The sequence below is a fragment of the Carcharodon carcharias genome, chromosome 29 (genome assembly GCF_017639515.1).
Source record: "Carcharodon carcharias isolate sCarCar2 chromosome 29, sCarCar2.pri, whole genome shotgun sequence".
NCBI classification, from domain to species: Eukaryota; Metazoa; Chordata; class Chondrichthyes; order Lamniformes; family Lamnidae; genus Carcharodon; species Carcharodon carcharias.
Genome location: NC_054495.1, coordinates 12,177,225 through 12,321,403, shown reverse-complemented (window position 1 = coordinate 12,321,403; position 144,179 = coordinate 12,177,225).

Genomic DNA, 144,179 nt, shown 5'->3' with positions numbered 1-144,179 from the left:
GCCACAGTCAACATCTTCCTTTGTCTTAACTTCTCCCCCCCGCTTCCCCAACCCCACCGACAATCTAGTCAGGGCCCCATGATGTAATTCTTGCTCAAATGCTGCTTCAGTATCAAGGGCAGTCATTCTCACTCCATCACTTGTGTGCAGATTGTAAGGAACTGTCAGCGAGCGCCCCAGACAGTGAACAGCCTGTTCCTTTTTGTACATATTTAACCTGGACGTGAACTTTAGGTCACATATCCAGGCCAAATCTAAGAGAATGATTTCAAGCTCCATAATTCTGTCTTTGCATGTCTACTATGGAAACATTCTTCCACGTCTTTGTGACTTTAACAATTGACTATACAAGTCTTTTGATGGCCGTCCTCCAAAAAATGCACCTTCCTGAAACGCAGCTGTCTCGTGTCCAAATTGGCACTAACCCCTTCTAATCTATGACATTGATATTTGTTGCTTCAGAGTTTGCAAAGCCCGAATTTAAGGAACTGCATCCATTCTTTGGAAACGCTCCATGTGCTCGCCCCTTTGTTCCTCCTTATTCTAATACAGTCTTAAATGTTCCATACTACCAGCTTTCATCGAATTTGTGTATTTGAAGGATTCCTTAATTGTTGCTCCTTTGCTTTTCTTGTCCTCAGCTATAAAGGCCCCCAGCTGCGGAATATATTTCCCCACATCAACACTCCCCTATCCCCCTCACCCTTGGATCCCCCACCCCACCCCCCATCTCACCCCACCCCCCACCCCCATCCACCCTCCCCCAGCCAGATTACTTATTCTTCCTGTCAAAACCTTCATTGAATTATCCTCTTAGACTGAGCTTTAAGCCGACTGGTCTAAGGATTAAGGTTTCCACAGTAGATGATCAAATGCAGGAGAGATAAATGGAAATTTAAAAAAACATTCTTTGAGTTGGCTTGGTTATGGATTGTGAATTCCTTATCCTGGGTAATTACAATGAGCAAGCTTTGTCTTGCGTGGGCCGGCCTCTGACAGTTGCCAGGAAAAGTATGGAGTTGCTCCCTCTGTAACGTAGCTTAGAGTGAGGCCCAAAAGCACTGACTCCTCCTGAAAAAGGGTATGACTCAAGAATCATTCAAACAAGATAACTTGACACTGACGACCTCAATGACTATCGGGACCAACAGTGTATCTTTACGAAAATATAGCATTGTCGTATTTAAAAAGGTGCAGTTTATAAACAATGATCTATATAGGGAATGCTTATGTGTGAATTACAGCTGGAACGTGGACAGAAGACATCTGGTGCGGGATATTATGACTCTGCCAATCCTGGCTTAAGGCAGTAAATTGCCGCGAGCCATTCATACATTTATTGATATTGGTTGGGCCTTAAAATCACGCTAGAGTAAAATTCTGTCCGTGGCGGGATGACTCGGCGATTCGTGTGTCATCCAGAAGGCTGTAAAATAATAGGGTGATTCCGCATCCTTGAAGCAAACTGTAGAGAGGCATATTTCAACCAACATATTCCTTACATTCAAAATGAATGGTGTATCTGGGTAAACATTAAATTCGGTTGCCAATTTCATTACTAATTAAAGAATGAGCGTTTGAAAGGTCACATTTTCTCCAGCAACCCCCTGCTGAGTAACATTACAATCAAGTTGAATGTGTATATTTGCCTCACTTTAGAGCAAAATAGGGAGTGATGATAATGAACAGATTGTGATTATGAATTTACGACTTTCAGAAAGCCACCTTTGATAGTTCTCATTTAGCTTTCAAATCAGGGAACATTGTTTCAAATTCCAAGCTGAAGGGTGAAGCATGTGATATTTCCTGAGATTACTAATGCACGGCTGAGGGCCTGCTATACTGTATTTCAGTTGAGATGCTTTGCAATGGATGTAAAACATTCCCAGGAGCTCTTAGGTATTAAAGAAGGAAAGCACCATCCCCCACTCCGCCCATTCCATTGTCCATATAATTACGCGGTAAACAGGTCAACCACTTTGTTTTACTAGATTCTGCCTGAGCGTTATTTCAAGCAGTATTGTCTTCCTTTGCACAAAATCAATTAGATATATAAATTTTGTAAAGATTTATTTTCTTTGTTCTTTTTCCCTTTTGCCTTGCTGCCTCCCGTCCTCCCCTCTTCCTCTTCCTTTTGTTCTTTCTTTCTTTCATTAATTTTTTCTGTTACTTCTATTAGGCAAGGGAGTCAAATGTTATTGGGAACGAGACAGGAAACTGGAGCTATAGCCACAATCAATTCAAGCATAATCTATTTGAATAATGGAGCAGGTTTGATGGGTCAAATGGCCTGCTCCTTCTCCTATATCCATATGGCCCTAATTTCTCACTGTTTCTTATAATAAATCCTCCCTCTGGTTGCTCTGTTCGATATTAACTATTATGTTGTTTTTTTCCTTATTGTTTCCGCAATCCATCTTTCTCCATTGGCTCTGTCACCCTTCGGCATCTTACCTTGCTCTCCCTTTAGTAGAGAAGGATAATTGGAGGTCCAGAACTCAAGGACACAGGGTGTGAAAGAGTCCAATTCCTTTTAATCTTTTACCTGAAACAGGTAAAGGGAATTATATTTAAGCGTCATCCATCCAAGTCTGTTTGGTTAATCTTATGCATATTTGTTTCCAATTAACAGTTATAATGACTTATTGAGCAATATAATCATTGATAGCGATAGTGTTTCCCTTATGTCATCACGTCTGTAAAACTTAAGTCTGTTCATGGTGGCTTTGTGTGGATGGTTGGAAATCATTGTTTCGAGTCCCAGCACACATACTTGAGCAGTTGAATGGGACCAGCAACGTGGAAGAAAATAATTACACAAGCTTTCAAAAGTGATTCAGCACAAATTAGTAAGAATGTTGCTATAATAAAATGTTTAAAACTATCAGAGGAGATGGAATATATGTGAGGTTGTTTCTCTGTAAATAGAACAATTAGGTAGGCCTTGAAAATTCTTAAGCAACCTAACAATGCACCCTTATCAAAGCTCGCTCAAGTCCTGGGAATGCAGAACAAGGATAAAAAAAAAAACCTGATAAGTAAACCTGTAAACTCAGGAGCATATTACTTGGAAACCTGTGTGTTCAAATAATGCATTGAATGAGGAACCTTTTGGCACATGGCCAGAGTCAGCCGAAAGCTCGCATTAATTTCAGCAGAAACTGGATATTGTTGAATAAAAAGTTTTTGTCGAAGTTTATCACCTATATTTTGCAAGGCGAAAAGCTTTGACAAAAAATGTATCCTTTTATAGCAAGAATTAGGTTATGTAAAGCAAACTACAATTGTATACCAGAAACTAGGTAACTGCGAGTGGAAAAAATTGAAATCCAGAAAATATTGATATGCATTTGTGAAGTTGGAGGTAGCTGTTGTGAAGTTTGGTCACATAAATGTTCCAAATTGACCGAATTAGCCTTTTGAACATTCTGGTTTGGTGTGTGAAGATTTGTTTTAGCGGCTCAATATAATTTACTGAATAGTCCCTGCCTGTTGAAATAAGCACATCAGTTTTTTTTTTCCATTAATTTAACACATAACTGAAGACATGCAAAGGCTCTTTGAATGCTTTTGGAGAGAGAAATATTTCCTACATACTTACTATTTTTCGAAAGCATGCCCTTTATTTGACACTCTAAAAACTGTGTTCTATATATTCTGAAAATTGTGAAACAAGTATCTGTTTATGGAGATTGCATTTATTTTAAAGCAAATTCATTGTTAACCGTTAGATGCAGAGTCCCGTATTTAACTAATAAATGTAGCAAGCCTGTAAAGGAGCGGTTTCCGAAAATGACATGATAAAACCTACCAGGTTAAGAAAACTGTAGTCACGCTTTGCTAAAATTCATTGCACAATGGCAAATATAAAATCCACCATGGACGAGTAATATTTTCAATTGTAGAAAGTTACCTCACAGAAGGGTATATTTTGTCCCTTCGAGCCACCATTGGCTAATAAAATGACATATATCCTAAAAGCACTTTCAGGCTCATGGCCCATAACCTTGAAGGCTAGGACACTTGAAGGGCATATCCAGGTAAATTAAAAGATGGAAGACCTCTTCCGACCCTCAAAGTAGTGTCTACGAACCTCATGCAATTCTCGGGTTGAAAAGGAATATGCCCACCAATCCCGCTTGAACTTTGTACTTCATTACTTAAATCTAGGCAGATGGTTACGAACACCACATCAAGGGGAGTAAGGCCTTCCTATCAAATAAATCTCGACACCTTCTAATGTTTTACACTCAGTTTAACTCTCCGCTATGTGCATTCTCTATTCCAAAATAAACAAACGAGGAAACTTCAATTTCCAAACAAAATTTTCCTCACAGCTATGTTTGTTCGGGTCGGACAATAGCCTCCTATAAAATTTCTAATTCATCTCCAATGCATTGTCTTAATGTTTAGCCTACCGAAATAAGCGCTTTGAAAAATGTTGGTTTTGTTTTCAAATACCACTTTCCTTTGCGGTGGCTCGGCTGATTCTATTGCAATTAATGGAAAATTGAGTGCAAAAAAAACATTATGATTAACTCGACGCTACTCGAAAATATGTTTGTTCTCTAACAGAGGATAAGCTAAAAGCAGCAGGTAAAGCAGAAGTAGGCGAAGCAGATGCTGTTTTAAATTATATAATAATTAATGCAGTACAAAAATAGTACCTTAAAAAACTCAACAGGTCTGGCAACATTTGTGGAGAAGAACACAGTTAACGTTTTGAGTCTGCATGACTCTTCAACAGAACCTAGTAAAAATAGAAGAGAAATGAAATATAACCTGGTATAAGGGGGGTTGCGACAAGGAGAGCTGAATAGCGGGGCTGTGATAGGTGGAGATACACAAAAGGAAAAAGTGGTGTTGAAGGTACTGATATTATCTAAGCAATGTGCTAATTAAGGGTGTAAAGCAGCACAAGCAAGGCACAGATAGTCGTATTGCGGGCTGGGTGGGGTGAAGGAATGGTAAAAGGCCAAAATGTAGATGTAAAACAATGGATGGAAATACATTTAAAAACAATGGAAATAGATAGCAAAAGAAACATCCATATCAATTATTCTAAAAATTCAATATTCAATCCGGAAGGCTGTAAAGTGCCTAATCGGAAGATGAGGTGCTGTTCCTCCAGTTTGTGTTGAGCTTCACTAGAACAATGCAGCAGTCCAAGGATGGACATGTGGGCATGAGAGCAGGGTGGAGTGTTGAAATGACAAACGACAGGACGTTCTGGGTAATGCTTGTTGACAGACCGAAGGTGTTCTTCCAAGTGGTCACACAGTCTGCGTTTGGTCTGCATGTTTATTTTCCATTTACCAGATGGGGCATTTTGAAAAAGCTGTCTGAAATGTTCCAGATTTTTAAAAAATCCTGGATCCCACTTGCATTTTAATTCAACAAACAAAGCTCAATGATATACACAAGTTGCCACCGGCACCTATGGAAGTTGATTATATACTAGAAATAAGTCCACTCACCCACTGAGCCAGAAAGACCTGAACAGGATACAATGTTCTTCAAGGCAATTCTGGTATCCAGTTTGGTGACTACATGCTATGATAGGTGTAAGATTTTTTTTTTCCAAAGCAAAGTCATTTCCATTTGGTGCATATTGTTTTGATCACTTTTGCTGCTGATCATAATCCTATTGCTCCAACTCCTCCTAGTCTTCCCCTTCCTCCTCCATTCTTACATTCGCTTTCTGAATTAAATCTCTCACCCTTCACCTTTTCTTAGCTATTTTACAAACAAACATTTAACATACAAATTTAGACCTGGTGCAGGCCACCCGCCCCTTCGAACCTGCTCCACCATTCGAAAAGAACATGACTGAGGGGCCTAGAATTTCTACTCCACATTCCTGCCTACCCCTGATAACATTTCCCCAGCAACAATCACCACCTCCCCCAGCCCGCAGGCATTTGCTTAGCACTAATATATCTACATTATTAAAATATTCAAAGGTTCTGCATGCATGGCCCTTTGAAACAGAGCTTTCCAAAGACTCACTACAATCTAAGAGAAAAGCGGACTCCTCCTCATCTCTGTCTATAATGGGCGACCCTTAATTAACCAGAGGAAGCATCCTTTTTCGCATCCACACGGTTAGGCCCGCTTTGGATCTTATATGTTTCAAACAAGTCAACTTTTACTCTTCTAAACTCCAGCGATTACAATGCTGGCCCGTCAAATAGTTCCTTATAAGACAAACTGCCCATTAAAGGTGTTCAGCTACCAAATCTTGCCTGAACTGCTTCCAACACATTTTGATTATTCTTTAAATAAAGAGAACAACAGTGAACATAGTACTCCAGATGTGGCCTCAACAATGCCTCAATATTTCTTAATTAATACTACGTCCTATCGTGTGGTTACTGTTATCTGGCCTGTACCTCTATCTCACATTTCATGCCTCCCTCATTCCTTAATCCACAGAAACAGCTTTTATATCCTGGTGTTCTGAAGTTTCTACTGCATTGCTATCATCCTCAGTTAACATAAGCAACGCCTCCAGACTTCCTTAGTTTTCTATCATTCCTAAATATCACATGGCCTTCAATCATCAGGTCCCAATCTAGTTAACCCTGCAGGAATACATCTGGAATAACAATTGTGTTGTGTTTGTATTTTTTTTTTCAGTTTGGACTATCAATTGACCTGTTTTGTTTCGAAAGCTGCTTGTCCTCAGCTACAGGACCTTAAATGTTGATATGTTTGTAACCTCTAACCTTATCTGCTGATTTGTTTGAGATTTCTACTCTGTAACCCTTCCTGCCATGGTCTGTTTATCGCGCACCACGTGAATACACAATTTCTTGCCTTGTGTCTTGTCCTTGATTTACCACATCTTCCAAAATTTGATCTCCTGCCCCCATTTCTTTTTTTAAAAAAATCTCTTTCTACTTCCCTCGTTATTTGGTTCACAAAGACACTGGTCCAAACTTGCATCAGGTGGATACCGTCCGAACGGTACTGTCCCCAATTTCCCCACTATTGGAGTGAGTGCCCGATGGACATGGACAGACTTCTCCAACGCTAGCCTTTGAACAAAGTATTCATCTATGTAATCTGATTTGTGCTCTGCCCATTTGCACGTCACTGAGGTAATGAGCCAGGGATTACGATCATTAACGTGGCACCGGGTTCCTCATACTAATTATGCAAAATCTTCTTTCTTGTCCTAATTATGTCAGTCCTTCATACATCGATCATGGCCACTGTATCCGTCACCCACTGCAAAATTAGTCCTTAGATCTAAGAAAATGTTGTGAAATCTGGCAGCGGGCAGGCAACAAGTATTTCAGGAATCATGTTAATGCTTCAGAGAACAGTGTCACCTCCCCTCACTACACTGTCCCCTGCTACAAGTCATTCCTGCTTGCTCTACTGCCTTAAGTGACGTCCTGTACCAATGAGCAATAACCAGTTTGTCTGTCATCTACAAAGCATGGAAACTTCAAAACTGTTGCAATTGCAAAGTAGTAGCCTTATCCAGTACTTTCTGTGCTATCTCTTCACCTGCCTCAAACACTGTCACATCTTCTGGTCCCTCACTAATGACCGAGAAAAAGCACATCAATTCTAAGAGGTGTAACCGTCTTCTGGAAAGTCATTTCCAGGCTTTTCCCACCCTTCCTTATGATGTGCAGTGTCTGCAGTTTGGAATCCAAAACAGCAATGCTGATTTGGAATCCCTCTAGCTGCTTACACATTCTGCAGCCGTGTTTACCCTATATTGGCTTGGTGTCTTAATGCTCCCAAATCTCACAACAAATGCAAACACATGTCTTGCAATTGTTATTTATACTTTCTAGCTAGTTTTAATTCATTATTGTATTAATTAACTGAATTAACGTACTCCTCCACTTCTTCATCCTCCTTCTGTCCCCTGTTCTCTGCTTCTTCCATCACCACAACCCCCTCCTACTTCCTTTGCATTTCCCCCTCCTCATATTTCCCAACTATACCTTTGTACCCTGCTCCTCATCCTACTCTTCCCATGTTTCTCCTGATGCTTCCCAATTTGGCCATCCTTTACTCTTTCCGTGTTTCTCCAGCTCCTCAAAAAGTTTCTTCAGCTTTTCCAATTATCTTCCAGCGTCATCCATTTGTTACTCCCACACTTGCTTCTCCTTCTCATTCTGGTATTAGTTTTGCTCTTTTTCTTCCTCCACCGTCTGATCGTACTGCTCCTCAACTTCTTCCCCCTCTGCTGCCTCTACTTTTTCACACTCTGTCATGATGCCTCCCCCTCCTCCCCCTCTGCTGGTGGCTGCTTCATATCGTTTTCAGAGCACCTTAATCTGCTAAGACCCTAATACCTTCATGTGTGGAAAACCCTCACCAAGCTCATGCATCATTCTCTCTCTCTCTCTCTCCTCTCTCTCCCTATATCTATCTATCGACAATCTATCTATCTATCTATCTATCTCTCTATCTATCTATCTATCTATCTATCTATCTATCTATCTATCTATTTCAGACACGCACACAAATGCACAAACCCAAGATTATATTCAACATTGTATAAAAGATATGGATGATTTGGTGAACTTGCTAAGTAGATTCATGTGGATGAAACAAGAATTGGAATTTATTAATATAGGCTGGTAACAATTTTTAGACAATATTGAAGCCAAAAGGAATTGCAGCAAGTACTTCACCTTCCAGCGTGGTAAAAAAAAAAACAATAGAACTTATCAGCACATGGAACAGTGGAAGAAAACAGGATAAATAAATTAATGGTGAACACTGCAAAGGGGAAGGGGAAGAATGGACAGAATGATTTGCGGGGAGAGTTAGATGGAGAAAAATGCTAAGGAGCTCAATGCATGGCATACACTGGACGACTGAAATGTCTCCATTCTGATTATTAAATGCAATTTATGATTGTTATTATCGATGACCTTTCAAGATGCTGCGTGTCTTGGTAGATACATCTTGGATTTCTATGTAAATATAGGAAATGAACTGATGATGGCTGCATGCGTGTTATAAGTCACAGCATTCTGTGAGTGAGTCGGATAACAAAAACATATTTTGTTTCCCCATGAAGAATGAAGCTTTTATTAATTGAATCAACATTTTGTAAAACTTGCATAACGAATAGAAAAATGCATGCTCTTAAAGTTTCATGCTGAAAAAGTTTTATCTGCATTCCAGAATTGAATGATTGCCAGAAATCCTTAAAATAATTAGTTAAGAGTGTCCATCACAGTTAGGTTAGAGACTGCTCCAGCTAAAATAGTGAAAGTGTATCTCTAGCCATAGGAGAAAAATAAAAGTGGAGGTCGGGGGAGTGGATGTATTCATGCTGCTTGCAAAACACGGCCCAATATTCATCTACGTTAATTTCAGTAGATCTGGATTTGAAGCACAGCCTATCGCAATGTCACGCAGAATAAAATTTGGCTTCCTATCCTTTGCACTTGTATAACGTCCAACATAACACCTTCCTCTTTATAATGCATTTGTGAGTTATTTATCTTTGAGTGGATTTTAAACCAATGCCAGATTGTTTGATAGAACTAGGCCCAATCCTCTAGGAGCAATATATTGCCAGGTTGAAGAATAGGAAACCTTACAATTACGAATTATTTCAATATCTACACGTTAAATAAATGTTAAAAGTAGCAAGATATTCTAAAGATTCGACAAAAAGCAATCAAAAATCAGTACTGTATTTAATGGGGAAATAAAAATACCCTTTATTACCCATAATGTGTTGGCAATGTTCATCTCGATTCCACATTCAGTGTTTAAGTTGGCCAGTGTAAATGCATTGAAATGAAATCTAAATAGGTGCAAGCAGAGAGTGGAAAAGAGGGATATGCTTGGAGAAGATTTGGGAAACTATTCTGCAAATCTTCACATCGAACTCTATTCCCATCCACAGAAGCGACACTGAAAAACAAGGAGAAGGGTAATTGTTTCGAAAATTCCTTGAGTCGGAATTATTTCATTTTTCACGCTGGAAGGCAGACAGGAAATATCTTCGAAAGTATTGGACATAACATTGCGTGTTTTGGCGTTCAGCATGGGGATCAGCATTTTATAAAGCAACGGCAATTTACCACAACTGTAATATATTATAAAAGTTATTGAAAAAAAAAGCGAACTATCTGTAAAATGCCTCCTGAGATCATCAATGTGTGAAGACTCTGTAAATAAATGTATACTTCGCAGTTTCATTTGAGAAAAATATAACTCCCCACGCACACCAAATGTAAAAAGCGATTCAGCATGAGTTGTGTCACCCACCGAGTCCAATTTCTAAATTAAAAACAATTAATAGCCAAATGCAAATTACAACATAGGAGCCCAACTTTTAGATGCCGAATTGGCCATGTATCCGAGTCAGTCCAAGCATATCATTTAGAAGCAGGAGATTGCTACCATTTTAATGCAGTATTCGAATGGAATAGGAAGCAGTTGAGAGCAATTAAATAGCTTGGAAAAAGTTATAAACCGATTAGCCGAGTAAGCAAGAACATGATAACTTGAATAAAATGCACTTTAGTGAGAACAATTAAAAGTGCATGCTTTTCAACAGCATGAGACTAGGGTATGTATGCATTCAGGAGAGCCTTGTTGTGAATTACAGAAAATTAACACATGGACACAGGAATGGATTAGGAAGCAAAAGCATGTTATTACATTTCTACTTGAAGAGAGATCAGACTGTAGATCGAAATAGGCTAAACCAAAATTAGGTACAATATGCCTCAGGAGAAACAGAGGTACTCCGTCCTTTTTTCCTCTCCTTAATAATGGAAGTGGATAATTGCCTTTAGTTGATTGTAGTAAACCTTAAACATCCTGGTACCCGGGATGAGGCGAGTGCTGTAGCATGCGCACGAAACAAACTTGGATTTCATGAATACAACTGAAAGGATACCGATGCGATTTAATTTTAACATACAAAATGTTAAGGAGCCTGAGCTGTTAAATGCTATAGAAATTATCAGATAATTGTAAAATCGATAGTAAGATATCACAGCCTCAGATGGAATGGGCGCCCATTATTGGACAATATCTGGAGACAGATATTATGAGCGTTGTAAACCAGAAAGCTGTAAATGTTCCATCGTTGAGTACATTCAAGATAGCAGTCGGCAGATTTAAAATTTCTATGGAAATTATGGTCAAGTGAATGGAGGGAGTAAGTTGAATTGAAGTGGAAGACCAGTCAATATGTTACTGAAGGGCCGAGTCACCTGGAAAAGGGAAATGGAATATTCCGGCAGGTATTACTTTAGCACTTACTTTACTGAATCGTCTGGTTATGAACGTTGATAATCTGTATAACAACAATAACTGGAAGGATTATTTTTCTACATTTCAGAACTAACCACATGCCAGGAAAATGTAGACGATTTAGGTGAGAGTATTTTGCCCTTTGCTACAAAGACTTTTGTGGCCGTTATTCAAATTAACATACTGTCTCTTGTAAAATGTTTGATCAAACCGCTGTGTTGGAATTAATTATGATTGTTCAGGAAAATTACAGGCTTAGCATAAACCATCAGTTCTGCAGCAAAAATCCTGATGATTTCAGTGGACCCTGAATGTCAACCTGATTGTAAGTGGCATCCAAAGTCTTCCAGACACCGCCAGAGAACTTGAATTTCTATGTCTGAATGTCGCAAGCGAATGGAAATGTCGTGAAAATATTTATTCCAAGGTGCCTGCCTAAAACAGACCAATTGCGAACCTAACTGCATGCATGCAAATGACGTTTTGTGTTTTGCCGAAACGTATATTTTTAGAGAATACAGATGGTAAGTGTAGCTCTAACTGGAGCTGCAACAACACTCAAAGGCCCTGGCACCACGCAGGACAAAGCTTAACGTTTGACTGGCACCAAATATACCACCTTAAACTCTCTTAACCACGGTCTCCTGGTGGCAGCAATGTGTACCCTACAAGATGCAATGCAGCAACTCACGACTGCTCCTTCCAAACCCACGAGCTCCGCAACCTAGAGGATCAAAAAGCAGCAGATACTTGACATTACCACACTCGCACGTTCCCCTACAAGTCACATACCATTCTGACTTGGAACAAAATCGCTGCTCCTTCACTGTTGCTGAGTCAAAATCCTGAAAATTCCTCAGTAACAACACCATGGATGTACCTACAAAACATAGGCCACTGCGATTAAAGAAGGAGGATCACCACCAATGTCTCAACGGCCAATAGTGATGGGGAATAAATGTTGGCATATCCAGCGATGTCAAAATCCAGAGAACGAACGAATACATAAATGAATAAATAATTCATTCAGTTAACAGATGAATCAATCAATCAAGAAAACAGCCAATCCATTATCTAAGCAATCCTTAACTATACTGGCTCATCCGCAGCTTGCAGCTGAAAAAAAAATGCCAGTGATGAAATAAATGCACTGGTGTGTACCAGTGCTTGAATCTGTGGGAAAGAATAAGATGCTAACTGTGTAAATTGTAATAGTCACTGTTAACAGCTTAGCCTGTACAACACATTGCACCTGTGCGAAGGTTAACTTGGAATGTGCAAAAAGTAAACAGCCTATTCAACCTAAGTTGGCATGCCGGTTCTTATGTTCCAGTGAAAAATGATTTTCACACTCTTCAGTTCACGTTAACAGGCAAAGTGGTATTATTTTATTTTTTTCCCCTTCTTTCATATTTTCATTTTGCTACTCATAACTTCAGCTCATCGATTTGTCCAAACCATCATTCTGATGATGAATTCCTCATTCCAAAGAAATACCCCCTTATTCCGGATTGGACTTGTTAGTGAATACATTAAATTAATTATCCTTATTTTGTTTTCTCCCCGCGACCCCACTCCCATTTATATCTGTCCACTTTATTGCAACGAATTGATTGTTTTAAAGCAGCATTCGATCATGCTTAACCAATCAAAATTTCAGAGAAATAGATTTTCCTGCCTTCTTTCCTGGTTCTCAGAATCATTACCAGAGCCATTGCGGCCCGGTAGGAGGCCATTCAGCTAATTGAATCCATGCCAACTCTCTGTAGAGCTTAAAAAAAATCTGTCTTGTTGTCATTATTGTGTGCGCATTTTGTACGTTTTCCAGTCTTTTGTAACATCTCAAGAAGTGTGCATTTTAATCAATGTGCAGAATATTCATGGTGACTGGTGTCCAGAACTCTGTCGAGCGCTCCAGGTGCTGAGTCGGGAAAAAAAGAAGTATTTTGAACCCAGAGCCGCACACTGTGCCTGAGGGGCGCTCTAACCAACATATAGGAAACCAGAATTGTGCCCAGTAATATAATTTGCTCCAGTTAGGCTTAACGGAGAGTAAGGAGAAAAAAATGTACGTACTCCCCCACGTGAAGTTCAACCTATGCAGGAAACCAAAACAGAAGAATAATATGATGCTTTTTTCTAACACGATATCTGTGTTATCTGGACCTAAACTCAACATATAACATCAACGTGTAAAGAGGCCTGAACTAGCATCAAGCAAAACAAATTAGCTAAAGGATAAATTCTTCGATCATACCGAGGCACAACCCTTCCAAATACTGTGCAACCAAAGTGCTTGCAGACCAGGCCTGGATTCAGAAATTCAAGTTTTTTCTACCAATTTGTATGCAGACTAGAAATGTTTAAAATTCTAAAGAGTAATGTATATTCCGACCATAACGTCCATCCTTTTTATGTTGTTGCCTAACAAGTGCACACAAATAATGAAACAATATACAGCACTCCACAATTTCCTTCAGTGCACATTCTTGTGTTTTTCGTGCTGTGACTCGCAATGCTATTTGATTCTTCACAGGCTCGAAGTTGACTGGAAAGGAGAAAGGTAAGTGCATTTGTATATCGCTCATTTTATCCTGTAAACATTGCCTGAAAATCTTTCAATAATTCTTTGAAAAAAGGTTAAGGGAAGGTTTTTCATCAAGCGTGAACAATCATGAAAACTAATCGTGGTGTAGAAATGGCAGAATGTTTTGCATTAGGAGAAGGCCCGGGATCCAGGGCACACGGATTTAAGTCCATTGGTGAGAGGCAGATGCAGAAATTCTATATTTTTTCTTTAGCTGAACGTGTAGTCACGTCCTAGAGTAGTGCATCCAAACAGTTTCAAAATAAACTGCCAAGAGTGAATTAGAGAGTGCATTTAGGTAAAGCATATCAAACAGTACCAGTGGAGTTGGACAAATTGGCAGTGGATAAAAAAAGTGAAATAATCATTGTTTGTCTGCATGGTTGCAGGATTTGCAAAGTAATTTATTTTGAGAGTATTGAAAGGATGGAAATGCATGCAATTTCCCCTTGGCTTAGATTTTCTTGTTAATATTATCGTTTCCAATCTTCAATCAGGGTCAAATAAGTTAGTACTTCAACTTTTTTGATGATATAGGATCGCAAGCACTACTCAGTTTTACCATCTCCCTCCTTTTGCCATTGAGAGCAATGCAATGTAACTAGCTCATGACCTCGAAGAAGGTCACCCACAATCTTGAGCGGCCTATGTGATAAGCTGTTGTGTTCTCTTTCCACGTTGAAATTTAAATCTGTGGTAATGTTAAGGTCATGCCCTGGCACAGGGCTGCAATGCTTTCAGCAAGCATTTAAGCAGCCAATGTCAACTACTGAAAATCTGAAATAAAAGCAAAAGGTCATAATTAATTGATTAGGCACACCTGTGGAGGGAAACATTTTTTTTTCAGATCTATGACTGGTCATCATATATGGAAAACTGATCGACCTTAAAAGTTAACTGAATTCCTCTCCACAGCTTTTCCTTGTCATGCTGTTTATTTCCTGCATTTCCTGTTTTTGAGCATATCATGTTAAATGATTAACACGCAGCAGAATTGGTAGCTAAAAAAAAAAACACTTAATATCCTTAAAGTTTAGTTTGAATTATCTGATAACGATGTAAGCTTCATATGATTGGATTGAAATAGAAAACAAAAGAAAGTGAAATTCTAATGATATGAAGGTATGGATTGTTTTGCATTGTGGAAAAGTTAAGCATTCCCCAACCAAAGATTATCTCCTTGAGTGAACTAATGTCTTAAGCAGTAATTATGCACTTAGTCTGGCAGAAAAAAAAATCATTGGATTCCCTAATACATCTTTTGCACGATCAACCAAACTGGTTTTCTACTTTAAAGATATGAAAGTGGTTCTCATCTGTCAATTAGAAGAACACTGGATAACCAAAACTTTGATACTATTTTAGCCTTAAGGAGAAAATAAAAGTACTGCATGGTACACACAAAGAAACAGACAGACACAAACATGAACAAAAACACGCACAGACAGACCCACATGCAAACTCAGACAGACCCACATGCGCGCACACAAACACTGACACACAGAAATATATACAAACACATACCCAATAAACTCACATGCAAACGCACACAAGCAGACACATACACCGAAACGCATATTTGCACAAACATGCACACAAACATGCGCACACACATATACACAAACAAAAAATACCAGACTCATAACACGCACAGATAGACACAGTCGAAAACATAAATAGGCAGAGTGTGTGTACACACACATAAACAAAATTTCAAATACATACATGTGCGCGCACACAAAAAGAAACACACAGACAAACACAAAAACAGGTGACAGATGTTCGCAGATAACACGAAAATTGGAGATGTGGCAAATTGCGAGAATGGAATACCAAGATTACAGAACAATATATGGCAGATTGGCAGAACAGGGCCAATTGGAATATAATCCTGAGAAGCCTGAGGTGATGCATTTTGGGAGGACCAAAAAGGCAAGGGAGTACAGGATGAACGGTAGGGCCCTCAGAAATTCATGGATCAGGGGTAACTTGGTGTGCATACACAAGTGTACTTGAAATGAGGAAAACAGGTACATAGGTGGTTATTAATGCATATGGGATGCATGGCTTTATTAGTCGAGGCATTGAATGAAAGAACGGGGAGGTTTTGATGGAACTGTATAAATCATTAGTATGGCCACTGGAATACTGGTCTCCCGCTATAGGAATGATGTTGCACTGGAGAGGGTGCATAGGAGTTTCACCAGTATGTTGCCTGACTTGGGCCATTTCCGCTATGGAGAGAGGCTAAACAGGCTGTTTGTTTTTTTTTTTCCTTAAAGCAGAGAAGGTTGAGGGGATTCCTGATTACGGTGTACAAAATTATGAGAGGTATAGGTCTGGTAGATATTAAAAAAAAACATTTGCACTAAGTGGAGGGGTCACTAACCAATGGCCATAGATTTAAAGTAATGTTCAGGAGTTTTGAGGCGATGTGAGGATTTTTCTTTTCACCCAAAGGGTGGAGGTTATCTGGAACTCATTACCTGAAAGGGTGGTAGAGGTGGGAACTTTTAGACAGTTAAGGAGTATTTAGATGAATAATTGGAACGCCAAAGCATATAAGTCTACGGGGCATGTGTGAAAAGTGGGATTACAGTAGATAGGGTTGAAGCCCGGTGCGGACACGCTGGGCCAAGAGGCGCCCTTACATTTTGTAAAACTCCATGAGCTTATGAGTCTGTGACACACATGTTCACAAACACAGACAGACCAACACACAATCTCACATGCACAAATGCAGGCACACACATAAGAACACACACTCAAAAGCACGCACCCAAACTCACATGCACACTCACTAACATACACACACGCGGAAATATACATGCAGGCACATGCAAAGTCATTGTGCAAACACACGCACACACATGTGCATACACACAGACAGATGGGCACAGTCACAAACACACATGCAGACATACACACACGTGCATTAACACAAACAAACACTTCAACTGAAATCTAATCTTCATTTTTGTTTTTCTTTCCAGAGCTAGCGAAATGTTTGGAATCATTGAGTGCATTAGGTAAGAAAATTACTTGATTGCAACCTGGCAGTTTTCTTTTTCACAAAGTCATCCAGATAAAATCAAATGAACCTATGGGCGCGAAGAAAGCAGGGGGGGATGATTTCCTAGACGTGCAATTCGAAAACCAGCATCAATGAACGGTTAAGTGTAAAATGAAATGATGTGATTACAAGTCCTGAGAGGCACATGCTAAGACTTGAAGTGAACCGATTTGATCTGGATTTCATTAATTGCGTCATTTTGCTTAAAGGGTGAAAAGCTCGCTCCTAATCTTTTCTTATTAGCCTGTGCAGAGAGAACGATACAATTCACAAGACGTCAGCTTAGCCTGGCTACATTGCTGCATATGATGCTCAATAACATGTCCTGGCATCGGCGGTCAATAGAGTCGTTCACCCCCATTGTCTGCCTCGCTTCTGCGACCATATCAACAACCCAGAGTTCCTGGAAAAAATGACATCAAGCCTACGTGAGACAAAACATTGGTAGTGGGAAGCGGAGAGAGTACAACAAATAATTCACCGAAGAATGAATATGGTGATTTGAGAAACTCCCTTTTGCTTGAGTAGAATTAAAAAATAACTTATTGTGACACTTTTAAAAACAAGTGGCCAGTTTGTTCATTTAAATTTGCTTGATGGCAGTGCAAAGCTAAGTTGGAAATGTGTAGAATGCAAAGCGGACGCAAGCTGACCTTCATATTAGATTGTAAAACCGAAAGATCAGTATTTTGCACTCGTCACATATTTATCTAATTGCAAGACATGATATCGTATTATGTTAATTTGATTAAATTTTGCTTTGTCACTACTCCTTTTGCAGAAGAAAAGCTGAAAGCGGAAGCCAAAGGTAAGTAGTTTAACACGGACATTAACATTGCCAAAGTAGCTGATTCATTAGTGAAGATTGTTGCTTTATACCCATTAACTCCAAGAGTTTCTATTATGTTTCTTTCATTTCAAGCATTTTTAGCCTAAAATCTAGCACATACGCCAGATGTCTGAAGGCGAAGTTTTCAAATGACAGAAGGGCAATCTTGGTAATGCTGCATTAAAATGAGGTCCTTATGGCTCTCGCAGCTGAATTCTACCGTGAGTATCGATAATCAGAAAGTTAGCTCAGCACTCGTCAAATGCCTTCGTGGAAAAGTCTAGTGGAGACTTGTTTGCTTGGCTGCCTACAACACTGCCTTGACTAGACTACAGAATGCATTTTAAGGCGTTCCAGGCAATACCGAATTTTGGAAAGCCTGTAAGCATATGCAGGTTATTTTAAAGTAAACTAAAAAAAATCAGTGCATTGATCTGAGCAGAATTTCATGAGGAATGCTGAACACACTAAATGCCCAATTCCCATTTCTCTTTCTTATTACACAATGCACAGATAACCCTTTACTGCATGTGATTGTGGAACGAGGCCCGCTCTTTGGTGCGCTACATTACAGACGCACTTTTATCATGGAGAGTGGGAAGAAAAGTCAGGCGTTATGTCTTCCAGGCAAATTTCCGCTTCATTGAAGTAATATTGTCCTTCACTACAAATAAGCGCATTATTCATTGTTAATTGCCTCTAATCGTATATGAATTGCAGGCAATGAAACAGGCAACTTATTTAAATTGGTCCGTGATATTTTCCCGTAATCATCCTTGCTACACTTTTACATCTAAAACCACCAGTGTAACTTAGGTTTATTCATTTGCCGCCTGTGGACCTTAACTTAAACACACCTAGTATATTCTCTGAACTGATCGCGTAGGTAGAAAGTTCCGCTTCTGAAGCATCATCTGGAATAGATTGTTTATTCTGTACAATTTAATGGATTTAAGGTGACTCTCTCGTATTTAATAGCATAGTTTTTGCACGCTGCAAAATAATCCTAAATCCCCACCTCCATATTAATTTATTCTTATTTGATCGAAATCCACATTTCAGTTTTCCAAAATGATATGAGTGATCTGCACGTGATCATTCCATTCGGCATATGGTAGAATTTTATCTGGACCCATATTTTATAATGCGAAGAAGTGATATTAATTCATTAAGTGTTTATAATGTCTTAGAGTTTGAATGTAATAAAGTAAGAGTGGTTATGCCCACTTGTCCGATTTTCGTGTATTCAGTTTGAACTAGAGAGCAGAGGGAATGTGCAGAACTCAAAAACAGGAAATATTTCGCAATTGGGTTAGATAGGTTTAACGGGAAGCTATATAACCAGGAAAATAAAATAAAATAGCTCTAAGACTATTTGGTGAAATTGAAACAGATTTTAAGGAGGGTGTATCGAGCATGAACAGCATGATTGACCCCGTTTGCCCCAAAATGCCTGCTTCTGTGCTGCAAATTCTTTGCAATTCTAAAATCATAATGTTTACGGCAGGGGAAATCTCTGCAACTGATTCTGGTAACTGGACTGATGTCCTGGATTTATCTTCGATAATTTGACAACGCTATCCAAACGTCTGTCAGTGTTACATCTTTTATCTAATAAGATAGGAAAGGTTGCTTGTGTAGGGGAAAGATGGAGATTTAGTGAAATGTAAATACTTAACTACTAATGCTTCTAATTTCCAGATTTAACCGGATGTGAAGATAATTTAGACAAATTAGGTTGGGAAATTATTCGATCTTTACTTAAAATTCTTCCATAATTATTTGCCAACCGCAGCCTAATTTCTTTTCTAGCTACAATTTATAAGGAATTAGCTGTTCAAGCTGCATATAATCTTGCGTTGTCAAACACTCTCAGCCTGCGCAAAAGGGCAACATATAAATGTAAATATTGCTTGTTAGTTGCTTCGCCAAATATCCATCATTTTGAATTAAATAATGGGCTCATACCAACTCTGGTGCCAAACAATTAATCTAATTCCACTTTTAAGCTTTCCAAAATGATATAATGTTTCGCTTCCCAGATCATGCCCGTATTTTTCCCCACCCTTCATATATTCACAGGAATTATTTGTGCTGCTTAATATATAGTTCTTGTGCACAACGTGCTTCCAGTTATAAATTTTCACAATGCACACAGTAAAACCAAGAGACAACAATGGACAAGTGCAAACACCCGATTTGTCATGTACCGTCCGTTGAGCCGTATTGGTGTAATAATCACATCTGTTCTGATCGTGTGTTTAGTCATTTCAATCATTATATCTGTTTTCACCGTTATCACTTTACGTTCTTAACAGGGGAACAGCTGAAGTTAAATTCGAAAGGTAGTTTCAAATTGACGTATTGAAAACATAAGAAGATGAAGGTATAAATGCACAGTGGATGCCTTGTGACACATGTGAGATCATAATCTTTATAAATTAAGATGCAGTGCTTAAAACAAGGAAGTTATGAAAAGTCATTATTATTTACCGGTTAGCTCGCTGCTGGAGTTTTTGGTAGCATTCTCGTGGTGGACGTCAGCAATAACCTCAAGCTCTGAATAAGGCTGCAGAGGAGATTTAGTAAAATTCTCATAAGAATGATGGGTTTCCCGTTCAGGAGTGAGGCGGCAGCAACTGTAAATTAACTCCCCACAACAGAGGGGGTTGAAGCAAAAGATTTCATGGAGGTATTATATAGTAAGCAGTACTTTAAGAGATACAGGGGAGATATTCTTTCCAGCAGCAGAAAGATCTATGAACAAATTTTGTAAAATAACATGGCAATAGGGGAGGCCAAAGTTAGTAGGCTGGTGGTAAGAAAAGGCGTTTTGAAGTCAGGGACAGGCTCTGATGTTACAAGTGAAACTTGGTTTGCCAGGTATTAAATACAATTTGTGAGGTAAATTTTAATACTTGAGGCGAGAATTTTGATGGTTTATGGGGAAGGTGAGAGGGATTGGCAGAAATCCTGCATTGCCATCAATTGCCTTGCACAGGGACATTGCTCTGAACATTGCTACATGCCCCAATGAGTGGATATTTTATGACTAAACTTATGTTATGTGGGTTTCATTATTTGGAACACCACAGGGTAAATGGCTGAATTAATGTTAAGGGACGATATCTAGTTGTCATATTTTCTTAAGATGCTATATTAAAGACAATTAGCCGCCATGTTACAATCCGTCTATGGCCCAAACTGTTCTACCAATGGCCCGGACCTTCCTCCAAGCAGAAATCAGTGCCGGATTGCCACTCAGTGCAGAGTCAACTACGCTAAATAGCATCACTGCCAATCAAGTCCGACCTTCTGAATCAGACCGGCGAGATGCAGGTAATGCAGCTACCTTTGAGGCCCATGTTCGCAGTTCAGCAGACTCGGATTAAAGGATGACATGCTTCCTTGTTCCAGCATGAGCAGCCGCAAACCAGGTAAGTAAATCTGCCATGGAATTTGACAGACCAGAGAGCAAGCAAGTGTTTCCAATGTGCGCAGAGGGCGTTGTGGGTGGGGGGAGGGGTTGGGGGAGAGGGGGGATGATATCAGAGGACGGGATTGGGAGGGAGGGGGTCGGACCTCGCACAGGTGGGTAAGGGATGGAGGTGTTGGATTGCGGGGTGTCAGACCTTGGCTGGGAGTGGTGGTTTTGGCTTGGCAGGGGATGGTGTCGGACATCAGCTCAGAGGTGGGGAGAATTTTTTTCCTTCGGGTGTAGAACTTTGGCGTGGTTCTGGGTTGGACCTCGGCGGTGGGGCCGCGGGGCATTCACAAATTGGTTGTCAATGGGGGCTGGTTAGAGGTAGGGTACCCGAGGCTAATGTGCAGTGGTGTTTCAGAAATCCAGGTCGGGAGCTGAGGGACCCCTGAGGTGGGGATGCACACCCAGCCAGTTATGAGGGGTGTTGGGGGTGGGGGCTGGGAGAGGTCACAGTGATGGATGGTGTTTCGGGCTTCAGGAGTTCTGAATGTGTGTGTCTTCAGAGTCCGGTGGATATGTTCAGTCATCATGTGGTGTGGAGTGGTGTATATTGCTGGCCCGGCCTTGATGTGGGCTTTTACTTGGATAGGCATCCGGGTGTTGTGGTGGGGGCTATATCAGGTAGACGGAAGGGATCGGACGTCGGGAAGTAGTAAGGGATTGAATGTCGGCGTATTAGGCTCTATCATTACTGGATGGAGACCATCGTGCGGAGGCGGGTGGAGTAGCATGGCTGGTTTGGGATGTGTCGTGGTTGTGTGGGTGTCAGTTCAGCTAAGGAAAGCTGCCAGTCTGCGGGTGGTCCGTGATGGATCAGGCCATGTGGGGAGGGTGTGACATTAGTGGGGCGGGCCCATGGTTTCTGACCTGCAACATTGGGGGCGGGTCAGCTCGAATCACTATGGTTTGGTTAGCTGCTTATTGTGTCATGTCAGGCTTTTCTGGGGCCGACCTAGGGAGCCATAAGAAGGTAGGGGGGGATGCTGTCCCTTGCAGGTGGAGGCACCCATGGATGGGGAAGGGTGGGGGTGGTTGCGGGGGTTGAAGTGATAAATTATGGAGGCTGGGGTTCCCATGTGTGGCGGGCCGTATCATTCTGTATGTTTGCAATAAATACCCAGATCTATTTTGAAGATGTTTTAATTCTTCTGACTTATTTTGGCTAGCTATTGGTGTTTCACAGCCGCCGCCATCTGACGTTTATGATTTGAATCGCATTTATGGATGGTTCTCAGTGCAGGCCAATGCCCAGAGGAATTTTGTCCTTCTACTTAATTGCCATGCAAACACTTATTTTTGAGGCTCCAAGAGGGATTGCCCAGCGCACCTTTGGTTTACCCCAAAAGCCCCTAATCCGAAGCTGGGGAACTGTGAAGTACTGACTCAATATAATCTTTCCAAAGCTGTATTTTCGTCAGTGACGGAAAAAGAATCAGTTGTTTTGCAATTACTGAAAGATTAAATTTTATCCATTGTAGAACAGAAAAAAATGTCTGATGCTTTAAAAGACTTAGGTGAGAAACGTGTATTCGGCCTTTTTGAAATAAACCTCAGTTGTTGACCATAACTAACCAATTAAGTTGGGCCCGTTTGAGAATAAATGAAAAGTTTAAAGTTACAACTATTCTTCTTTAGCATTGGCATGAAAGGTGTCATAAGAAATGTGTAACCTATTATATGTTCTGCCCCCTTTACTCTTCCAATAAACCTCCTACAGCAGCAGCTTACAAACACAGGACCTCTTCCAGTTAGGAAACCGGCAGCAGATGCATTGGAACACCAGCCCCTGTGTGCGCCCCTCCACGCCACACACAATCCTGACTTGGAACGATATTGCCATCCTTTCAATATCGCTGAGTCAAAATTCTGGGGCACCCTTAATAGCAGCACTGTCACTGTTCCTATAAAACATAGTTTAGGATCATTTTCCAGCCGATCAATAAGGCAACGCACCACCAGTACCCAAACCGCACCAAAGCTCCCCGAGGAGGGCAATGAGGGGTGGACAATTTCGACTGGTCTAACCAACAATGGTAGTATGCTCCACTCCCGCTACACCCTCCCCAAAAAAAGAACTAAAGCCATTACGTATAATTAACATGGTTTACAGCGAAGATCCAGAGAGTTAAACAGTTAACCACATTAGTTTTCATCAGGTTTAATGTATAACAGCAGCCCTGTAGTTTCCCACTGAACCCACCGACCAGAACCTTCCGGGTGTAAGCTATATCTCAATCTGTAACGCCTCTCTTGCGAGTGAAAAGCTAATCGACTGACACCCGTGTTATGAAGTTGCTGGCACAAACTATGGTTATTCTGAAAGTTCTTCCTGGGTGCTTCACTGTTAGATGTGTAGTCAATCAGATCGGGCGTTAAAAGTTGTCCCCTTCTGCCCATACAGGTGGGCGTTAAAATAGGTCAAAACTGGGCTTCTGCTCAAGAATTCCCCTGTGGCATTTCATCCTAGAACAGATTATTTGGTCATGTTCACTTGTTCTTTCCTGCATATTGCTGAAGAAAGGGACCAGTTATTGAAGCTTTTGCCCTCCACTCATCAGGACAACACATCAGTTTGGCTGTTTGCAACAAGCATTACACAGACAAAGAAGTCCGTGCTTGTGGAAGTGTCAAGTTTTAGATGTTATTCTGCAACTGGACATTAAATCCAAATCAATCCTGTTTGAAATAGGAATTACACTGAAAACCAATCTGAGGTTTTGATTTGCCTCGCCGTGCGGCTCACTCACACTTTCAAGACTCATATACTTACAACCTTGCAGACAGAAAGATAACTTTCACATATTGTGCATTTTCCAACTAAACAAGCCTGCTGGACAACCATTCCCTGTTTAATTCCCCAACGGTAATGCCATGACCAATCAGAGTCCACCTGCCTGGTTCCAATTTGAACAAATGCTTGGCACTTTAAGGCTTTCTCGTGCATTCCCATCACAACGCCTCTACTAATTAGAGTCGACTTGTGAACCAATCACTATATCTTCTCATGCATTTTCAAGTGTTGCAACTTTTTTTCTCTTGGTTTATTTTGAGAGCTGCCCTGAAAGTGTATGAGTGAAAGCTTAAATCGCATATTTTTGTCTGTAACACTCTGGTTCTGTACTACAACATGACAATCTGTATTTTGTTTGAGGCAACTTGTAACAATGATTCATACATTGTAATGGTCACCGAACATTTCATTGGATGTTAATTATGAGGGGAACCCTGGCTCCATATAAATTCAGAATGAAATTGTCATTCACAGAAGAAAAGCTGAAAACAAAAGTCATAGGTAACTGACTGATAGGTTCCCTACTTTAAGGCGGACAGATATTCATTTATGTTTATCACATGTACAATTTTCTCATTTGCAAAACAGCTAACAGGCATCTTCGGGAAGGATACCTTTCCCTTGAAACGTGTTCAGCGACATTCAAGAGCATTATGCAAGCGTTAAATTGATCAAATTACGAGGTGCATTTGCTTGGACTAGGATTCAATACTCTTGATCACACAAACATTATGGGAGGATATAATTGGACGTGCTGAAGATCACGGAAATATATTATTGGGTAAATAAAAATCATTCTGTTCGGTGAACAAAGCCCACAATCAGACACAGAAAATGGATATCACACCAAAGCCTTCCAGGGAGGACGCCCTGGGTCGTTCTTCACAAAGGATAAACCTAAAATCTGGAACAATGCATTGCCCTCTCCAATGCGTTACCTGCTTCCGAGAAAATGAACAAAAAATGCATCTCGACTAGATCAAATGCGTCTCGACTGTTCAAAAGTAAGGAAAAAGAATAAATTACTTTCAACTGGACATTTAAAGAAATCCAGCATCGATAGTTTCCCACTGGCAAGAACGAATAAAGTTTACAAATGCAATGGGATTTTACGAACATGTGAAAAGAACCTAGCCATTTAAGCCCACGAACCTAGCGCCCTCTTAAAAGAGACCATACTAATCAGTGAACTAATTTGACGTACATAACATTTCCCCACAGCGTTTAATATATGTTGTTATCAAATATATCAATCTCACGTTTAAAATAAACAATTCGCCTCACACCAAATCAAGCCACACCATTGTTATGCGGAGAATCATTAGCTTATTTTTACTCTGAGATTGTTAAGCGTTGCCCCCTCTTCCTAAACTCACCAATACAGCAGTGGCAATTTATTTCCACCTGAACTATACCTTGCCGCAAACGTTTTTTTTTCAAATCGCCAATAAATCACATTTAACATTGTAAATTCGGGGGAATAAAGCTGTAGTATTAAAATAATTTCCTCAAAATGTGCCGCTGGAAAGCAGTTATATTTCCCTTCCAGAATCAGCAGGACCAGCGATTGATATCCTTCTAAACACTTAAAAAAAAACTACATTTAAGTTCTGAATTAACAATCATAATTTTCAAAAACGGAAAACCCATTTTTTTGGAACTTCATCATTAAAGCCAGCGATGCCTTTATAGTGACGAGGGCGTAATGATGGTCACATTTTGTTATGTCTAACAGCGTAGTTAGTGGCCCCACAATGCAAGGGTTCAAGAGTTTCAAGAAGCTGGATCACCGTCACCTCCTCAAGGATAATTATGGAGGGAAATAAATGCTTTTCCAGCCAGTGACGCGCGCATCCCATGAACGAATAACAAAAGCATTAAAAATGTACAGAGGAAGGAACAGAGTGGCATGAATCAACCAGTAATTTCCGGCAGAAAAGGAAAATACTGATGCCGCTTGGAATCTGAAATAAATATATAATATTTGGCAGCATCGCTGAGATTGAGACAGTCTAGTTAGCAATTTTTGGAAAATAGTTTCCTCTTAGGTATAACTTCACCCCCGAACCTTCGTGGCTGATTGCATAATGCTATTGATCCAACAGGAGGAAACAACAAAATCAATTGAAGTGCAAATATACACAATTTTTCCTTTGCTTTACAGAGCTAAACAATTGTCAGGTATCTTCAGAAGACTTAGGTGAGAAAATGGCCCATTTCCTGTTTAAAAAGCCTGCACAGTGGCGGGTGGATATAGACAATTATTTACCTTCTATCAAGATCACACTGTGATTGCAAAATTCTGCGACGTGTTGTTGGAATCTGGCCCTTGTACGGGAGATGATGCATTGGAAAGAAAATTTATTTTCTGTTCCTTGGCTACAAAAAAAAACTCGGAAAATTTATAATTCTGGACAGAAACTCTCTCCCCAATCTGCAAAATCCTTCAGTTCATACAGAGTTTTCGCCTCAAAGTTCTCAGTGGAATCACAACATGCTCGGCCATTGGCTGGACAATCTGGGGGTAGGTCCTGCTGAGGAAGGGCTGGCGTCATTCCCCACTTGCCTGTGTGCAGGGGCAGATTCAAATCACATTGTATAGTAGATCCCTATCTCAAACAGGGTGGACTGGGTGCTGAAATGCACCTTGCAATGGACTTAACATTAAGTTTACGTTAATCAGAGAGGCTGCCTCTATTTTGCAATGTCATCTATTTCGTTGGCCAGATATCGCAAGCTGCAGCTTCTTCAAAGCTGAAGGACACTGTTTTTCTAGCATCGATTGACGGTTCAGCTAAGGCTGCACCACCGTGAAAATCAGAGACCATACTATTTCCCTAGGACTTGGTACCCTGCATTTGTAAACTGACCTTCCTACGTTAGGAAGGAAATGTTCTATATCCCTCTAACACCTTCCAGCACTGATCTTATTATTTGTCTCTACCAATCCACATTCATCTAAACCATTCCTTCAATTATGCATGTCTATGGTCTTTTTCGGCCATATTTCCTTATATCCCACTTTGAGAATGTCTATCAAATTTAATTTGCGAAGTCTTACCTGAATTAAATTGTGAGCATTTTAGCATAGGAAATGAAGTACATCAGGCTTAGTTGTTAAATAATGTTAATCCTCAATCTGCATGCAAATAGGACATTCGTACACAATAACCAATTAGTCACTTTACCACCGTTTTTCTGGTATCATCTTTGACTCAGGATAATTTTTATTTTTTTTTTGCCAATTATTCTATTGCTCATAAACTTCAGAATTCTATAAATCACTCCTTTGGAATAGTTATTTTTCTATCTTGATTTTTAATGATTGCTTCCTGAACAGACGATAAACTGAAAGAAACAGGGAAAGGTACACAATTACGATATTATTTAATTTAACCTTTTAATATCTATTGTTTTTGCATCACTAGTTCCAGTCTATCATGCTACAACTTGTGTTGTCGGCAATTTTGAAAATCTGCGTCTTAATAATCAAATTCAAAACTGCAGATAATGTTGTTAGCGGAGGGCGTAGACCACAGTGGGTTAATAATAAATGCATTGTAATGTAATTAGCATATTGAAAACCTCTGAGTTGTGGACCTTCTGCTGAAAAGAGATGTCAATGTTGCTTCTCAACCATCGTAGGTGAAGGATTTGGTTATTCTCCTGCCAAGTATGTTCTTAGATCTACCTACAGCAGAAGAGTGCTCTAAGGAAACATTGTTAGTAGACCCGCAACTTGTTATTCTCGGCAAGGTCGTCGTTGCTCCACCACCTCTAACACATTTTGGAAATAGCAGCTGCATCCAATGCCATACGCTTCTTCCTTTTAGCATCAAGTGACAGACTGTGTGTGATTAAGAAACAGAGTTATGTGAAGCTGTCAACAATCTCCAGCGTCACAATGACAATTCTGATTAATGGCATAATGGAACCATCGTAGGCTATGGCGTCGGTCTTCCTGGTATTGACAGCAAAAGTAAACTCTTTGCAGGAACAGCCTGTAATGGCGACAGTGTTCCTCGGTGTTGAATGTTAATGTGTCATCATCAGTGTAAATCAGCTCTCTTGTACTTAGCGCTCTTTCATCCACAATCTCAGATAGGAAAGATGGAAAATCTTTTGGTCAGTCTTGGAGATTTCAGACAACATGCGGTTGAAGTGATGAAGTATGAAAGCAGAAAAAAGGAAAAAAAAAATGAAATGCCAAAAAAACTGTAGGCGCCGGAACAAAAATTTGTTTGACTCTATTGTGGATCTTGAATGGTTCTGGATACTTCCCTGTTACAGCCGACCTTGCATGTCAGTTTGTTCTGGAAAGAGGTCAAGCTGAGAAGCTTCAGTGTGTGTCCAAATTTATCCAGCAAGATCGATGAAAAGAATGTAGAATTCTTCGCTTCGTTCACAATAAGCCTCCTTCAGCTTCTGGTTTGAGTTAATAGTAGTATTATTTTTTTTTCACCAATTCACCAGCCACTCTGGGATTCAGGATAGTTGTGCTCAGAAAACATCTGCTTTCTGAAAAGTGTAAAACGGCCAAATAATCTCCACACCATGGAGTGAAAACGGGGTAGAACCTCGACAGTTGTTACAATAGCTGTGGTCATCCCTGTCCTTCTACAACATCATATATTTTGCAACCTTTTATCATGAGGAACAAATCCCATCCCCCAACAAATGCAGTTAACTTCGTTCAAATGCTGCAGGATTACAGTCTTGTGGCACTTGGTTTTTCAGGACGCATTGCCTCGTATTCTGTAGCATTACTAATTGCAAGATCACTTCAGAGTCTGCAGATTCCTCCCTGTCCATGTTCAACCTAGAATACAAAACTCAGTCGCTTTCTACACACCTCCTAAACTGTTTATTGCACTTCGTGATGACATGCACCTTCTACGTTTCAAAGGGTCCTTTATTTTTTTTTCACTGATGGAGCTGTTGAAGAGAACAGGAAAGCTAGAGAGAGATGCTATACTGGAATCAAAGATTGGTGAATTCACAGCATTCCCTGTATAGAAGGACATTTGCATATTCTAGCAAACTTTTAGCAAGCAGCCAAAGCGCTTAGGAATCTTTTGGACCCACTTCGTGTATATTCTGAACATCCAGGGTTATTCAATCCTTGGCTTCAATGACGAGGTCCGATACGCCTACGTTACCCATTAGCCAGTGTGTATTTTTTTTTTATCTCACTGTGGTTTCGCAAATGCTGAGAGAGCAGCTTTTTAAATGGCCGTGAATGTTCATTTCACTCTGCACTGTTTGTGAGAATGCTGGAGAAGACACTTTCAAATCAGTCAATGGTGGTGGTTATCTGGGGAGGCAGTATGGTTGACGTTGAAATGCGGGAGGCATTTTTTCTTAGAGTATGAATGCTTCGTGTGTTATCCAGTTCCATCTGAACATCTCATTGAATCTGAACCAACCATCATTTCACACAATGCGTATCAGCACCATATTAGGCAGATGCTAACAATGTGGTCCATGTTATCGGGTTAACCAACCAAAAATATATATTTGGAAAGAAATCACGGAACAGGGAAATTAACGGGTGGTCCATACGATACCAAAGTGTTAGTGTTCTCTCCTCATGTGGAATTTTGTCCCTACCAGAAAATTGCAGAACTGATGTGATTTTTGTTTCTGATGTTTTGAAAGCGAAGAACATTATGAATTTATTTAGCTTCATGAAGGGCTTCGGTAGGGTATAAATCACATTGGAGAGTACATTTGTCAGAAAGCTAAAGATACTGGAGCTATGAATATACAACCGCAAGTAATAGTCAATTATATCCATTTGCGAAGATCTATACTGAATGGAGTTCAAACCCGACAAAGTGTGTCAAAATAAATTTGTGAGAGGCTAACAGCGCAATATCATGCACAACTAATGGTGGGGCCTTGGGAATTTAGACCATAAGTTGAACTTTGGAAAACATGCCCTGGGATAAATGCCGTGGCTGGAGAGATAGGTTATGTGGTCAAGAAGCCACTTGGAATATGTGCCTTCATTCTGGGAAGGCATAGAACATTAGAAATGGAAGGCTCAGCTGGAAATATGCTAAACACGAGTGACACCGCACGTGGAATGATGCATGCAGCTCTGCTCACCATATGATCAGAAAGATGTTTTTTTTGTAATTGAAAAAGGGTCCACTTCTTTTACGGTAGAACAGATGGTGCATTGAAAAGGTCTCATAAATTATATAAAAGTATGTAGGGTCAAGATAGATTGAAATGAATAACTTATCCCACTGGCCATTGGTTTCTATAACCAGCGAAAATAATGAGCTTAGAACACATGATGCTTAGTGGACACCCGAGGTAATATGGTAATCCGGAATTTACTCCGTGAAAGGATGGGAGAGACGGAAATCCCCACCACATTGGAAAGTATTTTGGATATGCATTTGAAGTGCCACAAACTTTAAGATTGCCATCCAAGAACGTGGCTTTTGGCAGGATGGTTTTTATGGTTTGGCAATTACGGGTCTGGCCCAATGGCATTCTTCCATGATTTTGGTTGAAACTATTCAATTGATATTTTTTTAAAGGAACCAAGCATTGAATAAAGGAGGAAAGTATTTGGTCAGGATGTTAAGAATGCGGAATGCACAACCTCAATGAGCAACTGAGGCGAATAGCTTAGATGTATCTGAGGAGGAGCTCGCTAAATACGTGCATGGGTGTGAGCAAATTCCCATATCGACTATATGAACCAGCGTAGACAACTTGGAGGAATGCCCCTTTCTGTCTGCTAATTATGGGGAATTGCAACAGGCTGTAGCTCTGGTCTCTTGTGCATCCTAACTGCATTGCTCCAATGTTTGATCACTCTCTTCATGCATCTAAGTCTTCAAATCAGGGGTAGTCTTCAAAGCTATCTCTTCATCTCAAGCTCATTTAAAATGCTGCCGAGCACATATTTACTGTAATCAAAAAAAATATTGCATCCCCTCATCTTTCCCGAAGAAATTGTATTCGAAAACGGTCCTGTGAAATAGCTCAACACATTTCATAACGGTATGATCCTCATATAAATGCATGTTGCTATAAAGTTTATTTTTGTTTATCTCGAACCTATGAATACTTGCTGTCAGATTTGTGCAAGGGGTTGCTCACAAGTATGTTAATTGGAGATTGCACCAATTCTGTTAACATTCTGATGCAATGCCACTTATTAGCAAGTTGAAGGAAACGCTGGCCTTCTGATTGCGTGAAAGGAAAAGTCAAAGAATTCCAATTGAAGCCCAAAAGTAAAGATTTTTGTTCTGCATTGTAGAGGTAAAAGTCTGCCAAGATGCATTAAAAGATTTAGGTGAGTGATATAAGTTTCAATGTTTTGCACGTTTATGTTTTTTTTTCTCTCATTTAGCTTAGAATGGACCGAAGATTCAGGGAGCTGGGAAAAGACCCGTCTTGAAATGGCCACAATTGAATTCTGAATTGTGCCTAGACATTGACGATTTAAGCGAGTGGGGATAAAGAAAACGGTTTGCATGTTAATGATGTGAAAACGACCATATAATGAAACAAAGAGCATTATCGCCGAGGCAAATGCAATCCAAAATTATTCTACGCATTTTTCAAATGAAGGAAAGCTGGAAATCAATTGTCACTTGTTCCCACAAACAGCTGCATGATAATTATCGAATCTCCTGGTCTAAAATAAACAATGGGGCAAACAATATTGATTATGACAAACGTAAAACTCCAGTGGGCTGCATCATAATATCTGGGGTCTTTTAGCATTTGAATGGCATTCACAGCTAAAATGCAACACTCACTGAGCCGGATTTTGTGCAGCAGGGTCAGCAGTAGGATATTGAACTTCTAGCCTTCTTCCTCATAGGCGTGAATAACAGCAACTGAGCCACGCATGAAATTCTGGCTCAATACATTTGTACATATTTCAGTGAGTATCATGCAGATCTAAATGCCAAACTGCAAATCAAACAGCCAGATTTTCCGCCTCGAACATCCTGTCCCACCGAATATCAATCGACTTTTGAGACAGTTGCCCAATCTCCCACAAACGGTCCCGCCAAGACAGGGCCAGGAAGTTCCTTGCCGCAGTATATATTTATATTGTATTTTCGTCCCTTGTGCCCACTTAGAACTTATTTGAATTATTTGTATCTGATAGGGTGTGTAAAAGGCAGCCTATAAAGTATCTTCAGTTTTGTGCAAGTGCTGAAGGGGAATTTGTAACCAAATGCTTCTTATGAAATAGTGTGCATGCATAATTGAACTAAAACTGTGTAACGCTGTCAGTTATACATGTGGTTGATCATGTTTGAACCAATGCTAAAAAATCAACGACGTTTCAGCTGTTTGCGCCAGGTTAATGTATCTGCTTTAACACACTGGTAGAGAAAAAGCTCAAAGGCAGAAGTGAAGGTATTGTCTTAACATATTGGTGTTCTAAAAATATCGATTGTGCTCATTGTTCCTTAGCACCATTTATTGAAGAATCAGAACTGCTCCTGCGACGTTGAAAGAAATGACAATGGTTCAAATGTGTGTGCAAGAACTGATTCATGGCGTAATTGGTATCGTGTCCGGAAACATGATTGTTCAAAGAATAGGGACATGACGAAGGTAGATGACACTGGCATGAAGATAAGCCATCAGATAATTGAAAACAGCAACAACATCAAGGGGATGAATTGCATTTTTATGTTCCTATTTTCACTACATATATTTCTAAGATGCAAAGTTCAGAACTTTGCAATGTATGAAAATCGTGAAGAAATTCATGGGTTTGATTGCATGGAAGCAGTCAATGTCCAAAAGCAGCAGGGCCTGCACAATATACAGGCAATTAACATTCGTTCCACACAAGTGTAACAAATAACTCAACTCCTGACTCCCCAAAGCCTGTCCACCATCTACAAGGCATAAATCAGGAGTGTGATGGAATGCTCCCCAATATCCAGGATGACCACAGCCCCCACAGCACTCAAGAAGATCAACACCATCCAGGAAAAAGCAGCCCGATAGATTGGCAACTGATCTCCCTAAAACCATTCCCTCCAGCACCAATGCACAGTAGCAGCAAGTCTGCCATCTGCAAAATGCACTGCAGAAATTCACCAAGGCTCCTTAGACAAAACCTTGCAACCCACGACTGCACTCATCTAGAAGGCAAAAGCAGCAGAAAGTACCTCCACCTGAAATTCCCCCTCCAAGTCAATCACCATCCTGACTTGGTAAATCTATTGCCGTTCCTTCACTGCAGCTGCGTCAAAATCCTCGAAATCCCATCTCAACAGCACTGTGGGTGTATCTAAACAACAAGGACAGCAGCGGTTCATGAAGTTGGCTCACTGCTCCCTTCTCAAGATCAACTAGGGATGCACAATAAACGCTGGCCAAGCCAGTGAAGCCCGCATCCCGTCAATGAAGAAAAAAAAAATGAATGCTCTTTCCCTTCAGTGCATGTTAATTTTTTTTATTGGTAGATCTGCAGAGCTGACAAATATTTTTTCAAGCATATATGACAAAACAATTTACCCTTCTATCCTCTAGAATTGGCGAAATGTGAAGAAGCTTTGGACATTTTAGGTCAGAAAACTGTTTTCTGTCCTTTTAGAATAGCACCTATCAATGATACTTCAATTAATGTTGACCAGTCTCATATTTAAACTGAACTTCCCAATATGCATGAACCAACGTGTATCAGTTTTTTTAATGAGTAAGAGCTAAGAGCTATGTGAAACATGAGATCGTTCAACAAGAATGGAGGCGGCGCTGACTTTCATTTTAATACTGCATCTATAGGAGGTCTCCATTTGGAACATGTACTTAAAAAAAAAAATCCTAGTTGAATAGAGCCTGCAAAGCGTACGGTCCCGTTTGACTCAAGTAGAAATGTCAAGCAAACCGTGTTACAGGATGCACTTATCTCGTAGCGCCCATTTAGATCTACTCCACATGAAAAATGTCCATTGTAGTGTATGCCAAAGTGCATGTCTACACTCTCACATTTCACTTGGTATTGTTGAAAAAGTTGTTATTTCATTAGTTCATTTTTAGCAGCTGCTTTCCATGTGATGCATCTGATTTAAAAATATTTTAACAAGGATATGTTTTCAACAGTTCATCAAACTAATGCTTAACTTGTATTCCTTAAAAAGGAGATACACTGAAAGCAAAAGAAAAAGGTATATGTACTTGCAAATTATTTTTTAAAAGAAATAATCCACTTTTGTAGTATTTGAAAGCTGATTGCATCATGCTAATCATTTCAATGCTGACGTTAAGAGGTATTTTGATGGCCGGGTAGAAGGAAAACAGATTCCTAACATGCAGGTAGAAGAAACGATGAAGACAAATAGTATGATGACATGTCTTGCAACTTGTTTGGCTACAAGAGTGTTGAAGTCTTCTTGCAATTGTGCAGGGTTTTCTAAAAGCTGACGTGAATAGTGTGAAAAATGTTTTTCTCCCAGGTGAGAAAATTATTTACTTGCCTTGTGTATTTCGAGCGATGTTTCACTAGATTAGGTTAGCAGATCAAATGCTGAAGAATCTATCCTTTTGCTGATATTCCACAATATACCTCGCAGCATAAGGTATTGATAACTAAGACTGCAATTTTCAGAAATGTATTGACACAACAATTGTGAATTTGTGGATTTCCCGACCCCGGAGGCCAGTGCATGCTGGGTCATTACTTATATTCAAATCTGAGAATGATAGTCTTTTGGGGGAAGTAAGGGAAGAAAGGGATATGAAGATCAAGTGTGAAGAGCAGGCGTGGGTGAAAATCAATGATGATCTTCTAAATTGGAGGAGCATACTCGAAAGACCGTTGACTGCCTTCGGCTCACAGTTCTAAAATCACTGATTTATGAATGAGATATGCTTAACGACTGATTATTGTCAATAAATAGCTTATACTTTTCTTTCAACTTGCATTTTTTACAAACTAATGCACAAACACATTTTGTAATTCTCAATAGAAGGCGAAACGCAGCAAAGTAGCATCGATTTAGAGCAGCTATTTTTGTTCCTGGGGCATCCAGAAACGACCGGTCCGAACGCTCAGGTTCCTGACTTTTAGTCAAAAATGTAACTTGAGCACGACTTCTCCATCCACTGAGTGGAGAGTTGTCTGAATGCAGAGTTCCATAAGGAGGATTGAGCCGAAGAGATTTGACGCATTTAATAGAAATATTGATAACCGATAATAGAGAAAGCTATATAACTTTGGGATGGTTGTGCCGTGCAAACAACGGCTTAGGCCACTGATATACGAACTAGATACATGTTTAGGCCACTCGTCCCTTGAAGCCTTCTCGATCATTCAGGAAGATCACGGCTCATCTGATAGTAATCTACTGCCGACCCCTGGTAACTTTTTACCACGTTGTTAATATAGACTTATAAAAAAATCGAAGTTCCTGCTTCCATTGCCTTTATTTTTTAAGATAATTCCAAACACTCAGGACCCTCCGAGAGAGATTTAAATAAAAACATCTTTTCTGACTTAAATAAGCATCCTCTTACGTTTTGAACCGTGGCCCCATGTGCTCGATTCTCCTACAAGAAGAAAAACACCATCTCCTTATCCGCTATGTCAATGCCCCTCAGGATATTAAATGCTTCGATCCACTCACCTCTTACGCTTCTAAACTCTGGTGGGTGCAAGCCGAACCAGGCTACCCTTTCCTCATCAGACAAGCCACCCATTCCTAGTGTTAGACCAGTGAATCTTTTCTTAACAGCTTCTTAGTCATTTACATTTTTCATTAAAAAACTTACCAGCACTGTAAAAAGTAATCCGGATGTAATCTCACCAGTGCCTTGTACAAGTAAAACGTGTGTATTTAATTTCCGTCGAAAAAATGATAACATATTATTAGCTTTCTTAATTACTTGTTAAACCTGCATAATTACCTTTTGTTATCTATGTGCTAGGAGACCCAGATTCCCCTAAATCTCAGAGCTCCTGAATTTCTCAACATTTAGACAATATGCTTCTTTGTTACGAATAGAGAACTTCACATTTTTCCACATTACACACTGTTAATCAGGTCTTTGCCCACACACTTACCAATGTATAGCAGCACATTGTAGCCACCTTAGTTCCACTTCAAAACGTATCTAGCAATGTTCGTGTTGTCAGCAAGTTTGGCAGCCACACAATATGTAATTTCTTCCAAGTCATTTATATGAATTGTAAAAAGTTGAAGACACAACATTGATCCTTGTGGCACACTACGTTTTCCATCCCGCCAACCAGAAAACAAAAAATAGTCATTTATGGCTACGTCTTGTGTCTTGTTGGATTGTCAATCTTTTGCCCACGCCAATATATAATTTGCTTTGCTGCTGTGGTGTATGTTATTTTCTGTTATCGTAGGCCACTGATACAAATGTCTGGTAATGCATTTATAACCAATTTTTCCCCCTAGCAGGTATCACCATCTATTGAAAGAATGCTCAGCAACTACATACAGATCGTTTAATTGACTATCATTTACCAGTATTTGTTTCAGCATTACCCTAAGTTAGAATTTATTTATTGACTCAAAGGATTTTGCCATCGCTGATGAGAACAACATTTGTTCTCCATCTCCAATTGCTCTCGAGAAGGTATTGATGAGCTTTCTTCTTGAACTGCTGAAGGAATACTGACAGTCCTGTTAGGAGGGGAGACCAGGATTTTGACCCAGAGACTGTGAAGGAACATCAGTATAGTTCATATTTAGCGTGGTATATGACTTTGAAGGGGATTGCAGGTGGTGGTGTTCCCGTGCCTCGAATGTCACTGCCATTCTAGGTGGTGGAGTTCGCAGGTTTGGAAGGTCCTGTCAAATGGGCCCTGGTGAGTGGCGGCAGTGACATATTTTAGATGGTGCACTTTGCTGCTACTGTGCTTCGTTGATGGAGGGAGTGAGTGGCAAAATTGTTGATGGCGTGCCAATTAACAAGGCTGTTTTTGTCCTGGATCGAGTTGCGCATCCTGTGTGCTAGCTGAGCTTCCAGAATTAACTCTAGTTGAAGGAATTGTTCACCTTCTCATAAACCAGACGATAGAAGGATGCAACAAATTATTTTCAAACAAGAGCTAAGTTATTCCGAATCGATGCCATAATATTATCCCTAATTGTCGATTTGCTTTAAGGCTGAATGTTTTAGATGCATGCGTATATAAAACAAAATAAATGACACAAACAATTTACAAGAAGACCATTTGACAGAAGTGGATCATGAGCCAAAGAAGACTCATTGCTTAAACCTGCATTCACTTCTAGAACAATAAAATATAAACAGTGGGAAGATATACATAACGTATACAGAACATTGTATTTATGAATAGCTACACAGACCTGGTCTCAACTAAACCTGGTTAGATCATAGTAGAAACAGCTTGCATGTACTAATCTCATCTCAGTTGGCATTGTCTAGTCCACAGTTGGAATATGCTTTATAGTTATCCTTTCCTTATACTATTGTAAGAATGCTTATTTTTCCGTTGCACATTTCAGGCCCATCAAAACCTTAGGAAAACCACACCTGGAAATGTGTGCAGTGTTCTGCCTGTTTGGGGCATATGTGGAGGTGATTGCTCTGACCTCTACTCCCCATACTTTGGAAGGACATCATTTTGTATTGGGATGTTCATTTTTTTTATATAACTGGTTCGAACATGCATTGCACAGTACGAATTCCTGTTCTCCATATACATTCGTCAGCACTTTAAAAGACACCTTGTGCAGTTCTGGTCTCCGTACCATTAGGATGGACCACATCTTGATACCTACACACTGTTCTGGTCTCTTATTGAGCACCACGTACAGATCGTATCCCCAAATACCTTCATTGAAGCACTCTTGGGATATTGTATACAATTCTACTTTTAACACAATTTGCTCAATCAAATTATTGCATCAGGAGACTGGAACAAAAGCAAAAACATAATTTGCAATATTTAACCAGAACTGAATAGTTAATTTTGCCAACCAAGCTTCATAATCCTGGAATCCCTGTTTTAGGAATAAAACAGGACTGGGCTTTGATTGTATTGTGATAGCTATCAATAATTTCACAATTACTCACGCAGAGTTGTTTGCGCCATAATACATCGAATACATTGTGACATAGAATGTTCACTAATAAATCCAACTATAAGGAATTTGCTTCATATAGAGACTGCGAAAATGTGCAACATACAATTTTACCATTCTGTAGGAGTTCTCGTGGTGAATAAAATACACCTTTAAGGCTTAGATGGAGAATAACAGGAAGGAGGAAGTAAATTAACAATATGTTAGCTTAGATGATATGGAGAGAAATACAGATAGCATATTTCATTAGCACCGACATGTTCCATTCGGTTTGAATATTCAATTTCTAATTTGCGGCTACTTTGTAGCAGGAAATGTTGAGCTGACAAGGAATGCTTTTGAAATATAATTGCTTAAACTCTCCCCTTCCAGAACTATCAATTTGCCAAAAAGCTATAGAGGATGGGGGTGAGAGAAATATTTGTGACTGTTTTCAATTAATGTTGTCCCAGTTGTTTCAATAACCAAAACGATACAATTCACCTGTTAGCATCACTGTTAATGACTCTTGAATATATAGTTTTAAAAGTGCACATGAATCATCGAATCACAATGAAGAGAAGGACGGACTTATCCCAAATAGTACAGCTTCTCGCAAAGGTTTTCAATTCCAATCCCAACACTTTCTTGACAGAACAGACATTTTTTCTGCTTCCAGTCAATTCCCACTAACTTTAAAACGAATAAAATGTGCCTGCTTCCATCTTCCACACAGGAACAGCAATACAGCACTGTTTCTAAAGTAAAAAGTCTTCACATAATCTCTTTACTCTTTTTGGAATTATATTTTCACCTTCGTTCTTAATTCAAATTGCTTCTTACTAATTGTGCTACAAAAGATATTCCACCAAGTTTCTTCATGATGGTTTCCACCTTTATCAAATCTAAGTGAAATGTATCGGGTTAACAAGGGCACATTCAGTGCCCCCCAGCCTTTGGCTCTTCTGATTAATGATGTCATACTTGCCTAAGTGTATTGCAGTTAATATCATTTACCTCCAATTTTGTAGGCTTGACATCTATGAGAATGGCCTCCATGCGCACTTTGATGAGCACCAACTCCATCACAGCCCAAAATATTTCCGCTCTTTTATTTTCCATAAAATATCCTACTGCAACACTGCTATTATGTAACAGAGAAGCTGAAATTTCATCCAACGTTAGCAGTCTTCCATCTCCATCATTTTAGCCACATGAAGCATGATGAAACTTACTTCATGCTTTAAATCTCATGAACGCCTTTTTTGGGCACTTCACTGCAATCTTGACTGGCCTACCTTGGGAGTATCTCTTGTGGAGAGATTGTCAAAGTTTCTCCGAAGCAGAAGTACCACTGATCCTTGAAACAACTTTTTTTTTCATTCCCGCTATGGCTTCACCACACCCTATCTCCAGCCTCCACTTCCTCTAGCCACACCCTAGTCAGAGATAGCAGTATTTCTCTCACGCAGATTTCTTGACTGTAATCGGCGAAACAGTGATATTGGTGTTTCAACCGACTGGGCCCTCAGTTATAGATTTCATTTTTCCCTATGTATGCTTTCCGCTGTGTTTCCCTTTTACTTGGTAAGAAGCCCCTTTAAAAACTAAATGTATGATCAAGCTTTGGCCCTCTGTCGTTTAAATCAATTTTCTGCTGGGCACCATGCTTGCTTCTGTAATGTTGAGATGCAGGGACATGGTTAGTTTTAATATCTTAAGCGTGCTATAGAAATAAAGTTTTTATGATACAAAAGTTCAGGCGGTTTATATTTTACAAAACCTTCTTTGCTTTGTCTTTTAAACATTTACAGGAGAAAAGCTAATCGCAAAAGAAAAAGGTGATGCCCATTGTAATACAGAACATAAAACCTGACATCTGAGTATCTTTTCCTCATTTATTTCATTTATCATGTCAATATTTTATGAAGTCACTTGCAGGGTGCTTTACAAACATCAACAGGTGAAGGATCGTGGGAAGCAGTTTGTAGGGTAGATGTAAAAATGTTGGTTCGCCTTGTGGGAGAAAGCAAAACTAGCACTTTATAAAAGTCAGTATTCCGTAATCAAAAATCAATCCAATATTTGCTACTTCTTATGCAAATATCATTTGAAATGTAAACAAATTGGCACGTTTATGTAAAAATCATCGATCCATTTAAGACAACATTATATAAATGCATATGAGCTGAATGATTCTTTACATCGAATTAGTTTAAATAGAAGGTCGCTGATGTTTTTTTTTTGGATAAGTAGCTAATCGTTTTTGTCTTGTAATTTCTGAGATATTTTGTTTTGTGTCCTTGTGCAAAGATGTTGGAATGGTGTCAATAATTGATTCAAGCCTTCACGCCTCCTGGATTCTCTGATTGTCTTTGTCTGAGCTAGGATGGACAGGGAAACATAGCGAGCCATGAGGGGAGTAAACACTTTTCAACATGAGATATTTGTACTCTCCAGAATGAGCATTCACCTGGCACCCCAACTCTGAAGGTCAGCAAACAAATCCTCTGGACGATTGAACATCCAGATTCTCCAGGATATGAAAACAAGGCTAGAATTAAAGGGAGAACTTTCTTCCCCTCATAATCTCGCACATCCCAATGATGGTACTGGGAAAAGGCTTTGCGACCAAACCAGATCCACAATCCAAGAGGCAAGCTTCCAGATCATCGTGTTTGACTCTCGCAGGCACCAGAGGTTTTACCATAAGCATGATAAAATAAGGTGTTAGATTCCAGTTCAGAAATGTTAAGCATTCATTGCATTTCAACTTTACCCGCTGCCAAAGCAGAAATGAGACAAATACGTACCACGCAAACTAATAGCATAGGGAATGATAGGTGATATCAACGATAACCGGTGGGTGGAAAAAGCCAATGGAATATATCCATACATGGACCAACATAACATGCACGGGTTTATCCAGTCCACCAACACCATCCATGGGTCTTACACTAACCATCCCTCCCCTCGACCCGCAACGCCGCAGCCTCCCAGCGCCGCCCTCAACATCCACGAGTGGAAGGCGACATTAAACTTCTCAAGTTTGGTGCAGCTATCAGGGACTTGTGGATGGTCAGCAGTGGAAGCTCCCTATTCTGTATTCACCAACATCAGGAAAAAACAATTACAGCTTTCCTTGAAGAGCTAAAGAGATAGAATTTTGGTATGGTACCAGAACTCCTTGAGTCAGAAGCACTTATGCAACAGATGAAGAACAGAATGGCATGTGGATTGAAAATATTGCTGTAGAGATCTATGAAGCTGGCCTTTAAAAATTCCCCTCGAACTTTCAAAATAAGTTAGAAGAACGTAGGAAAATGAGACAATGTCTCGGCAGTTCTGCAATTCCACTATTATACATCATTGAACACTTCCCGTGTGCGGACAACTGCCTCTCTCACATGGTGAATATCGAAGAGCAAATCCAAAGCAGCGTGGAATTCCAATATGATAAAAAACGCCTTTTAAAATCGTGATTTCTTGAAAAGGACAATGCTTTTTGTCTACAAAGTTATTTTTTGTAATCAGCCTTCTATTTGGATGTGAGCCTTGCTTCAGCGATCAAATGTGCCTCTGCGCCCTGGAATGCTACATCTAGCTGTGTCGCCACAGCATGCTCAAAGTCAAGAGCAAGGAAGGGCAATCAAACCATTCTCAGCAAAGTCAATTCCTTCAGCATTGTAACAGTGGGCACGCCAAATCCGTTGCATTGGGCATTTAGTATGCATCACAACAAATTGGCTTTCATTATTTATCCCCTATTCACAAATTAAAGATAACACCGATCTCAAAGAAGACAGGAAAGGAGAAATAGCAATGACAATGGATTTTGCCATGCTCTGAAGTAGAAAAGGTAGCAAAGGGGGAGGCGATTGCCTTGTTTATTGTCATTGGCCCAGTCGCCCAAGAGACCCTGTTAATGCTCTGCGGACCCGGTTTTGAATTGTGATTTAAATTAAAAAATATTATTATCAGAAAATGATGACCATGAGTCAGACATTGATTGTCGAAAACTCCCATTTGGTTCACGCAAGTCCATTAAGGAAGGTAATCCGCCATCCTTACCTGTTGTGGCCCATGTGATTCCAGACCTAGAGCAATGTGGTGAACGTTAAAATGGCCTAGCAAACCATTCAGTTCTCAAAATTAGTGTTTGGCAATGAACACAGGATGGAGCCAGCGATGTCCCATCCCCTCAACAAAGTAAATAGATTGATGTCCGTGCTGTGGAGGTAAATTGACATGTACAATGTAATGTGGTGGCAGCTCACACAGCGATGCATTTTGAAATTGGTAATGTAAGCTCTGCCGTGGAAAGCAGAGAAAAGGCGAAGCAGAGAGAGAAGAACTCGGTTGTATGAACCGCTCTTCTGAAGGGTAGCTTTTGACAACATTGACAAAAGCCGTGTGGCTCCAGATCCAGCCGGCTAAGTTACCAGAGGGCACAAAAATCAGTAAAACTGGGCATAAGTCATCTTCATTTCGAGCGAAAGTTTATGCATGGTACATTCTGAGTCATTTTGGAGGCTTATCTTTAGTGGTAAACTTGAATTGACAGCGCTAATTTATGCCTCAGTGTTGCGCAACAAATTTCTGACACCAGATAAATGGTGGGATAATCAAAGGAGCGTTGGATGCCTGATCCCATGTCATGACTCTTAACCTGAAGCAGTATTCCAAAATTGCATGCTTTCTATTTTGCTAGGTGATTCTTCTGAACTGGGAAATCAATTATTTATATTGGTCATTTGAATCCAGAAAGTGTATCGTGACATTGGTATAGAGTGAATTGAAAGTTCAATTATGAGCGAAAGGGTTTTTCTGATGGTCAGTTTGAAGTTGCAAGAAACATCCTGGTTTGAAGCGCACACTGCCAATGTTATTTCTGCCAAGGCGTTTGTGACATTGTGTAGTAACGGCAGAAAACACAGCAAAGGTGTGTAATTGCTCAGCGATTAGGAAATTATGTATTTAATAGCTAACTACTATGGCAAAATATCTGGGCTGAAAGCAAGTTGCCAAGTAGAGCTGAATTAACTCAGGACGCAAACATCAGTGATCCTCCCGCTGAAAGAAACAAGTGTTTATCATCAAGGCTCAGTGACAGAGGGTTAATGACATGATGCAAATTGATTAATCATTCAGCAAACCACAATGCTGTCCAGATAGTCAAGGAATGTCAAATATCTTCATAGAGTCATTCCAAGTGGCTTACAGTAACGTGGCCTTCAGACATTTCTTCCGACCAATTCATAGTAAGCCTGCTTCTCGCCAGGATTAGTCTTGTCACTACAGGCCGACTGTCTATGCACTTCATGAGGATGTTCAGACAGTTATTGTGTGATGTACCTGAAATTGATTAACATGTACTTATGTGCTTTATTTTCTCTCAAGAATTTGACGACTTTCAAAAAAAGTGTAGTAAGTACTGTACCATCCAACAGTTAACCCGATATGGATTTTTTAAATGGGTAGATACAGTATTTTACGTGATAAGACATTGGCAAGTTAGATGAATTCCAGGCGCGGCGTGAGGGAGACTCTTCTTCATGCAGGATCAGCAAAGTTAAAGACAATGATAACCTGGAACGTCGACGGGTGGGGTGGTGGCATCTCTACTGGCTGGAGTCCAAACTATCACAAGAGGTGGACAGGTGGTGGTGTAGTGTTTTTGTCACTGAATTATTTGCTCATGGAACTGCTCTCTGCAACAGGGTTCCTATCACACCATATAGACGGTGAAATATGAATACAAAAACCTGGCCTTTGTAGTCTAATGATGATCTGTCTGGATTGCTGCTGTCCTTTAGGGGACAACATCTCCCATCCTCACCTGGCCTTATCTCCATGTGATTCCTGACTTTTTGGCTATCAAAATGACCTAGCAATACATTTTATTTTCAGGGCAGTTAAAGATGGGGAATGAATGCTGGCCTAGCCAGCGAAGCCACATTCCATGAATGATTAATGATGTTTATCATTGCTGGAGGGCAAATATCGTATATAAACGATTTCCATCCGAAGTTCCTCAAAGCAACTTAGTGGGCTACCTTCAGCTGCTTTGTCAATGCTTTTCCTTCCGACATAAGTCCAGAAGTCAGTATGTTTCCTGGTAATTCTGAAGTGTTCAGGGCAATTTTCAGTTCCTCTGGAAATTAAGTAGCATTTGCCAATATGCAACAAATCTTGGGCAACGTTCAGGCTTGGGCTGATGATTAGCAGGGAATATTTGAGCCCTAAAGCTGCCAGGAAATAATAATCTCTAATTTTAAAAAATCTAACCATAACCCCAAAATGAATAAGTGTTTCCATCTCTGAATCCCCCACAAATAAAACATGTGGGTCACCAGAAATATCATAATAATACCTGGAAAAGCAATTTAAGTGCTCAAGCTAAAATAGTTGATTAGAGACTGGAGGTTTCATGGCTGGTAATCGACCAGTCACTCCATAAAGCCAATCTACCAATGACTTTAGGAAAATTGGATGTGTGCTTGAATTGTGCCAAGTAAGTTAAGTGCATATAACCTTAACTGCACTCGAAACTCTCCACAGCATCAAGGCAGAGTGAAATGCTAGAAATGCACAACATCTAGCACATTAAGCATTTACACAATCTATTGTAAGCCTACAATGGCATCAGCAGGAACTGTCGAGAAGATGCACTGCAGGCTCCTGAAAAGCCTCTTCTAAAACACTGTCCATGCCTAGGAAAATAGGGTGACCAGATACACGTTGGAAATTTCATCGAAATTTCATTCATTGTAAATTTCCACTTCAAATCATGCCATATCCTTTTCTTTTTATCCTCATGGGATATTGCAGGGAAGGTGAGCATCTGTTCACCTCTGATAACTGGCCTTTAACTAGGAGTTTACAAGGATATCTCAGAAGGCAGTTAAGAGTTAATCACATTTTTGTGGCTCTGGATCTCTAGCCCCGGCCAGCTATGAATGCAGGTTTCCTTCCAAGCCTGCTCTTATGAACCACTTGTGTTTTATTTTAACAACAATCGATGACAGTACTCACGGTGACCAATGCCAAGAATAATCTTTTTGTTTCAGGCTTATCAGTTGAATGGACTTTCAAACATCTGCCTTCGATGGATTTGAGCTGGAATCCCCAGAGCATTAGCATCTGCTTTCTACATTATAAATGCAGGGGCATTACCGCTACACCACCATCTCCAGTAGTATGCACAGAATTGTCCATCGTTATGCATCAAAACATGGGACTTTAGTCCCATGCGTCCTTTAGTGCACGGACTACCGGGAACAAGAGAATGGCCCAACGGAAGTTGAAGATTGCAGGCATTTTCCTACAAATGTCAGCACAGCTGGACATCCGTGGTGCCTCGACCTGCAAAATGATGCTACGCACGAGTTCCTATGATTTGTCATACCAAACGGTCTGTGCCAAAATCTAAACCTTCCCATCAGTGCGAGAATCATTGCATCGAACATTAATCATTCTGGAAACCATACACTCACCTCTAAAACGTTCCAACTTCCGACGTGGCATCAAAGTTAAATTGTTGACTGCAAGAATCCCCGAGAAGGCAATCAAGGCAGAAGACACGTCACTTTTTGTTCCATTTGTGACACTAGCTGCACTAAGGCACGTTTACCCTTCCAGGTTCAAACTTAGTAACCGATGAATAAATACGTATTGAATGAGTTAATATTTGTGTATTTGAGAAGGGGTGGATGTATGAATCACTAGGTGGGAAGCGCTGGTGAAGTAGGTGGATAAGCAAATGTGTATGTAGGTTGATAAATGTACAGGGTGGCAGGCGCTTGAGGTGCCAGCAGAGTAGACCGGTGGGTGGGTAGCGTAAAAGTTTGATGGTTTGGTGTACTGGCAGGCCGGTGAAGTGGCAGGTGGGCCTGGTGGCCTCGGTGGGTAAAGGAGAGACCTGGTAGATGTGTGAGGTGGGGCAGTTGGGTGGTTGAAAGAGTCTGTTCGTGAGCCAGGGCATAGTTGGATCGCGAGTGAAGTTCAGGACGGCAAAGTTAATGTCGGCTGGCGAGGCACTGGTGTGGTGGGTGGTAGTCAGGTCTAGACAGAAGGTATGCAATGAATCAGCAGAGTAATCGGCTGGCCGGGGGGATTTGAGGCCTATTCTGTAGTAATGATCAGACAAAGATATTTTTTGTGTTTAATATTTCCTGGGTAACTATTCAGTTAATTTAATCAGAACTGTGCGAAGTCTCTGAATCTAACCCAGAGTCGGATACTTTGCAGAGTTGCAAGGGAAGAAGGTAAATTGTTCATTGAAAGTTCAGATTTCCAGGTGAATTCCCATGAAGGCCAACAAGTCACCATTTCCACGGGGTCCCGCCGCACTTTCAGGATTACACCTGGTGTTTCTGGCGAGCAGGAGACGTGATTTATAAGGGGCAGTAAACTGGAAGGGCTTTGGATGGTCTTGTACCTACATTTACACCGGAAAAGATGGTTATAATCATTTACTCATTTGCCGATTGCATGATGGCCAGCATGTCGCAAAAATCTACGTCATCACATAGTTTTCCTGCTTTCAACGGCACATGCAAGGTTGTGTATTCCGTCTAGCTCTGTTTGCAATAGTACTAAAGGCAAAACACTGCTAATTTTGGAGGTCTAAAGCAAAATTTTATTTTACAGATACGTCTAGGCCATGCACCAGTACTCACTCAAAGATCTGGTCCAGGATGTTAATGCATTAAATATTGCAAAATTCTTCAGCTTGCAATGCCTCAAGGCTTCTGCAAAGGCTACGGAACATCTATTGGCTGAACTCTTGCTTTCAGACGACTGACATCAATATTTGCAATAACTAAAGGACGTTCAGCTGCCTGTTGAACGTTTTGCCCTAGACACGGAGCACTTTGGCCTGTCAATTAACCTGAAAAAGACAAAAATCTTCTATTAACCCGCCGTTGTACACATATTCTAAAACATCACAGTCACCATCAACAACACACCCCACCATTCAGAACAAATGTTTTGTTATCTTAGGAGCATCCCCACAAATGTCACGATACTGGGCGATGAGATCCAAGATCGCCTGTCAAACACAAGTTCAGCATTTGTTATGTTCCCTCAGAGACTTTGGACAGATCATGCAGTTTATCTCATGTGGCTCCCTTGGAGGATTCATGCTAACCAAAGCCAGTGCTCTGCATCCAGCTTAACAAGCGAAGCTTCAGGACAAAGATCCCAGCTCAAATTTTCATCTTGTGCTCGGATACTGATGCAATTTTCAATATTTGCAACGATTTATGCAAATCAAGTTCTGGTCTGATGCCACACAAGAAAGGAGAACACTCTAGATTGTGAACGCTCTTTTCTTTCATTTCAAACACAGAGCCAGGGAAGAGAAGTGATCATCCATCAATTCTATGAAATTGTAAACCTTATGGTCACCTATATTGTCAAAGAGAGGCATCAGTTGAAAAACTGAAATAGATCTGCCAAATTTGCTATTGGGGATTTGCATTTGGAATGCAGCCACACGAGTCCACGGCACATGTTATGCTTCACGCCATACTACAGAACATAGCAAATGCCAGATGCATCAAGTCAGAGCTCTGGAAGTTACTCAATCAATCTCACTGAAACTTCCTCTTTCTCATGGCGGTTTTCAATGTCGAAGTTTGAAGGTACCATCTTGGACACCTCTCTAAAAGTCACAAACCACTCCTTTGCTCCTACCTTCCATCATAAACCGGCTACAGTAGGGAGACATAATGTTAACAGCAGCTATTTCTTTAAGTTAGCTTAACTGGAATCTTTGCCTATATCCCAACATTCTCTGTGACACTTGTTTTCCAACTCTCTGTAGCTGACTACCTGACTGACAAACGGACTGACACTTGAAATAAACTGGGGAACCTGTCAAAACAGCAGAGGTGTTTGCCAACCTTGTTACTAGGCGGGATCCAAAAGAGGAGCATTGGATCATTGCAATGTGAAATAAATGTGTTGGTGCTTATATGAGAAAACGCAAGGCCAGTGAGGGGTAGTCAATATTTGCTGGCCTCGCCACCGACTCTCCCACATCAAGAACTAATCCAAAAACTAGGCACATAAATACATTCAGTTGCGTGGCCAATTGGCATGAAACCTCAGAATTATGCTTTCTTCCTTCTCTTGCAGAAACAGAACTCACTGACAAAACAAAAGGTAAATTGTGTCATTCAACCTATTCTATTTTACCATTAACTGAAAACTCTTTCTTTGGTTTGCAATAAAATTAAATTAATTGCATTCACGTCAGCATTGATTACAGAGTAGCAGTCGAACACCCGAATAAGAGGGCCCGTGGCCCCTGTTCCCACATCAGCGACTTTTTTTTTACCAAACGCAGTAATGTTTTGGAAGAGCAGATCACTGTCAGATGTTTCACATCTTAGATGAAAAAATGAGCAACGAGCAAAGTTTTCCCTCCAATATTGTGAGAAATAATGTTACGACCTTGTAATAAATAACAAATGTATCATTCACGGTGCTTTTGGAGCATCATCCTCCGCCAAACACCCTTACTGAAACTGATTATCTTTTCCATATCTAATTTCTGTTCACCAGAGCGTATTGGATACAATATAGTTGCTGCATTTCCAGCATGACAACAGCAATTACTCTTTAAATTGGAGCCAAACAGCTTTGGGAAGTCCACAGACTATGATATATCTGATGGTATATCAATGCTGGTTTTAATTGCCAAAATTGTGAACACTAAGCATTGAAGTGGTTGCCTTTCAGCAACACTTATATTTCATAACACGATATGCCCATAGATAATATGATTGAAATAGGAATGGCCAAATGTTTTCTTTCCATTTTGTATGTTTTTTTTCAGAATTAGAAAACTTGAAACGGAAAATGAAAGACTTAGGTGAGCAGAATATTAAGATAAAGCAGTAAATATTGCAGAGCTTGTAAGTCATTCAGTACTTGACAGGAAGCTGGATTTTAAAAGCATGACAAGATCAAACACGGGCTTTCATGAAAGTCTTGAGCTTCAGTTGAATTGTAGGGAATTGGTAAGAGTCAAGTTAAAGTCGGGCTGGAGTGAGATGCATCATGATTGAGATATAATATTGGTGAGATGGAAGAATCGGTGCCATTTGATGCATCAGTGACAGCGGTGTGTACCTGTGATGGCTGGTGTGCAACAGCTCGTTCATAGGTGATTTAATTGGAAGGAACACAATAATCATGTGGTTCCTCCAACAGACATTCCTTTATTGTTAGCTTATGCACATTTTTGTTTACAATTTGGCAAAAAGATCACGGCCCTCCATCGGCACAACTTATGGAGTAAAGCGGAAAAGCACACAACTTACCTTCCGGTGGTCCAGATCAATATTCATCCAGTAAGAAAATCATTACAAAGAGCCAATATCTCAATATGTCTGATTATAGTTCATGAGACGTTCTTCTACACAAATCGTTTGCTTTGCTTCCCTACACTACAGAGCCAACAAACTTCACAAATGTAACCCATTGACTGCAACCCAAATTGGACGGCCGTAATAGTGTGAACCGAAATGTAGAAATTCAAGTCTTACTTTCAACCTAATTGTTAACAGATTTTAAACATATGAGATCATGGGGTATCTGAACATGGTAGAATTGGAAAGGTGCCAGATTGTATATGGGAATTATATCGAGTTACTAGGGATTAGCACCATATGTTTGGTTTTATTGAATTCAGTAGACTAAAATAGCCTGGTTAATAATGGAAGAATTATTAACACTGTGACCGGGAGCGAATTTCAACTGCTTCATGTAGCACAAAGTGTCCACGTCAACACAATCGTTTCCTAATAACATTTGAGAAAGTTGTAAAAGTGTTATTTTTTTAGACATCATTTTAGAAACTAGTGGCTTGCATGCTACGTCATGCTAATAAAGTCCCAGTGGCCCCAAACGCCTTTAAGTATTTTATTCCAACTAATTTCATACGTTTTATTTTTTATTTCCTCTTTAACAGAAGAGAAATATAAAGCGAAAGAGCAAGGTGAACATTTGCTGACATGAAATAGTAAATGTTTTCCATGATGCAATTGTTTCTTTGCATCAATGTGCCAAGAGACTTACAATGCATCTTATATCAATCATCCACAGCAATAGCAGGTGCCTCATAGAACTAATGTATTCAATTTGGCACTTATAAGGCAGGCATTTTCTCTTGTTGTAAAACCAAAACGAGAGTGTCATGTATGTGATGATAGGACAGTTATAGATGAATCCAATAGTTAATCCAACCAGTAAGTCTGGACCTGGGTATTGGCGACAATATGGACTTCTAGACAACATTGTAGATTATGCGCTGGATAGCAAAGGTGCATTTAAGAAGATGCTTAATATGTTCAAGAAGTAGGATGGAACAGGAGATATTGCTGATGATGGAAGTTGATGCAGGGAAAGGGAATCCTTTTTGAAACATCGCCACTGATAACGTCAAATGAGGTCCAATGTTGTACTTCCAATTCTGTTTACCTTATGGCCTAGTTTACCGTGAGAAATGTCACATTGGATAGACTACTTCTCTGTAACAAATCCGATCATTTGCTTATAATAGAATGGAGAAATAAGCGAATTATATAATGGAATAACAATTGAATGACCCTCCTTTTAGATTGTGGCATAAGGTAAATTCGTTATTAGCACATTAAAAGAAACTAGAATTCGTGCAAAACTACAGAAATTAGGATTTTAGCATAGCAGTTGCATCTTTATCAGCGAACCTGGGGGCGATTGAGAAACGAGACTTGCTCTGAATGAAGACAAGGCAGCAGGGTTTTGTTTGGCTAATATAACAAAGATCGTAGGGAGTCATAAACAGATAGCTGTGCATTGGAGCTGTCAAATCTAGAGATAATAAAGTCATGGATGAGGGCTTCAGCATCGGAGGCCCTGACATGCAGGTGAAGTCGAGGCTCGTACAGTCGCACCAAGGTCATGAAAAAACTGGCTTAATCATGGACTGCTGCCATGGGTAATTAGAGAAGAGAGTTGCAAGGGGCACCAAAATCAAAGGCTTCATTCTTCCCAATATTTATCTAGCGGAAATTCCTGTTTAGCCAGTACTGGATTTGGAATCAGCATTCTGATAACTTAAAGCAGTGGAGGATTCGAGAGAGCTGGCAAATAATTAGATGTGTGTGCCATCAGCTTGCATGTGAAAATTCATAGCGTGCCTTCATATAATGTGGCGAGGGGAGCAATTACTGTTTGTTGAGGGCAACAGTGTGCACCGTGTTGGAGCAGGAAAATATGCCATTTGCCATTTATCTGCAGGCTATAATTACATAGATAAAAATTGAACTTTGTGAGAGTGGTTCAGTACAGCTATAGGTTAGTGTCCAGTTTTGGAGAAGGGTTCTTGGTCAACCGTGTCAAAGGTTTCAGACCGTTGGAGATGGCTGATTGTTGAATGTTTACCTTAGCCACAGACGCCAAAAATGGTGTGGCATTTGAAATAATGGTTGAAGTTGTTTCACTATGGTAACAAAGGTGGAAACCTCATTGTATGGAGTCGAACATATTTCAATCAAAAAATGGGAACTAACTTGGAAGCCGACAGCTCTTAATTGGTGCTTTTAGAAGAAAGAGCGTTTGAAGATGACGTTGATTGTTTACAATCGGGTTGGTTAATAAGGTTTTGGGAGAGGGGTGAGGACAGTGGATTTAAAGGAGAAAGGGAGAATATATGAAGAGAGAAACCCGTAAAATCATCGTCAAACTTGCTGCCAAGAAGTGCAGTTGGTTGGCCTGCTAAGCACGGAGGGAAAATTATATGGCTGCCATACGTCAGGCAAGTTTGGAGAGTACATGGACAGTGTTGGCGTGAAAGTAGAGAAACCTGCGAGTTTAAGTTTGGGGCAAGGAGCGGAATAGAGGGAAAGTTACCAAGGCAGACAAGAACTAGAGAAATATGTAGCAGAAGCAGCTGGCCATAGTGTTTTGAACTTAGTGACAAAGATATCAATCAGAGACTTGTAGTTTTTGTTGGGGGAGAAGGTGGAAGAGACGGTGGGGGGGGGGGGAGGATTTAAGTAGACTTAGAGGTAAGACTTACAATACAGGATGATCCAACAATTTTGAGCTGTGGTGACTGCAACATCGAGAAAGTCTAAGAGACCCTAAAAGTTCTAGAGTGGGCTCTTGCAAACTCACCTCATTTAACTTCATTTCTAGAGGGATATAATTGAAAAATCTGAAGTTGATGTCACAGTTTACAAGGATGTGAGTCACTGCGGTAATGCCTGAAAAATGGATTATTTAGTCAAATGTAATATGAACGTTCTCCAATTCAGTGAACAATGTGAAATCATACCAATGGGAAAATTTTCACTCGTATATGCAAAGGGAAGAATTAATAATTTTCCTATGAAAATTAAGTTACCTTTTATTTTCTATTGAATTTGCAGAGCTAAAGGATTTTCAAAATGTTCTGAAAAATTTCGGTGAATAAAACACTTTAGTTGCATAATTACATTTTCAGCTAATTAATTGTGGTAGAGTCAAACAACGCTTCATGGAACATTCAAAATTTCCAAGTAAAATACAAATACCTAAGTGTGTTTCTTCTGAGACAGTGAATGTTTTGGTAGGATATCAGATGAGGAAGTCTAATGGGCACCGTGTGGAAATGCCTCCTGCAGCTCCTTGACACTACACTACAGCAAGTAATTAACTTATGATTTGATAAACGTTTCTTAGATATAGATCCTGCTGTGGCAGAAATGCCTCTTGGGCAAGGGCACAAAATGGAAAGCAGCCAAAGGTACCCTCTGTGACAAAAGCTGAGGCAGAAAGAAGGAAAAAAATTACTGCAGGCTAGTTAGCCCATAGTATGTCATGGGAGAAATGCTGGAATCCATTATTAAGTAACGAGTAGTAGCGTGAAGAAAATATTACAAGCCATTCAAGTGGAAGCATCAATTTTTCTCTCAAAAGTAAATTGTGTTTAACAAATCAATTAGTGTTCTTGTCGGACGTAACTAGCTTGTTTGGAAAAGGGTATCCAGTATAGACCTTGCGAAAAAAAAATCCACATCTATGAAGGTGCCATATGAAATGTAACACTAAATAATAAGAGTTTATGGTGCTGTAGATAATGTAATTGCATGCTCAGGGGATTGGTAACCGAACAGGAAACAAAGAATGTGGACAGATGTGTCATTTTCTGGTTGGAACATTATAACAGATGGGATCAATAATATCCGTTTAACTATTAACAATATATGTACAACTATCGAAGGAAGAGGTCGAGAGCATGGTTAACAAGGATGCTTGCGTTGCAAAGGTGGGAAGGAAAGCAAGTTGCGAGGAGGGCACTTCTGCTCAGATAATTAATTGAATAATCAAAAAGAATGACAGATTGAACGTGATTTTGGAAAGTGTGAGTTTGTAAAGGAGGAACAGAGGAGCAGATTGTTAATGATTGGAAAAAAAATATCAGAACACAGCATGCTGAATGATTGGTGTGTCCTTGTACATCAATCACAAATGAATATAGCATGAAGGTACAGCAAGAAGTTTGGTGGGAAAGCAGAATTCTGAGATTTACTGCACAGGAGATGGCGCTTAAAAGAAATGAATTGTTTTCCCAATACCCAGGATTGAGTTTTGCAAATGGTGAATATTCCTTAATTTGATGGGCGAATGAGATGTTGGGGGTGGGGGGTAGTGTGAGGAGTTGTGGAATATGCATCCATTAGTGAATGTCCAATCGGTTGATTAGAGGATTTACTCTGACGAATAAAGTTTGAGAAGATTGCTCCTACATTCATTTCGGATTAGCAGATGTAATGGTGGTCTTAATGAGGCATATATAATTCTGACATGGCATATGTTAGTAGATTTCATCCTCTCGAAGGAGAATCATAAGTTAACAGACACAGTTTCAAAATAATGCATCTTCCAGTTAAGACACAGTTTTCCCTTCACTGAATTGTTAATACTGCAAGTCAATAGCAAAGAGAACAGTGCAGGCTGTGGCATCGAATATTTTATCAGACCGCATCTTAAAATGCGAGGCAATTAATTCTTATGGGGATGACAATGATGTAAAAACAAAAAAAAACAACTGCTGAGATTGGGAATCAGACATGAAACAGGACATGCTGGTAAAACTTAGCCGGTCTGGCAGGTTCTGTGGAGAGATAAAGGGGGGTTAACTTTTCGAGTCCATACGGCTCTTCTTCACAGCTGGTTATGGAGTTAATGCAGGGAAGTAGATTTAAGGCACAACCAGATTTGTTATATTCTTCATGAATGGAGGGGAAGGTTAGAGGAGCAAAATGGCCTTATTCTGATCTATTCTCTTATATTTTTACGTTGTTAAGGGGCGACATCACTATTTCTGCTTTGTCAAAAATGCACAAAGCCAAAGTCTGTACCAGCTCCATTGGATTGAGAATTATGAATCCCGAGTTGCAATCACAAGAATCTCAGAGTTTTACTCACTTATCCAGACTATTGAAAACAATGCTGCCTTTTGGAGAATAAAGCAAATTAAATGACGGGTAAAGACCTTAAAGTTTACTTTTGTTAGGATATGAACAACAGGAGAGAACAGTCAATGATCAGGAAAAGGAAGAGGGAGTTGTAAACTTTGCTATGGGATGTCTGATTCCAAATTGCAGATCACCTTTTTATGCTCATTGACATTGCACATAGGATAACTTTTCTATTGCTGATATTTCCTTTCTGATTCACAGAAAATGTAAAGAAGGGTAAGTATACGTATGTTACAGAAAATCAACTTGTAAATAAGTTGCTCTAAAAATTCATCCCTGGTGGAATCAGCCCAATATCCCGTCGAGTATCTTGCCTGATGTTGAATATAGAGTTATTACCCTTTTTGCATGTCCCTCTGTGACATCCCCCCTCCCTATCTGTGTAACCTTCCACAGGTCAAAAATCATTTTTAATCCACCTAATTTGCTTCCTTAATTTCCGATTTAGTACTTTCCCAGTCCCCACCTCTACACGTTTAAGACATTCCCTAAAAACTGTGCCTCAGAGTGATTGGCTTGATATCTTTCATACTATATCTCCACCTGTTTGTTGTGGTTCTGTTACTGTTTCTTCCATACCGAAGTATGTTTCTGCCTTCTTCATCGCTGTCTGTTTAGTAAAAGTATATTAACCTCTTCAGCCAAATCCAAAGAAGGCTCATAACGCATGAAGGTCCCCAGGAGACGTTGGAGTCGAGTGAACATGAGCCAGGATGTGACCTCTTCCAAAAGTGAAACTTTTTAAGAGAACCTGGAAGGCTGATAAAATATGCATCTGATGGACTTAAAAACTCATGTTCTTTCTCTTCGCCTTGCAGAGCTGAACAACTGCCAGGATACCGTAAAAGATTTAGGTGAGCCAATCTTTATTGATGCCTGCTGAATTTCCCGACCATTTGCTTTACTCTTAAATTAAGCAAAGCTCCAAGTGTTTCTAAAGCACAATGGAGAAAGAACAATCCTGGAGCATTAATGCAGTTTTGTTTTAAAGATGGTGAACTTTAAAGCAATGACAGATTGTTCTGCATGGAGAGCTGAATGCCAGTCAAAGTGTTTACGTGTAAAGCTCAGTCTGAATCTTGGCAAGTGTCTTTATGGATTGTTCAAAGTTCGGAATGATTCACATAGATCATATCATGGATAAAACATGGCCTGTGTTGTAGGAGCAGTTGCTGGCATTCAATTGACAGACTGATGTTGAGTCACGTGTGTATTAAGTTTCACTGACTACAATGGAATTAAATATTTGGGGAGGGTATATAATCTTCCCTCTCTATGGAATCGCACATTTTGCCTGGTTATCCAAAATTATATTTCATCGTGTGGTACTTTTTCTTAATGTGAATGGTATCGAATCAGCACTCATCGTCACATTTCACAAATTTTAAATGTTGTTGGATTCAAGGTTAAAAAAAGACTTGGACATTTTTCATGGAAAGGGCAATAAAGAGAACAATTAAATGACCTTAGGAATGTGGCTTCATTTACGTTATCTCCAAGCTCTGTGATGTGCATTTGCCGTCGATTGCGCCACTGCGAGGTAAAGAGGAAATCTTCACTATTCATTCTCGTTTGTACGATAAGAAAGGTAGCAAGTTGCGAGCTACCAATGAATAAATGGCTGTTGTCAACGTTCCAAGCGCTGTTCCATACAATTGTCAATGTGTTCCACGTGCTCAAGTAGAGGTATGTTGGAACTGCACTGTCGGCCACATGCAGAATAGCTTGATATTCAGTGAAACCTTTCCACACTAGGTCACGGATTCGTTCATTTTATTATTTATTCTTGATTTGTTTCACAGATCAATTAAAAAAAGGTCAGTGGAAATATGCTCTAGCACCTCACCATCTAAATGCATGAAAAGAAACATGAGGAAAGATGCATTGGCAGTGATTACTCATTCCAATTTAAAGTAACTTTTAAATTATTATTGTTATATCTAACTCCATCTGCGGCCTCGCCCTTCCATATTTCCTTGAGAATCTTCTGCCCTTTTAAATGGCTGCAATTTCATGTTCACACCGCGCTGGCCTCTTACCGATTGTGCTGTTCCTTTACCTTAGCAATGGCGTTTTATGGCTTCTGCAGTATGTCCCAAGGCTCTGAAGCATGTTTGCTAAACCTTGCGCCTCACACTCTCCTTCCTCCTTTAACATACACATATTTCCTGGGCTGTTTCTAAAGTCCACCCCTCATCCTCACCCCGGAGTCTGACCAATAATTAAAGTTTTGCTCAAATCATGTTGAAATGCAGTGAGGCTCCTTACGCCCTGTGGCACTTCGGTTATCGAGAAGGCCTGCTAGGAACCTTAGAAATACTCAGCAGACGATGCTCTGGATTACATGTCCTCGGAACAAAAAGGGGAATACATGTCATCTTAACCAACTCAGTGGCTCCTCTGGCGAACGAAGGCTGCAAAAGACACAAACCTCTAATGGTTTCAGTTTACTGCCATTGGACCATGGTGTCGTTCTCTAAATACAGTCGTGGAAGATGGTGTGCAATGGTTTCCCCTTCCTAAAATTTTGCCTGCACAGGCATTTCACTTTCTGCGAACATCTACCATAACATTAGGTGTCCACCGAATGGTGGAGTGAGCATTGTTGCGTTGTATCAAAACGCTCACTTGAACTACGCTAGAACCACATTTGGTCAATTGAGAAAGCGAGCATTCGAAGGTCGCAACACCAACACTGACAGGAAGCTCATGATCTGTTGTTTGTGCTTGATTCCGACCTTACTCTATGGGGCTCCAAGAAGGAAAACGGACAGGAGGCACCTCAAGTCCCTTGAGTCATACTGTTAAAACTGGCTGTGAAAGGATTTGCATATTAGTGGGAGGGCAGACAGGCGGACGCTGTCACCTGTCAGGTATCAGACTCCCAAAGCAGGTATTGTTCTCTAGCGAGGACAGATGCACCAGAGGAGGGCAGAGGACGGTCTTAAGGGATGTGCTGAAAAGTAACATGAAGAAAATGAATTATTCACATCGACATCTCAGTGAACACCGTTTATACATTAAGCCAAATGGCACCAGGCTTTTTAGGAAGGACCCCAGCACTTTGAAAAAGAACGACTATAAAATGATTCAGAAAAACAGGATAGGCCAAAGGAAAACAGCATGCCCCGAATTAAGGATACACAACCTGGCACCCAAAAAGGCTTAGGTGCATGAAGTCTGAAGTTCCCGAATCTGCCTCATCAGCCAACTCAGGCTCATGGAAAACAATTGTCCGCTCTACTGTCCTCTGCCCTCCTCTGGTGCATCTGTCCTCGCTAGAGAACAATACCTGCTTTGGGAGTCTGATACCTGACAGGTGTCAGCGTCCGCCTGTCTACCCTCCCACTAATATGCAAATCCTTTCACAGCCAGTTTTAACAGTATGACTCAAGGGACTTGAGGTGCCTCCTGTCCGTTTTCCTTCTTGGAGCCCCATAGAGTAAGGTCGGAATCAAGCACAAACAACAGATCATGAGCTTCCTGTCAGTGTTGGTGTTGCGACCTTCGAATGCTCGCTTTCTCAATTGACCAAATGTGGTTCTAGCGTAGTTCAAGTGAGCATTTTGATACAACGCAACAATGCTCACTCCACCATTCGGTGGACACCTAATGTCACGGTAGATGTACGCAGAAAGAATCACGTGTCCCAATGTGGCCCCATGTTGCATCACCTCCAGTTTTGTTGAAACTGTTTCACAGGAAAAAAATTATGGTCTTTTGCTGGATTAAGTCACTGCATACATGCAAATTGCCCTTTCCTGTCAACAGTCTACTTTCAATCTCTACCAGCTAAGTTTCTGTCAGCAAATCTGAGGAAACAATTGCTTGCAGGACGACTTCTCGAGGGTTTTTACAGTACAGTTAAACAAGTGGCAGACAACCATGTTTCCCGGAGAGAAACTAAACATTTCTAACATAATCAAAGAATACAGCTTGTCATAGATTGGTTACAGCAAAGAAAGAGGCCATCGGGCTGTTTGTGTGGTAGGTGGATCTCTGGGTGATTACCTTGGCTGTTCCCATTGTCCAGAACTTCACCTGTAAAGCATGCAACTTGCTTGCTATTCAAAGAATTACCCAGCTCCCTATTAAAAGCCATGATTGTCGCTTCGCCGAGCTCATTCTTAGGCATTGCATTTAAGAACGTAATGGTGCTCTGCACGTGTATTTTTCCCCATATCCCCTTTGGTTCTCTCTCTGTTAACGTTAAACCAATATCTTCCACTTCTTAACCAATCCGGATGGGAAGAGTCTAGGCCTGCCTAGTACGTTCAGGCCCCGTCCTGAATTTGAGAAGCCCCATCAAATCTCGTTTCAATCATATTGTATCTATCTACAACCGGTCTAAATTCCCCAATCTTTCCACCTAGAAGTAACAATCTTCTCTGGAAACATTTGCATGTGCACAATAACTACCCTCTCAAACGACTTCACTTCGCCCTTAACAATGATGTCGAAAATATGATGCAATTCCCGAGTTGAAGTCGAACTAGCGGTTAAACAGGTTTACCACAACTTGTTTTCCTTGGCTGTCTAGTCATCTATTTATAAAGTCTAATTTTTCATCTGGCTTAGTGACAGTGTTTTCAATCTGCCCTGCATGTTGCAACCATTTGTCCTCTTATACTCCCAAAGCCACATCAGCAGCTTCAATCCCCTTTGGAATGCCATCACAACTTGTTCATTACCTCCTCCTACCAAAATGAATCACGTCATGTCTCTCACTACTAATTTCAGGAGCAATAGTTCCTCCAATTCCACCAGTCCATCTGTTTCCGTTTGACGTATTCACCATCTTCCTTGCAATTCATAGCCCTGTAAAATCTGAAAACTTTGAAGTTTTGCCCTGGACACTCATGTTTAGGTCCCTGATGCATGCCATGTAGATAGATTGGAAGGGGGAAACTGCGTAGATTTGTTGACACTTCAGTGTGGATCATCCATTTAATGAATTACAGAAAAAAGCGACTGTCAACAAGCTGTAAAAGACCTAGGTGAGCAAAGCATTCCCGGTGTCGCTTTCAATAACCTGTCTTAATATTTTGAACCATTAAGCAAATATGTTGATATCCTTTAAAAAGTGAAGTAATCAATTCAGGCACACGTCGTTTTTTGATTGGCCACATTTGCTTCTGTAGATTCGAAAAAAAGAAAATACTGGGCAGAAAGCAAAACAGGCCGACCATCCGATAGTGGGCAGGGTGAATTTCCGATTCTCCATGCGTCATGATTATTGGCGCTTTTTGTCACAACTTTTGCTCAATCCTGCATACTAACGGAATGATGAACATTGTTAACTTGATCGATTTGGTACCACACTGGAAAGTGTTCTAACCAATAACAAAACTCCCCCCCACTGGTGAAAAATGTTGTTTAATCTTAGAATTTTTGGTTTGTTTGTCATGTAATCCCGAACAGAAGAAAAACTCAACGCAAAAGAAAAAGGTACCTGATCTGACATATTTTTCTTCAAGAAGCCAAAGATTGACAATGGCCGGTTGATTCTTTGCATGATTTGTTTTGTTTTTGTATGAATGTTTTACTTCTTTTTTTTAACTAAGCAGGTTGCTAGAATGTGTCCTAAGGGTTGGCAGCAGAGGAATCCCATACAAGGGCTCCATAGTTTCGAGTTACGTGGGCACATTTTCGGATGTTGTGTCACACAAGGTTGGAAGACAATAAATAACCTGTAAACTGAAGAAATTGATAAGGAATTCACTTAATGCTCCTTAAACACGGTAGTGGTAAGAACAAAGTACTCGCTAACACAGTGAATTTAGAAATAAAACGTATGTGATGGTTAAGAATGATAGGTTTGGTGATAGAGTTTATGCAAGAGGTCTTGTGACGACGTTGCGGTGTCACAACTTTAGACCAGAAGCTCTGCGTTCAAGTCTTACTTCAGGAATTGATGGCTGTTGAAGCTATTTTGTAAGGTGGCCGGCTGTATTGCTTACCAACTTGTCAAACCTTCCAATGTGCCTGGCAGCAGGTGCTTAGATCGGGGGAGATGCTGGACAGCCAGGTTGCAGAAAGCAACGTCAAATGACTGCCGTACTTTGCCAAACATAATCATGACCATATCCAGTGGAAACCCATGATCACAAACACCGTCTGAATACAAGCTAGCTGAAAACTAGGAATGAAATAATGTATGTGGTACGTTGTTCTTGTGGAGGATAGCCTTCTGCATGGGACACTTGATTGGACGGACAGATATTTTCCTCTTATTTATATTGGTCGGACCGCTCTCTCGGTGTCGAATTCCATAGTTATTTTTTTTTGGAAATGCAACTCACTCCAAATACGCAAGGTAAAAAGACAGAGGGCCCTCTATAGTTGATCGGTGACGTGCCTAAACAGGGAGAAGGACCGTGTATCTACTTAAATAATGTAATTGAACAATCGTTAACGGGAAGAACTTGGCAAAGTCCCGCAGAAAAATTAAAGCTGCAAAAGCATTTGTTGCACAGTTGTGCAAGTTAATTTGCAAACACAAGCACGGTGCATGTGCGATGCCTATTATTTTAAAGCATGCACAATATGCAATATAATATCCTAAAGCATGCCATGCAACTATTGGATTACCGTCTTGGGGAGATTTAATATGTCTCTGTATATTATTGCACAATCTGTAATCAAGTAAGGTTACCGATGCCAGCCTTGCCCTTATTGATACTGCAACGCCGACAATCTGCTCTTCCTTAAAATGCAGTACGAATTGGCAGCCCAATTTAGACCTCGTATTTTTATGAATATGATAAAAGGATCAGCTGATGTAAATACTCTGCCGTTATTTATGGGGAGTTTAAGTAGGCGCTTCACGTGAAGAGAGCGGGAGTGCCTATGGGTAATATGGGATGGAGTATGTCGAAGTAAGGGGTGCGTGGAAGGACATAATCCACTCTGTTGAATACATTGACCTGTACTATAAATTCTGCTTAATAGGTCGGGAGGGTGGGTGGGAGGGAGATGGGGAAACGTGCTGAAATTGAAATAATGCTGAAACTCTCACATCTCACAATTTTAGAGATTCTAACGTGTCAAGAGTCTTTAAAGGATTCAGGTGGGAAATATATTTGGTATTTGTGTAAAATTCCCGCTGAACAAAATATTCCAGCATTTACTAGCCCACACATAGAATATAGTAATTTTAAATGTACAGATGTAGATTTTGCCTGCATCATATAATTTCCTAGCATAGAAAGAGGACAATCCTCCACCGTGGCTGTAACTGCTATATGAATGAGTTTTATCCCTCTCCATCTCTATCTCTCTCAATCTCTATCTCTCTCAATTTATCTGCGTTCCAGAAGTCTTTTCACACAGCCTTGCAAATGCTTGTTCTGCACAATAAGGTGTTGCTCTCCACCAACCCCTCAGCCCCACCTTATGCTTTTTCTATAAATAACCTTAAACTGGTGTTTCTTTGTTGCTGGTCGCCTGGACGTGGGAACCATTTATTGTTATTTTATTTCTTAAGCACGATGGTCTGATCATATTGCACGCCATTATCATTGGGTCCATTAACCTTCTTGCCGTGATCAGAAAAATTTCAGCACCCCTCTGCTGTCCATATAACTGACGCCCCTGGTACTGTTGACTACATCTTCCCTGTGCTCCCAACACGATTTTCGAATCATTGCAAAGCGTGGTGCTTCGAATTAGAATGTAATATGCTAAAGTGGTGCATATTAAGCAACAATTGTTGAGAAGCTGCACTGAGTGTCGACGTCTTGGTTAGATAAACATCTTCAGCAGTGAGTTCTCCATCAATTATTGATCCCGACTGATGGGTTGCTCTGTTAGCTGAGCTGCTTGTCTGGCTGGGCGTGGAAGGGACGGCAATTGCGGTTGGGTCAGTTTCAGGCTACAGTTCAGGATCATTATTTTCCTCAACATGCAGCAGCAGCTACATTATTGTGTTATTGCAGAGTTATGCACGCAGCAGCATGCTTGATGTAGCAACAGTTGAAAATTTCTATCCACCCGCAATCTACTGACTTATCAAATAAAATGTCACCTGTTTCAATTATTCCACAATCTTTCTGTTATTGTCATGCCTTGACAGATGGAAGGCTGAAAGGCAAAGAAAAAGGTAGCCAGTTTATGGATTTGCTGTTTTAAAAAGACAGATATTAACATGTAAGGAACATATCTATGTGCCTTTTGTTTCATGATTAACTTCTCTCAAATAGCATTTAGCATTATTAATCAGAAGATCGGTTGAATTTGGTAATGGGCTAAATGTAGAGAAAATCTTTCAGCTTGATTTCACAGACAAAAGTGAGAGCCAGTAAGACAGGAGTTTAACATTAATAGAAACTAACGCTCAAGAGGAAAGTATTGATCCAGAAAACGGTTAGATTGTGGAATTCGCAGCTGCATGATCCTTTCTTATACGGAATTTCTCAGAATGTTTTTTTTTTAAGGCTGAGGATACCGAGATCCCACGAAATTCCTAACAACCTGATTTTCACAGAGTAAATTTCATGTCATCCCTACGGAATTTTTAGTTCAGCATTCTCAACACCAGATTAATGGATCCTGTGCATTGTTAAGCAAGTTTACCTCGTGGTTGCAGTCTGGCTTAAAAACTATGACATCCAAAAAATGACACGTTCTCTTCAGGACACGTTCGGGTTTGGGTCCTGACTTCGGAAGGATACATGCTGCTCTCTAAATATCCAGACTGTGTTCCCTCAGGTGGTTTGCAGTTGTTTCAGGGGCCTTGTGCGATTGAAATTGCTCGGCTCATACTCCGTCAGCCAATTAGCTGAATGACGTGAGAGTTTTAAGGAATACCATGTAGAAAACGCTGTACAGTACCTGCACTAAATAACAAATCAAACTGATAATTCTTAGCAGAATATTAAAGCGGAGACTCTCAAATCTGCATATAGAGGCTATGTAAACAACATATACACACACAAAAAAACATTTTGCCTAATTAAACAAAGGTGCTACAAATTACATCGAAACATTTCTAGGTTAACAGAGATTTTAACTTCTCCAACAAAGAAAATAGAGGAATGAAACCATGCCAAAGTCTCTTGTAAAACGCAGAAGGTCGTCACCAATAAAATGCAGTTAGTGGAGGAGAGTCAAATAATTGCAGCTGCATTCGTCTATTCAAGCTCAGTTTCTAACAGCAGTGTAGGTTCCAGACACGATTGTAAAGAGGATTACTGGGCCAGTTTGATTGCTTACGGGGAATATCGGGATACAATATGGAACTCTTCTGTAATCTGGACGGGGAAATAAAACTGATAACCTTGACAATGCCATGATCCTTATAAACCAGTTGCTTCCTTTCTGTCTTAGAATTGAATGCCATTCAGCAGAAATGCAGTGAGTATTCCATGAGCCAGCAGCCCCCAAGGTGTGGATTTCCCGATTGATTAAAGCCAGTTCTGCGGAAAGAACTTAGCTGTGGACAGAACGTGTGCCTTGGGGGACAAAATGTATTAGAGTGAGGATATTAAAGCACATCCCCAAGGTATGAGGAGAAAATGTCGGAAAGGAATTGCGGTTTAACCTTCTTGCCTAAAGCTGCGGCAAATGATTTGTCCTCGCAGCTTTAAGCATTTTAGCTATGACGCAGTAGACAGAACTTCCAACTTGTGATCAGAAGGTTGCGAATTCAAGTCCAGAGATAGAAGTTGAGCACAGGTGCAGATGCTGACACATCGCCAGCAATGTATTGCAGGAAATGTAGCCGTTTAGTCCATAAAACGAGGCGAGGTTTGCCCTCGAAATTGGACGTAAATGACCCAATGCCAGAACTGAAAAAAACAAAGGAAGTTTTCAACCGATATCCTGGTGAATACTTACCATTTAATTAAACCTGTTTAATTAAGTGGTAAGTATTCACCAGGATTTGATGTTTCGCTGGTCTTGTGTTTCCTGGTGAGTCGGGCAGAACAAGTATCTGTGCTGAAACAGTTCAATCAGAGTGATCATTATTGCTTTAGGTTGGCAGATGGATCGGACGGACAATTGACAGATGACGTTTAACGCAGAAAATTGCGATCACATCATTTCGCTGTGAAGGACGAGGCGATGCAATGCAAGAGAAAGTGGCAAAATGTAAATGGGTTTCAAGGTATTTAGCCATGGATGTCAATGTGCGCAAATTGCTCAGGGTGACAAGGTAGGTTGAATGGGCGTTAAAAAAGCATAACCAGTCCCTAAATTAAATAAAGACGGTCATATAGCACAAAGACATGTAGTTTACAATAAATGTATAAAATATTGGGCGGGCCTCAACTAGAGAATTGTTTCCAATTCTGGACAACATTGTCCAGGAAAATGTATAGGCATTATAGAGCGTGCAAAAGCAAGTTTTAAAATTACTTCCAGGGATGAAGAGCTGCCCTTACGTGGGTAGTTTGGACAGGTGTTCTTCACCTTGGTGATCAGAATATTAAGGAACTATCTGATAGAGGTGAACATTATTAAAAGGATCCAGGAGACAGTAAACATGGGAGAGTTGCTCCATTGGCAGGAACGGTCGAAAATCAGTAAAGACACAGTTAAGGTAATTGCCATTATAAACTGTGGTGCCATGAGGGAAACATTTTCTTTACCGGTGACTGCTTAGTATTTGGATTACACTGCTAACGGTGTCGAGGAGGCATGTTCTATAGATGTTTTCAACAGAGTATTAAATAAATATATTAGTACGAGAGTTACTTCAGAGAAGTGTTAATTGGAACAGCGGGACAGTGGCATGAAATAAAATTAAAAGAGAGATCCGGCACTGGCTCAACGTGTCTCTCTTTCTCTCTCTTTATCTGTCTGGCTCCCTCTCTCCCTCTCTTTCTATCTCTCGCACTCTCTGTATCTTCTACAGCTGATTAGAAAGAAAATGACACAGTTATATAGATAGATAGATTGATAGATATAGGAATAGATAGATAGATAGATGGATAGATAGACTGATAGATAGATAGATTGATTGATAGATAGATAGATAGATTGCAATTGGGCCTGACAGTATAGGATATTCCTTTGACATTTCCGAATGACACAAGGCATGGAGGTGCGGCAAACAAACAGGTTGACAGCAAGCGACTGCAGCAAGACATAAATAGTCGAGCAGCATAGGCATCAAGTGGTGGATCGAAATTAATGCACATAACTCTGAAGTGATGCATTTTTGCAAAACCGATAGAGGAGGCCAAATACCCTTACTGAAACGATTCTTTATTCTGCAACGGAATAGATAAGGAGCAGAGTGTTTTTTTTTTAAGTTGTCTTGAAATATTATAAGTGTAGCTCCCAATTTATTCGGATTAATGGGCTTATATGTGGAGGCATTCAGCACAAAAGTAGAAAATTGTGCATAACCTTTTCAAACGCTGGTTATGCCCCAGTTAACGTTGTTTTATCTGGTTATCAACACATATTCGGAAGGAGCGACTGATTATTAAGATGTTGCTGAAGAGAATTGTCTGAATGTTTCCATGGTTAAGTGAATTTCACGATCAGGGAAGATTGGTGGACGAACACTTGCTTTCCTTAGAGCACAGAAGGCTGAGAGAAGATCTATAAGTTAATGTCAAGACTAGGTAAGGGAGAAATAGAGATCTCGTTCCGATACGCTTAAGGTACAGGGATGAGAAGGACACAATTTTCTGCTCTGTGCACAGACGTTTATAAAGTGTCAGATCTGTTGGCTTTGCTAGCAAAAGTTACATGCCATTACGAATGCAGCTATATATTTTTAAAAAAATAGAATGGAAATGGAGGACGTTTGTTAATTAGAGCATAGTTTGTGTAACTCACCATCTAGCAATTTGGTGAAACATTTCTCATTCAGTAATTTCACAATGAATTTAAATTAGCACATGGTCTGATTAAATTGACAGGCAGACCGTGATATTGTGGGAAAACAGGAATGACTGCTTGGCTCTGGAGAATGCCGCATTGGTTCTGCCGGCCATAGGGCATCTGTCGCTCCGGGCCAAAGCCACCATGTGCCTCTAACTTGCCATCCGAAATGGTCACAGAGCTGTATCAAAATTGCGACAGGAAAATTGGATAAGTGCCGAAACTGGAGAGACAAATCAGGAGCGAACTATTCAACGGGAAAAACAACGACAAATTCACCCTGTCCACCCTGCTGAGATAGCTTTACTAACAACTGGGAGCTGTTGCCAACAGTGGGAGAGATATCCCACAGGCCGGTCAAACAACAGTCATATTTATAATCAGGGATTCACTGTTCCTCTCAAAAGCCTGGCAGGCTCATCAGATGACAGACCCAGCTTAGATGACGGCGCTATACATTCTGGATAAAACTGCAATGGGGACCCTAAAAACCGACTCCGGACCCCATGAAGTCACATGACATCAAGCTAAACATGGGCAAGGAAACCTCCATCTGATTATCTCGTACCAAATTCCACACCCACCCTTGCAGCTGATGAATCAGTACTCTCCCATGTTAAACGTCACTTGGAGAAGCATTGAGGGCGGCAATGGCGGACAATTCACTTCAGTCACCAACACCAAAAATGGCTCTGTAGCACCACTGTAGGCTGAGCGAGACGAATGCGAAGGGACTTAGGTGCTAGTCTGGGTCTGTGGCTGCTGGTGAGGGAGCACAAAAGAGGGGGAACCATACCTGTCCTCATCGTCAGGAACCTGCTTGGTGCTGGGGCACGTGTCCATGAAAGTATCGGTAGCAGTGACCACTGCACAGTCATTGTGGAGCCATTGCAGATACCATCCAAAGTGTGATGCCGCACCACCGAAGTGCCAAAGAGGATAAATTAGGAACAGATCAATTATGTCAATCTGTGGTAGTCACGAGTCTATGTGGTCCATCCGCAGAAGCAGAACTATACTCCATCACAATGTTTAACCTCATGGACCGGCTTATCCAACACTCATCCATTACCAGCCAGCTTGGTTATCCAGCCAGGTTCAATGAAGGGTGCAAGGGTACATTGCAGAAGCAGTACCAGGCATGCCTAAAAACGGAGTGGCAACCGGATGAAGCGACATAGCAGATCTACTTGCGTTCCTGACAGCATAAGCAGCACGTGACAGACAGAGCTAAGCCATTGCAGAACCAATAGAGTAGATCTAAGCTCTGCAGCACTGTCACTGACAGTTTTAATTTGCAGTGGGCAATTATATAATTCACCTGAAAGAGATACAAACATGACTCCATGCTTCTTGATGATAGAGTGCCAAGCATCGGGGAAAAATATAAGGCTCAAATATTTGCAATACGTGTCGAGTGGGTGACCCATGTCGGCGTCCTCCAGAGATACCCAGCATTGCAGATGCCAGCCTTCAGCTAAGTCGATTCACCCCACGTGTTATCATGAAATGCCTGAAGGAACTGGATGCTGCAAAGGCTAGGGGCACTGACAATATTCCAGCAATAGTATTGAGGATGTGCTCAAGATATTTTTTGTGCCCTTAGCCAGGTTGTTCCAGTAAGGCTACAACACAGGCATCCACCTGGCAATTTAGTCACTCGGCCAGGTATGTCTTGTGCACACAAAGCAGAGCAAATCCAAACCCACCAATTATCGTCCCATCAGTATACTAACAATCATAAGTGAAGTGAGGAAAGGGTCAGGAACTGCAGTCACGCGGCACTTGCTCAGCAATTACCTGCTCATTGCTCAGTTTGGGTTCCGCCAGTGTCCCTCAGTTCCTGACCTCATCACAGACTTGGTTTCAACATGCACTAAAAAGCTGAACTCCAGTGGTGAGGTGAGAGTGATCGTCCTTGACATCAAGGTAGAATTTCGCCGATTCATTCATCAAGGAACCCTAGCAAGATGGGAGTGAATGGGAATCAGGGGGGGAACTCTGTGTCTGTGGAATTCATTCTTAGCAGGAAGAAAGATTGTTTTCGTTGTTGGAGGTCAATGACCAATAGTGAAAGTGCATCATTGCAGGAGTTCCTCAGGGTAGTGTTCTAGGCCCCATCATTCTCAGCTGCTTTTTCAAGGAAATTCCTTCCATCATTAGTTCAGAAGGGGGGTATTTGCTCATGACCGCACACGTTACAGCACAATTCATGATGCCTTAAATAATGAAACAGTCAATTTCTAAATACAGCAATGACAAGTGCCAAGCAATGACCACCTTTATCTAGACATTATAAAACAATGACCTTATGACAATCAATGGCAATGGCTACAAGATCCGATCAGGGGCTGGGAACACTGCAAATTGCAACTCATCTCCTAAGGCACGAAAGCCTGTCAACAATCTACAAGGCACAATTCATCTTAGTGATTGAATATTCCTCAGTTGCCCGGCTGGGCGTAGCTCCAACAACAATCACGAAACTTGACAACACCCATGGCAAAACAGCCCACTTAATTGGGCCAAGATCCACACACGTTCACTCCTTCCAGCGGCGATGGACAGTGGCATCAGTGAATAATATCTGCAAAATGCTCTGCAGGAACACAACAAGGCTCCTTTGGCAACGCCTTCCAAACCAGCGTTCGCTGCCGTCCAGAAGCACAAGGGCAGTAGGTCTCTGGGAACAACACCACTTTAAAGTTCCTCGACAAGTCGCTCATCATCCTGATGTGAAATATATTGTGATCAATTCACTGTCGTGGGATCAAAATGATGGAAATCCCTCCATAATAGCACCGTGGAAGGACCTACCTCAGATGGACTGTAGCACTTCAAGAAAGCAGTTCACCAGCTCATTCTCAAGGAACGTTCGAGATGGACAGTAAACGATGTTCTCACCAGGGACCCCCAGGTCACATGAATCAATTAAAAACGGACAAAATACATGCTAACCGGTCACTGTCAGGCTGATTTGCGAATGCTATAAGGAAATCAGAAACTTTTTCTCATGCATAGCAACCATAACCTAAATTCTACATTGCCTGTCTCGTACTTTGGAAAATTCTGCGTTTGTAAAATGAGCAATATAGTTGCATTTCCTTCTGCCCTTCGTAAGGGGATCCGGATAGGTCATTTAATACTGTCAAGCCAATAGTGCTCTGAATAAATTCTTCTGGAAATTTCCTTTTGTCAGGCTGCTTGGAGGTTCCATGTCCAGTTATGAATTCCAAATAGAAAAAAAAAACCCTCATGTTTTGCAGTTACGTTTTGCAGCCCATATCTCTCTGACAGACTTCAGATGCAGTGCGTGCAAAGTGCTACTATTCGTGCAATTTGCTTAAAGCAAATATCGATTACATAATTCTTTTTTCCCGTTGCTGACATATCGATGTTGCTTCGGTTTTGAAGATAATGTGCACACAGAACACAACAGGGGTCCCAGAGAAGACATGGAAACATGATAGTAGAACCAAGCGATATACATTTTCTGAAAGATTGGCGTGGCTATCTAGAAAACTGAAGTCTGAATGATGAGCTGCGAGGAGTCTTTACAATTATGCAAGATTTTCTGATGGGGCCCAGAACTTGGGCCTCTAAATGAAATGAAGTCACTAGGCACTATTGGGAAATTCGAAGGTTATATCCACTCACAGGGTATTTATAATGCGGTATCAGTACGGCAATGTGCACTAATGTAATAGCCAACTTTCCATGTAATGGCAAGTGTACGAGAGAGAAAGATGTTGAATGACATTCTGAATGGGTTCGTTGAAGCTAGAGGGGCTTAAGAACAACTGCAGCGACTTGATGGGATGAAGGCCTGATTGCATGCTATAAAATGGATTTAAAGCTAAGAAACAATGAAGAGGAGATTTCAACAAAACGGGGCCAACCATATATCATGAGGCATGACTTACTTGAAGATCCCCTATCAGAAAGACATCTGTCAACATCCACTTTAGTAATGATTTAACCAAGTGCGCTAAAGTTCATAAACCTTAATTTGAATTTAATTGCTCAGTTTTAATCTAACAGGCCATTTAAAATACTTATTGCAATGATGGCTTAAATTGACAACATGTTTGATCGAACATTCCTCCTCCCTACAAACTTGAGCAGAAAGATTTGGACCGAGACCCAAGCAGCGGTGTTGAGGACTGCAGTAATGGAATTGAAGCATTTTGATGGAGACCTTTAGCTGAGTCACCGTCTGTCCAGTGAATTGGTGTTTATTTTATTTCCTTAATTCGATCTTCTGATTCTGCTGCTGGAGTAAGTGAAGCTATCGAAGTTGCCGTGTCCAAAATTTAATCCTGCATCAATGTCAAAAAAATAGTGAATCGGCTACATCTTAATAATGCCTGTGGGATCCTATGGTGTGGCGAACCAGTTGCAAATTGTTCTGCATTGCAGCAATACTTCAGAAGTATGACATTGGCTGCAAAGCATTTCCGGACGCCTTAAAGTCATGATAGGCGATGTCAAAATGCAAATTTTGTTATTCTCTCTTGCAGAAGGAGATCTTTGGGACAAAGATTCAGGTAAACAACATAATGTATTCGGCACTGCCCTTGTCGTACCAGTTTTGGTTCAACCTGTGGCACTCTCAATATGAGCTTGGATCTCGTGGTTTCAAATGTAGCTCGAAATTCTGATCACTAAGACTTGGCTGACACTGTTGGCTGCCAGTAATATAAGGTTGCCAACCAGCCGTGCATCTCATCTCTAAGGCGAGATGTTAAAGGAAGACAATATTTCCCCACACACCAAGGCATATTTCGATACATATTTAAGGTTTACCTTCAATGTATACGTATGATTGACAATCAAGCAACAGTGATTTATACAGAAATCATGTTTACTGTTCAATTTATATTTGTGGGAATTGCTGCTTCATTTCCAACATTAAATCAACAACTACAATTCTGAAGAGTCCAATATGGGAGAAAAAATTATTTGAGAATTTCTGAACTCATGGATGAAATGATATAAATCAAGGCCCTTCATTTTTCAGTTTCTGAATTTATGCTAATGAGTCTCTTTGAGCTGGATCTGTTCCGGCAGCACTGAATGATGTAATGCCGATTTTTTTGGTGAAAACCAAATGAAAGGGATTGATAAAATGTTACTCTCCACATTTTCAGAAATAAATGATCTCCAGACTAAACTTCAAAAATGCGGTGAGTAAATATTTAAAATTCAGAAAAGCGGTGGCCTAAGAGGAAAAGAATTGGATGTTTATGTGGAAATTATCGAATTGAACTCACAGCAACGGATAGACTCGGACTCCCCGCCACCCTGAATTGGATGAAGTGGTTCTGCAAAAGTGAGTGATTGAGTAAGCGCCGGCAGGATTTCAGCATGCAGATCTTAAGCAGCTTCCTGAAATGGTAGTCACATTTCAACGTTGATCATTCATTAGATAAGAGCTCGATCGGGGAGATTAGGAACATGTAGGATTGGATATAGTTATTGTGTGTTGTTATGGTCGGCCACAACAATTAAGCGGTTGTGGAGAGTTCGGCTAGAGATACGTTTGGACTTTTCAGCTCTGTGCACGTGTAACTACAGGTAAGGCCCACTCTGGGTGGGACCAGCTATGGATGGGTGCTGTTCTTAGTGAGGTAGGCTTGAGGAGGCTGACTATTGCTGAGTCAGTGGAGGGAGAAATCCAGTTTTTGTGTGGCCGTCTCTGGCTGAATTGGGAACTGGGCATATTTGGCTATGTTTGAGCCTGCATCTAGGTGTGATCCACGAAGATTCACACCTTGTATTTATTTTGTAAATTATAGGTCCGGGCCTTTGTGCGTAAAACCGGGTATCAGCGAGTTCCAAAGCAGTTGAGCTTGAGGAAGCAGAACATCGGTTTTACTCTATGGAATCATCACAGAGATCCAGTATGATCAGGCTGCATAGGCTTGAGTCAGCTATGTGCGATTTCGTGGATCTTTGAGGTGTAGTCATTAAGTGTTCAACATCTGTTGGTGCAGAATGGCACATGAAACATAATTTTTGTGTGAGGCCTAATTTGAAAGAGGTCAAGCATATGCAATATGGATAAGTATGAGCTGATTTGAATGAGATCAGATTGTGTTGAGTTAGAGAAGTGGCAAGTTACGCTACGGATAATGTAGGGTATGGATGCGCTCGCACCAATGAGAATTACAGTTATGTGGAATCAACTTTTCCTGAGAGATGGTGTCAGTGAATTCTGTAATGGTCGAGGTTTGGAACGGGTACATTTGAGTTCAGAGGGTATCACGTTTCTTTCAGGATGGAGGAAAGGAATTGGGCATTGGTAATTTGTTGCATGTTTGAGGTCGGTAAAAGTCAGTTTTACAATGGTTACATCACATACGGGATTGTGATCAGGTAGGAGTTACATCCTGTTTGTTTGGTGATATGCACGAGTGACAGACAGACTTGTTTGTGTATAATTGGACATGGGTGGGACCAGGCCAGGCAGATAGCGAAATAAAAGTAGAATCTCCAGGCAATATTCAGAAGGTCGGGGAAATATTTCTGGAGAGAGGAACACACGTTGAAGTTTCAGGTCGAGGAGCCTTTCCAGCTGGCAGAAAGGTTCACATGGCACATTAAAAAAAAACAGGAGTATCGTGGCCAATGTGTATTGTTATCCAACAAAATAAAAGCAGGTTATCTGGCCTTTTCAACATTGCGGTTTTGTGGATGTTGGTAGGGGACTGTGGGTGGGTTGGCCGGTAGGGAGAGGTGGTGGCTAATTGGCTGCTTCATCTCATACATTACTATTGTGGTTAGAATTAAGATGTTTGGCATTGCGAGACGCTTTGGAATGGCTGTGGTTGTGAAGTCAAAGAACAAGCACAATGCTCTTCTTAAGTTAATACTTGCACCCTATGATAATGATAATGACAACATGCTTGCAACATTGAAATTAAGGACGAGCTTAGCTACATCCAATCTTCACTAAATAAAAAATTCCAACATGTGAGGGGCTTCAATTATCTCAGACTCAGTGATTTTATCTTTCACCCTTCAACAGACGAGAACCTAAAAGCGGTAGTAAAAGGTACTGAACATATGTACTTCTTGCAGTAAAGGGATGCCAATTTTAGTTTTGTATGTGATAATTGGTTCTTTCAGCCGTTCTCCAAAGTGGCTGATTATAAATTGTTGCAAAAGCTATCAACTCAGCAATCCCGCATGAAAGGATTTGGCAGAACATATGTGCAGAAGATAATTCGTGGGAGACGCCAAACCGAGGGGATTCATAAAGAAAAACATATAACATAGTATGGTATATATCCAATCTGAAATTCGTGAACTTTATTTTTATACGGAAAATATCCAACCTCTAGCAGAAAAGTACAATGTATGGAAGGGAAGCTAGATAAGTGCACGTGAGAAAATGAAAGTGAAGATGATCTTAATAGAGTGAAATGAAGTAGGGTAGATGGAGTACCGTGCGAAGTATAAATGCCAATGTGTGGAATGCCTGCATAATGGCCGCTTTGTTTTCTGAAAATGAGTTATAATGTTTCCATTTTGTGCGGTTTAAAATGGTCATTACCAAATTTGCCGCTCAGTAGGCACTCGGCTTATTTATGCTTCCTCTGATTGTAACAGGACGTCGCAAAGAGTATTGAACAGGCAGAAGTATTCATCACCCATTTTACGTTAGCTTCCAAAGTTCGACTTCCTCCTGCTTTTAGCTTTTTAGGAAGTTTATATATTTTTCTCAAAAGAGAAGAATACAAGATATCAACTTTCTAGAGAATATTAGAATGCAAACTTTGAATCCAACCCTCTAAATAAAAAGAACGGCAGAAACAACTTCCACATATATAGAATGGTTAACATTACAGAACGTCGGCAAGCGCATCAAACTGTCGTAGTAATGCGAAAAATTGATGCAGCTCCACATAAGGCGACATTTGAAAGCTTGGAAAAAATTTGGTCAATGTGTTAGGCATTAAGAGGCATCTGAAAAGTGGAAAGACGTGTAGAGGGGCATCGATTCGAATAGGGTTACTCATTCCGTGATGGAGCAGCTAAATTCAGTGTTGCAATATTGTTGCAATTAAAATTGGGGTGCATCAAATGGATAGAAGTACATTTTGGTGAGGTCAGGTGCAGAAAGAGAGTAAAGAGCGAACGATGGCTGAGGCTATCGAGGGATTTGGAACAAAAATAATCAATTAGCAATTTGAAACCAAGGCATCTCTTTCCCTGTACGTCCTATATAGCTGTGGAGGTCACTTAAATGACCGAAAGTAATTCCCTGTATGTATTCATTATATTGAAATGTATGAGGTTTACTGCACAGCAACCGGAAATTTGGCACAGCAGGCCCCGTTTGACATGCATTCTCTGCTCGGGGAGTATCGGATCCGACGACGTTGGATAGCAAGTGGGTTCGGATTTAGAAATGGTGGAATTGTTTTTAATTGTGCGAAGAAACTGATTCAAAACAGTACAGAGTTAAATATTCGATATCGAGAAAGAATATATGCACTACAGAAGCTGGAAAAACAAACAATGATGAAATTTGAATTTTGAGATCGTAAGCAATGGCAATGAATGAGTAGACTCTATTTAATTTGTGCACAAAGCAGACGATGATATGCTTGTCCTGATAGCTCATCGGACCGATGAAGTAGTTTGGTAGCGTAAACGTAAAGACAATTCTTCGACTTGCAAGGGAAATGGGACAGCGTACTTCAAAGCAAAATATCCACTAATGCACCCAATCGTGGTTTTAGAGAATGTTTATTTGCAAAGTGAAAAATGACACAGTGGAATTCATTACATCAAGGACAGGTTGAAGCAATAGTATGCAATTGTTTAAAATCACACATGAGAATGAAATCATTTTTGCAGAGCAAAGAGGGACATTCAGCCCGTTGTGTCAGCTGTCTGCCAGCACATCACTTGCTAGTCCCACTCTCCTTTCCTTGTTATCATCTACATGCATCTCTTTGGCAGTTTAGCTAATTCCAGTTTGAAAGCGATTATTGAATATACCTCGACTAACTTCTCATTATTTGCATTGCAGATGTTAACCATTATTTTATTCCAAATAAATGTACTTCCTGTAGCCGTTCTATGCATCCTAATTTAACATTTGTTTGTTCTTTACTTTTTTACGAGCTGCAAAATTATACATTGGAACGCACTAACTAGGGGCAGGGTTAATTCAGTCGCACCTTCAAGCTTGCTCCATCATTCAGTAAGACTACGGGTGATCGGATTGTAACCTCCTGCCTAGCCACGATAACCTTTCACCCCCTTGTTATTCATGACTCTACCTATATCTGTCTTTAAAATAACCAAAGACCCTGCTTCCACTGCCGATTGAGGAAGACAGTTACAAAGACTCTCGGCCTTCTGAGAAAAAAATATTCTCGTCTCTGTTTATAATGAGCGAAGCCTTATTTTTAAATGGTAACCACTAGTTCTAGGTTCTCCCACAAGAGGAAACATTCTCTCCACATCCATTCTGTCCATAACCCTTGGGATCTTTAATATTTTGAAAAGATCACCTCTTAACGTCCTAAACACTAGTGGATGCAAGTCTAACCTGTCCAACCTTTCAACATAAGACAATGCGACAATTCCTGGTTATGGCCTAGTAATTACCTTCTCTTAACTGTTACTAATGCATTCACACATTTCCTGAAATAAGCATGCAATAATGTACACGGCACTGCAGATGTGGGCTCACAAGTTCCCTATAGAAATGAAGGTTAACCTCCGTGCTTTTGAGTCAATTCCCGTCCCAATGAACGATATAATTCTACAACTTTCTTAATTAATTGCAGTTCCTGCATACTAGCCTTTTGTGGTTCATGCACTATGAAACTCAGTTCCTTCCGAATCTCAGAGTTCTGCAACCCCTCACCTTTTAGATAATATGCTTTTGTTTTTCATTAGCCCTGCCAAAAAGGACAATTTTGCCTTTTCCTACTTCATAATTTATTTGCCTGAACTTTGCACGGTCACTTACCTATCAATATTGCTTTATAGTCTCCTTACGTACTCCCCATATCTTAGCTTCATAACTATTTTTGTGTGGTCAGCAAATTTAGCAACCACAACCGCTCTATCTACTCTGTTTCGAATCCTGATAGTTGTATCCCTCTAGGGAAACTCTTCTCAACCGTCTCTTCTTAAAGTAAAATACAAAATATATTGATATCTTTCTATTAAGTCCCTCATCTCTCATTCTTGTAAACGTTTTCCAAAAACCTCTTTGAAGACTTTGGACCATCACAAATTATGGGCCATTGTTTTGAACGTGCATTTGGTGCAGCTGAGTCATTGAAAAACCCGAAAGGAAAACGTATAACAACTGTCATAACTGTCAGTGAGAAGTTTAACATGCAACTTTAAATTCAGGAAGAGAGCCCTTGTTCTCAAGAGTTGTTATATTCAGCTAAATTAAACCTCTTATTAATTTGCACAGGGTAAATATATGCACATGGCTACAAATTAACTTTTAACAAATTCCCAAGCTAATACCCATTAAGGCAACATGAGCTCAAAGAATTAGCCAGGCAAAACAGTTAACAAATGGAAAATGAGGCTATTTTCGCGTTGGTTCCTGTGGAGATTTTTGGAGGCTTTCGGATGCTTTTTACCTCAGATTGCCTCTGCTCTACATACAAAACTGTTCAAGTTATTCCTAGCATCGTTAATTGCATGTACTGACTCATTGAATCACCAGCCTCTTTGAACTCCAACTTTTAACAATAAAACACCTTTCATTGAATGAATTTCATTAGTAATATAAACATATTGCGAGGTGTCTGCTGGCTAGGTGGTAGTTTTCAATTAACTTCTTGACTGTACCATCAAAGAATGCAAATAAAGGCTATTTATCTTACATATCAAAACCAGTACACATCAAAGCGCCCAGACTAGCTGGCTTTAATCCAATTAAGACATACCCACAAGCTAAAACTCTCTTTTGAAAGAAACATATTTTCCAATAATAATGTATATATTAATAACTTCATGGCAGTTACATTATTAGACACAATGCTCCAGTTGAGGCAGAACCAATGCTTTATAATTATTCATTGCAACATCCTTGATTTTGTTCTCAACACCGCTCTTCCTTACACTCAGGATCTCCCATATACGTTCTTTAAAATTTATTCAACATGTCTGGCCGTTTAAGCGATGTGTTCCCATATACAACTACATCACTACTTTGCTCTGACCTTTTGATTTGTTACACTTTCGATTTTGTTACCTTCCATTGCTCTGCCGAACAAAATGTGTCAGCTCATGCCTTTTCCTTCTGAAAGAAATTTCATCCGCAATGTGCCTCTCCCTTCCACGAGTTGTCCTCTGGCGACCAAGTGGAGCTGCAGAACACAAAGCTAAAAAAAAAAATAGGATAAACATAACATGAACGGAAATCATGTCCAAAATGACTTTCAATGCAGCCCAGTAATATGAAATAGTACAAGGCAGCTTTAGGCCACCAATCGTGGGGCTGAATCAGGCAGAAAAGGGAATACTGAGGAATGACTACAGGGCAAACTGGGCCAGGAGATTAACCCTGCCATATGTAGAAAGGAAGGAGAGGGGCGAAATATTATCTGTATTAGCTGTACCTTTTCGAGATTACATTCTATGTTCTAAAAAAAGACACAGCTATCGATAGCAGACAATCTGAATGGTTCTACTTAGAAACAAAAGATAAGAATTGTTCAGTCAAACAACCATGTCCCGTCCAAAATCCACTTCGTGGTCTGGATTTGGGGTGTGAAAAATGGTGACAAAGAAGGAAACTGAGTTAAAGAAAATAAAATAATAACATGACGAAATTCAATTGCCTTGATAATAATTTAACAGAAGAGTCGCTAAAGGAAGAATAATTTAGGATTAATAGAAAGTGCTGGTGGCCCCTCTCTTGCCGACTATCTCAAAGAAACAAGCGAGTAAGGATTTTGTATGGACCTTTTAATGAAGAATTGAACCAGGATAAAGAAGGTCAGAAAAAAAAAACGAGAAACCAACTCGGCATTAATTACCGTAATTATGTTTAAGATGATGACAGGGATGGTCATACATATAACAAAAGCGAGGTTTAAAGGGTGGAGATGAGGTGTTTCTTTGGGGTCGTTAGAACTTCTGAAAATGACATAGCAACAAATTGGTGAAAAGCAATGTGGAAGGACAATGGCAAAATTTAAAAAAAAAGAATTTAGCAGAGGGCAGGAATTTATATTCAGCAAGATGGAGAAAAGGAAATCAAACATTTGCGATACATGAATGTTGCATAAAGACAAAAGAAAGCAACTATCAGTTAGGAAAGTGATATATGATAAGTAGAAAAAAGCATAAAAATGCATTCGAGAGAATACCAGGAAAATAGGAGGACGGTCGAAAAACCAGTTAAGATGTCAAAGAGAAGCTATAAAATAATATTAATAAGAGCATAAAAACAACAAAATATTTTACACGCTCTTCAAAAAGAAAGGCTGTGTTAGTGGTAGTGTGATTAAAAGATAGAAAGCAAAATGTCACAATTTACAAAAGAAATATGCTATGTGAACATATGAGTTTGGAGCACGATTAGGCCCTTCGATCCTGCTCCCGCTTTCATTAGGATGATGATAAATATGGCTGTATCCTCAAGTCCACATTCTCGCCTATCCATGAAATCCATTCACTCGGTAACTGGTCAATGATCTGTCTGCCTCTTTCTTGAAAACGTAATAATCAACCTCCCTGCTTCCAGAATTCGCTGGGCGAGAGAGATCAAATACAAACAATGGTCCAAGATACAAGCACAAAATCTTCCCAAGTTCGCCTCAAACTGGAGACACCTTATTTTTAAAATTGATGTTAACACTGAATGGTGAGAGGAGAAATGGAATAGGTGCTTTTAAAATAAAAACAGTTATTTGAATCGACCGAACAAATGAGCATATAGGCCTGCCACCGATCCAGGGCGTCTACATTCTAAAGATTCTAAAAAAGATTTATTAGTGGAAATAGTACACTTATTTCATAGCTTGTAAGAGAAAGCTGTAACACCGGAATTCTGCTGGAAATTTGCTCTAATTTCCATATTCAAGTAAGGAGCAAAAACTCTTCTTGTAATTAAAGGCCAGTCTTCTTAAAATCGGGGCAGGAAAATAATGGAATAGCTTTACAATAAAGTTATAGAAGAACAACTATCATGGTTAACATGATCACACACAAAGACACATATAGAAAAACATAAAGCATGTTGATATATAAGTGTGTACACATGGGTGTAAATAATGTTGATGCATTGCCCAGTTTTTCAAATGGACTTGAATAAGCTTTTCCAGTGCGCATAAGTGAATGAGGGGTGATAAAGTGGAGTCAGGTGACAAGTAACTCGATGGAATGCTTAAATGCCTTCAAGACTTAAAACAGAGACTGAGAGTAAAGGTGGGTTATTTAGAGTGGCAGAAGGTGAACGTGGTACTCCACAAGGATCTTTGCTGGCTCTGCTGCTATTAAGTATTCTTTTTAATGGCTTTGATTATGGAGTCAGAAACGCCATTTCTAAATTTGTGGCGTTCAGCAAAATGGATAGAATGTCAAAACAGAGGTGCATTGCAACAAATTGCGTCGACATTATTAAACTTGGACAAAGGACAAGCAATTGAAAATAATCTCGAATACAGATTTGTGTAAGACATTACTTTCTGTTAGGAAGCATACTTGTTTTGTTTTGTTTTTTTTTTGAAACGTGAAAGTCTAGTTAGGATTAAGGAAAGTAGGGGTCCCGGTCTAAAAAAGCAGCAATTGCTAAAAGTTTCATCGCTGGTGAGGAAGTTCACAAAAACAAAATAATCACGAGACTTAGTTTCTGCAGGAATTTAATTTAACGTGCTAATTTTATGCCAAACCAGGAAATACATCGGGAATCCCGCAAAAAATCGTTTTTACATAAGTGAATAGCATAGATCCATTCAAGAGGAAGCTGGATAAATATATCAGTAAGCAGATGACAGAGGCTTTCGATGATAAATTTAGATGAGGAATTATAGAAGGAATTTCAAGTGAAGCTTTGGCGCTTGATGGGCTGAAATATCTCTTTCTGTGATGTACATCCTAAGCAAAACTGCAGTTAATTAAAAAAAACTTAGTTCATATTTTAACAAGGCAGAATAATCTACTACTGTTTCTATTTTTAATTTATATGCTGTGTAGAGTTTGGTAACTAAACCCATGACTGAAACAGCAGCCGTGTAAAGAAAAAAAGTGTTCTCTGCAATAAGTTACAATGATTGGCAAATTGTTCCGTCATTCTGAATACAACCAAATGAACCGATATAATCCCACTCATTCCAACGGGACTGGTGTGAGAATTGCAAAATTCATCAAACATCTAAGGACTCATTGCGGCATTAATTTATAGAACATTTCTGCACAAATCCCGATGTAATAATTTCACTTTTATCCTGTTAAACATTGTGTTTCGTTGGAAAAAAAAATGTGTTCATCATTTACTTTTCCTTAGAGCTCTATGACCTACAGCAAAAGTGCAGTAAGTATTGGCTACTGCGGTGATTTATTATTTATTTCTGCCGAGATATTTCGACTTCCTGAGCATGCATTTTTGTGCTGGCCTCCCGTTGTAATTCAGGGATCGTGGGCTCAAATTCCCCAAGAACCATCTCCGAAACAATGGTACAAAGTTTCACATTGTGAAGTTCTTGCACTGAGTTCAAGAAGTTAATCAGTTTGCAGTCCGACAGACCTCAGTAGTTTGCCAAAAGTTGAGATCTTCTCCGTTCAAATCCGTTGTTAATTCATCGAAACATCTTCTGCAATTGAAACATTGACTGTAGGTCACCAAGAGATGTTCTGAGAGACGTTAAACATGCTGTGCAATTGACACCCGTCTTCTTTTAAATTGGAATGCTGATGTACAGTTATTTTGCAGATACAGGGGTTGAGTTGCAAGATGCTGGATTCCTTTCCGGCCTCCCACGATGCACTCGGTCAATTTGCAGGTTATTTGTACTCGACGTGATTGACCTTGCAGAGATTTTAGAACACTAAACTACCAACAAACGCGTCCAATTTAAATGGCCTTCATGTGTTGACCCTCGCTGGACAAGCACAGGAAGGGATCTGCAACTTGGCAGGGTAAATTTGGAGATGGGCAATTTACTTTTCCAGGCTTCTTGTTTGTTTCATATATCCCACCTGACCTTTTGTAAGGATCTCTTGAATGTACACTTTTGGTAACATAAATAAAGCAATAGAGGCATTGGAGAAAATCCAATAAGCATTAAAGATCCTATCAGAACTGAGATGGTTTTGCAGTTCTTAAGATTCGGCATAGGGAAAATTATTGCACTCATGTCAGCGGGTTGGAAGGGGGCATAAATGTTCAATTAATACAATAGTCAGTAACAGATCAAATATGGGTTACAAAAAATGCCCATTCACTTATTGAGTGGCTCGAACATGAAATTACTCACTGCAGGCAACAGTCGTGCCTGATAACATACAGACATGTAAAGGCAGGATGATGCACTGAGACATATAAACCGATTTATTCATAGGGTTCCATAGAGACTGTCAGAAGGAGGATCATCTGATTCCTTAACACTGCTATCATGGATTTGAGTGACCGTCCTGCTTATTTTGTGTTACTTATTCTACGTAACTCTATAATGTATATATTGCAGAAATGTTATCCCTTTTAGCAACCTTTTGCCACTCCGACTCACTCCGACATCACCCCCCATCAGCCCGTCCCTCCTCCCACAACCCTAATATGGTCCTGGTCTCAAAACTCTTCCAGGCCGGACAGGGGAGTGCCAATTAATTCTTGCTTCATGGTCCTGCCCAAAAAAATACGCATTGCATGGACTGTCATAACTCGCCCTGCCCCAATGGAAATCATCTTCTACCAACGAAAATAGCAACTCAGCCACAGTATGCGCTCCAGTAGCGTCATGTGTAAATAACAGGCCGACGGGTGAACGATTCCTGTTACTCTTGCAGAAGCTGATCTCGACCAAAAAGATGAGGGTAAAGTACAACATCAAACGTGCAGTATTTTGTTTTGGTTGCATTCACTACTGGCCGCATGTAAGAGAAATAGTTGAATTTAATGACAGTGGACACAGTGTCCAGAACACTCACTTGCTGCCTGGGAGGTTGTTGCAACATAGTTCTGGATCAGAGGCCTCAACATAAAACTTCAGCTACCACTTTTATGGAACGTTTATTTGGCTTTACTGCCCAGTGGTTGTTTGAAACTTTCAGCTGAAATTTTAAACTGCAATCGTTCAACTGTCCTCTGGCATTGCCATAAGCAGCGAACAGCCAACATATCCGGAAAATAAAATAACACAAAATGAATTGGCCCCGTCTTGTCTCAGCACTGTATATCTCTTGAGAGTCATTGCAAGGACATTATCGGTATAATATCGCTTTCAGGTTTTTCGGATCTCGCTCTGTGTAAAATAACTCATGCGTTTTTTGTATTATTAGCTTGAATGCATTTCCAAATGTGGGCCAGACGATGTCACATGTCCTGAGAATGTGACGGGCACCACGACATTTGTCACAAACACCTGAAATGAAACAAGAAAGGCTGAGGTGCCAGAATGCCAGCAGTAATGAAACGTAATTAAGGTGACATCTGTTGGGAAATAGAGATATTTGATTGCTAAAATGACATTCTACTTTTTTATTTTACAAAAATGCAAGAATTCGGCAAGAAAATTGGAGAATTAGGTGAGTAATGGAAAAAAAAAATAGATTTGGAAACATTGCTCGTTAATGGGGTTCTTCCTTATATTTTGTTTGCTTTCTTCGAGGCAAATGGGATGTTTAGAAAAAGGTTAATAGGAAATCTAGGCTAACATTAAGTACCTTCATGTTGCTATCAATGTCAGAGAAAGGGTCAGCGGTGCCAACCATCGTGATGTCCAGTAGAAGTTAGAATAACCCATTGTGAGATCAAATATTATCAACTCGTGTATGGTGAGAACAAGTATTAGTTCCACTCGGTTTGTGTGGGAGGTCGGTTTTGAGGATGTGTGGAGAGGGTGGTGTTGTATATCGATAAGCTTAGATGTGTTTGATGGCGGGTGCTACTGATCTAAATGAGAAATACATTAGATCTGTTGAGGATCGATCGTGCTTTGCTGAAATGAAATATGTGTTTCAACATGTGTGTGTGGTCAGCTCTTTCTGAGGTCAAGTTTTATTTTGCTGACTATCTCATGAGATGTGGGAGTGGCTAAAAAGGCCCTCCTTTGTTGCCTATCCTAATTGCCTTTGAAATGGCCGTCTTGCATTACATAACTATAGCCAATTATAGGAGATGTGCTTCCCTGAACTGACACGGCAGAATTGATTATATGTCCCGTTACAGAGAGGAGCTTTCAATTCCAGATTGTTTAACTGAATTTAAAGTCCACAAACTATTAGGCTTGAACCCATGTCTCAGCGGATTGCTTGAAGGAGAATCAGAAGTTAGCAGACACAGTTTCAAAATAACACATCTTCCAGTTAAGACAGAGGTTTGCCTTCACTGAGTCGTTAATACTGCAAGTCAATACTGCAGGGGACAGTGCAGGCTGTGGCATTGAGTATTTTATCACCGCATCTTAACATACGAGGCAGTCAATTCTTATGGGGAAGGAAAAACAAAAAATAACTGCTGAGGTTGGGAATCAGACATGAAACAGAAAATGCTGGCAAAAGGTAGCTGGTCTGGCAGCGTCTGTGGATATAGAAAGGGGGGTTAAGTTTTCGAAACCATACGGCTCTTCTTCACGGCTGGTTATGAAGTTAATTCAGGCAAGTGGATGAAAGGCGCTACCAGATTAGTTATATTCTTCTAGAATGGAGGGGAAGGTTAGAGGGGCCAAATGGCCTAATTCTGCTATATTTTCTTATCATTTTACATTGTTAAGGGGCGACATCACTATTTGTCCTTTGTCAAAAATGTACATAACCAAAGCCTCTACCAGCTCCATTGGATTGAGAATTTTGAATACCAAGTTGCAATCACAAGAATCTCAGAGTTTTGCTCGCTTATCCAGACTGCTGAAAACAGAGTTATCTTTTGGGGAAAAAAAAAGCACAGTAAATGAAGGTTGAATACCTTAAAGTTTACTTTTTGTTAGGATCTAAATAACAGGAGTGACCAGTCAATGATCAACAGTGAAAGGAAGAGAGAGTTGTAAACTTGGAAATGGGATGTCTGATACCGAATTGCAGATCACATTTATATGCTCAGTGACATTGCAGATCCTATAACTTTTCTATTGCTTATATTTCCTTTACCGATACACAGAAAACGTAAAGAAGGGTATGTATACGTATGTTACAGAAACTCAACTTTAAAGCAAGATAAATAGGTTGCCCAAAAAGTTCATCCCTGGTGGAATGGGCCCAATATCCCGTCGAGTATCTTGCCTGATATCGAATATAGCGTTATTTTCCTTTTTCACGTCCATCTGTGACATCGCCCCTCCTCGATCTGTGTAACCTTCCACAGCTCCAAAATCATTTTTAATTCACGTATTTTTCTTCCTTAATTTCCAATTGAGTGCTTTCCCAGTCCCCACTTCTAAACATTTAAGACATTCCCTAAAAACTGTGCCTCAGAGTGGTCAGCCTTGATACCTTCTCTCAACCTCTTTGTTGTGGTTATTTTACTCTGTGTTCCATGCCGATGTATGTTTCTGCCTTCTACGTCGTTGTCTGTTTAATAAAAGTATATTACCGTCTTCAGTCAAATCCGAGGAAGGCTGATATCACTTGAAGGTCTCAGGAGAGTCTAGAGTCGAGTGAACATGAGCCAGGATGTAACCTCTTCCAAAAGCGTAACTTTTTAAGAGCACCTGGAAGGCTGATAAAAAACACACCTGATGGACTTAAAGACTCATGCTGTTTATCTCCGCCTTGTAGAGCTAAGTACCTGCCAAGATACTGTAAAAGATTTAGGTGAGCGAATCAGTTTTGATGCCTGCTGAATTTCCCGGCCATTTGCTTTACTCTTACATTAAGCTAAGCTCCAAGCGTTTCTAAGCACAACGGAGAAAGAATGATCCTGGAGCATAAATATGGTTTGTTTTAAAGATGGTGAACTTTAAATCAATGACAGACTAGTTCTGTATGGAGAGCTGAACTGTCATTCAAAGTGTTTTCGTGCAAAGCTCGGTCAGATTTTTTGCAAGTGACTTTATGGATTGTTCATTGTTCAGAATGATTCACGTACATCATATCATGGATATAATATGGCCTGCATTGTATCACTATTTGCTGGCATTGAATTTGCAGACTTATTTAGGGTCACGTGTGTATTCAGTTGCGCAGACTACAATGGAATTTAATATTTGGGGTGGGTATATATTCTTCCCTCTCTACGAAATCACACATTTTGCCTGGCTAACGAAAATTGAAATTCATCGTGTAGAGCTTGGTTAATGTGAATGTTTTACCGATATGATATGGAATCAGCACCCTCCGTCACATTTCGCCAATCTTAATAGTTGTAGGCTTCAAGGTAAAAAAAAAAATAGACCTGGACCTTTTTCAGCGAAACTTCATCAAAATAACGATTACATGACATTAGGAATGTGGTTTAATTTACGTTATCTCCTTGCTCCATGATGTGCATTTCCCCCCAATAGTGCCACTGCGAGGTAAAGAGGAAAACCTCACTATTCATTCTTGTTTGCATAATAAGATCGTTACCAAGGTGTCAGCTAGCAGCGAATAAATGGCTGTTGTAAACTTTCCATGAGCTGTTCATACAATTTTCACGGTGTCCCAGGTGCTCAAAGAGAGTATTGTTTGCCCTGCACTGTCGGCCACATGCAGAATAGTTTGATTTTCTGTGATAACATTGTTGCGGTAGGTCATGCATTTGTTCATTATATTACTTATTCTTGATTTGTTTCACAGATCAATTAAAAAAAGGTAAGTGGAAATATGCTCTCGCACCTCACCATCTAAATGGATGAAAAGAAAGATGAGGAAATATGGATTTGCAGTGATTACACATTCCAATTTAAAATAACATTTAAATTGCTATTATTATATCTAAATCCCTCTGCGGCCTCGCCCCTCCATATTGCCTTGAGAATCCTCTGGCTTTACAACTGGCTGCAATTTTGTGTTCACACCACGCTGGCCTCTTACGGATCACACTATTCCTTTACCTTACCAATGGTGTTTTATGGCTTCTGTAATATATCCAAAGGCTCTGAAGCATGTTTGCTAATCTTTGAACCTCAAACTCTCCCTCCTCCTTTAATATACGCATATTTCCTGGGCTGCTTCCAAGGTACACCCCTCGTCCTCACCCCGGAGTCTGGCCAATAATTAATGTTTCACTCAAATCATGTTGAAATGCACGGAGGCTCCTTACGCCCTGCGGCAATTCGGTTATCGAGAAGGCCTGCAAGGAACCTTAGAAATACTCAGCAGATGATGCGCTGGTTTACATGTCCTCAGAACATAAAGGGGAATACATGGCATCTTAAAAAACTCATTGGCTCTTCTGGCGAACGAAGGCTGCTGCAGGTCCAAACCTGAATCGTTTCATTTTACTGCCATTGGACCAAGGTTTCTTTCTCTAAAGACATTCGTGGAAGATGGTGTGCAACGATTTCTCCATCCTAAAATTTTGCCCGCAAGGGAATTTTTCTTTTCGAGCACATCTACCATGCCATCCAGTGTCTAATGAATGGTGGAGGGAGCAGTGTTGTCTTGTATCAAAACGATCACTTGAACTATACTCGAACCGCATTTGGTCAATTGAGAAAGGGAGCATACGAAGGTCGCAACATCAAAAATGACATAAAGCTCATTATCTGTGATTTCTGCTTGATTCCCACCTTACTCTAAGGGGCTCCAAGATAGACATCGTACAGGAGGAACCTCAAGGCCCTTGAGTCATACTGTTAAAGCTGACTGCGAATGAAATTGAATATTAGTGGGAGGGCAGACAGGTGGACACTGTCACCTGTCAGGTATCAGACTCACAAAGCAAGTAATTTTTCCAAGATTACCGTAGACAGAAGCACCAGACAAAGGCAGAGGACGGTCCTAAGGGATGTGCTGAGAAGAAACATGCAGAAAGTGAATTATTCACATCGACATCTCGGTGAACAACGTTTAAAGATTAAGCCAAACAGCACCAAGGAATATAGGAAGGACACCAGCACTTTGAAAAAGAACAACTGTAAAATGATTCGGAAAAACAGGGGGGGGGGGGGTGGGGGGGGGGGGGGGGGGGGGGGAAGGAGAACTGCATTCCCCGAATTAATGATACACGACCTGACACCCACGAAGAAATGGGTGCATGAAATCTGCAGGTCCAGAATCTGCCTCACCAGCCATCTCAGGCTCATGAAAGACAATCGTCCTCGCTAGTGAGGCATAGCCAGAAATGATATTATCTGCTAACCAGTAATGACGTGTCCCAAAGTGGCCCCATGTTGCATCACCTCCAGTTTTGTCAAGAACTGTTTGTGTGGAAACAATTTTGGTGTTTTCCTGCATTAAGCCACTACATACATGCTAATTGCCCTTTCCTGTCAACAGCCTACTTTCAATCTTTACCAGCAAAGTTTCTGTTGCAAAATCTGAGGAAACAGTTGCTTGCAGGACGACTACTCAAGGGTTCGTATATTACAGTTATCCATGCGATAGACAACCATGTTTCTCGAAGAGAAAATAAACATTTCTAACATAATAAAAGAATACAGCTTGTCATAGATCGGTAACAGCAGAGAGAGAGGCCATCGGGATCTTCACGTGAGAGGCGGATCTCTGGGTGATTATCTCGGCTGTTCCCATTCTCCTGGCCTTCACCTGCAAGGCATGCAACTTGCTGACTATTCAAAGAATTACCTAGCTCCCTATTAAAAGCCACGATTGCCCCTTCGCCGAGCTAATTCTGAGGCATTGCATTTAAGAACCTAATGACGTGCTGCACATTTATTTTCCCCTTGTCCAATTTGGTTCTCTTTCAGCTGAATTTAAATCAATGTCTCTGCTTTTTGACCATTCCAGATGGGAAGAGTCTAGGCCTGCATAAAATGTCCAGGCCAAGTCGTGAATTTGAGAAGCCCCATCAAATCTCCTTTCAATCATATTGTATCAATGTACAACCGCTCTAAATTCCCTATTCTTTAAGCCTAGAAGAAACAACCATCTCCGGAAACATTCACATGAATACACTCTTTACCCTCTCAAACGTCTTCACTTCTCCCTTAACTATGATGTCCAAAATATCATACAATTCCCTAGTTGAAGTCAAAAAGCGGTTAAAAAGGTTTGGCTTCTATTCATCTGTTCATAAAGCCAAGGATTTCATCTGGAAACTTTTTCAATCTGCCCTGCATGTTGCAACCATTTGTCCTCTTATACTCCCAAAGCCCCATCAGCAGCTTCAATACCCTTTGAAATGCTATCACAAGTTGTTCATTACCTGCTCCTACCAAAATGAATTACATCATGCCTCTCACAATTAATTTCAGGAGCAATAGTTCCTCCAATTCCACCAGTCCATCTGTGTCCGTTTGACGTATTTCACAATCTTCCTTGCAATTCATAGCCCTGTAAAATATGGAAACTTTGACGTTTTGCAATGGACACTCATATTTAGGTCCTTGAAGCATACCATGTAAATATATTGGAAGGGGGAAACTGCGTAGTTTTATTGACACTACAGTGTGGATCATCCATTTTTGGAATTACAGAGCTAAGCAACTGTCAACAAACTGGAAAAGACCTAGGTGAGCAAAACATTCCTGGTGTCGCTTTAGATTACAAGCCTTATTATTTTTAACCTTTAAGCAAATACATTAACATTCTTTAAAAAGTGAAGTCATAATTTCAACCACCCGTTTTTTTTTGGTGATAGGCCCATCTTTGCATCTGTTGATTTGAATAAAAGAAAATACTGGGCACAAAGCAAAACAGGCCGACCATCCGATAGTGGGCAGGATGAATTTTCGATGCTCCATGCGTCATGATGTTAGGCGCTTTTTTTCACATTTTGCTCTATCCTGCACACTAACGGGATGATGAATATTTTTAACTTTATCGATTTGGAACACATTGGCAAAGTGTTTGAAGCAATAACAAAACTCGTCCCACTGGTGTAAAATGTTGTTTAATCTTAGAATTTTATCTCTGTTTATCATGTAATTCCGAACAGAAGAAAAACTCAACACAAAAGAAAAAGGTACCTGATGTGACATATTTTTTCTTCAAAAAGCCAGATATTGACAATGGCTGGTTGTTTCCTGACAGGATTTGTTTTGTTTTCGTATGAATGTTTTATGTTTTTCTTTAACTAAACAAATTGCTAGAATGTACCCTCAGGGTTGTTAGCAGAAGAATCCTATAAAAGGGCACTATAGTTTCGAGTTACGAGGGCACATTTTTAGATGTTGTGTCGCACAAAGTTTGAAGACAATAAATAACATGTAAACTAAAGAACTGAACAAATAATTCACTTTATGCTCCTTAAACAAGGTAGTGGTGACAATTAAGTACTCGCTAACAGTAAATTTAGAAATAAAATATACGTGGTGGCTTAGAATGAGAGGTTTGCTGATAGAGTTTATAAAGAAGTTCTTGTGACGCCATTGCGGTGTCACAACTTTCGGCCAGAAGCTCCGTGTTCAAGTCTCACTTCAGGAATTGATGGCTGTTGAAGCTGCTTTCGTAAGGTGGCCTGCTGTATTGGATACCAAATTGTAAAAACTTCCAATGCGCCTGGCAGCAGGTGCTAAGATCGGGGGAGATGCTGGCCAGCCAGACTGCAGAAAACAACGTCAAATGACTGTCGGACTTTGCCAAGCATAATCATGACCATTTTCAGTGGAAACCCATGATCACCAACACCGTCTGAAAGCGAGTTACCAGAAAACTAGGAATGAAATAATGTATGTGGTAGGTTTTCTGGTGGTGGAAAGACTTATGCATGGGACACTTGATTGGATGGACAGATATTTTCCTCAAATTTATGTGGGTCGGAATGCCCTCGAGGTATCGAATTCCATAGACTTAAATATTTTGGGGGCATGCAAATTCACTCCAAATTCACAAGGAAGAAAGTTGATCAGTGATGTTCCTTACCAGGGAGAAGGACTACTTAAATAAAGTAATTGAACAATCATTAACGGGAAGATCTTGGCAAAATCCCGCAGGAAACGAAAATCTGCAAAGCATTTGATTCCATGATTGTGGAAGTTAATTTGCAAACAGAAGCACGGTGTATATTACTAATTTAGACTTATCACGCCGTTAAAGATGGAATTATGTGATGTCTTATTTTTTAAGCATGTATTATGCAAGTAAAATATCATAAAACATGCCATGCAACTCTTGGATGAGCATCTCGGGGAGATTCAATGTGATGTCTCTGTATATTGTTGCACAATCTGTACTCAAGTAACGTTACCAATGTCAGCCTTGCCCCTATTGCTTCTGCAACGCTGGCACTCAGCTCTTCCTTAAAATGCAGTACAAAATGGCAGCCCAATTTAGACCTCATATTTTTAAGAATATGATACAAGCATCAGCTGAGGTAAATATTCTGCCGCTATTTATGAGGAGTTTAAGTAGGCCCTTCAGGTGGAAGCGAGCCGGAGTGCATATGGGTAATATGGGATTGATTATGTCAATGTATGGAGGGCATGGAAGGACATAATCCACTTTGTCGAATACAGTGACCTGTACCATAAATTCTGCAAATTAAGTCGGGAGGTGTGTGGGAGGGAAAGTGCTGAAATTGGAATAATGATGAAACTCTCACATCTCACCTTTTTAGAGATTCTAACGTGCCAAGAGTCTTTAAAGGATTCAGGTGGGAAGTATACTTAGTATTTGTGTAATATACCCGCTAAACAAAATATTCCTGCAATTCCTAGCCCACGCGTATAATACAGTAATTTTACATGTACAGATGTAGATTTTGCCTGCATTATATAGTTGCCCAGCATAAAGAGAGGGCAACCTTCCACATGCCTGTAACTGCTATTTGAATGAGTTTTATCCCTCTCCATCATTTTCTCTCTCTCTCTCTCATTATCTGCATTCCAGAAATCTTTTCACACAACCTTTCAAACGCATTTTCAGCACAATAAGGTGTTGGTCCCCGCCAACCCCCTCCGCTCCACCCTATGCTTTGTCAATAAATAACCTTAAATCTGTGTTTCTTTGTTGCTAGTCGTCCTGGACTTGGGAACCATTTATTGCTATTTAATTTCTTAATAATGATGGTCTGATAATATTGGGTGCCATTATCATACGGTCCATTAACTTTCTTGCTGTGCTCAGAAGAGTATCAGCTCCCCTCTGCTGTCTATATAATTGACGCCCCTGGTACTGTCGATTAAATCTTCCCGGTGCTCCAGAAATGATTTGCGAATCATTGCAAAGCATGGTGCGTTGAATTTGAATACAATATCCTAAAGTGGCACATATTAAGCAACAATAGTTGAGAAGCTGCACTGAGTGTCGATGTGTTGATTAGATACATATCTATAGCAGTGAGTTCTCCGTCAATTATTGTTCCCGACTAATGCGTGGTTCTGTTACCTGAGCTGGATTCAGGCTGGACGTGGACTGAATGGCCGTTGCGATAGGGTCAGTTTCACACTACAGTCCAGGATCATTATTTGCCTCAATATGTAGCACCATTTGCATTATTGTGTTATTGCTGAGTTATGCACGCAACAGTATGCTTCATATAGCAACAGTTGAAAATTTCAATCCACCTGCAAACTACTGCCATATTATATAAAACGTCTACTGTTTCAACCATTCCACAATTTTCTTGTTAATGTCATGCCTTGACAGAAACAAAGCTGAAAGGCAAAGAAAAAGGTAGACAGTTTAAGGATTTGCTGTTTTAAAAAGACAGATATTAACTTATTAGGGAAATAACTATGCACCTTTGCTTCCTGATCAACTTCTCTCAAATAGCATTTAGCTTTATTAATCGGAAGATTGGTTGTATTTGTTCACGGGCTATATGTGGAGAAAATCTTTCAGCTTGGGGTCGTGGCCATAATTGAGAGCCAGCAAGAAAGGAGTTTAACATTCTTAAAAACTAACAGTCAGGAAAAAAAAACATTGATTCAGAAAACTTTTAGAATGTGGAATTCGCTGCTACATGATCTTTTCTTATACGGAATTTCGCTGCATTATTTAAGGCAGACAACACCGAGATCCCACGAATTTTCAATCGACCTGATTATCATGGAGTGTATATCGTGTTGTCCCCTCGAAAATTTTAGTTCAGCATGGTCGACTCCAGATAAATGGCTCCTGTGCATTGTTAAGCAAGTTTACCTCGTGCCTGCAGACTCGCTTAAAGACTAGTACTTCCAAATAATGGTGATGCATTCCCTTGAGGATATGTTCGGGCTTTGGGTCCTTATTTCAGAAGGATACATAGTGATATCTAAATATCCAGACTCTGTTCCCTCTGGTGCTTTGCAGTAATTTCAGGGGCCATGAGTGATGGAAATTGCTCGACGAATTCTCTGTCAGTCAACGAGCTGGAAGGCGTGTGAATTTTAAGAAATGCTGCGTAGCAAACCCTGTGCAGTCCATGAAGTAAATAACAAATCAAACTGATCATTCTTCACAGAATATTAAAGCGGAGTCTCACAAAGCTGCACTTAGAAGCTATGTAAACAACATATACATGCACAAAAACATTATGCCTAATTAAACAAAGGCGCTACGAATTACATCAAAACATTTCTAGGTTAACATGGATATTACGTTCTCCAGCAAAGAAAATTCACGAATGAAACCATGCCAATGTTTCTTGTAAAACGCAAACGTTAGTCATGTATAAAATGCAGTTAGTGGAGGAGAGTGAAATAATTCCAGCTGCATTCCCCTATTCCAGCTCAGTCTCTAACAGCAGTGTAGGTTACAGACACGATTGTTAACAGGATTGCTGGGCCAGTTTGATTGCTGTCGGGGAATGTAGGGATACAAAATGGAGCTCTTCTGTAATCTGGACGAGGAAATGTAACTGATAACCTTGACAATGCCATGATCCTTATAAACCAGTTGCTTTCTTTCTGTCTTAGAATTGAATGACATTCAGCAGAAGTGCAGTGAGTATTCCATGAGCAGGAGCCACCAAGGTGTCGATTTCCCGATTGATTATAAAGCCTGTGCTATGGAAAAAACTTATCCGTGGACAAAACGTGTGCCTTGGGGGACAAAATTTATTGGAGGGAGGATATTCAAGCACATCCCCAAGGCATGAGGAGAAAATGTCTGAAAGCGAATTGTGTTGCTCCCTTCTTCCCTAAAGCTGCGCCGAATGTTTTGTCCTCACAGATTCCAGCTGTTTGGCTGTGACTCAGTTGACAGAACTTGCAACTTGTGGTCAGAAGATTGTGAATTCAGTCCAGAATTTGAAGTTGAGCGCACGCGCAGATACTGACACATCAGTGCAACCCTCAGGCAGCATGGAATGCAGGAAGTTTAACCGTTTCGTCCATAAAACGAGGCAATGTCTGCCGTCGAACTTCGAAGTAAATGACCCAATGCCACATTTGACATAAGCAAAGCGAAGATTTCAACCGATGTTCTGGTGAATACTTACCAATTAATTAAACCTGACATGACAAGGTTTCTTTGGTGGTCTTGGGGTCCCTGGTGAGCCGGGTGCAACAAGTATCTGTGCCGAAGCAGTTCAATCAGAGTGGTCCTTGTATAACCATCTTTAGGTTGGCAGATGGATCGGACGGAGAATTGAAAGATGTTGTCTAACGCAGAAAATTGCGATCAAACCACATTGGTAGGAAGGACAAGGTGAGGCAATGCAAGAGAACTGTCAAAATCTAAATGGGTTTTACGGTATTTACCCCCGGATGGCAATGTGCACAAAATGCTCAGGGTGACAAGGCAGGTTGAATGGGCGGATAAAAAGCAAAACCGCTCCCTAAATTTAAGAAAGACAGTCATATAGCACAAAGACATGTGGGTTATACTAAACTTATAAAATACTGGGCGGCACTCAACTAGAGAATTGTTGCCAATTCTGGGGACAACATTCTTCAGGAAAATATATAGGCATTATAGAGCGTGCAAAAGTATAATTTCAAATTAATTCCAGGGATGAGGAGCTGTACTTACATGTGCACAGGTGTTCTTCTCCTTGGTGATCAGAATATTAAGGAACTATCTGATAGAGGTGAACATAATCATTAGGATCCCGGAGAGAGTAAACACGGGGGAGTTGCTCCATTGGCAGGAACAGTCGAAAATCTGTAGAGACCAAATTAGGGTAATTGACATAATAAAGAGTGATGCCATGAGGGAGACATATACTTTTCCAGTGAATGGTTAGCATTTGGATTACACTGCTAACGATGTCGTGGAGGAATGTTCTATAGACGTTTTCAGCAGAGTATTAAATAATTATATCAAGAAGAGAGTTACTTCGGAGGAGTGTTACTTGGAACAGCAGGACAGTCGGATGAAATAAAATTAATAGAGAGATCCGGCAATGGCTCAACGTGTCAGATGGTCTCTTTCTCTATCTGTCTGGCTCCCTCTCTCCTTCTCCTTCTCTCTCTCTCTCTCTCTCTCTCTCTATCTCCCTCAATATGTTATATAGCCGATTAAATAGAAAACGAGACAAACATATAGATAGATAGGTAGATAGATTGCTAGATATAGATGTAGATGGATAGATAGATAAATTGACTGATAGATTTAGAAATTGATAGATAGATAGATAGATAGATAGATCGATAAATATCAATTGGGCCTGACAGTATTGGACAATTCTTTAACATTTCCGAATGACACAAGGCATGGAGGTGCACCAAACAAACAGGTTGATAGTAAGCGACTGCAGCAAGAAAAATAGTTGAGCAGCATAAGCATCAAGTGGCGGTTCGAAATTAATGCACATAAATATGAAGAGATGCTTTTTGGCAAAACCAATACAGGAGGGCAAATACCATTATTTCTGTGTGCAACTCAATAGATAAGGAGCAGAATCCTTTTGAAGATATCGTGAAATATTATAAGTGTACCTAACAAGTTATACGGATTATTGGGCTTAATATGTCGATACGTTCAGCACAAAAGATGAAAATTGTGCATAGCCTTTTGAAACTCTGTTTATTCAGCGGTTAACGTTGTTGCATCCGGTTATCAACATATATTTGGAAGGAGCGACTGATCATATAGAGGTTGGTGAGGAGAATTGGCAGAATGGTTCCATGGATATGTGAATTTAACGACCAAGGAACATTGGTGTACGAAGGTTTGTTTTCCATAGAGCATAGAAGGCTGCGAGGTGATCTATAAGTTAATGTCAACGTTAGGGAAGGGAGAAAAAGAGATCCCGTTCCTGTATGCTTAAGGTACAGGGATGACAAGGACAAAATTTTCTGCTTTATGCACGGGTGATTATAAAATGTTGAAGATGTTAGCTTTGCAAGCAATACTTAGATGCCATGGACGAATACAAAAAAATATTTTTTAAAAATTAGAATGGAGGGGGAGAACCTTTGTTAATTAACTCACCATCTAGTAAGTTGGTAAAATAATAGTCATTCAGTAATTTCAAAATGAAATCAGCATGGGCTGATTAAATCGACAGGCAGATGGTTATAGTGTTGGAAAACAGGAATGACTGCTTGGCCCTGGAGAATGCCGCATGGGTTCTACCGGCCTTAGGGCATCTGACGCTCCGGACATGTGGCCTCAAACCCTCCATATGCCTGTTACTTGCCATCAGAAATGATCAATGAGTTGTATTAAAGGCTTGACAGAAAATTGGATAAGGGCCGAAACTGGAGACACAAATCACGATCGAACTAGTCAAAGAGGAAAAGAACGACAAATTCAGCCCTGTTGACCCTTCTAAGATAGCTTAACTAAAAACTGGGGGCTGGTGGAAAAGTGGGAGAGGTATCCCACAGTTCAGTCGAACAGCAGTCATATTTATAATCAGGGATTCACCGTTCCTGTCAAAGGCATGGCAGGGCAATCAGTCGACAGGCCCAGCCTAGATGGCAGCGCTATAGCGTATGGATGGAACTGCAATTGGGACCCTTAATACCGACTCCGGACCACATGAGGTCACATGACATCAAACCAAACATTGGTGAGGAAACCTCCTGCTGTTTACCTCGTACTGCAGTCCACACCCACCCTTGCAGCTGAAGAATCAGTACTCCTCCATGTAAAACGCCACTTGGAGAAACATTGAGGGTGGCAATGGCGGACAATTCGCTTCCATGACCAACACGTAAAATGTCTTCGTAGCACCACCGTAGCATGAGCGATACGAGTGCGAAAGGACATACGTGAGATGCTGGGTCTGTGGCTGCTGGTGAGGGAGTAAACAAGAGGGGGAACGATATCTGGCCTGAACCACAGGAAACTGCCTGCTGCTGAGGTGTCTGTCCATGAAAGTATCGTTTGCAGTTACCACCGCACAGTCGTTGTGGAGACATTGTGGATACCGACCAACCTGTGGTTCCGCATTACCACCGTGCCAAAGAGGATAATTTAGGAACACATCAAGCAGGTAAAGCAGAGGTAGTCATGAGTCTATGTGGTCCATCTGCAGAAGCAGAACTGTACTCAATCAAAATGTTTAACCTCATGGCCGGGCATATCCTACACTCTTCAATTACCAGCCTGCCTGGGTATCCAGCCTGGTTCCAAGAAAAATGGAAGTGGGTATTCCAGGAGTGGCACCAAACATGACTATAAAAGATGAGGCAACCGGGTAAAGCGACATAGCAGATCCACTTGCGTACCCGACAGCATTAAGAGCACTTGATAGACTGAGCGGGGCCATTGCAGAACGAACGGAACAGATCTAAGCTCTGCAGTGCTGTCACAACCAGTTGTTAATTGTGGTGGGCAATTAAATATTCCACTGGAAAAAGATCCACAAATGTCTCCATGTTTCTTGATGAATGAGTGCCAAGCATTGGGTCAAAATTTAAGGCTCAAATATTTGCAATAAGTGTTGTGTGGGTGACCCATATCGGCCCCCTCCAGAGATGCCTGGCATTGCGGATGCCAGACTTCCATTAAATGTAGTCGTCCCACGTGATATCATGAAATGGCTGAAGGAACTGGATGCTGCAAAGGCTAGGTGCACTGACAATATTCTGGCAATAGTATTAAGGACGTGAGCACGACCTTTTTTGCGTCCTTAGCATGCCTGTTCCTGTATGGCTACAACACTAGCATATTGCTGCCAATGTAGTGACTCGCCCAGCTATGTCTTGTGCACACAAAGCAGGGCAAATCCAAACCAGCCACTGATCGTCCCATCAGGATACTACCAATCATCAGTGAATTGAGGAAAGTGTCAGGATCTGCTATCACGCGGCACTTGCTCAGCAATTAACTGCTCATTGCTCAGTTTGGGTTCAGGCAGTGTCCTTCAGTTACTGAGCTCATCGCAAACTTAGTTTTAACGGGGACAAAAGAGTTGAACTCCAGTGGTGAGGTGAGAGTTATTGTCCTTGAAAACAATTTGAATTTGGCCGATTCTTCCATCAAGGAACCCTAGCAAAATTGGAGTCAATGGGAATCAAGGGGAGAACTCTGCGTTGGTAGAAGTCACACCTAGCAGGAAGAAAGATTGTTCTCGTTGTTGGAGGTCAATGATCAACAGTTAAAGTGCATCATTGCAGGAGATCTCAGGGTAGAGTTCTAGGCCTGATTTTCAAGGAACTTCCTTCCATCATAAGTTCAGAAGATGGGTATATGCTGTTGACCGCACAATCTACAGGACAATGCAGGATGTCTTAAATAAGGAAGCAGTCAATTTCTAAATGCAGTAAGAGAAGTGCCTAGCAATGACCACCTTTATTTAGACATTATAAAACCATCACCTTATGACAATCAATGGCAATGCCTACACGAACAGATGAGGGGCTGGGAACACTGCAAATTGGAAATCATCTCCTGAGGACCAGCTAGCTGCAAGGTACAATTAATCTTTTTGATTGAAAACTCCTTAGTTGACTGGCTGTACGTAGTTCCAACAAAACTCAAGAAACCTGACAATACTGATGGCAAAACAACCCACTTGATTGGCATCCCATCCACGCACATTCACTCCATCCAGCGACGACTGACGGTGCCATCAGTGAATAATATCTGCAAAATGCACAGCAGAAACTCAACAAGGCTCCTTTGGCAGCAGCTTCCAAACCCGCGTTCACTGCCGACCAGAAGCTCAAGGGCAGCAGGAATCAGGGAACAAAACAACTTTAAAGTTTCTCGACAAGCCACTCATTATCTTGACTTGAAATATATTGTGATTCCTTAACTGCCGTAGGATCCAAATGATGGAAATCCCTCGCTAACAGCACCGTGGAAGGACCTACTTCAGATGGACTTCAAGAAAGCAGTTCACCAACTCCTTCTCAAGGAGAATTAGGGATGGGCAGTAGATTATGTTCTCATCAGCGATGCCCAGATCACATGAATCAATAAAGAAGGACAAAATATAGGATATCCACTCACTGTCACGCTGATTTGCGAATGCTATAAGGAAATCAGATTCAGTTTCTCATGTATAGCAACAGTAACCATACATTTAAATTCTGCATTGCCTGTCTCGTATTTTGGAATATTCCGTGTTTGTAAAATGAGCAATATATTTGCAGTTCCTTCTGTCCTTTGTAAGGGGATATTGATATGTCAGTTCATACTCTCAAGCCAATAGTGCTCTGATAGATTTCTTCTGGATTTTTTTCTTTTGTCAGGGTGCATTTAAATTCCATGCCCAGTTGTGGACTCCAAATAGGAAAAAAAAAAATAACTCAAATTATGCAGTTAAGTTCTGCTGTCCATATATCTCTGAAAGCTTTACATGCATTGCGTGCAGAGTGCTACTGTTTGTGCAATTTGCTTGAACCAAACATCAATTACGTAATTTGTTTCTCCAGTTGCTGATTTTGGATCATACTTAGATATCGATGTTGTTTCTGGCTTCAAGATTATCGACACACATAACAAAACAGAGGTCCCAGAGAAGACATGGTAACATGATATTAAAACTGAGCGATATACATTTTCTGAAAGATTGGCGTGGCCATCTACAAAACTGATGTCTGAATGGTGAGCTGACAGGAGTCGTTACAATTATGCAAGGTTTTATGATGGAATCCAGAACTTGGGCCTCTAAATGAAATTAAGTCCCTAAGCATTATTGGGAAATTCAGAGGATATATCCAATCGCAGGATATTTATAATGCGGAATCAGTGCTGCAAGGTGCTAAATGTAAAAGATAAATGTCCATGTTATGGCAAGTGTACAAGCGAGAAAGATGTTGAGCGACATTTTGATTGGGTTCATTGAAGCTAGTCGTTGGGGCTCATGTGGAACATAAGAACAGCAGCAGCAATTGGATGGGATAAAGGCCTGATCCATGTTATAAAATGTATTCAAATCTTAGAAACAATAAACAGGAGAATTCAACAAAACGGGGCCAACCATAAAGCATGAGGCAGGATTTGCTTGTCGGTCCCCTATCAGAAGGAAGTTTGTCAACATCCACCGCAACAATGATTGGACCTAGTGCACTAATAGTCAAAGCACTTAATCTGAATTTAATTGCTCAGTTTTACTGTAACACGCCATCTAAAATCTGCATTGAAATAATGTCTAAAATTGACAACCTATCTAAGATCGAACATTCCTCCTCCCTACAAACTTGAGCAGAAACATTTAGTCTGAGATCCCTATACATCTGCGGCAGAGGACTGCACTAATGGAATTGAAGCAATTTGATACACACCTTTAGCTGAGTCACTGTCTGTCCTGTTTTTTTTTCTTAATTCGATCCTATGTTTCTGCTGAGGGAGTAAGGGAAGATATCGGAGTTGCCCTGTCCAAAATGTAATCCTCCATCAATGTCAGAAAATGGTGACCAGGCCAGAGCTTATTATTGCCTGTGGGAGCTTATGGTGAGCGAACTGGATGCAATTTGCTCTGCATTACAGTATTTCATCAGAAGAATGACGTTGGCTACGAAGCATTTTTGAAAGCCTAAAATTCATGATAGGCGCTGTTGAAACGCATGTTTTGTTTTTCTCTCTTGCAGAGAGAAATCTCGGGGACAAAGATTCGGGTAAACAACATAATGTATTCTGCACTGCCCTTTGTGCCGATGTTGGCTCAGCCTTTAACGGTCTCAATATGAGCTTGGATCTCTTGTTTTCAAATGTAACTCGAAATCCTGATCACTAAGACTTGGCTGACACTGTTGGTTGCCAATAATGTAAGAGTGCCGACCTGCCAGGCCTGTCCTCTCCAAGGCGAGATGCTGAAGGAAGATAATAATTCCCCACACACAAGGCATATTTCGATAAACATTTAAGAGTTGCCTCCAATGTATTGGTATGACTGACATTCAAATCAAAAGTGATTCATACAGAAATCATGTTTCCTATTCAATTTCTATTTGTGAGAACTGTTGTTACACTTCCTACATTACAGCAACAACTACAATTCTCAAGAGTCCAATATGGGAGGAAAATTTATTTGACATTTTCTGAATTCATGGATGAAATGATATAAGTCAAAGCCCTTCATTGTTCAGTTTCTGAAGGTATGCTGATGAGTCTCTTTGCGCTGGATCTGTTCTGGCAGCAGTTAATGCTATAATGACAATTTTTTTGCAGAAAACCAAATGAAAAGGAATGATAAAATGTCCCTATGCTCATTTTCAGAAATAAATGATCTCCAGACTAAACTTCAAAAATGCGGTGAGTAATTATTTAAAATTCAGAAAACCGGTGACCTAATAGGAAAAGAATTTGATTTTTATGTGGAAAGTATAGCGTTGAACTCACAGCAACGGATAGCCTCCGACACCCCGGGACACTGAATTGGATGAAGTGGTTCTGGAAAAGAGCCTGATTGAGTAAATGCCGGCAGGACTTCAGCATGCAGATCTTTAGCAGCTTCCTGAAATGGTGGTCACATTTCAGCAATGATCATTTATAAGATAAGAGCTCGATCAGTGAGATTAGGAATATGTAAGATTGGGTACAGTTAATGTCGTGTTTTATTGCATCGGCCACAACAATTAAGGGGTTGTGGAGAGTTCGGCTAGAGATATGTTCAGATTTCTCAGCTCTCCGCACGTGTATCTACAGGTAAAGAGCACTGTGGGTGAGACCAGCTATAGATTGGGTGTGTTCTGAGTGATGTAGCCTTGAGGAGGCTGACTATAGCTGAGTCATGGAGCGAGATATCTGCTCTTTTTGTGGCCGGCTCTGGATGAATTCGGAACTGGGTGTGTTTGGCTATGTTTGAGCCTGCTTCTGTGTGTGATCCGCGATGATTGACATCCTGTGTTTATTTTGTAATGATATGTGCTGGCCTTTATGCATAAAACTGCATATCAGCGAGGTCAAATGCAGCTGAGCTTGAGAAAGCAGGACATCGGTATTATTCTATGGAATCAACTTAGAGATCCAATATGATCAGGCTGCATAGGCTTAAGTCAGCTATGTGCGATTTTGTGTATCTTTGAGGTGTAGTATTTAAGTGTGCAACATCCTTTGGTGCGGAATGGCATAGGAAGCATAATTTTTGTTTGAGGCTTAATTTGAATGAGGTCAAGCATATGCAATATGGATAAGTATGAGCTGATATAAATCAGATCAGATCGTGTTGAGTTGGAGAAGTGGCAAGTTCAGCTTGGAATAATGTAGCGTACAGATGCAGTTGCACCAAAGAGAATTATGGTCATGTGGAATCAATTTTTCCCGAAAGATGATGTAAGTGAATTTTGTAATTGTCGAGGTTCGGAATGGGTACGTTTGAGTACAGAAGATATCGCTTTTGTTTCAGGATGCAGAAAATGAATTGGCCATTAGTAATTTATTGTATGTTTGAGGTCGGTAGAGCTTGGTTTTGCAATATTTACATCGCATACGAGATTGAGATCAGGTAGGAGTTATATCCTGTTTGTTTGGTGTAATGCACGAGTGAGACACAGACTTTTCTAGTTTATGATTGAACCTGTGGGGGCCCAGGCCGGGCAGAGGTCGGAAATGAATGTAGAATCCCCTTAAATATTCAGCAGGTTGGGCAATACTTCTGGAGAGAGGAACAAACGTTGAACTTTCCAGCAGGCAGAAAGGGTCATATGGCACAATTTTTGTAAAAGCACAGGAGTGTCGTAGCCAGTATTTATGGTTATCCAACAAAATAAAAGCAGGTTATCTGGCCTTTGCAACATTGCGTTTTTGTGGGTGTTGGTAGGGGACGGTGGGTGGGTTGGCTGTTAGGGGGAGGTGGTGGCTAATTGGCTGCTGTATCTCATATATTACGATTGTGGTTACAATTAAAATATTTGTAATTGCAAAATGCTTTGGAATTGCTCTGGTTGTTACGTCAATGAACAAGCACAATGCTCTACTTAAATAAATACTTGCACCCTATGATAATTTTAATGGCAACATGCTTGCAACGTTGAAGCTAAGGACCAGCTTAGCTACATTCAATATTCACTAAATAAAAATTTTCAACATGTGCGGGGCTTCAAATATTTCAGACTCAATGATTTTATCTTTCACTCGTCGACAGAAGAGAACCTAAAAGCGATAGAGAAAGGTACTGAACTTAAGTACATCTTGCGTTAAAGAGATGCCAATTACTTTTGCATTTGAAAATTGATTCTTTCAGCCGTTCTCCATAGCGTCTTATTATAAATTATTTCAAAAGCAATCAACTGAGCAATCCCGCATGAAGCGGTTTGGCAGAATATATGTGGAGAAAATGATTTGTGGGAGACATCAAACCCAGGGGATTCATAAATAAAAACATATAATGTAGTATGGTAACTATCCAATATGGAATTCATGAACTTTATCTTTATACGGAGAATGTCCAACGTCTAGCTGTTTGGAAAATGTTTGGAAGTGAATCTAGATAAATGCACGTGAGAAAAAGAAAGAAAAGATGATATTAATAGCGTGAAAGGAAGTAGGGTGGATGGAGCACCTTGTGAAATATAAATGCCAATGAGTGGAATGCCTGCCTAATGGCCTTTTTTCACTCTGAAAATGCAGTATAATGATTCCATTTTGAGCGGTTTTAAATGGGTATTACTAAATTTACCGGTCAATAGGCACTCGACAGATTTATGCTTTTCCTGAATGTAACAGGGCATCGTAAAGTGTATTGAACGGGCAGAAGTTGCATATCACCCGTTTAACTTTAGATTCCAAAGTTAGTCATTCTCCTGCTGTTAGCTTTTTAGGAAGATGATATATTTTTCTCAAAACAGAAGAATACAGGATATCTACTTTCTACAGAATATTGGAATACGAACTCTGAATCCAAACCTCTAACTAACAAGAATGGCAAAAACAACTTCCACATACATAGCATGGTTAACATAACAGAACATTGGCAAGTGCATCAAACTGTCGTATGAACACAACAATTGACACAACTCTGCATAAGGCTAAATTTGAACGCTTCGAAAAAAGTTTGATCAAAGGGTCCTTAAGAGCCATCTTAAAAGTGGAACAACGTGCAGAAGGGCATCGATTTGGAAATATTTACTGATTCCGCGATGCAGCAGCTGAAATCAGTGTTGCAATATTGTAGCAATTAAATCAGTATGCTTCAAATGGCCAGAATTACATTTCGGAGTCCTCAGCTGCGGAAAGAGATTACAGAGCTAATGATGATTGAGGCCATTGATAGATTTGGGACAAGAAGAATAAATTAGATATTTCAACCCAAAGCAACCCTTTTCCCTGGGACGTCTTGTATAGCTGTGGAGTTTACTTGAATGACTAAAAGTAATTTTCTGTATGTATTCATATTATTGAATGGCATGAGGTTTGCTGCACAGCAACAGGACATTTTCTGCAGCAGGCCAAAGTTGACATGCGTTCTCTGCTCGGGGAGAATCGTATCCACTGACGTCGGATTGCAAATGTGTTAGAATTTAGAAATAGTGGAATTGATTTTAAATGTGCATAGAAACTTGGTTCAAAAAGTACAGAGTTAACACATAGATATCGAAGCCGAAGATATGCACAACAGAAGCTGGAAAAAATACAATGATGAAATGGGAACTATGAGATCATAACCAATGGCATTGAATGTGAAGACTCTGTTTCATTGGCGCACAAAGCAGACGATGATGTGCTGGTCCTGATAGCTCATCGGACCGATGAATAAGTTTGGTAGTGTAAGCGTAAAGAAAATTCTTCGACTTGCAAGGGAAGTGAGACAGCGTACTTCAAAGCCCTTTGTGAATGCCGTTTGTGGAAGACAGCTTGGCCTTCTGAGAAAGAAACATCTTCTCACCTCTGTTTGTAATGAGCGACGCCTTATTTTTAAATGGTAACTGTTAGTTCCAGATTCTCCCACAAGAGGAAATATCCTCTCCACAACCAGTCAGTCCATACCCCTCGGGACCTTTATTATTTTGATAAATTCACCTCTTACCCTCGTAAACACAATTGGATAAAAGTCAAACTGTCCAACCATTCATCATATGACAACTCGACAATTACTGGTAAAGGCCTATTAGACCTTCCCTTCACTGTTTCTAACGCATTTAAAAATTTCCTGAAATAAGCAGACCAATAATGTACACGACACTGCAGATAGGGGCTCACGAGTGGCTTATAGAAAGTAAACTTTAACCTCCCTGCTTTTGAGTCAATTCCCGTCCCAATGAATGATTAAATTCTACAGCTTTCTTAATTGATTGTTGTGCCTGCATGCTAGCCTTTTGTGGTTCATGCACTAGGAAACCCATTTCCTTCCGAAACTCAGAGTTCTGCAACCTCTCACCATTTAGATAATATGGTTTTTTTTTTCATAATCCCTGCCAAAAAGGACAATTTTGCCTTTTCCTACTTTATAATCTATTTGCCTGCTCTTTGCATGGTCAATTATCTAGCAATATCGCTTTATAGCCTCCTTACGTTCTCCCCATAATTTAGCAACCTATCGATTTTTGTGTGGTCCACAAAGTTAGCAGCCGCAAACCAATCTATGCACTCTGTTTCAAAGCCTCATAGTTGTACCCCTGTATGAAACCTCCTCTCAACCATCTCATCTTAAATTACAATACACCAGTTACTGAAATCTGCCTGTTAAGTCCCTGAACCGTCATTCTTGTATACGTTTTCAAAAATCTCTTTGAAGACTTCAGACCATTCCAAATTATTGGTCTTTGTTTTGACCGTGCAGTTGAGTCATTGAAAAACCCCAGCCCAAAACTTATAACAACTGTCATAACCTAGAATTTTGAGTGATATGTTTAACATGCAACTTTAAATTCAGGAAAGAGACCCCTTGTTCTTGAAAGGTTTCATATTCAGCTAAATAAAACCTCTTATTAATTTCCACATGTTAAATATATGCACATGACTACAAATTGCTACGATCATAACTTTTAACAAATTCCCAAACTAATACCCGTTGAGGCAACATGAACTCAAAGAATTAGCCAGGCAAAACAGTTTACGAATTGAAAATGAGGCTATTTTCATTTTGGGCGCTGTGGAGATAGTTGGAGGGTTTCAGCTGCTTTTGATCTCACATTGCCTCTGCTCTACACAGACAAAACTGCTCAAGTTATTCCTAGCATCGTTCATTGCACATACATTCTTATTAAATCACTAGCCCCTTTGAACTTCAACTTTTAACAATAAAACACCTTTCAAAGAATGAATTTTATTGGTAATATAATCATATTGCTAGGTGTCTGTTGGCTAGGTGGTAGTTTTCACCTCACTTCTTGAATCTACCATCAAATGCAAATAAAGGCTCTTTATGTTACATATCAAAACTACTACACAGTGCGCAGACTAGCTGGCTTTAATCCAGTTAAGACACACCCACAAACTAAAACTCTTTTTTTCAATAAAAATATTTACCAATAATAATGTATATTTTAATAACTTCATGACAGTCACATTATTGGACACAATGCTCCAGTTGAGGCAGAACCAATGCTTTATAATTATTCATCGCAACATCCTTGATTTTGTTCTCAATGCGTTCCTTTCTTAAACTCAGGATCCCATATACTTTCTTTAAAAATTCTTCAACATGTCTGTCCATTTGAGCGATATGTTCACATAAACCCCTATATTGCTACGTTGCTCAGGCCTTTTGATGTGTTACACTTTCGATTCTGTTACCTTCCATTGCTCTGCCGAACAAAATGTGCCAGCTCAAGCATTTTTCCTTTTGAAATAGATTCACCTGCATTATGCCTCTCCCTTCCACGAGTTACCTCTGGCGATCAGGTGGAGCTGAAGTACACAAATCTGAAAAAAAAAGGATAAACAGAACATGAACGGAGCTTAGGTTAAAAATGAGTTTAAATGCATGCCCAGTAATGTGAAATAGTACAAGTAAGCTTTAGACCACCAATCGTGGGGTGGAATCATGAATATTCAGGATTACTGAGGCATGCGTAAAGTGCAATGCGGGCCAGGAAATTAACCTTGTTGTGTCTGCCGTATATAGAAAGGATAGAAGTGGGGCCAAATACTATCTGTATTAGCTGTGCCTTTTCGAGATTCCATTCTATTTTGAAAACAGACACTGCTATCGATAGCAGACATTTTGAAAATTTGTACTTGGAGATAAGAGAGAAGAATGGTTCAGTCACAGAGACATGTCCTGTCTAAACTCCAATTCGTGGTCTGGAGCTGGTGTGACAAAAATGTTGACAAACAAGGAAACTGCATTAAAGAAAATAAAATAACAACATGACGATTTTCAATGGTCGTACGTACGAGTTTGGAGCAGGATTAGGCTCATCGATCCTGCTCTCACTTTCAATTGGATGATGCTAACTATGGCTGTGTCCTTAAGCCCACATTCTCGCCTATCCATGAAATCCTTTAACCTGTTTGTTCGTCAATGATCTGTCTACATCTTTGTTCAAAACATAATAATCAACCATCCTGCTTCCAGCATTCGCTGGGGGAGAGAGATCCAAAGACAAATAATGGTCTAAGATACAAGCACAGAATCTTCCCAACTTCGCCTCAAACTGGAGACACCTTACTTATAATATTGACGTTAACAATGAATGGTGAGTGGAGAAATGTGATAGGTGCTTTTAAAATAAGAACAGTTAATTCAATCGACCAAACAACAATGGAAGCTATAAACGGTGCCCCCAATCTATGGCGTCTACATAATCTAAACGATTCTGGAGAAGATACATAAGTGGAAATATTTCATAGCTTGTAAGAAAAAGATGCAACACCGGAATTCTGGTGGAAGTTTGCAGTAACTTCCATATTCAAGAAAGGGGCATAACATCTGCTTGTTATTATAGGCCAGTCCTCTTAAAATCGGGGAAGGAAAATAATAGAATAGCTATTAAATAAGGTTATAGAAGAACAACTATCATGGTTAACATGATTCAAACACGCAGATACACACAGCAACAGATATAACATGTGGATATATTTTTGAGTACATATGGATGGACATAGTGCCCAGTTTTTCAAATGGTCTTGAATAAGCTTTTCCAGATTGCATCAATGAAAGAGGTGTGATAACGTGGAGTCAGGTAACAAGTTACGAAATGGAATGCTCTAACTGGCTTCAAGACGTAAAACAGAGACTGAGAGTAATGTTGGGTTATTTAGAGTGGCAGTAGGTGAACGTGGTTCTCTGCAAGGATATTTGCTTGCTCCACTGCTATTTAATATTCCGTTTAATGACTTTGATTGTGGTGTCAAAAAATCCATTTCTAAATTTGTGGCGTTCAGCAAAATGGGGAGAATGTCAAAACAGAGGTGCATTGCAACAAGTTGTACGACAACATTGTTAAACTTGGAGAAAGGGCAAACAATTGAAAATTAACTCAAATACAGTTATGTGTAAACCATTACCTTCTGGTAGGAAGCATACTTGTTTTTTTAAAACGTGAAAGTCTAGGTAGAATGAAGGAAAGTAGGGGTCCCGGCCTTAGAAAGCAGCAATCGCTAAAAGTTTCTTCGCTGGTGAGCAAGTTAACAAAAGCAATACAATCATGAGACTTAGTTTCTACGGGATGTAATTTAACTTGTTAACGTTATGCCGAAAATAGAAATACATTGGGAATCCCGCAAAAAATTGTCTTTACCTAAATGTATAACATAGATGCATTCAAGAGGAAGCTAGATAAATATATCAGTGAAAATATGATAGAGGCTCTCAATGATAAATTTAGATGAGGAATTATAGAAGGAATTTCAAGCTAATCTTTAGCGCTTGATGGGCTGAAATATCTCTTTCTATGATGTTCATCCTAAGCATAACGGCAGTAAATTAAATAACCTAATTCATATTTAACTAAGGCCGAATAATCAACTACTGTTACTATTTTGAATGTTTATAGCTGTGTAGAGTTAGTTGATTAAATTCATGACTGAAACAGCAGGTGTGTAAGCAAATATATATATATATCTGCAATAGGTTACAATGACTGTCAATTTTTTTCTGTCATTTGAATACAACCAAATGAACTGAAATAATCCTGCTCATTCCAACGGGACTGTTGGGAGAATTGTTAAATTCATCGCCATCTAAGATGTCATTGCGGTGTTAATTTCTTGACCCTTTCTGCACAAAGCCCGATGTAATAATTTCACATTGATCCTGTTGAACATTGTGTTTCTTCTGAAAAAAATGTGTTCATGCTTGACTTTTCCTTAGAGCTCTATGACCTACAGCAAAAGTGCAGTAAGTATTAGTTACTGTGTTGATTTATTATTTATTTCTGCCGATTAATTTCGACTTCCTGAGCATGCTTTTTTGTGCTGGCGTCCCATTGTACTTCAGGAATCGTGTGCTAAAAATCCCCCAAGAACCATCTCCCAAACAATGCTACAAAGTTTCACATTCGGAAGTTCTTGCATTGAGTTCAAGAAGTTAAAAAGTTTGCATTCTGACAGAGTCAATGCTTTGCCAAAAGTTGAAATTTTCGCCGTCCAAATCTGCTGTTACTTCATCAAAACATCTTCTGCAATTGAAATATTTACTCTAAATCACCAAGACATGTTCTGAGAGATGTTAAACATGCTGTGCATTTGACACCCGTCTCCCTTTAAATTGAAATGTTGAAGTACAGTTGTTTTGCAGATACAAGGGTAGAGTGGCAAGAAGCGGGATTCGTCACTGGTGTCCCATGATACACTCGGTCAATTTACAGATTATTTATAATCGACGTTGTTGACCCTGCAGAGATTTTAGAACACTACCCTACCAACAAGCTCGTCCCATTTAAATGTCATCTCTGTGTTGCCCCTTGCTGGACAAGAATAGAAAGAGATCTGCAACTTGGCAGGGTAAATTTGAAAGTGGACATTTTACTTTTCCAGGCATACATTTTCATACCCGTATAAGAAGGAAGGCAGATCGTGAAACGTAGATTCCTGCTGCTTTCATATTTTCCAACTGACCATTTGCAAGGATGTTTTGAATGTACACTTCTAGTAACATAAATAGAGTATAAGAGCCATTGGAGAAAATGCAGTAAGCATTAAAAGTCCTATCAGAACCAAGACGGTTCTGAAGTTCTTAAGATTCGGCACTGTGAATATTATTGACCTCATGTCAGCGGGTGGGAAGGGGGCATAAACAGTGAATTAGTATGATAGTCCGTAACACATCAAAAATGGGTTAAATAAATGCACCTTCACTTATTGTGAGACTCGAGCATGAATTTTCTCACTGCAGGCAATAGTCTTATCTGATAACATATATTCATGTAAAGGGGAATGATGTAAAAAACATATAAACTGAATTATTCATATGGTGAAATAGAGACTGGCAGAAAGAGGCCCATCTGATTCCTTAACACTGATATTGTGCATTTGAGCTGATCGTCCTGTTTTTTTAATGTTACTAATTCTACGTAAGTCTAGAACGCATATATTGCAGAAATGCTATCCCTTTTAGCATATTTTTTCGTCACTCCCAATCACTCCGACACCACCCCCCGTCCCCTCACCCCTCTTCCCTCAACCCTAATGTGGTTGTGGAATCAAAACTCCTCCAGGCCGGAGAGGCGATGGCCAGTTGTTCCTTGCTTGTTGGTCCTACCCAAAATACGCATTACATGGACTGTCATAACTCGCCCTGACGTGGTTAAAATCATCTTCTTCTAATGAGTATAACAACTCAGCCAAAGTATGCCCTCCTTTAGCATCATGTGTCAATAACAGGCCAATGATTGAACCATTCCTGTAACTCTTGCAGAAGCTGATCTCGACCAAAAAGATGAGGGTAAAGTACAACATCAAACATGCTGTAAATTGTTCCCATTGCATTTACTACTTGTTGCATGTAAGGAAAATAGTTGAATTTAATGACAGTGGACACAGTATCCAGATCAATCACTTATTGCCTGGGAGGTTGTTGCAACCTAGTTCTGGATCAGAGGCCTCAGCATAAAATTTCAGCAACCACTACAAGTGAATGTTTACGTGGCGATACTGCCCAGTCGAAGGTTGACAATTTCAGGTGAAGTATTAAAACGCAATCAGTCAACGATCCTCTGGAATTGCCATAAGCAGTGAACGGACAGAATATCCAGAAAATAAAGCGACACGAAATGAATTGGCCATGTTGTGTCTCAGCACTATATAACTCTGAAGTGTCATTGCAAGGACATTATCGGTATCATATCGCGTACATGTTTTTCGGAGCTCGCTCTGTGTAAAATAACTCTTGCGTTGTCTGTATTATTAGCTTGAATGCTTTTCCAAATGTGGGTCATGCGATGTCACATGTCCTGAGAATGTGACAGGCACTACAACAATTTTCACACACACCTGAAATGAAACAAGAATGGCTGATGTGCCAGCATGTCAACAGTAATGACAGCCTAATTCAGGCGAGGTCTGAGGGAAAATATTGTTATTTCACTGCTTAAATGACATTCCACTTGTTTCTTTTACAAAACTGCAAGAATTCGGCAAGAAAATTGGAGAATTAGGTGAGTAATGGGAAAAAGAAGATTTGGAAACATTGCTCGTTTATGGGGTTCATTCTGAACTTTTGTTTGCTTTCCTCATGGCAAATGGGATGTTTAGACAAAGGTTAATAGGAAATCTAGTCTAACGTTAAGTACTTTCATGTGACTGTCAATGTCAGTGAAAGGGCCAACGGTGCCAATCATGGTGCTGTCCAGTAGAATTCAGATTAACCCACTGTGAGAGCAGATATTATCAACTCGTGTATGGTGAGAACAAGTATTAGTGCCACATGGTTTGTGTGGGAGGTCAGTTTTGAGGAAGGGTGGAGAGGGCGGTGTTCTATATCGATAAGCTTAGATGTGTTTGATGGCAAGTGCTACTAATCTAAGTCACAAATAAATTAAATCTGTTGAGGATCGATCGGGTTTTGCTCAAATGAAATATGCGTTTCAACATTTGTTTGGGGTCAGCTTTTAATGGGGTCAAGATTTATTTTGATGAGTATCTCATTTGATATCGGCATGGCTAAAAAGACCCTCCTTTATTGCCTATCCTAATTGTCTTTGAAATGGCCGTCTTGCCATAACCACAGCCAATTACAGGAGATATGCTTGCCTGAAATGAAACGGTGGAATTTATTATATATTCCTTTACGGAGAGGAGCTTTCAATTCCATATTAATTAATTGAATTTAAATTCTACAAACTGCCATGCTTGAACCCATGTCTCAGCGCATTGCTCGAAGGAGAATCAAAAGTTAGCAGACCCAGTTTCAAAATAATGCATCTTCCAGTTAAGACTGAATTTTTCCTTCACTGAGTCGTTAATACTGCAAGTCAATACACTGGACAGTGCAGGCTGTGGCATTGAATGATTTATCAGACCGCATATTAACCTACGAGGCAACTCATTCTTTTGGGGATGATAATGATGTAAAAACAAACAAAGAACTGCTGAGATTGGGAATCAGATATGAAACAGAAAACGCTGGTAAAACGTAGCTGGTCTGGCAGCATCTGTGAAGAGAGAAAGGATGGGTAACCTTTCGAGTCCATACAGCTCTTCTTCACAGCTGGTTATGGAGTTAATTCAGTGAAGTGGATTTAAGGCACAACCAGATTAGTTATATTCTTGTGGAATGGAGGGGAAGGTAAGAGGGGCCAAATGACCTAATTCTACTGTATTTTCTTATGTTTTTACGTTGTTAATGGGCGACATCACTATTTGTCCTTTGTCAAAAATACACATAGACAAAGTCTGTACCAGCCATTGGATTGAGAATTATGAATACCTAGTTGCAATAACAAGAATCTCAGAGTTTTACTCGCTTATCCAGAGTGCTGAAAACACTGTTTTATTTGGGAAAAAGCACAGTAAATGAAGGGTAAAGACGTTAAAGTTTACTTTTGTTAGGATATCAATAACAGGAGCGACCAGTCAATGATCAACAATAAAAGGAAGAGAGAGTTGTGAATTTTGCTATAGGATGTCTGATACCGAATTGCAGATCACTTTTGTTATGCTCAGTGACATTTCACATCCTATAACTTTTCAATTGCTTTTGTTTCCTTTACCGATTCACAGAAAATGTAAAGAAGGGTATGTATACGTATGTTACAGAAACTCTACTTTAAAGCAACATAAATAGGGTGCCCTAAAATTTCCTCCTGTTGAGTATCTTGCCTGATGTCGAATATAGAGTTTTTCCCTTTTTTACGTCCCTCTGTGAGATCCCCCCTCCCCTTCTGTGTAACCTCCCACAGCTCAAAAATTGTTTTCATTCCAACTAATTTGCTTCCTTGATTTCCGATTTAGTGCTTTCCCAGGCACGCCTCTACACTTTTAAGACGTTTCCTAAAAAATGTGCATCAGAGTTGTCAGCCTTAATACCTTCATAATATCTCTCAACCTGTTCGTTGTGGTTCTGTTACTATTTGTTCCATACCGATGCATGTTACTGCCTTCTTCGTCGTTGTCTGTTTAGTAAAAATATATTATCCTTTTCAGCCAAATCCGAGGAAGGCTAATATCGCATAAAGGTCCCCAGGAGATTTTGGAGTCGAGTGAACATGAGCCAGGATGTGGCCTCTTCCAAAAGCGTAATTTTTTAAGAGAACCTGGAAGGCTGATAAAACACACACCTGTTGGACGTAAAGACTCATGTTTTTTTTTTCCCTCCACCTTGCAGAGCTAGACTCCTGCCAAGATACCGTAAAAGATTTAGGTGAGCCAATCAGTTTTGATGCCTGCTGAATTTCCAGGACGTTTGCTTTACTGTTAAAACAATCAAAGCTCCAAGTTTTTCCTGAAGCACAACGGAGACAGCACGATCCTGGAGCATTAATCCGTTGTTTTTTTAAAGATGGTAAACTTTAAAGCAATGGCAGAGTTGTTCTGTTTGGGGAGCTGAACCGTCAGTCAAAGTGTTTTCGTGCAAATTTCGGTCAGATTTTTGGCAAGTGACTTTATGGATTGTTCATTGTTCAGAAAGGTTTACGTAGATCATATAAATAGAACATGGATGCGTTGTAGCACCAGTTGCTGGGATTCCATTGACAGACTGATGTAGTGTCACGTGTGTGTTCAGTTGCACTGACTACAATGGAAGTAAATATTTGGGGTGGGTGTATAATCTTCCCTTTCTACGAAATTGCACATTTTGCCTGGCTACCTAAAATTTATATTCATTGTGTAGAGCTTGATTAATGTGAATGATTTACCCAAATGGTACAGAATCAGCACTCGCCGTTACATTTCACCAATTTTAATTGTTGTTGTTTCAAGGTTATAAAAAAAACGCCATGTACTTTTTTCACGGAAAGGACGATCAAAAGAACGATCTCATGAACGTCGGAATGTTGCTTCATTTACGTTATCTCCATGCTCCATAGTGTGCAATTCCCCCCGATAGCGCCACTGCGTGGTAAAGAGGAAAACTTCACCATTCATTCTCGTTTGCGCAATAAGAAATGTAGCAAGTTGACGCTAGCAGTGAATAAATGCCTGTTGTCAACTTTCCATGAGCTGTTCCATAGAATTTTCAACGTGTTCCACGTGCTCAAGGAGAGTTACGTTTGCCCTGCACTGTCGGCCACATGCTGATTAGCTTGATTTTCAGTGAATACTCTTCCGCGGTAGGTCATGCATTCGTTCATTTTGGTAATTATCATTGATTTGTTTCATAGATAAATTTAAAAAAGGTAAGTGGAAATATGCTCTAGCACCTGACAGTCTAAGCGGGTGAAAAGAAAGACAAGAAAAGATGTATTCGCAGTGATTACACATTCCAATTTAAAGTAACCTTTAAATTGTCATTATTATATCTAAATCCCTCTTTGGCCTGGCCCTTCCAAAATTGCCTTCAGAATCGTTTGGCTTTAAAACTGGCTACACGTTTTTTGTTCACACAACGCTGGACTCTTTCTGATCGCGCTGTTCCTTCACCTTACCAATGGCGCTTTATGGCTTCTGCAATATGTTCCAAGGCTCCGAAGCATGTTTGCCAAACATTGAACCTCAAACTCTCCTTCCTCATTTAACATTCACATGTATCCTGGGCGGTATCAAAGTCCATCCCTCGTTCTCACACCGGATTCTGGCCAATAATTAAAGTTTCATTCAAAACATGGTGAAATGCAGCGAGGTTCCCTACGCCCGGTGGCTCTTCAGTTATCGAGAAGGTCTGCTAGGAACCTTAGAAATACTCAGCAGATGATGCGCAGGCTTACAGGTCCTCAGAACAAATAACGGAATACCTGGCATCTTGAACAACTCAATGGCTCTTCTAGTGAACGAAGGCTGCAACAGTACTAAATATCCAAACGTTTTAGTTTTCTGCCATTGGATCGAGGTGTCGTTCTCTAAAGACAGGCGTGGAAGTTGCTCTGCAACGGTTTCTACATCCTAAAATTTTGCCCGCACAGGCATCTTTCCTTCCGATCGCATCTACCATGCCGTCAGGTGTCCAGCGAATGGTGGAGGGAGCATTGTTATGTTGTATCAAAGTGTTCACTTGAAATATGCTTGTACTGAATTTGGTCAATTGAGAAAGCGACCATTCCAATTTCGCAACACCAAAACTGACAGGAAGCTCATGATCTGGTAATTGGGTTTGATTCCCACCTTACTCTGCAAGGCCGAAGCTGCATGATGGAAAACATACAGGAAGCACCTCAGGGCACTTGTGTCATACCATTAAAAGTGGCTGCGAAATGAATTGTTTATTAGTGGGAGAGCAGACAGGCGGACACTGTCAGCTGTTAGGTATCAAACACCCAAAGCAGGTATTGTTCTCCAAGATTAGCGAAGACAGACTCACCAGTGGAGGGCAGAGGGCAATCTTAAGGGATTTGCTGAAAAGCAACATGAAGAAAATGAATTATTCACATCAACATCTCGGTGAACAAAATTTATAGATTAAACCAAACGGCACCTGGCCCAATAGGAAGGACTCCATCAGTTTGAAAACGAACAACTGTAAAATGATTCAGAAAAAAAAGGAGGGGCCAAAGTAAAACAACATGACTCGAATGAAGGATACACGTCCTGGCACCCAAAGGGGCATGGGAGCATGATGTTTGCAGGTCCCTCAGTTGCCTCATTAGCCACCTCAGGCCCATGGAAGAGAATCGTCCTCGCTAGTGAGGCATAGCCAGCAATAACATTATCTGAAAGCAATTAATCACATGTCCCAATGTGGCCACATGTTGCATCACCTCCAGTTTTATCGAAACTGTTCGCGTGGAAACAATTTTGGTGTTTTCCTGTATTAAGTCACCATATTAATGCTAATTGTCCTTTCCTGTCAACAGTCTACTTTCAATCCCTACCAGCAAAGTTTCTGCCGACAACGCTGAGGAAACAGTTGCTGGCAGGGCGACTAGTTGCGGGTTCTTAAGTACCGTTAAGCAAGTGGGAGGAAACCATGTTTCCCGAAGAGAAATTAAACATTTGTGACATAATCAAAGAATATAGCTTGTCACAGATCGGTTACAGAACAGAAAGAGGCCATCGGGATTTTCGCATCGGAGGCGGGTCTCTGGGTGATTATCTCGTCTGTTCCCATGTTCCATACCTTCACCTGCAAGGCATGCAGCTTTCTTGCTATTCAAAGAATTACCCAGTTCCCTATTGTCAGCCACGATTGTCCCTTCGCCGAGGTCATTCTTAGACATTGCATTTAAGAACCTAATGATGCTCTTCACGTCTATTTTTCCCCATGTCCCGTTTGGTTCTCTTTCAGTTGACATTAAATCAACGTCTTCCAGTTCTTGACCATTCCAGATGGGAATAGTCTAGGTGTGCATAACATGTCCAAACCCCGGCGTGAATGTGAGAAGCCCCATCAAATCTCCTTTCAAACATTTGGTATTTTTGTGTAACCACTCAAATTCTCCAATCCTTCCTCCTCGAAGAAACAATCATCTCTGGAGACAATCCCATGAATACACTGACTACCTTCTCTAACGTCTTCACTTCTCCCTTAACTATGATGTCCAAAATATGATACAATTCCCTAGTGGAAGTCGAACTACAGGTTAAACAGGTTTACCATAACTTCCTTTCTTTGGCTGCCTATTCATCTATTTATAAAGCCGAGGATTTCATATGGCAAAGTGACAGCATTTTCAATCTGCCCAGCATCTTGCAACCATTTGTCCTCTTATACTCTCAAAGCCCTATGAGCAGCTTCAATCCACTTTGGAATGCTTTCACACGTTGTTATAACCTCCTCCTACTAAAATGAATCACTTCATGCCTCTCTCTATTAATTTCACCGTCAGTAGCTACTCCAACTCTCCATCAGCGTTGTTTTACGTATTTCACGATTTCCAAGCAATTCATAGCCCTGTAAAATCTGAAAACTGAAAATCTGAATATTTTGCACTGGACACTCATGTTTAGGTCATAAATGCATACCATGTGGATAGATTGGAAGGGGGAAACTGCATAGATTTTCTTAACACTTTCATCCATGGAATGTGGATCATCCATATTATGAATTACAGAGCTAAGCGACTGTCAACAAGCTGTAAAAGACCTAGGTGAGCAAGATATTCCTTGTGTCGCTTTCGGTAACATGCCTTATTATTCTGAACCATTCAGCAAATATGTTTATATTCTTTAAAAAATGAAGTCAACAATTCAGCCACCAATTGTTTAGCGATAGGTCCACATTCGCTTGTGTGATTTCAAAAAAAAAATAAAAAACTGGGTAGAGAGGAAAACAAGCCGACCGTACGACAGTGGGCAGGATTATTTTCCGATGCTCCATGCGTCATGATTATTGGTGTGTTTTGTCAAAACTGTTGCTCAATCCTGCACACTAACGGAATGATGAATATTGTTAAATTTATCGATTTTGCACCACATTGGAAAAGTATTCTAACCAGTAATGAAACTCATCCCACTAGTGGAAAAATGTTGTTTAATCTTTGAATTTTTTGTTTGTTTATCATGTAATCCCAAACAGAAGAAAAACTCAACTCAAAAGAAAAAGGTACCTGATCTGACATATTTTTTTCCTCAAAAAGCCAGAGATTGACAATGGCTGATTGATTCTTTTCATAATTTGTTTTGTTTTCTTATGACTGTTTTATATTTTTTTTACTAAGCTGATTGCTAGAATGTATGTTAAGTGTTTGCAGCAAAAGATTCCGATTCAAGGGTTCCATAGTTTCGAGTTACGAGGGCAAATTTTCGGATTCTGTGAAAGACAAAGTTGGAAGACAATAAATAACATGTGAACTAATTAACTGAAAAAGGAATTCACTTAATGCTTCTTAAACAAGGTAGTGGTAACAACAAAGTCCTCGCTAGCACAGTGAATTTGGAAATAAAACGTATGTGGTGGTTAAGAATGACAGGCTTGATGAAAGAGTTTATGAAGGATTCCTTATAACGCCCTTCTGGTGCCACAACGTTTGGCCAGAAGCTCTGCTTTCAAGCCTCACTTCAGGATTTGCTGGCTGTTGAAGCTGTTTCCGTAAGTTGGCAGGCTGTACTGGTAACCATCTTGTAAATCCTTGCAATGCGCCTGGCAGCAGGTGCTAAGAACTTCAGAAATGCTGGCCAGTCAGACTGCAGAAAACAACGTGAAATGACTGTCGTACTTTGACAAGCATAATCATGGCTATATCCAGTGGAAATCCATGATCACCAAGAATGCAAGTTACCTGAAAACTAGGAGTGAAATACTGTATGTGGTGAGTTGTTCTGGTGGAGGGTAGGATTAGGGATGGGACACTTTATTGGACGGACAGGTATTTTCCTCTAAATTATATGGGTTGGACTACCCTCTCGGTATCGAATTCCATAGAATTAAATGTTTTTTTGAATTGAAACTCACTCCAAATTCGTAAGAAAAAAAAAAATTGAGCGCCCTCTATTGCTGATCGATGACGTGCCTAACCAGGGAGAATCACCTTGCATCTACTTTAATAATGTAATTGAACAATCGTTAACGGGAAGAACTTGGCAAAGTCCCACAGAAAAAAGAAAATCTGCAAAAGCATTTGATTCCACGGTTGTGCAAGTTAATTTGCAAACAGAAGCACGGTGCATGTTACTAGCTTAGACTTACCACGCCGTTATAGATTGAATTATGGAATTATTTTTTTAGCATGTATAATCTGCAAGTAAAATATCATAAAGCATGCCATGCAACTTTTGGATGGCCGTCTCGAGGAGATTCAGTGTGATGTCTGTTTGTTACTGCCCAACCTGTAGTCAAGTGAGGTTACCAATGCCAGTCTTGCACTTTTTGCTACTGCAACCCCAGCACTCTGCTCTTTGTTAAAATGCAGTACGAAATGGCGGCCCAGATGAGACCTCGTATTTTTATGAATATGATACAAGGTTCAGCTGAGGTAAATATCCTCCCGTTATTTATGCGGAAGTTAAGTAGGTGCTTCAGGAGGAAGCGAGCGAGAGTACATATGGCAAAAATGAGAAGGAGTATGTTGAAATATGGAGCGTGTGGAAGGACATAATCGACTTTGTCGAATACATTGACCTGTACAGAAATTCTGCATACTAAATCGGGAGGGTGGTTGGGAGGGAGAGGGGGAAATGTGCTAAAATTGAAATTGTGATGTAACTCTCACATCTCACCATCTTAGAGATTATAAAGTGCCAAGCGTCTTTAAAGGAGTCAGGTGGGAAGTATATTTGGTATTTGTGTAAATTAGCCACCGCATAAAATATTCCTGCAATTCCTAGGCCACACGTAGAATACAGAAATGCTGATCAGTAATTTTACATGTACAATGTAAATTTTGCCTGCGTCATATAGTTGCCCAGCAAAGAAAGAGGGCAAACCTCCAGCATTCCTGTAACTGCTATAGGAAAGAGTTTTATCCCTCTCCATCTCTCTCATTATCTGCGTTCCAAAAATCTTTTCATACAACCTTCCAGACGCTTGCTCTGCACAATAAGGTGTTGCTCCCCGCCAACCTCCTCCACCAGACCCTATTATTTTTCTATGAATAACCATAAATCTGCATTTCTTTGTTGCTAGTCATCCTGGACGTGAAAACCATTTATTGTTATTTAATTTCTCAAGAATGATGGTCTCAGCATGTTGGCGTAATTACCAAAGAGTCTATTAACCTTCTTACCGTGATCAGAAATATCTCACCTCCCGTCTGCTGTCTATATGTCTGACGACCTTGGTACTGTCGATTAAATCTTCCCTGTGCTCCCAACGTGATATGTGAATCATTGCAACGCATGTGCGTCGAATTTGAATACAATATCCTAAAGTAGCGCATATTAAAGAACAGTCGTTGAGCAGCTGCATGGAGTGCTGAAATCAGCAGTGAGTTCTTCGTCAATTATTGATCCCAACTAATCCATGGTCCTGTTACCTGAGCTGGGCATCTGGCTGGGCATGGAATGGACGTCCATTGCGAAAGGGCCAGTTTCATGATACAGTCGAGGGCCATTATTTGCCTCAATATGTAGCATCACCTACATTACTGTGTTGTGTGCAGATTTATTCACACACCAGCATGCTTGACATAGCAACTGTTAAAATTTTCAATCCATCTGCAAACTTGTGCCTTATCATATAAAACGTCAATTGCTTCAATGATTCCACAATCTTCCTGTTAACGTCATGCCTTGACAGAAACAAAGCTGAAAGGCAAAGAAAAAGGTAGCCAGTTTAATGATTCGCTGCTTTAAAAAGACAGATGTTAACGTCTTTGGAATATATCTATCTGCCGTTTGTTTCATGATTAACTTCTCTCAAATAGCATTTAGCATTAATCGGAAGGTTGGTTGAATTATGTAACGGCCTATATGTGGGGAAATTCTTTCAGCTTGAGGTCACAGCCAATATTGAGAGCCACTAAGATCAGAGATTAACATTAATACAAACTAACACTCAGGAGGAAAGTATTGATTCAGAAATCGGTTAGAATGTGGAATTTGCTGCTGCATTATCCTTTCTTACACGGGAATTCTCTGTATTTTTATAAAGCTGAGGACGCCGACATCCCACGAATGTTCAATCGACGTTACTCTCATGGAGGAAATGTCGTGTTATCCCCACGAAAATGTTAGTTCAGCATTGTCACCTCCAGATTAATGGCTCCTAAGCATTGTTAAACAAGTTTAACGCGTGCTTGCAGTCTGGCTAAAAGGCTATTACATCCAAAATATGGCGATGGCTTCCCTTGAATTCAAGTTCAAACTTTGGGTCCTGACTTCCGAAGGAAACATTTTGATCTCCAAATATCGAAACTGTGTTCCTTCAGGTGGGTTGCAGTCATTTCAAGGGGCCTTGTGTGATAGACATTCCTCGGCTCATTCTCTGTCAGCCAACGAGCTGAATGGCGTGCGAGCTTAAAGGAATGCTGTGTAGCAAACGCTGTGCAGTTCGTGCACTAAAGAACAAATCAAACTGATCATTCTTAGCAGAATATTAAAGCGGAGTCTCTCAAATCTGCATATAGAAGCTAAATAAACATCATCTACACACAACAACATTTTGTCTAATTAAACAAAGGCGCTACGAATTACACAAAACATTTCTAGCTTAACATGGATTTTACGTTCTCCAACAAAGAGAATTCACGAATTTAACCATGCCAATGTCTCTTGTAAAACGCAGAAGTTCATCACCAATTAAATGCAGTTAGTGGAGGAGTGTCAAATAATTCCACCTGCATTCGCCTATTCAAAAGCGTTCTCTAACAGCAGTGTAGGTTCCAGACACGATTGTTAAGAGGATTACCGGGCAAGTTTGATTGCTGTCGGGGAACGTCGGGATACAAAATGCAGCTCTTCTGTTATCTGGACGACTAAATTTAACTGATATCCTTGACAATGCCATGATCCTCATAAACCAGTTGCTTTATTTCTGTCTTAGAATTGAATGACATTGCGCTGAAGTGCAGTGAGTATTCCACGAGTCAGCAGCCACCAAGGTGTGGATTTCCCGATTGATTATGAAGCCTGTACTGCGGAAAAAAAAACATATCCGTGTACAAAACGTTTGCCTTGTGGGACAAAATGTATTCGACTGATTGCATTAAAGCACATCCCCAATGTATGCAGAGAAAATGTCTGAAAGGTAATTGCTTTGTAACCTTCATCCCTAAAGCTGCGCTGAATGTTTTGTCCTCGCAGCTTCCAGCATTTTAGCTGTGACTCAGTAGACAAAAATTCTGACTTGTGGTCAGAAGGTTGCGAAATCAAGTCTAGAGTTAGAGGTTGAGCACAGGCGCAGATGCTGACACATCACAAGCAATGTATGCAGGAAGTTTGGCCGTTTAGTACAAAAAACCAGTCGAGGTCTGCCATCGAACTTGGACGTAAATGACCCAATGCCACATTTGAAAGAAACAAAGGAAGTTTTCAACCACTATCGTGGTGAATAGTTACTGCTTAATTAAACCTCACATGAGAAGCGTGTTTCGGTGGTCTTGGGTTCCCTGGTGAGACAAGTGGAACAAGTATCTGTGCCAAATCAGTTCAATCAGAGTGTTCATTTTATCACCAGCTTTTTGTTGGCAGATGGATCGGATGGATAATTGACAGATGCGGTCTTACGCAGAAAATTATGATCAAATCATTTTGGTGGGAAGGACGAGGCGAGGCAATGCAAGAGAAAGTTTCAATATCTTATTGGGTTTCAGGGCATTAACCCCTGGATGTCAATGTGCACAAAATGCTCAGGGTGACAAGGAAGGTAGAATGGGCGGTTAAAAAAAAACATAAACAGTCCGTAAACTTAATAAAGAGGGTCATATAGCACAAAGGCATGTAGTTTACAATAAATGTATAACATACTGTGCGGGCATCAACTAGAGAATTGTTTCCAATTCTGGACAACATTCTCCGGGAAAATATGTAGGCATTATCGAGCCTGCAAAAGTAATGTTTAAAATTAATTCCAAGGATGAAGTGCTCCACTCACGTGGGTAGTTTGGATCGGTATTCTTCACCTTGGTGAACAGAATGTTAATGAACTCATTAATAGAGGTGAACGTAATCATTAGGATCAAAGAGAGAAAAAAACACGGGGGAGTTGTTCCATTGGCAGGAACGGTTGAAAATCAGTGGAGACCGAGTTAAGGTAATTGACATCATAAACAGTGGGGCCATGAGGGAGACATTTTCTTTCCCAGTGAGTTTTTAGCACTTGGATTACACTGCTAACGGTGTCGAGGAGGTATGTTCTATGAATGTTTTCAACAGCGTATTAAATAATTATATCACGGAGAGAGTTACTTCAGAGGATTGTTACTCGGAACAGCGGGACAGAGGCATGAAAATAAATTAAGAGAGAGATCCGTCCTGCTGCTGGGGCATGTGTTCATGAAAGTATCGGTAGCAGTGACCAGCGCACAGTCTTTGTCGAGACATTGGGGATACCATCTAACGTGTGGTGCCGCACCACCAAAGTGCCAAAGAGGATAAATTAGGAACAGATCAAGGATGTCAAGCCCAGGGAGCCACGAGGTTATCTGGTCCATCCGCAGAAGAAGAACTGCACTCAATCATTTTTTTTAACCTCATGGACCAGCATATCCTCATGGACGAGCCTGGGTATCCAGACTGGCTCAATGAAGAGTGCAAGGGGGCATTCCAGGAGCAGTACCATGCATGCCTAAAATCGAAGTGGCAACTGGGTGAAGCGACATAGCGGATCTATTTGGGTGCCAGACATCATAAACAGCACGTGATAGAGCTAAGCTATTGCAGATCCAACAGAGCAGATCTAAGCTGTGCAGCGCTGTCACAGCCAGTTTTTAATGGTGGTGTGCAACTAAATTATTTAGCAGAAAGAGATCCACAAATAACTCCATGCTTCTTGATGATAGAGTGCCAAGCATCGTGGCAAAATATAAGGCTCAAACATTTGCAAAAAGCGTCGAGTGGGTGACCCATGTCTCCAGAGATACCCAGCATTGCAGGTGCCAGCCTTCAACAAATTCTATTCGCCCCACGTGATATCATGAAATGGCTGAATGAACTGGATTTAGCAAAGGCAAGAACAGAATTACCTGTAAAATCTCAGCAGGTCTGGCAGCATCGGCGGAGAAGAAAAGAGTTGACGTTTCGATTCCTCATGACCCTTCGACAGAACTTCGACATGACCTGTTCTGTCGAAGGGTCATGAGGACTCAAAATGTCAACTCTTTTCTTCTCCGCCGATGCTGCCAGACCTGCTGAGTTTTTACAGGTAATTCTGTTTTTGTTTTAGATTTCCAGCAGCCGCAGTTTTTTTTTTTGTTTTTATCTCTGGATTTAGCAAAGGTTAGGTGCACTGACAGTATTCCAGCAATAGTTTTGAGGAAGTGCTCCAGATTTTTTTTGTACCTTTAGCCAGGCTGCTCCAGTATGGCTACAGCACTGGCATCTACCTGGAAATTTAGCCACTCGGCCAGGTATGTCTTGCGCACACAAAGGAGGGCAAATCCAAGTCAGCCTATTATCATCCCAATAGTATACTACCAATCATCAGTGAAGTGAGGAAAGTCTCAGGATCTGCAAACACGCGGCACTTGCTCAGCAATTACCAGCTCATTGCTCAGTTTGGGTTCCGCCAGTGTCCCTCAGTTCCTGACCTCATCACTGACCTGGTCTCACATGCACAAAAGAGCTAAACTCTAGTGGTAAGGTGAGAGTGATTGTCCTTGATATCAAGGTAGAATTTGGCCGATTCTTCCATCAAGGAACCCTAGCAAAATTGGAGTCAATGGGTATCAGGGGGAAAACTCTGCGTTGGTGGAAGTCATACCTAGCAGAAAAAAAGATTCTTGTCGTTGTTGGAGGTCAATGACCAACAGTTAAAGGGCATCCTTGCAGCAGTTCCTCAGGGTGTTGTTCTAGGTCCAATCATTGTCAGCTGCTTTTTTAAGGAACTTCATTCCATCATAAGTTCAGATGTGGGCTATTTGCACAAGACAGCACAAAGTACAGCGCAGTTCACGACACCTTTAATAATGAAGCAGTCAACTTCTAAATGCAGCAACGGCAATTGCCAAGCAATGATCAACTTTATCAAGACATTAAAAAAACATCACCTTATGACAATCAATGGCAATGGCTACAAGAGAAAATCAGGGGCTGGGAACTTGGCAAATTGTAACTCTTCTCCTAAGGCACGAAAGCCTGACAACAATCTACAAGGCGCAATTCACCTTTGTGATTGAATACTCCTCATTTTCCAGGTGCATGTAGATCCAACAACATTCAAGAAACTTGACAATACCCACGGCAAAAGAGCCCACTTGTTTGGAATCCGATCCACACACATTCACACGATCCAAAAGCAACGGACAATGGCTTCAGTAAATAATATCTGCAATATGCTCTGCAGCCACTCAACAAGGCTCCTTTGGCAGCAGCTTCCAAACAAGCGTTCGCTGCCATCCAGAAGAACAAGGGCAGCAGGTATCTGGGAACAACACCACTTTAAAGTTTAAAGTTCCTCGATAGCCACTCATCATCCTGACGTGAAATTCATTGTGATTCCTTCACTGTCATAGGATCAAAAGGATGAAATCCCTCACTAACAGCACCGTGAATGGACCTAACGCAGATGGACGACAGCACTTCAAGAAAGCAGTTCACCACATCCTTCTCAAGGATCACTAGAGATGGGCAGTAAATGATGTTCTCACCAGCGATGCCCAGGTCACATGAATCAATTAATAAATGACAAAATACAGGCTATCCGGTCAGTCAGGCTGATTTGCGAATGCTATACAGAAATCAGACACTGTTTCTCATCCATATGAACAGTAACCACACTTCTAAGTTCCACATTGCCTGTCTCGTACTTTGGAAAATTCCGTGTTTGCAAAATGAGCAATATATTTTCAGTTCCTTCTGCCCTTCGTAAGGGGACCTGGATAGGCCATTTAATACTGTCAAGCAAATCGTTCTCTGATTGATTTCTTCTAGAAATTTTCTTTTGCCAGTTTGCCTTTAAGTTCCGTGCCCAGTTATGAATTCCAAATAGAGAAGAAAAATTCAAATTGTGCAGTTAAGTCTCGCTGTCCATACATCTCTGACAGACTTTACATGCAGTGCATGCAGAGTGCTACTATTCGTGTAATTTGCTTAAACGAAATATAAATTACGTAATTTGTTTCTCCCGTTGCTCATTTTGGATCATGCTTAGATATCGATGTTGTTTCCAATTGAAAGATTATGCACACACATAACAAAACAGGGGTCCCAGAGAAGACATGGAAATATGATATTAGTACCGAGTCATATACATTTTCTGAAAGATTGCCTTGGCTATCTAGAAAAATGAATTCTGAAAGATGAACTGACAGGAGTCTTTACAATTATGCAAGGTTTTCTGATGGAGTCCAGAGCTTGGGCCTCTAAAAGAAATGACGTCACTAGGCACTATTGGGAAATTCAGAGGATATATCCGCTCACTGGATATTTATAATGCAGAATTATTACTTCAAGCAGCACTAAGGTAAAAGCCAAATTTACATGTTAGGGCAAGTTTACGAGAGAGAAAGATGCTGAACGACATTCTGATTAGGTTTGTTGAAGCCGGAGGGGCTCGTGTGGAACATAGGTACAGCTGCAGTGACTAGAAGGGATGAAGGCCTGATTCCATGCTGTAAAATTGATTTAAATCTAAGAAACAATAAACAGGATAATTCAACAAAACAGGGCAACCATATAGCATGGGGTTTGAAGATCCCCTATCAGGAAGACGTTTGTCAACATCCACCTGAACAATGATTTAACCAAGTGCGCTAAAAGTCATAACTCTTAATTTGAATTTAATTGCTCAATTTTACTCTAACAGGTCGTCTAAAATGCGCATTGCAATAACGGCTTAAATTGACAACCTATCTAAGATCGAACATTCCTCCTCCCTACAAACTTGAGCAGAAGGATTTGGACTGAGACTGCAGTGCAGCGGCTTTAGAGGACTGCAGTTATGGAAGTGAACCATTTTGGTGGACACCTTTAGCTGAGTCACTGTCTGGCCTGTGAATTGGTGGGTTGTTTCCCTTAATTCGATCCTATGGTTCTGCGGGGGGAGTAAGAGAAGCTATCGAAGGTGCCCTGTCCAAAATGTAATCCTGCATCAATGCCAAAAAATGGTGAATCGGCTATATCTTATTATTGCATGTGGGAGCCTATGGTGTGCGAACTGGTTGCAATTTGTTCTGCATTGCAGCATTACTTCAGATGAATGACATGGCTGCAAAGCATTTTTGGAAGCCTTAACGTCATGATAGGCGCTGTCGAAACGCAAATTTTGTTTTTCTCTCTTGCAGAAGGAGATCTTTGGGACAAAGATTCAGGTAAACAACGTAATTTATTCTGCACTGTCCTTGTTGTACCAGTGCTGGCTCAGCCTGTAATACTTTCAATGTGAGCTTGGATTTCGAGGTTTCAAATGTAACTCAAAATTCTGATCACGAAGACTTGGCTGACACTGTTGGCTGCCAATAGCATAAGAGTGCCAACCTGCCGAGCTTGTCATCTCTAAGGCGGGATGTTAAAGAAAGACACTATTTCCCCACACACCAAGGCATTTTTCGATAGACATTTAAGGGTTGCCTTCAATGTATTGGTATGATTGACACTCAATCAGCACTGATTTATAGATAAATCATGATTACTTTTCAATTTATATTTGTGGCAATTGCTTTTTCAATTCCTATATTAAAGCAAAAACTACAATTCTCAAGAGTCCAATATGGGAGGAACATTTAATTGAGATTTTCAAAATTCATGGATGAAATGATAAAATCAAGGCCCTTCATTTTTCAGTTTCTGAATTTATGCAAATGTGTCTCTTTGAGCTGGATCTGTTCCGGCAGCATTGAATGATGTAACGATTGTTTTTTTTTTGGAGAATACCTAATGAAGGGGATTGATAAAATGTTCCTATCTACATTTTCAGAAATAAATGATCTCCAGACTAAACTTCAAAAATGCCGTGAGTACATATTTCAAATTCAGACAACCGGTGACCTAAGAGGAAAAGAATTGGATTTTTTGTGGAAATTATAGAATTGAACTCACAGCAATGTATAGCCTCCGACTGCCCGCGACCCTGAATTAGATGAAGTGGTTCTGGAAACGTGAGTGTCTGAGTAAGTGCCGGCAGGATTTCAGCATGCAGATCTTAAGCAGCTTCCTGCAATACTGGTCACATTTCAATGATGATCAATCATAACATAAAAGCTCGATCGGTCAGAATAGGAATATGTGAATTTGGGTACAGTTAATGCCATGTATTGTTGCATTCGGCCACAACAATTAAGCGGTTGTGGAGAGTTTGGCTAGAAATATGTTCGGATTTTTCTGCTCTTTGCACGTGTATCTACAGGTAAGGTCCACTCTGGGTGAGACCAGCTATGGATGGGGGCTGTTCTGAGTGAAGTAGGCCTGAGGAGGCTGACTATAGCTGTGTCGGTGAAGGTAGAAATCTGCTCTTTTTGTGGGCGGCTCTGGCTGAATTGGGAACTGGGCGAGTTTGGCTATGTTTGAGCCTGCTTCTACGTGTGATCCGCGATTATTCACATCCTGTATTGATTTTGTAAATTATAGGTGCTGGCCTTTATGCATAAAACCGTGTATCAGCGAGTTCGAATGCAGTTGAGCTTGAGGAAGCAGAATATCGGTCTTACTCTGTGGAATTATCTTAGAGATCCAGTATAATCAGTCTGCATAGGCTTGAGTCAGCTATGTGCGATTCCGTGTATCTTTGAGGTGTAGTCATTAAGTGTGCAACATCTGTTGGTGCCGAAAAGCATAGGAAGCATAATTTCTGTCTGAGTCCTAATTTGATGAGGTCAAGGATATGCAATGTGGATAAGTATGAGCTGATTTGAATGAGATCAGAACGTGTTGAGTTGGAGAAGTGGCAAGTTAAGCTAGGGATAATGTAGGGTATGGAGGCTGTCGCACCAATGAGAATTACGGTCATAAGGAATCAACTTTTCCCAAGAGATGGTGTCAATGAATTTTGTAATAGTCGAGGTTCAGAATGGGTACATTTCAGTACACAGGGCATCAAATCTGATTCAGGATGGAGAAAAAGAATTGGGCATTGGTAATTTATTGCATGTTTGAGGTCGGAAAAAAGTCAGGTTTACAATGGTTACATCATTTGAGGGATTGAGACCAGGTAGGAGTTGAATCCTGTTTGTTTGGTGTTACGCAAGAGTGAGACACAGTTTTTCCGTGTATAATTGAACATGGGTGGGACCAGGCCAGGCAGAGGTCGGAAATAAAATTAGAATCTCCTGGAAATATACAACAGTTAAGGGAAACATTTCTGGAGAGAGGAACAAACGTTGAAGTTTCATGTCGATGAGCATTTCCAGCAGGCAGAAAGGGTCATATGGCACATTTTGCTTTAAAGCAAAGAATTTCGTGGCCATTATCATGGTTATCCAACAAAATAAAAGGTTGTCTGGCCTTTGCAACATTGCGTCTTTGTGGATGGTAGTAGTGGACGGTGGGTGGGTTGGCTGGTAAGGGGAGGCGGTGGCTTATTGGCTGCTGCAACTCATACATTATGATTGTGGTTAGGATTGGAATGTTTCTCTTTGCAAGACGCTTTGGAATGGCTGTGGTTTTGATGTCAATGAACAAGCACAATGCCCTACATAAATTAATAATTGCAAACTGTGATAATGATAATGGCGACATGCTTGCAACATTGAAGTTAAGGACGAGTTTAGCTACATACAATGTTCACTAAATAAAAAATTTCCAACATGCGAGAGGCTTCAATTATCTCAAAATCAGTGATTTTATCTTTCACCCTTCAACAGAAGAGAACCTAAAAGCGGTAGAAAAAGGTACTGAACTTAAGTACTTCTTGCGGTAAAGCGATGCCAATTAGTTGTGTATGTGATAATTGATTCTTTCAGCCAATCTCCAAAGCGGCTTATTATAAATTATTGCAAAAGCTATCAACACAGCAATCCCGCATGAAGGGTTTTGGCAGAACATATTTGCAGAAGATGATACGTGGGAAACACCAAACCGAGGGGATTCAGAAAGAAAAACATACAACATAGTATGGTATATATCCAATGTGAAATTCGTGAACTTTATCTTTATACGGAAAATGTCCAACCTCTAGCTGAAAAGCACAATCTATGGAAGGGTAGCTAGATAAATGCACGTGAGAAAAAAGGAAGAGAAGATGATCTTAATAGAGTGAAATGAAGTAGGGTAGATCGTGTACCATGTGATATATAAATTCCAATGGGTGGAATGCCTGCGAAATGGCCGATTTCTGCTCTGAAAATGTAGTATAATGTTTCCATTTTGCGCGGTTTAAAATTGTAATTACCAAAATTAGCGCTGAATAGGCGCTTGGCTGATTTATGTTTCCCCTGATAGTAACAGCGTGTCGCACAGAGTATTGAACAGGCAGAAGTTGCATATAACCCGTTTTTCGTTAGCTTCCAAAGTTAGACTTCCACCTGCTGTTAGCTTTTTAGGAAGTTTATATATTTTTTTTCGAAACAAAAGAATACAGCATATCAACTATCCACAGAATATTGGATTACAAACTCTGAATCCAACCCTCTAACTAACAAGAATGGCAAAAAAAAAAACTTCCACTTATAAAGCACGGTTAACATTACAGAACGTCGGTAAGTGCATCAGACTGTAGTAGTAACGCAACAATTGATGCAACTCCACATAAGCCTATATTTGAAATCTTGGCAAAAAGTTTGATCAATGAGCTAGGCATTAAGAGGCATCTGAAAAGTGGAAAGACGTGTAGAGGGGCATCGATTCGGATAGGTTTACTAATTCCGTGACGCAGCAGAAGAATTCAGAGTTGCAATATTGTTGCCATTAAAATCTGCATGCATCGAATGGCCAGAATTACATTTCGGTGAGCTCAGGTGCAGAAAGAGATCAAAGAGCTTACGATGGCTGAGGCCATCGAGGGATTTGGAACAAAAAAAATCAATTTCTGCATGTATTTATTATATTGAATTGCATGTGGTTTGCTGCACAGCAACAGGAAATTTGGCCCAGCAGGCCACACTTGACATGCATTCTCTGCTCGTGGAGCATCGTATCCGACAACATTGGACAGTAAATTGGTTAGAATTTAGAAATAGTGGAAATGTGTTTAATTGTTTGAAGAAACTTGGTTCAAAACAGTACAGAGTTTACAGTTCGATACTGAGGAAGAATATATGCACTACAGAAACTGGAAAAAAAATGCAATGATGAAATGGGAACTTTGAGTTCATAAACAATGGCAATGAATGAGCCGACTCTGTTTCATTTGTGCACGAAGCAGACGATGATGTGCTTGTCCTAGTAGCTCATCGGACCGAAGAAGGAGTCTGGTAATTTAAAAGTAAAGAAAATTATTTGACTCGCAAGGCAAGTGGGACATCGTAGTTCAAAGCAAAATAAACACTAATACACCCTATCGTGGTTTTAGAGAACATTTTTTTACACAGTGAAAAATGACACAATGGAATTCTTTACATCAAGGAGAGGCTAAAGCATTAGTGCACGATCGTTTAAAATCACACATGAGAATGAAATCGTTGTTGCAGAGAAAAGAAGGACATTCAGCCCATTGTGTCGGCTGTCTACCAGCGCATCTCTTGCCAGACCCACTCTCCTTTCCTTGTTGCCCAGTACTTGCATCTCTTTGGATGTTTAGCTAATTCCTGTTTGAAAGCCATTATTGAATCTACCTCTACTAAGTTCTCAGGCATTGCATTGCAGAAAGTAACTATTATATTATTCCAAATAAATGAACTTCCTGTCACCGTTCTATGCATCCTAATTTTATCTTTGTTTGATCTTGACTTTTTCTACCAGCTGCAAAATAAACATACAAACACACTAACTAGGGGCAGGGTTAATTCAGTCGCCCCTTCAAGCTTGCTCCATCATTCAGCAAAGCTATGGGTGAACAGATTGTAACCTCCCGCCTGCCCACGCTAACCATTCACCCCCTTGTTATTCATGAATCTACCTATTCGGCCTTTACTATAACCAAAGACCATGCTTCCACTGCCATTTGAGGAAGACACTTCCAAACACTCTCGGCCTTCTGAGGGGAAAAAAAAATCCTCTCACCTCTGTTTATAATGAGCAACACCTTTAAACGGTAACCCCTAGTGCTAGATTCTTCTATAAGAGGAAACATCCACTCCTCAATCATTCTGTCAATAGCCCTCGGGATCTTTAATATTTTGATAAACTCACATCTTACCCTCCTAAAACCAAGTGGATACAAGACTAACCTGTCCAACCTTTCAACATAAGACAACGCAACAATTCCTGGTAATGGCCTAGTACACCTTTTCCTAACTGCTTCTAACCCATTCACACATTTCCTGATTTAAGCATGCCAATAATGTACACGGCACTGCAGATAGGGGCGCACAAGTGCCCTATAGAAATGATGGATAACCTCCCTGCTTTTGAGTCAAATCCCGTTCCAATGAACGATAAAATTCTACAGCTTCCTTAATTGATTGCTGTTCCTGCATTCTAGCCTTTTGTGGTTCATTAACTAGGACACCCAGTTCCTTCCAAATCTCAGAGTTCTGCAAACTCTCACCATTTAGATAATATGTTTTTTTTTTCATTATCCATGCCAAAAATGACAGTTCTGCCTTTGCCTACTTTATGAACTATTTGCCTGCAAATTGCACGGTCAATTACCTATTGATATTGTTTTATACCTTTCTTACATACTCCACAAAATTTAGTTTCCTAACTATTTTTGTGTGGTTAGCAAATTTGGCAATCACAACCTCTCTATCTACGCTGCTTCGAATCCTCATAGTCGTATCCCTCTATGAAATTGCCTCTCAACCATCGCTACTTAAAGTAAAATACACCAGATACTGAAATCTACCTATTAAGTCCCTCAACCCTCATTCTTGTAACCGTTTTCTAAAATCTCTGTGAAGACTTCGGACCATTCCTAATTATGGGTCATTGTTTTGACCGTGCAGTTGGTGCAGCTGAGTTATCGAAAAACCCGAGAGGAAAACTTATACCAACTGTTATATCTGTGGGTGAAATGTTTAACATGAAACTTTAAGTTCAGGAATGAGTGCCCTTTGTTCTGGAGAGCTTTTATATTCAGCAAAATTAAACCTCTTAAAAATTTGCACAATTTAATTATATGCACAAGGCTATAAATTACTATGATCATAACTTTTAACAAATTGCCAAACTAATACCCGTTAAGGCAACATGAACTCAAAGAATTAGCAAGGTAAAACAGTTTATGAATTGAAAATGAGGTTATTTTCGCGTTGTTTCCTGTGGAGACAGTTGGAGGCTTTCAGGTGCATTTGATCTCAAATTCCCTCTGCTCTACACACACTCACGTTATTCCTAGCGTCGTTCATAGTATGAACATTCTCAATGAATCACCAGCCTCTATGAACTCCAATTTTTAACAGTAAAACAACTTTCATAGATTGAATTTTATTAGTAATATAAACATATTGCTAGGTGTCTACTGGCTAGGTGTTAGTTTACACCTCACTTCTTGAATTCACCATCAACTAATGCACATAAAGGCTATTTATCTTACATATCAAAACCGGTACACATCAAAGCGCACAGAGTAGCTGGTTTTAATCCAATTAAGACACACCAACAAGCTAAACATCCTATTGTAAAAGAAAAATATTTTTCCAATAATAATGTATATATTAATAATTTCATGACAGTCACATTATTGGACAGAATGCTCCAGTTGAAGCAGAACCAATGCTTTATAGTTATTCATTGCAACATTCATGATTTTGTTCTCAATGCCTCTCTTCTTATACTCAGGATCCCTTATACTTTCTTTAAAATTTCTTCAACATGTCTGGCCATTAAAGCGCTATGTTTACATATACCCCTATTTCGCTAATTTGCTCTGGCCTTTTCATTTTGTTACGCTTTCGATTTCATTACCTTCCATTGCTCTGCTGAAATAGATTTCATCCGCAATGTGCCTCTCCCTTCCACGACTTTTCCTCTGGCGATCAAGTGGATCTGAAGAACATAAATCTAAAAGAAAATATAGGATAAACATAACATGAACGGAACGCAGATTAAAAATGACTTTAAATGCATGCCCAGTAATGTGAAATAGTACAAGGCAGCTTTAGGCCACCAATTGTGGGGCGGAATCAGGCTGAGTCAGGAATACTGAGGCATGGCTACAGAGCAACCCGGCCAGGAAATTAACCCAGCCATATGTAGAAATGAAAGAATGGGGCCATATGTTATCTGTATCAGTTGTGCTTTTTCGAGACTACAATCTATTTTGTAAAAAAGACACTGCTATCAATAACAGATATTCTGAATGTTTGTACTTGGAAATAAAAGATAAGAAAGGTTCAGTTACACAACCATGACCCGTCTAAAATCCACTTTGTGGTCTGCATGTTGGGTGGGAAAATTTTGACAAAAAGGCAACTGAGTTAAAGAAAATAAAATAACAATACGATGAATTTCAATTGCCTTGATAAGAATTTAACAGAAGAGTCAGTAAAGGAAGAAGAATTTAGAATTACTACAAAGTGCTGATGGCCGCTTTCTCGCCAACTATCTCAAAGACACAAGCGAGTAAGGATTTTGTATGGACCTTTTAATGAGGAATTGAACCAGGATAAATAAGGCCGGTAAAAAAAAATATACCCAGCTCAGCATTAATTACTGTAATTATGTTTAAGATGATGACAGGGAAGGTCATAAGTATAACAAAAGTGAGGGTTAAAGGGTGGAAATCGTGTGATTTTTAGGAGGTCGTGAGAACTTCTGAAAATGACACAAGCAACAAATTGGTGAGGAGCAATGTGGATGGGCAATGAGAAAATTAAAGCAACAAATTCAGCAGAGGGCAGGAATACATATTCAGCAAGAATGAGAAAATAAATCAAACATGTCTGATACATGAATGTTGCATGAAGACAAAAGAAAGCAACTGTCAATTAGGAAAGTGATATATGATAAGTACATAAAGAGTACAAAAATGCAGAAGAGAGAATATCAAGAAACTAGGAGGAGGGTCGAAAAAGCAGTTAAGAGGTCAAAGAGACCCTATAAAATCATATTAATAACATGCACAAAACCAACAAAATATATTACACGGTCTTCAAAAAGAAAGGCTGTGTTAGGGGTCGTGCAATTAAAAGATAGAAAGCAAAATATCACAAGAAACAAAATAAATATGCTATGTGAACGTATTAGTTAGGAGCACCATTAGGCCCTTCGATCCTGCTCCCGCTTTCAATAGGATGATGATAAATATGGCTGTGTTATCAAGTCCACATTGTCGTCTATCCATGAAATCCTTTCACTCGGTTGCTCGTCAATGATCTGTTTGCCTCTTTTTGAAAACACAATTATCAACTGCTCTGCTTCTAGAATTCGCTGGGGGAGAGAGATGAAATACAATCAATGGTCCAAGATACAAGCACGAAATTTTCCCATGTTTGCCTCAAACGGAGACACCTTATTTTTAAAATTGGTGTTCACACTGAATGGTGAGAGGAGAAATTAGATAGGTGCGTTTAAAATAAAAACAGTTAATTCATTCGACTGAACAAAAGAGCATATAAGCCCAGCCTCCTATCCAAGGCGTCTACATACTCTAAAAGATTCTGAAGAAGCTACATAAGTGGAAATAATACGCATATTTCAAAACTTGTAAGAAAAAGCTGTAACACCGGAATTCTGATGGAAATTTGCTGTAATTTCCATATACAAGAAAGGAGCATAACGTCCTCTTGTAATTACAGGCCAGTCTTCTTAAAGTCGGGAGAGGAAAATAATGGAATAGCTGTTCAATAAGGTTATGGAAGAACAAATATCATGGTTAACATGATTCACACACGCAGACACATACATAAATGCACATAACATGTCGTTACATAAGTGTGTACACATGGGTGGAAATATTGGTGATGCAGTGTCCAGTTTTTCAAATGGTCTTGAATAAGCTTTTCCAGCGTGCATAATTGAATGAGGTGTGATGACGTGGAGTCAGGTGACAAGTAACTGGCTGGAATGCTTAAATGGCTTCAAGACTTAAAACAGAGCCTGAGAGTAAAGGTGGGTTATTCAGATTTGGCAGAAGGTGAACGTGGTTTTCCACGAGTATCTTTGCTGGCTCTACTGCTATTCAATACTCCTTTTAACGACTTTGATTGTGGAGTCAGAAACTCCATTTCTAAATTTGTGGCTTTCAGCAAAATGGGGGGAATGTCAAAACAGAGGTGCATTGCAAGAAATTGCATGAAGACATTGCTAAACTTGGAGAAAGGACGATCAATTAAAAATGAGCTCGAATAATGATTTGTGTAAGGCATTACGTTCCGTTCGGATGCATACTTGGTTTCGTTTCTTTTGAAACGTGAATGTCTAGGTAGGATTAAGGAGATTAGTATTCCCGGTCTACAAAAGCACCAATCTCCTAAAAGTTTCATCGCTGGTCATGAAGTTCATAAAAACAAAACAATCACGAGACTTAGTTTCTGCAGGGATGTAATTTAACGTGCTAATGTTATGCTGAAACAAGAAATACATCGGGAATCCGGCAAAAAATCGTATTTTCCTAAGTGAATAGGATATATGCATTCAAGAGGAAGCTAGATAAATATATCAGTGAGCAGATGATAGAGGTTTTCAATGATAAGTTTAGATGAAGAATTATAGAAAGAATTTCAAGTGAAGCTTTGGCGTTTGATCGGCTGAAATATCTCTTTTTCAGATGTACATCCTAACCATAACTGCAGTAAATTCAATAACTTAATTCATATCTAAACAAGGCCGAATAATCCACTACTGTTTTTATGTTTAATTTATATAACTGTGTAGAGTTAAGTAACTAAATTCATGACTGAAACAACAGCCGTGTAAACAATAAAAGTTATTTCTGCAATAAGTTACAATGATTGGCAATTTGTTCCATCATTTGAGTAGAACCCAGTAAATTGACATAATCCTGCTCATTCCAACGGTTCTGCTGTGAGAATTGTAAAATTCATCGCCCATCTAAGTTATCATTAAGGCGCTAATTTGTAGACCCTTTCTGCACAGAGCCCGATGTGATATTTTCACGTTTATCCTGTTAAACATTGTGTTTCTTCGGAACAAAATGTGTTCGTGCTCTACTTTTCCTTAGAGCTCTATGACCAACAGCAAAAGTGCAGTAAGTATTGGCTACTGCGGTGATGTATTATTTAATTGTACCGAGTTATTTCGACTCCCTGAGCTTGCAATTTTGTCCTGGCCTCCCGTTGTAATTCAGGAATCGTGGGCTAAAAGTCTACAAAGAGCCATATCCAAAATAATGGTACAAAGTTTCACATTCTGAAGTTCTTGCATTGACTTCAAGAAGGTACTCAGTTTCTCAGTTTGCAGTCCGACAGAGGTCAATGCTTTTCCAAAAGTTGACATCTTCTCCGTTCAAATCCGCTGTTACATCAGCAAAACAGCTTCTGAAATTAAAACATGTGTTGTAAATCACCAAGAGATGTTCTGAGAGATGTTAAACAATCTGTGTAATTTATGCCCGTCTTCTTTTAAATTGGAATGCTGATGTACAGTTGTTTTGCAGAAACAGGGGTTGAGAGGCAAGATGCCGGATTCATCTTCGGCCTCCCTCGATGCACTCGCTCAATTTGCAGGTTATTTGTACTCGACGTGATTGACCCTGCAGAGAATTTAAACTATTACTGTACGAACAAACGTGTTGGCCCTCGCTGGACAAGCATAGAAAGGGATCTGCAACTTGACCTTGTAAATTTGGAGATGGACATTTTAATTTTCCATGTTTAAATTTGCATAACCATGTAAGAAGGAAGGCAGATCGTAAAACGTAGATTCCGGCTGGTTTCATATATAACACCTGATCTTTGGCAAGGATGCCTTTAATTTGCACTTCTGATAATATAAATAGATTAATAGAGCCATCGGAGAAAATGCAATAAGCATTAAAATTCCTATCAGAACTGAGATGGTTTTGATGTTCTTAAGTGTCAGAACATTGAATATTATTGCACTCATGGCAGAGGGTGGGAAGGGGTCATAATTGGTCAATTAATATGATAGTCTGTAACAGATCAAATACGGGTAGCAAAAAATGTGCATTCACTTACTGAGTGGCTCGAACAAGATAGTTTCTGACTGCCGGCAACAGCTGGGCTGGATAACATACATACATGTAAAGGGAGAATGCCGCAAAGAACCATATAAACCGAACTATTCATAGTGTTTAAAAGAAACTGGCAGAAAGAGGGTCATCTGATTCCTTAACATTGCTATCGTGGATTTGAGTTACCGTCCAGCTTATTTATTGTTACTATTTCTAAGTAACACTAGAACGCATATATTGCAGAAATGTTATCCCTTTTGGCACCTTTATTGTACTCCCACTCACTCCAGCAACACCCCCCTCCCCCCCACCCCCACTCCTCCCTTAACCCTAATATGGTCCTGGTCTCAAAGCCCTTCCAGGCAAGACAGGGGAGTGCCAATTGGTCCTTGCTTGATGGTCCTGCGCACAAAATACGCATTACATGGAGTGTCATAAATTGCCCTGCCGCGACTGAAATCATCTTCTACTCATGAATATAACAACTCAACCACAGTAAGCGCTCCAGTAGCGTCATGTATCAATAACAGGCCGGCGGTTGAACTACTCCTGTAACTCTTGCAGAAACTGATCTCGACCAAAAAGATGAGGGTAAAGTACAACATCAAACGTGCTGTATTTTGTTTCCATTGCATTTACTATTGGCCACATCTAAGGGAAATAGTTGATTTTAATGACAGCAGATAGTGTCCGGTACACTCATTTGTTGCCTGGGAGGTTGTTGCAACCTAGTTCTGGATCAGAGGCCTCAGCGTAAAACTACAGCTACCACTCGGCATGAGCACTTAGTGGCAATACTGCCCAGTGGAAGGTTGAAACTTTCAGCTGAAGTATTAAACTGCAATCGTTCAACTATCCTCTGGCATTGCCATAAACAAGTGAAAGGCCAAAATATCCGGAAAGTAAAATAACACAAAATGAATTGGCCCGGTGTTGTCTCAGCACTGTATACCTCTGAAGAATCATTGCAAGGAAGTTATCGGTATAATCTAACTTTCAGGTTTTTCGGAGCTCGCTCTGTGTAAAATAACACTTGCATTTTACGTATTTTTAGCTTGAATGTATTTCCAAATGTCGGCCAGGCGATGTCGCTTGTCCTGAGAATGTGACAGGAACCACAACAATTTACACACACACCTGAAATTAAACAAAAATGGTTGATGTGCCAGAATGCCACAGTAATGACCAAGTAATACAGGCGAAGTCTGAGGGGAAATAGTGATATTTGATTGCTTAAATGACATTACACTTGTTTGTTTTACAAAAATGCAAGAATTCAGCAAGAAAATTGGAGAATTAGGTGAGTAAGGGAAAAAAAAATGTGGAAATATTGCTCGTTAATGGGGTTCATTCTGAAATATTGTTTGCTTTCCTCATGGCAAATTGGGATGTTCAGACAAAGGTTAATAGGAAATCTAGTCTAACATTAAGTACTTTCATGTCACTATCAATGTCAGAGAAAGGGCCAGCGGTGCCAATCATGGTGATGCCCAGTAGAAGTCAGATTAACCCGCTGTGACATCAGGTATTATCAACTCGTGTATGGTAAGAACAAGTATTAGTGCCACTCGGTTTGTGTGGGAGGTCGGTTTTCAGGATGTGTGGAGATGGTGGTGTTGTATATCAACAATCTTAGTTGTATTTGATGGCGGGTGCTGCTGACCTAAGTCAAAAATAAATTAGATCTCGTGAGGATGGATCCGGCTTTGCTGAAATGAAATATGTGTTTCAATATGTGTGTGTCGTCAGCTCTTTCTGGGGTCAAGTTTTATTTTGATGATTATCTCATGGATGTGGGCGTGGCTACAAAGTCCCTCCTTTGTTGCCTATCCTAATTGCCTTTGAAATGGCCATCTTGCAATACATAAACAAAGCCAATTACAGGAGATTGTTTCTCTGAACTGAAACGGCGGAATTGATCATATGTTGCATTACGGAGAGGAGCTTTCATTCCCAGGTTAATTAATTGAAATAATGTTCTACAAACTGCCATGCTTTAACCCATGTCTCAGCGCATTGCTCAAAGGAGAATCAAAAGTTAGCAGAAGCAGTTTCAAAATCTTCCACTTTAGACATTGTTTTTTCCTTCAGTGTGTCATTAAGGCTGCAAGTCAATACTGCAGGGGACAGTGCAGGCTCTGGCATTGAACATTTCATCAGGCACATCTTAACCGACGTGGCAATAAATTCTTATGGGGAAGTAAAAACAAAAAAAGAACTGCTGACGTTAAGAATCAGACATGAAACAGAAAATGCTGGAAAACTGTAGCCAGTCTGGCAGCATCTGTGGAGAGAGAAAGGGCGATTAACTTTTCGAGTCCATGTGGCTCTTCTTCACAGATGGTTAAGAAGTTAATTTAAGGCACAACCAGATTAGATCTTTTCTTGTGGAATAGAGGGGAAGTTTAGAAGGGCCAAATGGCCTAATCTGGCTATAATTTCCTATGCTTTTACGATGTTAAGGGGCGACATCACTATTTGCCCTTTGTCAAAAATGCACATAGACAAAGTCTCTACCAGCTCCATGGGATTGAGAATTATGAATACCTCGTTGCAATCATAAGATTCTCAGAGTGTTACTCGCTTATCCAGACTGCTGAAAACAGTGTTTTCTTTTGGGGGAAAAAACACAGTGAATGAAGAGTAAAGACCTTAAAGTTTACTTTTGTTATGTTATAAGTAACAGGAGCGAACAGTCAGTGATCAACAGTAAAAGGAAGAGAGAGTTGTAAGCTTTGCTATGGGATGTCTGAAATCGAATTGCAGATCACTTTTTTATGCTCAGTGACAATGCACATCCTATAACTTTTCTATTGCTTATATTTCCTTTACCGATTCACAGAAAATGTAAAGAAGGGTATGTATACGTATGTTACAGAAACTCTACTTTAAAACAAGATAAATAGGTTGCCCTAAAAATTCATCCCTGGTGGAATCGGGCCAATATCCCATCGAGTATCTTACCTGATGTCGAATACAGAGTTATTACCCTTTTTGCACGTCCCTCTGTGACATCCCCCCTCCCCATCTGTGTAACCTTCCACAGTTCAAAAATCATTTTTAATTCAACTAATTTGTTTTCTGAATTTCCGATTTAGAACTTTCCCAGTCTCCATCGCTAAACATTTAAGACATTACCTAAAAACTATCCCTCAGAGCGGGGGAGCCTTGGTACCTTTCTAATATCTCTCAACCTCTTTCTTGTGGTTATGTTACTCTGTGTTCCATACTGATGTATGTTTTTGCCTTCTTCATTGTTGTCTGTTTAGTAAAACTATATTATCTGCTTCAGCCAAATCCGAGGAACGCTCATATCGCATGAAGGTCCCCAGGAGTCTTTGGGGTCGAGTGAAAATGAACCAGGATGTGACCTCTTCCAAACTTTTTTAAGATAAAACGGTAGGCTGATAAAACACACACCTGATGGCATTAAATAGTCATGTCGTTTCTCTCCACCTTGCAGAGCTAGGCAACTGCCAAGATACCGTGAAAGATTTAGGTGAGCCAATCAGTTTTGATGCCTGCTGAATTTCCCGGCCGCTTGCTTTACTCTTAAATCAAGCAAAGCTCCAAGTGTTTCGCAAGCACAACGTAGAAAGAAAGATCCTGGAGCATAAATGCGTTTTTTTTAAGATGGTGAATTTTAAAGCAATGACAGATTTGTTCCATACACGGAGCTGAAATGTCAGTCAAAGTGTTTTCGTGCAAAGCTCGGTCAGAAGCTTGGCAAGTGACTTTATAGATTGTTCATTGTTCAGAATGATTCACCTGGATCATATCATGGATAAAACATGGCCTGCGTTGAAGCACCAGTTGCTGGAATTCAATTGACAGACTTATGTAGGGTCATACGTGTATTTAGTTGCACAGACTGCAATGGAATTAAATATTTGGGGTGGGTATATATTCCTCCCTCTCTACGAAATCACACATTTTGCCTGGCTACACAAAATTGAAATTCATCGTGTAGAGCTTGCTTAATGTGAATGATTTAACCATATGATATGGAATCAGCACTCCCCTTCACATTTTGACAATTTTAAATGTTGTTGGCTTCAAGCTTAAAAAAAAAGACCAGGACCTTTTTCACAGAAAGGACGATCAAAATAACGATTACATGACCTTAGAAATGTGGCTTAATTTACGTTATCTCCATGCTCTATGGTGTGCCTTTCCCCCGATAGCGCCACTGCTAGTTAAAGAGGAAATCTTCAATATGCATTCTTGTTTGTGCAACAAGAAATGTAGCAAGTTGCCAACTAGCAGTGAATAAATGGTTGTTGTCAATTTCCATGAGATGTTCCATACAATTTTCACGGTGTTCCACGTGTTCAAGGAGAGTTATGGTTGCACTGCATTGTCGGCCACATGCAGAATAGCTTGATTTTCAGTGAATACTCTTCCACGGTAGGTCATGCATTCGTTCATTTTGTTAATTATCCTTGATTTGTTTCATAGATAAATTTAAAAAAGGTGTGGAAATATGCTCTAGCACCTGACAGTCTAAGCGGGTGAAAAGAAAGATGAGAAAAGATGTATTTGCAGTGATTACACATTCCAATTTAAAGTAACCTTTAAATTGTCATTATTATATCTAAATCCCTCTTTGGCCTGGCCCTTCCAAATTGCCTTCAGAATCGTTTGGCTTTAAAACTGGCTACACGTTTTTTGTTCACACAACGCTGGCCTCTTCCTGATCGCGCTGTACTTTCACCTTACCAATGGCGCTTTATGGCTTCTGCAATATGTCCCAAGGCTCCGAAGCATGTTTGCCAAACATTGAACCGCAAACTCTTCTTCCTCCTTTAACATTCACATATTTCCTGGGCGGTATCAAAGTCCATCCCTCGTTCTCACACCGGATTCTGGCCAATAATTAAAGTTTCGTTCAAAACATGGTGAAATGCAGCGAGGTTCCCTACGCCCGGTGGCTCTTCAGTTATCGAGAAGGTCTGCTAGGAACCTTAGAAATACTCAGCAGACGATGCGCAGGCTTACAGGTCCTCAGAACAAATAACAGAATACCTGGCATCTTGAACCACTCAATGGCTCTTCTAGTGAAAGAAGGCTGCAACAGAACTAAACCTCCAAACGTTTCAGTTTTCTGCCTTTGGACCGAGGTTTCGTTCTCTAAAGACAGGCGTGGAAGGTGCTGTGCAACAGCTTCTCCATCCTAAAGTTTTGCCCACATGGGCATCTTTCTTTCCGAGCACATCTACCATGCCATCATGTGCCCATCGAATGGTGGAGGGAGCATTGTTGTGTTGTATCAAAATGATCACTTGAAATATGCTTGCACCACCTTTGGTCAATTGAGAAAGCTAGCATTCGTAGGATGCAACACCAAAACTGACATGAAGCTCGTGATCTTTTATTTGTGCCTGATTCCCCCATTAGTCTAATGGGCCGCAAGATGCAAAACATACAGGATGCACCTCAAGGCACTTGGGTTATACCGTTAAAAGTGGCTGCAAAAGACATTGCATAGAAGTGGGAGGGTAGACCGGCGGACACTGTCAGCTCTCAGGTATCCCACTCCCAAAGCAAGTATTTCTATCCAGGATTAGCGAGCACAGACGCACCAGAGGAGGGCAGAAGACGCTCTTAAGGGATGTTCTGAAAAGCAACATGAAGAAAATGAATTATTCTCATCGACATCTTGGTGAACACCGTTTAGAGATAAAGCCAAACAGCAGCAGGCCTTCAAGGAACGACCCCAGCACTTTGAAAACGACCAAGTACAAAATGATTCGGAAAAAAACAGGAGGGGCCAATGGATAGCAGCATGACTCGAATTAATGTTACACAACCTGACAACCAAGAAGGCATTGGTGCATGAAGTCTGCAGGTCCCGAATCTGCCTCATCAGCCATCTCAGGCTCATGGAAGACAATCGTGCTCGCTAGTGTTAACATTATCTGCAAGCAATTAATCATGTGTCCCAATGTGGCCACATGTTGCATCACCTCCAGTTATGTTGAGACTGTTTGTGTGGAAACAATTTTGGTGTTTTCCAGGATTAGGTCACTTATTAAATGCTAATTGCTCTTTCCTGACAACAGTCTACTTTCAATCTCTTTCAGCAATGTTTCTGCTGATTAATCTGCAGAAACAGTTGCTTGCAGGACTACAACTTGTGGGT